The following is a 144,179-nucleotide window of genomic DNA, read 5'->3' on the forward strand; positions in this document are numbered from 1 at the left end:
CAGAAATTACTCCAATTTTGTAACGATTAACAGAAATCTATCTCATGATTGTGCTAATCAGTCTGTCTTTTAGCCAAGAATCACAAGATTCAAACAGCACTCAGACTTTGTTAGTGATTTATTCCGAATTTTTCACCTTGGAACTTTTTTTTAACCTATGTTCTCTGCTTAACCACTTTCCTGCAACCTGTCCTCAGCGTCACCTGTATATTATCCCCCAGGTAAAGGTCCTGCACAGGGAAGTGGGCTCCTTTATTTTAACTCGTTCCCCTGTTGGATTCTGTGCTCAACTCAAGAAGAAGTGGCTTTTTCTGGGTGTTACCACATGGATGTGGCTCCCTCCGAATCTGCCCGGGGCTGTGAGGGAGGAGACAGTATGGCATGACTGTAAATGAAGAAAAATAGGGAAAATTAAGCAAAGCATCCTGTTTACTTTCAGTTGGAGAGCCGAGCAGAACAACCTGCTAAGCCACAGCCTTGTTTTTGGACAGATCATGTATTTCGTTAGCAAAAAGGTGGTTTTGAAAAGCACCTTTTTGAAAAAATAATCACTGGACATGAAGAAAAGAAATCATTTTAGGGACCATTCCTGGAATAGGCAGACCTCTTAATTTATTTTAACTGCTTGGGCAGGGATATTTCAAAGACACAGTCTCCAGGGCCGCTGGCACCGAGATGAAACTGGGCCAGCGCTGTACCTTAAGTTCTCTCCTTGGGGAGCATCAGCCCTGGGCTCCTTCTACAGCCATTCTTTCAGTGGCTCTGAGTGTGAGTAACTGCAGATCATCCCGCCTCTGTAAACAACTAGGGGTTATTACAGATGCAGGCAAAATATTTGTGGGGCGATGTGGAAATTTACAGTGGAAATCTTGTAAAACTATGCACAGATGCCATACATGGTGGGCAGTCTCAGCTTGAGAAGGTAAATGGGACATTTGCCTTGCGTGTGGGTCCCTTCGGTAGAGCAGCTGCTCTAGGCTTAATCTCAAAAGAGACTGAAGAACTTCTTAAAAAAAAAAACAAACCCCAGGGAAATAGAGTTGAGGTCTGTGAAGTTTGGTTTAAGGTCAGTCATAGAGTCAAGAGGAAGGGGCAATTTCACAAATGGTCCTGACTCCATGGAGTCATATCTGGTAGAAGTAATTTTAAATAAAACAGTAATAAAAAGTTACAACACTAATTTTGTAAAATCTCTGGGAGATACTGAGAGGCCAAACATCATTGCATTGTAGCTTTAGCATAGAGCGGAGGTTTACCGATGGTTAAATAAATGGGCCCCATTTTATTTTATTTTAATTTTTATTTATTGGTTTTGAGAGAGAGAGAGGAAGGGAGGGAGGGAAGAGAGTGAGGGAGAATGGGGGAAGGAGGGAGAGAGATTGATTTGCTGCTCTACCCATCCAAGTAGTCATTGGTTGATTCTTATATGTGGCCGGACCGGGGATGGAACTTGCAACTTTGGCCACTGAGCTACTCGACCAGGGCCAAATGTGCCCCCTTTTAGACTACAAAGTACTCAGGGAAGCTAGAGTAGAGAACTGTACTAAGGGCATTTGAACTAGAGAGGCACAGAGGTTATATCACCTGGTAGCACTGGGTGGCGGCATTACCAACTATCAGCTTGAGAAGTCAGAGGTACATCAATGAAGGGGCCAAAATGGCAAATACACAAACCAGAAGAAGCCCCATGACAAGCAGTGGGGACGATTTAAGACACCTGAGACACTCCCTGAGGATTTCCTGAAGGCAACAGAAAGAATAGTTAAGGACAGAGCTCTGGGAGTAGCTTCTTTGTTACTATTCAACTTACCCTGACTCTATACCCATCCCATTGTTGTGGAGATGTTAGAAGTTAAAATGAGAAGATGAGAGTAACTCCTCTTTGAAGAAGTTAGAAATCATCCCAGGAGCTTACAGAATATATTTTTAATTATACATTTAAATAAGAACATTTATGTATATAGTGATTATTAAGTTTAATTGCCATCGTAACAACCAGACCACAGAATCTTAGAGCCGGGAGAAACCCTAAAATTCACAGAGGATGGTAATCTCCAAATTCTTTACCTTGTCTGCCAAATCCTTCATCAAAGTAAGTCCTACTTCGAAGTTTAATATTTGCACCTGGTCTGAGTAGAATTGCTCTCATATTAGAAGTCAACAGAGTGTTCCTCCCCTGAACACATCAAAACAGTTTTACTTTTCCCAGTCCTAGGCACCCCCAAGATATGCCCATCTCCTGCACAGAGAGAGGAACCTCACCCGTTACTTCCCTCCTTCTACAGAAATGATCCTGATGAGGTTAATGGCTGCTACAAGGTCCACAGACAATGAGAAGGGGAGTTAGAACAGCTGCCTTTCAAAAGTGGTTCAGGACCAGTGTGCTTCTCAAAATGACACATATGAACATTCCTAGATTTGCAACATTTTTTTTTTTTTTTCTTTCTTCTATATGTTTACCTGATTCTATACAGATGAATCATTTCCGTAGGAATGAAATCATTAAAAATTCCACGAAGGGCTGGGTAGCTTTTATTTTGGGAAAATTATCCAAAGCCTGCAGCAAGAGAGCGATGCTCACTGAGGTGCAGGTGGTATTTGGGAAACAGGGGTGTAGGTGGGAGCCTTAGGATACCTGTCTTCCCCTTCTGCAAGCTTCAGCATGGTGCTGTGTGAGAAAGTCCAGTGGATAATTGGAAATCCCCATATGCCTAACACTCAGAAATATCCTTCTGGCATGTGCGGTAGGAGTGAAGTCATATTTGAGAAGTATCTTACTATGAGAGTCTGCACTGTCTTTCTTGTATCAAAACTGCATGAGAGAAAGGCTCTAACTCCAGATATTAGCCAGTTTTATCTAGTACCATCAGACACACACATGCACACACACAGGCATACCCGTCCCCTTTTGATATGCCTCAAACACACGGGGACTAAGGAAAGACGAGCCAGGTGTGCCCTCCCGGGTGTTCTGGCTCTGTGCGAAAGTTGGGAACTCTTACCCACCCACCTGCAGAATTTCCCCAGAATTTCGAATTTCACATTGATTTATCCATTTCTTCATTTTTGCACTGAAACCTACTGCAGTTGGTCAGAGGCTGCTGTACGCTGCCTCGGGACTGCTGGAGTTGAGGTGAGAGCTTCAGAAAGAATCAAAGACTGTACTGTGGTGAGGGAAGTTACTCGTCCCAGGCAATCGGGAGAGCACTTGGCTTTCAAGCCAAGACTGATGTCAGGACATGAACACAAGTGTAGTGAGTGCAGGGGTGCAGGTGGAAGAGGGCAGAGAGGGGATAAATGGTGACAGAAAAAATTAAATTAAAAAAGAAAAAGACTGGGGATGGCAGATAGTCACATCCCCTGGCTTAACATGCGCGCCTCAACTTTTGGGTTTACTTGATGTGGTTTTCAAAGGGTCTTTTATAGGTATTATTGATTTTTGTGTGTGTGTAGATGTAATGTTAAGAAAAAAAATTAGGCTTATCAATTTCCATTATCTTGAAATGATTTAACACCCAGGTTCAGAGCTTTCCAGCAAGGAGAGGGGACTGAGTAAGAGAAGCGAGTGGGTCAATGGCACAATAGCTTCTCTGTCCCTGGCCCTGGGTTTGCAGCAACTGAGATACATGCTCTCCTGGTGGTAACTAGATTTGTCTGTGCATAAAAATAACTGTCAAAATCTCTGTGTGTGACTGTTCTCATACTTTCCCAAATCCTCATTACATTTTATAAATATACGTATTAAAGTAATAAGTAATAAGTGCCCACATCATGCTGAGACATCCATTAACAAAATCTGATGTCTAATAACGGAAGTGCCAAGGAAACTGGTCAGCTGCCCATTTAGTCTGATTCTCTTCTGTGTCTTTGTTCTCTTTTATGTTGTTTTGTAAAGTAAAATCAACTGTGCAGATCCGTTGGTTAGGCCCTGTGTGCATGCTAACATTAATTATTTAGGCAGGCAGAAATCCAAAAATCGTATGAGAGACCTCTGATCATAATAATCACAAAGTACTGTGTTAAAAGGAACTTCACAGAGCATCTGATCTCTCTGACGACAAGTTACTGTGACAGACAGCAGCTTAGCCTTTGGGTTGTTCCTATTTTAACCCAGAAAGAAAGTTTTTTGTGTGTGTGTTTTTGGGGGTTTTTTTAGTCATCTTCTAAGTATGGGTGCATATATTTTCATAAAATGAGTAGCTGGCTCAGAGGTTACAATAAAGACCCCGGAACACATGCTTAGTTCCTGGTACCTCCTTTCATAAAGTATTTTCGAGTATACGCAGCAACTATCCCTCTATCAGAAATCCTTACTCCTAGAAAGTTTAGAAACACCACAGAATTCATAAAATTTGGTTGTTTTTCATCGACACTCCCTCGTACTTAAAATATCAACCAGTGGCAGATATCGTTAGAGAGCCCACTATGTGTGAGGCACCGGGACACGGAGACACAATTCCAGAAAGAATCAAGTGACCCTGCTGCCTTCTGCATGGTTCCATTTGAGCGGGGCCACCCGTACTGGAGACATTCTCGCGGAATTCAGAAAGCCAGGCGGACTCTCCAGGCGGGCACAGGGCATACAGGGATGGAAACTTTAAAAATTCAGGCAGAACCAAGGATTTCTGAATGAACAGTGACAGATCAGTTTTTAATAGTAACTCTGTTATATCTCCCTATCATGAACACTGCTTTCGAGCAGACCATGAAAATTGTGTTGACGTTTGAAAAGCATGCGATTAATTGTAGCAGAACAAACATTCTGAGTGCGGCTTCCACGCAGGAAGGTGATACGGAGGTGGGCCCTGACAGTAATATCATTGGCACAAGAGAGCACCTACCTTTTTTTTTTTTTTAAATCTACTAAATGTGAAAGGTCCTAGGTGTGCCGGTGATAACTGATACACATCAATGGTGGCACAACGGGTTGTGGAAGTGCCCTTCTGAAAACACAGCCATTCATTCAGCTAAAATCGAATACTTCTCAGAAATGAAACCAAGTCGCCTTACAGCTCTGAGTTGCAGCACAGGCCCAAATGGCCAAGTGATGTGTCCAGTTTACAATCTCCAATCACCTCCCAGTTCCGCTGAAAGATGATACAAAGCAGTCGCTGTGTACCAAAGCACACAACTGAAAGATGTTCGTTTTAATGCGACACAGTACTATCATCAGAAGTTTTTGTTTTATTAAAAAATGGACCTGTAGAATCACGGCCCGTAAAACATGAGATGGGCTTTCGTAACATTCAGTGGTCCAGGTTACAGAGCTGGGAGGCGTCCACTATGCAAAGACATCTCTGAACTGTGGAAACACAATCCAACTGCCCCATTTTCTTTGCTCTCCTTGCCACTTTTTAATGGTTTTCGAACACAACATTTAGCCATGAGGCGGAGCACAGTCAACCAGCCCACACGGGAACCAGAATTTAAAATCATATCCTTTTGGGTGCCAGGCACAAGCCACCACCGGGGTTAAATGATCGGGAATATATGAGGTTTGTGAAATCCACATTTTGTGTTCTTATTTCACAAGAGAGAAAGGAAACTGGGACAGTTATTCGAAGGAAAAGGAAAACTGAGGGAAAATTCAAGTTAGAACCTGGATGAGGGCTCAGCTAGGGATACGGCGATCTCTCGGGGGCTGCATTGGCCCCGAATCGAATGCAGTTACCATGTCTGCCTTCCATCTGTGCTATGAGAAAGCATCACGTGTTAAAGAAGTATGATACTGAGAGTCCTTTACTGAGATCTTTCTCTCTCTCTCTCTTTTCTTCCCTCCTTTCTCTCTGTCCTTTCAGTTCTCCCTTTCCTTGTGGGCTGATTTGTGGGAAAATCATTCTGGAACAATTTTGTGTTCACTGGTGGGACACACCACAGTGATATTATACCAGTGGCCACTGATCCTGACAACAGTTTTTCCATGCAATCTTATTTTTTTGTTTCAGAGTTCCTGAAGTATGAAAATAATGTAAATTTAATCTTCGAACTTTTGACATTCTTAGCAGTTGTAGTGTGGTTTTGTCAGAGGAGTTTTTTTGTTGTTTGTTTCAGCCAGAGCCCTGGCAAATACAGACAAGTGTCTTTGTTAAGTTTCATTTTTTCTCACCTTCTGAAGTTGCTGGGCTCCCTTCAAGGATCCCAGCTTTACGGAGAGGCCTCAGTTCTAACACATCGCCTTGTACTGTCTCTGATTGGACATAATAACCCAGGTTCTAGGTTATCGGGTCTGATAAACACCTCTCTCAGCTTCCGAAGCCTCACGAGATCATTACACTGGCTTTCAGTTTCCAATTTGTTTCTTTAATTAGACAAAAATCTTCTATATTTTGCAAGTCCAGCCCCCCCCCCAAAAAAAAAAAAATTAAAAGCAACTTTGTCACATTTATCCAGAATTTACTGGTAGTGGTGGACATTTAGAATTATTATAATTTACCATTTTGCCTATAATATGAGTGACTCTCATACCTCAATATCCTTGCCCTCGACTTTCCAGCAGTAATGAAAGGTGCCCGTGGATGAAAACCCCTCTAAATTCGTCGTGGGGATGAACGCATGTTCCCAAGATGACGTGACAGCTTTCTGAAGCAAAGCCCTGTGATCCATCGAGCCGATCGCCGGCAACCTTAGGTGGCTTCAGCTACTGCCCTGCCCAGAGGGAAGAGAGGCCAACGAGCTGCTCTCTTCCAGGCTTGAACGTTTAGACGGTTGCTATTTCACTCTGCCTAGGTCAGGCTGCCATGCTCTTTTCCCCACGCCTTTCACACATCCTATCCCTGGAGACGTGCGGAGGCAGTCTGGAAAAACATCGGTGCTGCGTGTGTCCGAGCCGCGCCTGCTTACACAGGATGCCAACAGATGGCAATATTTTATCATCATTCCACAGTCCAGAGACCCCCTCACTCACGGCCTCAGGGAGCGTGAGCAGTCGGCTCTTTGGTGTGACACATGTCACCGGAGCGTCACCCCCCATTAACTGTGCTGTTGTTTGTGATTGTTAAGCTGCGTGTCTCGCCGTGTGTCACATTCTTGACTTGTACAAGGGTCCATTAGTAAGTAGCATCTGAGGACCATGAGTCATCGAAGGCCTGGTTCTTGGAAAAATAAACACTGCACATTCGGCCGAGATTAGAGCCACTGGCTGGTGGTGAACTGGATGGCGTTTCATGTAAAAGGCTGTTTCTGTGATTCATCAAGGCCTTCCCCCCTCTATCGATACACCAGAAATTCACATCCCTACTGATGGCCTTCTCACTCACAAACACTGCCGGGCGCCCACACTGTCTCTGGTCGTGGTAGGGCTCAGCCATGACGTCGGTGGAAGAAGAGGGTATGGGGGGAGCATGTGAGCCAGAAATTTCACAACTCTCGGCAGCCCTGATGAAATCAACTTTGCGATTTCAAGTAAAATATGGTTTTGATTTTTAGATGTATTTTCCAGAGACATCTTCCTTCTCAGTTTCTGCTTCCTGCCCTTTTTATTTAAAAACCACGTGCCCTCCCTCTTTCTTGTATCTTTCTTGACTACTTTCACTTTTACTTTCTTTCGTGACTACATTGTTGGTCTTCCCATGTCATCCATCAGGTTCTCTTTCTCTTCCCAACTTGAATATCCAAACCCTGATCCACAGAACTCCAGCCGGGGAAAGGTGATCTGGTTCTTTGGAGTTGGCACCAAAGGACACGGCAGCCTTGCCAACATCACCTACGCAGGGAACTGAATTTAAAAGAGAATTTCCATGCCCAGCTGGCGTGGCTCAGTTGGTTGAGCGTCTTCCTGTGACCAAGAGGTCGCCTGTTTGATTCTCGGTCAGGGCACATGTCCCAGTTGCAGGCTCGATCCCCAGTAGAGGGTGTGCAGGAGGCAGCCCATTTGATGTTATGTTTCTCTCTCATGGATGTTTCTACCTCTCTCTCCCTCTCCCTTCCTTTCTCTCCAAAGTCAATAAAAACAATATTTTCAAAAGGAGAGAGCATTCCCTTCACCTACCACCTAACCTAGTCATCTAATGGTTAAAACCTGGCCTGAGACTAAAGAAATTCAGTTCCAGATTGGGTGCAGGGAAAGTTTTGGCGTTTCTCTATGTACATGCAACTTTTGAGGCTGTATTTCAATCCTTGAGACCCATAGCAATCTGCCATGTTCACTGTTTGTGTTTCTTTTCTAACTTCTTTTTTTTTATGTGAAATTCTGGCATTTCTTCCAGGAAGGAAGGGGCAGGAGGGCTCCAGGCAGCGAGGCAGCAGAACATCTTCACAGCCCATCTACCCCACTCAATCTGGGGTCATGACCACGAAGTCAAACAACCCAGGGTCAAAGGGGAGAAAACAGGTGAGGACCGCCGGCTCGCAGCTCCCACACCTCCCCTCCAAACCCGCCTCAGGAGGCGGTTTTCTGAGAAAGCACGTTTCCGAGGGCAGCGCTTTTATAAACACTCATTCCTTGGGCCTGTGCGAAGTGTGTTGCCGGAGAGCGCTCGCCATCAAACAAGGTTTTATTGAATCTCCCCCTTGTTGTTGTTATAATTCATGCTGATATAAACCGTGCTCCGTAAAACGCCCCAATACACGTCCACTGGGCAACACCGCAGGGCAGGCTCGGGCCCGAGTGCCTCGGGCCATAAAACCGAGACCGCCAGGAACACGGCTGCCATTTATTTCCCCCGTAATGGGTTTTCTCTCCTGCTCTCTCTAGGCGGATTTTGCTCGTGTTGAAAGGGAACCTCTGGTCAAAAAGTCAGCAACAAAGCTGTAGAAAGCTTTGATAGTCAGTGAGTGAATCATGGCCCCGCACGGCAGTGGCATGCACCAATGGGGCCTCTTGCTGGGCCGACCTCCCCAAGAGCAACTCCTGGTCATCCGTCAAAGGGGCCCCCAACGAGGTCTGCACGGCCAATGGTTTCCCCAGTTCCACAGTGCCTGGGTCCCAAGTTGCCCTTTTCCACAGGTATTGCTAAAGCAAATAGCAGACGGTATTTACTGGGTGTGATGCTTTCAATCACATTAATCTAGCCAGTAAAAAAATTTATGGCCAATAAAAATTCCACCGTGACATGGCCTGATTGGAGGGGAGGCTGCGGGATGGAAATTCTAGCCACGCCTCTGCCCTGAGCTAGACTGTCCCAGACCTTGCAAGGAAGTGGGAGTCGGGGATGGAGAAAGAGAAAAATCTCGGGGGTTGTTAAAACGAACTCAAGGGTAGATGGATAAAACTCTTAAATGGTTTAATAAGTCCAAACTCTTGGAGTTGGCAGGGTGACTGACTGAACACCTACCTTGAAAAGCTACCTGGGGAAAGTAGAGACGGAGTCCCACTTCCTTAGAAAATTACCCTGGGTTCCTTCGAGTGCTGTGTGAGTCCATGATTGTTTTGTGTGTTTTTTGTGGGGGGGGGGCGAGGGTTGGCTCATAATAAAATAAATATTTTTAAATGCAATACATAGAGCTGAGCTAGAAGGGCGCATGGGTGGGGACTCTTCATCTGGGTTGGAGCCAATGGGGAATGCAGCTTCTCATGGCTGTCTTTCTCTGGGTTGATTAGCACATGGTTTACACAGATCCAGAAGGGCAATGACTAAGCTCTATTAACATCTGTGAGTCATTCCTTCTTTTCCCAATCCACGGCGACAGTCCCCAGACTGCATGGTTTCAAACACACACACGCACACTCTCTAAATCCTACTGTTCCATGGCTTCTCCCTTGAGTGGGCAGCTGATCCAATTATTTGTTAATGATCCCAGACCACACAGGGCAATGAGGATGTTATTTTAATGAATTTACATTGGAAGGCCGGCCACTGGGAGTGAGTACCTGATTAGTTGATTGTGACTAATGTTTCAAGTAGCTTATCCAATATCCCTGTCCCATTTTTTTCTTAGTAATAGAACCCCATAATTAATCTGCATGGCAATGTGCCCACCCTAAAGACTCTATTTGCAAAATCCCTTGCTGCTAAGGGTGGTCAATAAGATGTAATTTGAAGTTTGTGTGTGAGCCATTTGAGAAAGCCGCCTAGGAGGAGGTCAGAGAGTTGGCAGTTGCCTTTTCAAACTTCCTTCTATTTCTTGCCTAGAGCCAAGACCCAATGGCTAGACCTCCAGCAGTCATCTTGGAGGGCGAGATGGACTTAAGGATGGAAGCTTCATGCTTCATGGGGTAGGAGGTAGGAAGATGGATGGGCAGAAAAGAGGAAGGGAATGAATAAGTATAAACTTCTTATAAAATAAGTCATGGCACATAATGCACAGCATAGCAAACTGTTAATAAATATCATAATAACTACGTACAGTGACACTCGGTTACTAGGCTCATTGTGGTGAGCCCACTGTAAGGTATGTAAATGCTGAATCACTACATCGCACACCTGAAACTAATATAATATTGTATCTCAACTATAATTAAAAATAAATTTAATAAACAAACTAAAATTTTAAAAGGAAAAGAGGGATAGAGAGAGGAAAAGAGAGGAATCGGGGTCTCTGATAACTTGATTGCACAATCTGATCTCTAGATTGATCGCCTACCTCCTGACCAATTTCTATTGAGAGGAAAAAAAACTTGTGATGTTTAAGCCAGTACTATTCCAGTCTCAGCACTAGATTTCCAATCAGAATCAAAGCCCTAGGGATCTCCAGAAGGAATTTCTTTATAGCCTCCTGCTCTCAACAAATGAGCATTCAAATCTCCCAACCAGATTGACAATCTTATTTTAAATTTGTTTCGGTAATAGGCAATTTCCTCCACAAGCAGCTCTTTACACACAGCCTCTTCCATCTAAGGCACAGTTTGAAATGTTTGCTGAAACCTGGCTGGCGACACAGAGGATCGACGAGGTTATAGGTTTTACAGCTGGGAAGACCATGCCTGCGAATCTGAACTATCGTCTCCCTTAGTATCTGTGACCCTCAATGTTTGTGACTATAAAATGAGTAAGACAGCAGCCTGGTAAAAGTATTAACAAGACGGTGAAGCATATATTTTAAGTAGACATAACAGCAGATGCATAGGGAACTCCATTCTCTTCTGCCTTCCACTTGCTGTGTTGAAATTCTGTACCCTGAGTGTATTGGTTAATGTCCTTTTAATTCATCCTTGGAGAAAACTAAACACAAGAATCCTTCTACCAGCAAACATTTCACCCACCATTGTATTTACCCATCCCTGTTTCTCTAGTTATATATCCCTATTTCCCTCCCCGTGTCCTCCTCTCTGTATCACTATTGAATGGCAACATCAGCATATTAAAAAGCAAGAAACAAACAACAAAAAAACCCCACAATTTTCTCAGCTAGCTTTCATTTTATAGATATATTTTTTAAAAATAAAACATCAGGCAAAAGGGATAGGCTAAGATGAGTCAATTCATTCTCAGTCCAACGGTGGACTTTCCTATAACACATTTTCTCAGGGGGAGACCTGGCTGGCATCCCTACAGGCCAAGGCATAGGACTGCTTCTGCTGATTTTGACGGCAGTGCCTCAACATACAAAAATTATCAAGCGTTCACTGAAATCTCTCTGAAATCACATGCCCTTGATAAAGTAAGAAGCACTTGATCACTGTGACTCAAATGCAAAGAGCATAATCCAGCACCTAGTGGTGACGGGTGAAGACCTGGATTCAGGGAGACCCACGTGCCCATGTGCCCCTGTATAGATGCATCAACCTCTCTTAATTAATTAATTAACTAATTAATGACAGATGCCTCATAGGTTGTTGTGAGGGTGACGTGCGACCACGCACATAGAGAATACAGATGGCAAAGTGCCTGACACACAGTGACCACTCCCATACTGGTCTTCATGACCATATTATGCCCCTTACTTCAGGAAAGTTAGGACTTATCCTTGTTACGAACTCTCATCCACCCCTTCCCTGACTCCACAACAAGTTTATTTCCAGTATTTAAAAAAAGACCACATCCAAGTCCTCTGCTTTTTGTCTCTCTAGCAACTTCAGAATTATTTCTTTTATAAAGAGATGGGACAATAAGCAATGAATTGGGGTTTATGAAAAATCTATGTGAGTCTCTTTAAGTTAGAATTCATAAAATGCCCTTTTCATTACAAGTAGGTATAATTTTGTAGAAGGGCAGATAGTCTTAGTAAAACAGACCTGGATCCCACTTTTTAGCCCCTGTGTGACTTGGGCTAGTCAACTAACCTCTCTAAGTTTCAGCTAGAGTGCGCGTCTCTCCAGTTCTTAGAAAAATCTCATTGATTTCTGTATGTCAAGTACCTAAAAATCTGTAACATATCAGTCACGCAAGAAACATGGGCTTTCTTCCTGCTGTTAGTTTTTTTTCTCATGTCCTTGCCCACCAACAAGGTGTCTGTATCTAACAGGAAGAATGAAAAGATTTCTGATGAGGAGGTGAGGAATATGGTGGGTTGAGAGGGAGGAAGGGAGAGGAAGGGAGAGGAGGGGGCGGAGACAGAGGGTAGCCAGGACACATGGCACCCACAAACACGGATGCATTCTGCTTTGTCTGTACCTCCGTGCCAGTCCTAGTGCTAGTTTCAGCCTGGCACCTCCCTGCTGTCTAGAGGTAGTACTTGAAAAACCACACCCAGGCCTGGGATTCCATCACAAACTACCGCCTCTTACAGCAGCACTCCCTATCCCCTTAACCTTTGTATTTCTTAAAACTCCGACACAGGAAATCATCAAGGACAACGCCCCAAATTAAGCAGAATACTCTATAATAAAGGTTTTCCAACCCTATGATTTGGGACATTTAGAATCAAGATACCCCACCTCCAGAACATCCAAGGTAATTCTGCAAGTATGTATATGCTGTATTTCAAGAAAGGAAGAGCAACAAAACAATCATTCTACCTACTTAGGAGATTTCATTTTCCTTTGGAAGAGAACATACAGGGCTGTTAGCCCAGTCACCCGGGAAGAGGGCTCCTTCCTAAGGAGAGTGAGTAGTATATAAATTTATTTCTCTGGTTCACACTGGGAAGTCAAGAGGAAAGGGGAGGTCCTGATTGGTGCCCACACTTTCAACTACCCCTCTCTGACTGTCCTGATCTACAAACCCTAAAGGCATTTCTGAGCTTGAAATTAAAGTAACATCACTTATTGGGTGCTGCCTGGAACTGAGTGGCCCATTAAGCAACTGAGAAGATGCCTGAATCCACTTCTGGAAAGGAGACTCCAGATCGATAGTACTTAAGACAATTGCCTTAATATCGCCATCTAAGAAAGTTACATCAACTCTGATGATTGAGTGATAACAGGGGTAAGTCCATTAAATTCTCAGAAACTTAGAGGAGCACAGAGGAATTTTTTTCTCTCTAGCCTAGCTTTGGCCAGTACCCGAGTCTCTACATGTTCAATGTAGCCAGAAACACCACACCCAAAAAAATCTTAGTATTTCAGAGTCAGTCAAATTCTCTTGGAAACTGCCATCCTCTCAAGTCAATTTTGTGCCATTGAAGACACAAGAAGATGCTGATTCCAGGAGATGAAGGTCCTTTTTAGAGGGCACAAAACAGTCTAAGGCACAAATGGTCATGCTATTAGGAAGCCAAACGCAAATATCATTTTAAGCCACTGCTGGAGTCTCCAGCTCATCTGAAGTTCCCCATCACCACCATGCTGGCATGGCTGGTCATTCTCCATGTACCTTTCCAAGTTCAGTGTCAAGCTAAACATCTACGAATTTTCCAGGCTTTCCATGGTTTGAGGGACAAATGACCACACATCTCACGATTTCCATCTGAAGTCATGGCTTGGCCTACAGGTAGTCCAAGGTTTGTAAACTCTAGCAGAACTCTAGACTTCCCTGGCCTTGGTACAGGGCTGGCAGCAGAGGCTCCCCACAGGTGTGGCAGTCATTCCTGGGGGAGTGAAGATTTTCACTCTCTAAGCAGGTCCCAGAAGCCAACACTTTCAGGAGTGGAGGAGAGAACTAAGGTCCAGGAAAAAGAAAGAGATGACAGTTGAGAGATGATAAAAATTATATTCTGGTTCCCAATAATATGAATTTGCCTTTGCAGAAATATAAATTTCTGAAAGTTTGATTTAAGACTAACTCATGACTCTAAACAACCAATACTCTAAGAGCTCTCTGATTTTCTGTAAAAAATAGCAGTTGATTTTGCCATGGTCTGGGATTATAACCATGCATGGGCCAGAGTGCCATGGAGCGCAGCAGAAGGTTACTTGCCATTTCTTTATTATTGGATATCAATAAATCTCTCATGTCCTGACTTCGGTGTGGGCATCATGGTGGTATGTGCCAAGGGATGGAACTGGTTTGGAGAAGCTTGAATGGCCCCTAAAAGTCTATGCTATAGCAGTACCTACATATCTTCTCTACTTTCAGCATTACAACAAAGACCTTGTTAGCTTAAAGAAACAGGGCTAGCCTGGCCGGGCGTGGCTCAGCGGTGGAGCATTGACCTAGGATCCAGGCAATCGGGGTTCAACTCCTGGTCAGGGCACATGCCGGGTTGCGGGCTCAATCCCCAGGCGGGGGCATGCAGGAGGTGGCCAATCAATGATTCTCTCATCATTGATGTTTCTCTCTCTCTCTCTCTCCCTCTCCTTTCCTCTCTCTGAAATCAATAAAGATATATTAAAAAAAAGAAAAGAAACAGGGCTAAAGTTGGGGGGGGGGGAAGGGAGGTAAAGAGAGTAAGTGCTCCCCATTTTGTTGACCTTTACCACTATAATTATCGAATAAGCTTTTACTTTAGCTCCGGGTCTATATATTTTATAATAACAAACATACATTATTTGTAAGAGTAATCGGGGTATTTGCTGATAATTTATAGGTTTCTATTCTAGAGTAGAAGGCTATGGAAGGTATTGATGATGAGGATTACAGGGATGGTTGAGCTGCCAGATAGATATAGGTGTCCTGTATTTGTATTTTGCTAAATCTGCCAAGCATAGGTATGAAGCAGTTAGGAGCTATTTGGAGTAGCAATTGGAAAGAGAAGGGTTGACCCCCCAAAGAATTGGGCTGAATCCCAAAGTGCTTTGTTAGTTTTAACATACACATATTCCTCATCACCCTCTTGGGTCCATAGAAGACTCCCTAAAACTGCTAATTGATCGATTCACTGAGAGATACAAGAAAAAGGCCAAGACCAAGTCAAAGTCTATAAGGCTTCTGGTTGGAATGTTTTATTTCATGGACCAGACTTGGGCATGCATTTCACCATTTGGAACCCATACTTGTGAAATTGCAAAATAGAATGCATTTTAAAATTCAGGTACCTTTTAAAGTCCCACTCTGCTAACTCTCAGGTTATTATTCATGCTTATACCTTAATGGATTCCACAAATCAATTTTTCATTTTTCTGGTTGAATATGGCTGATACTTACAAATGAGTATCATTTACTCCCACACCCATAACTCCTTATGGAGCCAAAGCCCAAAGCTATAAATATAGAAACTGCTGTTGGCACCCTCTTTCTCCCCCCTTTTCCTCCCCAGCCTGTAATGGATTTCTTTTTTCAAAGCCTTAAAAGGATCAGTAAATCACAGGGTCACCTATTGATATGAAAGTCTTTACATTTACATGAAATCATTATTGTTTTAGCAAATTGCAGAAGAAAAATACAAAAGAGCAAATAAATCAAGCAAAAATTATAACAGGTTTTTACAAAGTATGGGTGGAGTGGAAAAAGTGATCTTGGCTTAATTAACTACACTTAGTCATGAGGTGCAGGAAGCAGAGGTTTTAAAAAGTCCAATCGGGGCTGTGCTTCACACACACACACACACACATACACAAACACACACACACACTTTTTAAGGTGTTAATTTCCATCACATCATTCTGTGCTGACTTACCATGAAAAAACCTGCTGAATCTTGACCTTGGTGTGAAATATTAAAATCACACTCTTGGAAGGCCCAACTGCCATGAAACATTTTCTTTGTGTAGTCATAAAGGAGTATCTCTGTACAGGTAACAGATGTTCAAGATCTAGGTATATATCGCCCGGGGAAAGAAGGGCACACTTATCTGATGAGTCTGGATTTCCTTTATATCAATAACATCTCATTTTACCTCTGCTTGTTGACTCACACCATTACCTGTGCTTTAAACATCTAATCTCTACCATCACCTATTTTTCTAAACTCCAATCATTCCACCGTTATGACTCAAGTCAATCATCTCATCTATTGTGCCCCTAAATTTCTCCTTCCCTGATTAGTTACCACACTTATGATGGACACTGTCCACTTGGTTATATACTTCAACACTTGATTATCTAATTCCTTGGGTTATGTTATCTTTTCTTATGCACGCATCTCATGCTACAAGTTACTAGATAGACTTACCCTAAGGACTTACACCTCCTGGGGGTATTTTCCACCCTTGCAGAGTGATACAACATGCATATATTCCTCAGGCTATTAATTCAGCCACTTATTTTAAGGAAACCCGTCCCACATTAGAATGGAGAGATTAGAAGCTGAAGAGATTAACAATGTTTCTGGCCAATGACAGATGATGTCGGCAACTGTGGCCACAAAAGACTGCAGCAGAGCTGAACTCGCTGTAAGAAGTGGAAGGCTGTGAGGGTTAGGAGGATTTTTTCTCCGAAGGGAGCGATATCTGTGGGGCACGGCGCTAGGCTCCCTGTGGCTCACAGCACCTCAGTTCTGAGTGCACAGGTAACATCCCAGTCCGTCGGCCACTGACCGGTTTCCGCACAGAGGCGCCTGTCCCCCCAAGCACTGTGCAATCCGAGGGAACGAGAGCCCTCCCAGGTCCTGCTTGATGGTCGTCAGGGGGCCACAGAAGCTACCTTGACAAGAATTAGGTGCCACTGGCACTTGGGTAAAAGCCTCGTGCGGTAGCGTGGAGCCAGCCTGTGCCTGTCCTTTGGAAACATTTGCAGGTTGTTTACATCAGAGAGTCAAGGCAAAGTATGGAAGACGTGACTAGAGCTGGGCTTCATGTACAGGATAGGTTGGGGCCACTGTTCCAGGCACTGGAAAAGACTGCGGCAATGATGTCTGGTTAATTTAGCATGGATTTTATCAACACATTTAGCCATAAGTACCACTAATAAGGACAGTGATACTCGTGACTGTCCTACGTGCCTTTAGCAACTGTAAGCCACAGGCGAAGAAGGAAGAAATAGGTGACAAAGAATGAAAAAGTAAAGGGGAGACAGAGCTAAAAAGAACAAAATGAGAGGTCGTCTTATTTTGCGCAGCAATGCGTGCGTCAGGCACACTTTTTTAAATGCTTCATCAGTGACCCAGGGGCTAACCACGGCATTTGGATTCAGGCAGATCAGGATTTGAAATTCGTTTCTACATATTCGCTGTGTTCACTAACATCTCTTTCTTGGTTCCCTTCATTGTAAGACAGTGATGATTCTATATACAGTTTAGAGTTGATGTAAAAGATTAGTGTATAGAAAGCATATGTCACAGTGTATAACATATAATAAGTGCTCAATTCAATGGAGACTCTACAATTGTAATTTATGCATGTATTTTCTGTGTATTTTATTTAATCTTCAGAAATTAACCTACTGTAAAGACCTACACCACCACCTGTAAAATGAATGAAGTTGGCTTCAGAGTGTCAGGAAAAGCAATGTGTGTTTATGAAGCTCCTTGGATTAAGACTGGCTTCTGACAGATGTGTAAAATGTACATCTACTGACACGAGAATTGCAGTTCTGAAAAATGTATCCAACATTTTTCTGGCAACATAAAAAAACATGGTTATGTAATTTGCTCTCCCCCTTATCTAATGGAATAAATTCCTTAACTGAGATGCCACTGATGGGCTGTTTCACTGATAATGAAGAAAAAGAGATTAGACATGGAGTCAGCTACCACTGATAGCAGTAAAAGAATCGTAATAAAATGACAATGGGGTGAATATTTATCATCTATATTCGAAGATTAGACAGAATATTAGGCAGTCTTCTGAGCATCACCATAACACCGAGGAGGCTTAGCATGAGACAAATAGGATATAATTTCACACTGCATGTTCAAGATCAAACCATGACCTCAGGTATTTTATAAGTGGTTTTGGCCATGGACAGAGAACTGAAAAACACTTAGCACACTGTCATCTTCAGGGATAGTCCTACGAGGAAAGACACTGGGATAGTGGGCATCTGACAGTAGCAAAAAAGAGGTAAGAATGGTCCCAGTGACTGGGAGATTGTGAATAATATTTTTCCAAGTGTATTCAGCTGCCAGACAGGGGTGTGATTTTGGAGGAGCGATGTCAGAATGAGAGGGACAGTGAAGAAAAGAAATCCCGCCTTCTTCAGGATTTGCTGGTCCAGTGAGGCTTCTGTCATCGCTGTGCCCAGAAAGACATGATGTCTGTTCAACTGGCTGTAGGCGGAGGTTTCAAGGAGACCGTCGTTTTCAAAGTAGAATCCTTGTTAACTAAGGTAAATGGTCAAACACATAAAACGAGCACACCGTCCAGACCAGATGAGGAGGAGTCACCCAGCATTGACGCTGGGCTGATGGAGGCGGCGCAATAAACAAACACAAACACGTTTAACTTTTATAGTCTGACGTAGTGTCTATTCTCCCAGGGGTTTCTGGGCAAATCTCAACAACAGAAGATACCAGGAGCGTTGAAAATAGTAATTTATAAAATTTTAATATAAAAAAATTTCTTTTCTAGATAAAGTACCTAGGGCCCTCTTGGACAAATATATTTCAACATACTTTCATATAAATTTCCCTACAAAAAGGAAAAAAAATACCGTACAAATTGTGAAAATCCATTGCATCATCTAAAATCTGATATTGAAAATGAGACCAAAGGGTCAGATGAAGCAAAGTTAGTAATTCAGAGGATTTATAATGTTTATAGTCTCCTGATGCACAAATATCTTTCTTATAGAAATCCTGTAAAACTTATAGGCTCACAGATATAGGCCACCCCAAAATGTTATTTTTTTCTGTTATCTTAATTAAAAAAAAATAAAATTATGGTGTTAATCACACATTTTAAGTTTTCTTATGTTCAACTAATTTTAAAACCAGAGTCTAGGAGATACAGATTCTGAACTTTCTAACCTTCTGATAAACCACTATATAGAGTCTGGGTCACTTTTCTATGTGCACCCAGTACAAATGTATTATACACTCCATGTACATCTAACATTAAAGACAACTGCAAGGAATTCTAATGGAGAGAAAAGTTAAAACGAGTAAAATTTTATATAAACAATGAGATAAAATTGATCATCTGCATTTGTCGAAGGAAATAATATTCCCAAAAAACAGATAAAGATCTGAAAGATAAAAGAATAACTGGTTAACACAGACCCCAAAATCAGACTTAGCATTTACATTTGAAAAGAAAAAAGCACTATAATATTAGAAGGGATTGAACTGAGTGAGACCTTTCAACTACAAATAAAAGATTACATCAACCTGTAGAGTCTTTTTGATGTAAATTATGCATTGGTATTTTATTATTATTTTTTAATTCAACCATTTATTTCATCTATTTTAAACAGAGGAACTATGTAAGGGTGGCACTTTCTCAAAAGTAAAAGTGAAAACTAACCTGTTAAATTGTCATAGTCTCACTAAGTGGAAAATTCAAATACACGAGGAAATCTAATTTTATAAAAAAATTAGTATCAAATAGAAGGTCGTGAAGGGTAAGGCCAATTACAGTTAAAAGCAAAACAACTATTTTGTGGAAACTGAAATTTCAATTTTGATCGAAAATATAAGTTTCTGTTGTGTAGTCAGAGTCTAGGGAATACTGGCCTCCACATTTTGTTTTTCTTTCTATACCCATAGAAATAAGCTATTAAGCCCAAGTGAGTTATTCTTTTTTTTTTTCCCTTTCTTTCAATGCATTTCAATATAATTTTTTCAAGATTTAATGAAAGAGCTGTACAATCCATACCCCACCCCTTTTCAAGAATGTCTGGCCAAATGCAGCTGTAAATTATAAAATAATGCCCTGCATTCATAACACGGTTCACACATAAATATAAAAAATATAACCACTGATCCAATGAGTCTTCCAGATCAGTTGCTTAAACCATCAAATACATATAAATAGTTCCTTAAGAAGCATCCTCCAACTTTAAAAAGTGTATAGATTTTATCCTAAATATCTCTCTTTTATGTCATATAGTCAGTACTCGCTCATATTCCAAAAAATGACTGCTAAATTAAAAATAACAAGTTATTAAGTGCAGCACCTTTTGCCCCCTCACCAAGCCTTTTTATTGGTTCAAAGAGCAATTCTGTCCACAGAAAGCCCCAGTGCCTGCCCCTTGTTTGTGACAAAATCTATCCCTCGGGACTGGTGCCAGGGGAAACAGGAATATCCAGCATTATGTTCAGAAATGCACACAGAAGTTTATCAGATATATTCAGAAAAAATAATGTTTTAAGGACTTAATTCTAAAAGACCAGATCAGAGGATGTTTTTATTTAATGTTCTTGGCCTTTCTCTTAGTATGTCCTGGGTTCCTCAGAACAGTCCCCATTCATGCCTCTTATTAACAGTGACGCTTTCAACTCTCAAAGCCTCAGACTGGACAGTGAATTATACAGTCGCCGCCGTGAAGCTGTATATGATGCGTGGGTTAAAACGCACAAAGTTTGGTCTTTTATTTGTACAAAACATTAACACACTGGATGAACTATTACAATTAATTTGGCACTATGTGTGTGTGAAGGTGTGTATAGATACACACACATCCAAATCCACAGCTCGTAAGATAAATATATTGAAATAAGAAGTAATGGAGTTAATTCTGCCCCAATCATGTTGCTAGTCATGGGTAGATTTCCTTAAAGAGTTATCTGGGGGCACCTTACACATATTCCAAAATTGTCATTTCTAACACAACTCTAGGGGCATGCTGATTCAAGTGATCAGGCATGAGAGAAAAACTTTCACACTTATTTTCAATCAGAAACTGTATTACCAGACTTGATACCAATTTTAAGACCAAATGACTTTAACTTGGTTTAAGAAAACATATACACTCAAAAATGGATCGAGCCTGCAACCTGGGCATGTGCCCTGATCGGGAATCAAATCAGCAACTTTTCAGTTCAAGGGATGACACCCAACCAACTGAGCCACACTGGCCCGGTGGCACCTAATTTTTTAAAAAGTCACTTTGGAGCAAAAAGGGTAGGTAATTACTATTATTATTATTTTTTGTAAATCAATCAAAGTTATACCTATTTTTTGTCAGAGTGGCAAAAAATATAATGTATTTTTTGGTGTGCACACAATTTTAGTAATTAGTTCATGTGTGGGATGAAAAAGGTTGAAAATCACTGCTCTAGTAAGTTCAACCTCTTTAGATCAAATCCAGCAGACAGAATAAAATAAGAATAAAATTATAATTTTAAACAGAATAAAGTTGTTTCTATACTAGGGTAAACCCAACAGATTTCTCTGTCTTAGAGAAATATCAACAGATCGAAAAATGAACTATAGATTTTTGGTTTTGTGCTCATGAATACATACACATGTGTGCATTCTCTCTTTCAGGCACGTGTGCGCGTACACACACGCACATCCATACACTTATGCTTCCTGCCTTCCTCCAAGAGCCTTGATGTGGCTAAAATATGTATCATGGCTATTCTCCAGGCAGTTATGTTTCTCCTAATAATATACTTAAGCCCCAACTTCAATGCCCTCATTAGTAACTTGAATATCTTAAGGCTCTCCATAGGGAAATAAATCTCAAATGAAAATAACTGCTTCTGACACGCACTGACCTTGTTAACCTTGCAGGTAAAAGCTCACCAAGCAAATAAATGCCATGTCGCTAAGGCAGGAATCGACACACAAAACAGGGATATGATGAGATTCAGCTGTTGCTCTTTCTTGGGGAGATATAACAGGGCTGCTGCAAAACCCGTGCACAGAGAAATAAGCCTATTGGGATGACCCTGGGATACCAAAATGAGAACACCTGACGCCCACATCCAGCACTTCTGATTAATCTACAGAGTGTCTCATTGACAAAATAATTGTGTCTCTTTGTCGGAAATATCAAATACTGTCTTAAGTTTCTAACTCCAGTTGGTTAGTCTTGTACCCCAGAGCCAATACAATTTTAACAAAATGTGACTATCTCCTTATATAAAATCATGTATACTGAGAAAACTCCACTGAACCTTTTACAAAGCTTTTGACTCTAAAACACATTTTTAAAAGGTTGAACCAAGCAAATTTTGCAATATGTAGTACGTAATTTATACCTGATTCTTCTGGTAACATTCAAATAAAAAATTCTTCCAACTTCCAGCTGTCAATGTTTCATAAGTATTAGAATCCAGACTCTGTTAGAGAGTCCATTAGATGTATGTCATAGTCATTTTGACAAAGTACAAATGCTCTGAAAAACATGTGGGCTATACTGAAATATTTACAAATTACATGATATGATGAGATGATAGGAATTAACTTTAAAATCTTGCATCAAAAATAAATTTGAAAAATCACTGAAGCACACCTTTCATTAATATCCTTAACTTTTTTTTGCCCAAGTCTTTCTAGAAACTTTTGAAAAGATAAGTATATGGCTCCTCACACTACGTATCACAGTAAACATCTAGGTAAGTCTGTTCATCAGGTGTTATTTGATTATGTGTTTACTTTTCATTTTCATCTTGACCTACTCTCCATCCAGTGGTCAAATGTGAACGTTCACACAGTCACCAAAAATCACACACGGGCATCAACCCTCATAGGAAGATCTGTGCCCGGTCCACAACGCAGAATGAAGGTGATGAACTCCTCTATTCTTGTTTGCCTGTCCCATCTGCATGGACCCTTGTTGAAATAATGCTTTGCGTATACGTTGCTAAGAAATTGGCCGTGTGCTTTGAACATTTGTGTCGAATTTGCCGGGGGTGAAATGGATTTCAATCAGAGTGACTTAAAACAGTAAGTGACCCTGATTTGATTCAGAACTTGAATTTGCTGTGGGCGGCTGGCTCTCACTGCCCGGCTGGACATAATGAACTGATTACAAGGAATTAGAAATCCATCACTTTGCCTTCTCTGACTTATGAAGTTGAATTTAGTTTTGTTTTTAAATAGAATATACTTTCTTTACCTATTAATACAAATACTGGTAAACTTTGGGCAAACTTGGACAGAGACAGAGTAGCCAGCAAAGAGAGAACAGAGCAGTGGTTAGAAAAAAAATAAAATATGTGTGTGTGTGTGTGTGTGTTCATGTAGCCATTCCTCAAATGAAGTGTCTGTTTTCTCCTAATTAATTGTTTTTAAAGATTTTCAGAATGCATAATTCATACTCAATATATTTCATGATGAGAGATGCAGAGTTTTAAAACAGACACACACATATATTAGTTTAAAAATAGAGCCTATAACCATGTTTCAACATTCACATTTTAAAATATCGGCTTCCTCTCCATGAATGCCAACTCCAAAATGGTTTTATTACCCAGCAACTGTTACCAGTGTTATTGTCTAATCTTGCTTCAGATCCAATTATCGTATGCATTGATGCAACTTATAAAATGCGGGCTTCTAGCAACATTTGCTAAAGGGAAACAATACCTTCCACCATAAGAGCGCTAATGGGGTAGAACAGTTGGAGGACATTTATTTCCTAAAAGGGAACATGTTTCTTTGGACTGAGTAGACAAGTAGATAGGATGAGTTCACAGCATATGCCAATAGGAAGTATTAGGATTTGTCGATTATAAAAGGCAAAAGTTGTCATTTATCGATCTTTGTTGTTGTATCGAGACCAGGTCTCTTTGTGATAGAAGTTCTGTGCTTCAAGAAATGTATGGCTCCTGATTCATATTTTTTTTCTAGAACTGAGAGACTGAGGTTACCCAGCAGCAAATGATTTTCCAAATGTTAATTGCATTCTTTCAGGAAGGAGAAATGTTCCTGAATGTAAGGTAATTGTATTTTTTCAGCCACTCCAAGCAAAGCAATGGCTTACTTGGGTTGGCACCTGGGAGACCAAATATTGTTTTTACTTAAGTGAATTAGCAATTATGGATCAGGAAAGAAATATCAGGACCAACGGAGACCTGGTGCCTAGGTGCTATTTTCTCCAGGTTGGGCCTTACGGGGACCAATGGAAAGAAACTAAATTACACCTACCCTTAGGTTTTTTTCCCCCACCTCTGACTATTTTATGAAGGTAATTAGTACTTTCAGTAATTGGACCTCACACTCTCATGGCTCAAGTCCCAAGTTATAGGTATTTGCTGCAGAAAATCTTCGAGCCTTCATGGGGAAACATTCCCCTAACAAGAATTATCAAATTTAATAGGATACTTGAGTTTCTGACTTAATATATTTTTCCAGAGGACAAAGGGGTTCCAGTTGTTCAAGTTCATTATAAGGGCTGCCTGCTGGGGCATAAAGTAGGGAGGAGCTGGATGGCAAGTTCATAGGGAGGGGGCACAGGGAATACCTGCCACCCTCCAGGCCTCTGGCTCCTAAGGGGTACAGACCACAGTGCCTGTCTGGGAGTCTGGACTTTCCTAAATACAGTCAGCCTGAAACTCTTCTACAGAAAACTGTCTAGACTTGCCCCGGCTTGTCCTACAGAAGGATATTCCCACACACAGAACAACCGGAGAGGTTCAACGGCAGGTTACAGGCTGCCCCCCAGCCGGAAACTGACGGTGGCCAGAGTAGATGGATAAACGTGGCTGGTTCGAGTCTGTTCTTTTTGACAATACTATGTGGCTATAAATCTGCAGTGATTGGTTTTCTTTGTTTTCTCTCATTTTGTTTTTTATTTTTATCTAGTGTAATAGGTTAATTATCTAGAAAATCGTACAACCTTCACATTGTACTGACTACCAAGATTTTTAAAACGTTAGCCTTTCTGCCATATTTGTTTCAGAGATCTCAAAAATATTCTATATAAAAAGTATCTTAAAGAAATGTGGGTGAGCAGCATGATTCTTGGAAACACCGCCTCTCATAGGGTAGAGCCTCATTTCTAGACAGTTGTGCTTAGATTATGCACGTGTGTGTGTGTGTGTGTGTGTGTGTGTGTATTCAGACTCTTCCTGGGTCTCCCTCATGAAACGCACAGGCTGAGACACAAACATGGACCCTTAAAACTCTGAGATGCACACATCAGAAACTACAGACAGAGCATATTTTAATTACCATAGTTTAACTCCCACTAATCTTTTCAATGAGTGATTTTCCTCCCTGACTACACTTTGGTGGTTGTTTTTTCTTTTTAATCCTCAACCAAGGATATTTTTTCTATTGCTTTTCAGAAAAAGTGGAAGGGAAAGAGAGAGACACATCGCTCAGTTGCCTCTGGCACTCACCCCGACCAGGGCTTGGGATCAAGCCTGCAACAGAGGTACGTGCCTTTGACTGGAATCGAACCCAGAACCCTACAGTCCAAGGGCCGATGCTCTAACCACTGAGCAAAGCTGGCCAGGGCCCAGCTTCACTTTGGAATCACCTAAAAATGCCTGTGTTTAGGCATCACCCATAGAGATTGTTTCCACTGTTCTGGGGCCCCCAGGAATCAATCTGCTTCAAAAGCTGTACGAATAATTTTAATCTACAACCAGCTAGCTTCAAGAAACACTGAGAAAACTCTGAAAGAGAATGAATTTGGAGCCTAAATTAAAATTCTATCATATTTTAATTTCCTTGAGGACAGAGACTACACTTTATATGTATCTTTTCCTTAAGTCAATATTTGAATACAATAAAGAATGAAAGAATCATGTTACAACCAATCAAAATAGCCAAGGACATGGATTTTTCTGCGGCATGGGCAGTGTCCCAGGCTGGAAATCAGAATGCTTTCTCCCCTCCTTCGCCTGCCCTCCAATCATTTATATCTCAGGTGCCATGCTAATCGCTGTGTTTTCTAACAAGGAGGGCAGACATTGAACTAAGTAGATAAATATTTATAGTACCTGGTCAATAGGCACAAAATTGTCACCAAGCCACCCTGGAAGACTTGGGAGATGCTTCCTAGAAGAAGGGACCCCTGGATCTGGTTCAGAAGTGCAAGTAAGAGAGAACAAGCAGGGCAGTGATAGAGAGGAGGAGAGGGAGGTATCAGATCTATCACTCTAAAATATGATCTCAGGTTAAAAAAAAGAAAGAACTAAGTCAGAGTAGTGGCAGGAGATGGGGACATGAACAGGACAGTGACACTGAGCTGTGAAAAGCCCTGGGCGTTCTGCAGCTCTCCTGTGAGTCACGCAGTGCCGAGCGGACATTGCTCTGAGACAGTGCTTCTCAAACTTGAACGTGCACAGCAAGCACCTGGCGACCTTTGTAAAAATGGATATCATCACTCGGTAGGATTGGAGTGGGGCCTGAGATACTGAATTTCTAACAAACTCCAGGATGCTGCTGGTCCAAGTGTCACATTGCAGTAGCCAGGTTCTAAAGTTTAGCATAAAAATATGAGTTTTCATTCTTTCGGAGGTTTCCGTTTTTATATACCTTTGTGCTCCCTTTCCTAACTTCCTTTATTCTTAGCCTGCCTTTTTATGTGTGATGTTCAGTCACTGATGTGTTCTGGGATATAAAAAGCCTGTGTAGATTCCCATAATTATCTGATAAACAGCGGTTCTCTCCATCTAATCAGTTACCTCAACAAGCATTTACTAGGCCCCCCTGGACTTGGTAGCATGGTGCTGATCATCTCTGCTGAGGGACATAATAGAATTCAAATATAGGTTCTCTATCTTCAAGGAGCTAACTACAAACTTAAGCAGAAAGGATGGACATGCATAGCACATATGTTATGACAAAATGTCTAAACAAGGTGACCCATCTGTGGCATTAGAGAGCTTTAGAAGTAAAGAAGTCCCCAGAGACACAAGTATGAACAGACTGATATATATCAGAGGGAAGGGGCCAGGGGAATATGTATAACCCATGGACAAAGACAATAAATAGTGTGTTGAAAGCCTGGGGAGGGGGTACGAGTGGGGTAGAGGGGGTTAATGGGGAACAAAGGGGGACATCTGTAATACTTTCAACAATAAAGATACATTTTTTAAAAAGAAAAGTCAATAAATCTGGGACATCCAAGGAAAATATCCTTTGATGGAGCCCTCTAGGGGTAGTTTTGCTAAAATATTATCAAAAAACTTGCCAGCTCAACCAACTTTCTTTAGGAAGCATGCATGATTTCTCCCCCTCCAACTGTTCCGAGAACATAAAGGAAATAAAACAAATCAAAATAAATTCATTGGCTATTTTATTGGTAACCGGAGTTTGTGATAAGAGAAAGGGTAGAGTGGAGCCACCAGACCTCCTTCCTCCAACTGTACAAATCTCTAAGCCACCAAAAGTGTGGACAAAGAGAAATTCTATTAAGCAGCTTCCTAGGACTGGGCTCCAGACACATAAGTAGCTCCTTGGTGCGCTCCTTTGGCCTGCCATACGATTAATTAGGCCACAGTTGTTTATTTTGAGACATTGAACCAGAGACCTTCTTGAGAGAGGCCTGCCCTTGTGGTTTGTCCTGATCCTTCCCCAAGTGTGGGAACCTTTGTCTAATTGGATTGCCTGCAAGTGTAATGACTGTGGCGTGAGTTCCCTAAGCGGCGTACACCATGGACATTCACATGGAAATGAGGTTAATTACGCGGCATGGATGTGTCTAATGATTGCACCTGCAGTGCCACACAACCTCTCTTTAACTCAGTGTCACAATTACAAAGAGCAGCTGCACTCGTTTCCACAGTTAGAGTAAAAAAATCTGTAATGATCCCCAACAGAATAGAGGTTTAGGGGTGCAAGTGAGGAAGGAGAGGATTCTTCCGGTTCCGGTGTCCTCCGGCCACCTGCTGATTGTGCTAACACCGGAGGCCTTGGGCACAGCCACACAGACACACTAAGCGGTTGCCAGCCTTGGTCTTTGCCCCCAGCCTCCCCACCCGCTTTCTGACTGAGATTTGACTTTCTCATCTGTTGAGATTCATTAATAGGGCGATGGAGATTTATGAAGGGCAAGGCCAACAAAACATCAGACTACAGGGTCATTATAAGTAGCCAAACTGTATTAGTCAGAGTTCTTGGGAGAAACAGAACCAACAGGCTATCTATCTATATCTCTATATAAAGAGTTTTATTATAAGGAGTTGGCTCACATGACTAAGAAGCTGACAAGTCCCTAGATCAGCAGTCTTCAAGCTAAAGACCCAGGAGAGCTAATGATGTAGTTCCAGTCCCAGTATGAAGACCTAAGAATTGAGAGCCTACTGTGTAAGTTCTAGTCTAAAGGCCAGCAGGCTCAAAACCCAGAAATATCTGATGTTTCAGTCTGAGTCTTAAGGCAGGAAAAAAGTGATGTCCCAGCTTAAAGACAGTCAGGTAGAAGGAGTTCCCTCTTATTTAGGGGAAGGTCAGCCTTTTTGTTCCATCCAGGCCTTCAAGTGACTGGATAAGGCCCACCCACAATAGGGAGGGCAATCTGCTCTGCTCTATCAATTTAAATGCTAAACCCATCCAAAACACTCTTATACACAGAATAATGTTTTACCAAATATCTTGCCCCTGTGGTCCAATCAAGTTGACACAAAAAATTATCATCACACAAACCATCCTCCAAATCATGAAAGGATTGTTTAGGAGTGACACTACTCAGGAACACTCAGGACTGCAGTTGGTCTTTTTCTCCACCCCTTCCCACCACCACATCATCAAAACTATCCTTCTCTCTTTCCTCAAAGTTCTATTCTCTTCTATTTTCTATTTTGTGTCCTATTTTCCTCACGTCTAATCACCATCTCCACAGGCACATTTTAGAAATACCAGGAAGACATTATACAGCAAGTGTTGATTCCCACCCCTTGATATAACTGGACCTTTGCAGAGCTGAGTTGCTCTAATTTGTACCCATCTGATGCATACTGAGCTCCCACATTAATCACATAGCGAAGCTCTGGAATTATGTCAGTGGTGCTGGTGGAAAAAACCATAGACTTTCACGTGTCCACATTCACAATCCTCTGGGATTTGAAGAAACATTTTACTATACATGAAAAAGATATCAGTCCCATTGCTATAGAGTTCCAGCTATAGTTTGGGGATCCAAATGGGATTCCCTGGCTGTGGCTGTGAAAGATAATTGACTGCAGTTGACTCAAATCTGCCCTCAAATATTTAAACACTTAAGGAATGTGCTTCAGGCTTGAAGAGCTCTCCTGAAAACAGGAGGTCCAGAATGCTCATGAGCAATCCTATGGGCTTTCAAAGGGGCTGAATTGAAGGTGAGGACATCCATGGGGATGAGTAGCTTGTTGTGTTTGCTAAAATAACTAGATTTGCTTAGCTTTTAGTCTTGCCTCGTGTCTCTTTTCATATCACATTGTCGCCAAAAGACAAGTAAGAGGGGCAGACTATGGGCGCACTCAGCAGTCATCTAGAAGACATCCAGAAATTGCTCCTGGCTGTCCTGACCTCTGTGCCAACGCCAAACTAGCTTCTGATGGGTGGGAGACAGGGTTAGCTGGATGAAACGATGTCAGAGAACAGCCATTTAATCCCATTGGCCACCTCTGTAGGTCTCCACAGATCATGCTCCATTTAAGAAAACTCCTGAGTCATCTGTGTTTGGTGTACATGGGGCAGGGGGGTGAAAGAGTCAGGGCCATTTAGGGAAGGAAAGGAATCATTTCCTACTCACCACTTCATTGTGAGGGTCCATCTCACATGCAGAAGGGAAGTGAACTTATTTTCCAGATGTGAAGTAGACAAGCAGAGATGTACCAATGAACTTCTAAAAAACAGATGAACTTCCTACTCCTTTGACTCTCGAGACACAAACTGACTTAATATTATGCTGAAAAGAACACCCTATCTCCATTTCGGATTAATCCAGAATAGACCAATTGAACTTTTGTTGTTGTTGTTGTTAAGTGTTCGTGCCTGGACTTATTACTCATAACTTACCCTCTCCGAGGTTCATGACAAAGTAACGTTCAGCCCAGTGACCAAACCTCAGAATGTGTTGCCATCACTAATAATGGTTTGCACAGAAGTGAGAAGGCACTGCGCGTGACGGAAGGCGTGATACAGGCCCTAACTAAAGTGTACTCAGGGTGGGAAAACAGAGGCGTGATTGACTGAATCACTGGCAAACAGATGCTAGGAACTTGCCCGTCTTGACTCACCCAGTGCCCCCGGCCCCCACCTGGTGTTACTAAGATCGGTTCCCTGGGGGATGCTAAAACTCATATGACACAGAGACACCCTCTGTTATCACTGGGAGCTCCAGAACTGGGTTCATGGAATAGAGGGAAACCACTGATGGTCAGGACAGCTTCAGAAGCACAGCCTACCTGGGACGTGTGGGATAAAAAAGAATCGCAAGGAACACAATATAGTTTTAGCACCTAAGATGCATGTGCTTTAAAAGGATGCCATGGCGTTTAATTTGGATTCTTAAAAACAGTTCCTCCAAACAAGAGCTCTGTTTACACTTGGGGAGGCTCATGACATGCTCTGTTTTGCAAAGTGCAATGTTTCTGTAATGTGTTTTGGTGGCATCATTTCAAATCAAAACAAGGAGAGTGGTTCTCAAAAATAAAACCAGAGCCCAGCTAAATCAGGGTTTGCGAAGGCCATCGGTTGTTTGCTTATTTACACTATACTTCTTTCCCTCCCTCCTTTGGGAGTCTGCACTGAAACACGCTCAGACACACACACACAGGCCCACGTTGGTAGGGAATTAAAAGGGGTGGCCATACCGTGTCCTCTGGTTCCTGTGACCATTTAAAAAGAAGATGAGCATATATCTATATGCAAATATATATTTGTATATATAAACCAGACATATATATCATAAGCCAAAATATATATGTGTATTTCATTGCTCCCAAGAAGAGAGGAGGACTAGAAGCTGAGCAAACGGTTTAGGGTGTAAAACAAAGAGACTTTCACCAGGCCTTGCCTGTTCAAACACGCTATCTTTTTTTTCTTTAAGGGAAAACCTCTGAGGCTGATTTGCAATTGTTAAGCTAATCTGTGGCCTAGGGGAGAAAAAAGCCACCGAACCCTTATAGAAATGAAGGAAATTACACAGACATGCCCACCCCCAGCTTTAACGTTCCACTTCCATGTGGTTTTGGAACACACGAGGAGTTTGAGTTGTACTTGGAAAGAAAAAAATCCTGCCCCAGCAACATCTGGAAGAGGCGTCACTGTGAGTATGGAGGTCCTTACAGTAGTCGGGGATGCCGCTAATTCAGGCTGGCAGCAGCTGGGTTTCCTTATTAAAAGCATTTTATTCCCTTTACCAGATACTGAAAAGAAAAGCATATAGAGATGTAGGCTGGGAATACCTGTAAACTGAGGATTTCGTAAACATGGTCAGGTTTATTTATGAACCCATTGGACAATCATTTATTAAAGCACCTACTATGTGCAAAGTCTTGGGTAACGGCAGTGACCAAGGATTAGGAGGCACCTCTGCTTCTGGAGTTTGCATCCTAGTAGGTGTCGGCAGATAATAAATGCATGAACATATAAGCAGGCTATTCCAGATTGTAGTGTTGTATCACTAGAACAAAACAGATAACTGAAGAGGCATGCAAGTGGCTGATTTAATCTAAGTAGAGGGAAGTCGCGCTGAGGGAGTAGCATTTGATCTGACGCCTAAATGCAAATAGAGCCAGCCAAGCTAGTACCTGCAGAGTAGGCTTGACATTTTAAAGTCCCCACTGCCTACCAGATATATTTCCAGCTCTGGACGCCATCATTCAAGCCCTCCGTGGTCTGACTATCACATGTCCCTTCAGCATGAGTCCCCACTGGCTTCTGTAAAAACTCATGGCTCTGCCCCTAACAAGGGCTCTTTGCTCCTGACCTTGGGGTTTTCTCCTAGAGCGTTGACCCGATGGGCCACCTCCTCCACCCTACTTTATGTTTGGATTCTCCCATCCTCCAGACCTCCTCCACGAAGTCCTCTCTAAAACCAGAGGTAGAGCCCCCTCCTTCTCGTCGCATCTCAATATGAATGTCTTTTTCACATCACCTTAAAACCTCTCTTCTGTATCTTACACTCAGCTTATTTGTGTATGTGCCTACTTCTCCTTCCTGGGTGTAAACTACTTGAGAACGGCTCTTTTCTCTGTTGGTCTTAACCATTTGTATCTCTTCTGGTTCCTCAGTGAAAATTTGCCAAGTCCTCAATAAATATCTATAGCACAGACAATGGAACGAAAACTAATCTCTAAATACAAAAGAGAAAGTGAGGGGAGTGTGAGTGTGAGTGTGTGTGTGTGTGTGTGTGTGTGGTTAGTGGAGGGCTGGAGGAACGAACTGGGGTAACAGTAAACTGGGGAGCAGCACACAGCCTAAGATCACTACATAATCATAATTACAAAGGTAGTTTCCTGCTTCCTTTTGTTATATTTGTCATCACCACTCCATGTGTGGGTCAGTCAGCTGGAATTCTGTGTTAATGCAGCCAAATCCTCTGTTTGGTGCTGATAAAAGCAGGCAAGTTTGCTTGGGAAAGAGGAAATTATTTCCAGCCATACCTGCAGCCTGGGGTCTCTCCCTACGATGGAAAAGCTAGACACCCGCAGATCGGAAGCAGCGTCTTCGCAGGGAAAGGGTGGCCCGTGCCTTCGCTGGCCTGACTTTTCCCCACTTGACAACCTTGCTGAAGAGGCTACAGGGACGTCCGGGAATCTTTTTGAAAAAGATGAATTTGAAACTTTGAGAGGTTATTGGCTCAAGATCTCATTGGTAGATTTGGGACTCTAAGCACAATGTATCTGGATATCACACTGTCTGAATCTCCATCATATCATAATTTTAAATGAGAGTGTTTTCTTCTTCCCTGTCTTTTAAGGATTCAGGCAAATTGCTTCTGGGGGAAAAGCAGTCCCTTAATTACTGAGATATGCAAATACACAGAATCCTCAAAAAACCCTCTTGATGAAGCTGTCACGCCAGTTGCATCACAGCTGGCTCTGGGCCACCCAAAACAGAGCAGGTAGGTGGTGTTTATCTCTTTATGTCTCTTTATGTTTCAAAAGAACTGACTTTCAGGAAGAACTACCACTGAAATCGTTCCCAGCATCACTCAAAAGGAACCGGGTACAAGGAGGCACTATGGGAAAGTGCAAAGAAAGAAAGAGAGAGGGGAAGAAAACCACAGGGGAGCCTAGGAAAGTCAGAACAGGGCAGCTCTGGAGGGCTCGGCGGTTCCAGCAATAACAAGAGTTGACATTTGTTACATGTTAATTACACGGTATTGTCTTTTGGAGGTTAAATCAATCAGAATTTCCTGTACAGCTAATAAGACGGGAACCCATCTGCAGTTTGCCAAGAGACAGTAGACACTGTCTCAGGACAGAGTCGGACGCTCAGGCTTTCGTTTGTTCTGGGCAGAAGTGATGAGAAGCGATGTCTTTAACTCAGTCAGGCTTGTGAATGTTGTCCTACAGTCAAGGACTAAATGGAATAAAAAGAATTATTGTAGCTGCCATTTATTGAAAGTGTATTTCTGAACCAGGCACAGTTCTGAGTACCTCACAACAGGATCTTATTTTTTTGAAACTAAACCCTATATGGTGCTATTATCTTAGAGAAATGGAAACTGGAACTCAGAGAGGTGAAGCACGGTTCCAAAATCATACAGCTGGTCAACCTTGCACTCAGAACTCGACCCCAAGTTGCTCCAATACCAACTGTCCCTTATCAATCCCAGAACACACATTAAGCATTCACCTAACATTGGCGATTTCAATTGATGCTAGAAAGACACGCTTTAAGGGTAAATCTTACCGCATCTACCAAAAATGTTCACTTATTTGACTATTTTCTATTATAAATATAATCCTCCCCATGACTGAAGTTGTTTTGAGTATTTAAACCACCAAGTGCCTCCCAAAACATTCAGCTATTTTATTTATTGAAACGTTCAAACACAGGCAATCAATACTATGCAATGGATTAGAGGAGCCTTGAGCGCCTATACTAAAGCTACCTTAGCACTAAGATTGGTTTAAGTAAGAGAATCAGAAAATGAATGGCTGGGCTCACTGAACAGCTCACTTTAGGTTGATTCTTGTGTGCATTGGCTTTTGGGGTCTGTCTCATGAAAACCAGCACATAGATTCTCCAGATTCATTTTTTTTTAACCATTTTCAAATTTCACTCTTCCAAGAAGTTTCCACTGACTCCTCTAGCAGAGGCTCTATGCTTCTTTGCTCTGCGATACTCCACACTTAATGTCATGCCACTCATTTATTTAAGATTAAAATTTCTCAAAGGCCAAAACTTAATGTATTGCCTGATGTTTTATAACCTCATTAATTGTCAGATTTGCACCGAATTCAGACATGTTAAAGCGTAAAAAAACAAGTACATCCCAGAATCCGTTGTATGTGTTTTTCCCCTAGGAAATGGATTGATGTTGTGAATTAGCTAAACTGGGACTTAGAAAGTGTTCAATATTTTAAGATTAAAATAGTCCGGCAGGGCGTGGCTCAGTGGTTGAGTGTCAACCTAGGATACAGGCGATCGGGGTTCAATTCCTGGTCAGGGCACATGCCCGGGTTGCGGCTCGATCCCCAGTTGGGGGCGTGCAGGAGGCAGCCGATCAATGACTCTTTCATCATTGATATCTCTCCCCATCTCCCTTCCTCTCTCTGAAATCAATAAAGATATATTTTAAAGAAAAAAAAAGATTAAAATAAATAATTATAGAGAACTTCCATTGGCCAAGGTGATCACGGGGGGGGGGGGGGGGGATCTGTGTCTTAGAAGGGTTTTGAGGACACAGAATCGTTCCTATTTCCCAAAAGTGAGAACATGAAGGTCCCCCTCAACTCTTGCTCACTCTGCAGATTGCACTTCCGTTGGCGAGAAGGTCAAAGATGCCCAACAAACTCATGGGATTTTTGTTCTTTCTTCGTTTTCATTTACTTACTGATTTTTATTTCATATTGTCAAGACTCGTAATATGACATGGACATCAGAGATCAAGGACAATACCCTGTAAACTATCTTAGAGCTACAGAAATTAAGAGCCCCATTTTGGTAGGTTCAGCCCAGCGATAAGGTTAGCCATGTCCTGGTGTCCTAAATAAATTCTCATCAAGGTGAAAGACTGAAATATTACCAACTCCTAATATTTTGTAAGCCAGGTATACCTATGAATCAGCTACAAGGTACCTTCTGGAGTTCCCTCAAGGCCCACACTGACTTGGCCGCATCCCGCTTCCCTGTGAGAACTGGCTTCCGGCTCCCCCAGCCCGGCCGAGGCCCTTTAATTGGCTGCCTGGTAAATGACACACTGTATTCTTTTTATTGGGATAATTCCCAGGCAAGTGATTGGCTACATGGAAATGTCAGCTACCAGAGGATTACTGGCCGGGCTGGAGTCCTGCTTATTAACCAGCGCAGGTGGGACTGGTATTTGTCAGCCTGCATTTCCTTGGGCACTCATCTCTGCTGCTGTCAGCCAGACCTCTGGTTCACATCAAGATGTTGAAAGCGAATTCTTCAACATGTACCCAGCCTGAAGCTTGAGTTCCCTCTCAGGCAATGTCTTTCTGGACGATACAAAAGGGAAAATTCAGAACATGACTGTGAGGGCTCAAGGTTCCCAAACTGGTCATGAAGGGAAACTAAAGTTTTGAAGGCAGGGGAGAGGGAATTTAAGCATCCAAGCTTTCAGATATCTAGACATATACATTCCAAGGTCAAAGTGACCACGCCACTCTCCTGACAGTTCCCGAGAATCAACTCAATCTTTACTTTTCCTTTTAAGTCATATGCTTGCAAAGAACATTTTTGTTCCCCTTCCTATGGGGCAAGTAGGAATTTGCTTATCTAGTGTTCGAGTTTTCGCCCATCTGCTTACACAGATACTAATCCAAGCCTGTCTGCCTGCCACCGGGAGTCTGAGACGAGCACATCCTATCCATGAATACTATGCTCCATTCTTAGGCACTTTTTCCGAGCCTTTCACATGTACTTTGCCTCCAGCAACTGACAATGTGGGTTTTACGTGCGTGCATGAGGGACAGCTCAGATTTGGCAGGAGTTACAAGTGAGCTTTTTTTTTTTTTTCCTTCCCATTACCAGCCCGATGTTCACCTCGGTGAATGTGCACAGCCAGTCTGGGCTGGGGTCTGCCTCCGGTTCCCAAGTCTGTCATCACCACACAATGTGCCAACAGCACCCTCTAAAATGTTCTTCCTCATTTAGAACTGTTTCATCATCGTTCCAGAGAGACACAAACACACACACACAAAATGATCCTGAAAACACACTCAAGAAAACAGATTATTAAGTAGAAGTGGGGAAGGGGCCAAATTTGACTGAAGCCCCTCACTAATTTTGGTTTTCCTCAGCTACTCTTTCTTTTGACACTTAATTGCTTCCATGTCCCAGAGTCCCCACGCCTTTATTTAATTAGTCAGAACTCTTAATAGCAGTGCCTTGTCTAAGCGGCTCTCTTTCCCCATCACTGAAGCCCTCAGTCTTCCTTGCTACCTCTCTTGCTCACCTGACCCCTTCCCTCTGACCTCAGTGGGATGCAACACGTCCACACTTCCGCACCATTACGTGAAACGCGGTAACTCAGGAGCGAGCTCATGCTGCTCTCCTCTTCTTCCAGACATCTTCCCATGTCCTCTGTCCCCACCTAGTTTCTCCAAAGCTCTTTACTGTTCATTCTAATTCTCTCCTTCCCTAGAAACCCTCTCTGAGGCCCCAGCACAAGGACAGCTCTCACTTCCTCCTACATTTCATTCTGTCACAACTTAAATTAGATGGTGCCATGAACTTTACCATTGGCTCTCTTTTTCTCTTACACTATTTCTTCTCTCCCTATTATAACAAATTAAGCTGTCCCTTCTTGGAAGACAGAGGCTATGGGTATTGGAGAGAGCATAGGATGTGGAGTTGGGAAGACCAAAAATCAGTTTTTTTCTCTGTCATTTTCTGTGTCCCCTGAATGTATCTTTTCAGAACTGCTGTTATATTCTATAAAATATAGGGATAACAAAAACTGTTGTGGCCTAGTGATTAAATAAACTGTGACATATAATTGGCTTAGTGTTTGATTGACAAGTACCCTGGGCAGTGTTCACTCTCTCACGCAGCCTTTTATTCTCATTTCCTGGCTTTGCTTTATTTTCAGCAATTAATAACTTTTTAATTGATATGGCTGCAATCATGAATTTCTCCTACCCTCTGTTTCTCCCTAAGAACTTGTGTATCTTCAAAAGATGGCCTAATTCTCACTAAGTCAAGCTCTTCATGAGGATGCGTGGGGTGTTACTTTGAGGGGCTGCTTCAGGCATCACGCAGTATTCAGCACAGACTGGGGGCGCCACGGCATGGGCCCCGCCCTCCATGAAATCCACCCATTAGTAGCTATTTTGGAGAGTAAAGGCTAAAGAGATAACTAACATGCAGCTGAAAATTGACAGCATGCCATAAACTTTCCCTTTTGATACAAAATGATGGAGGGTTTGCGACGGTTAGAATCCTTGTAAGATCTGATGGAAGAGTTCCAAAAATGAGCCTGTCTCCACCTGAGGTATCTCCTTCCACCCTTTTTGTGCTGGGCTAGGAATGAGCAGTATGGTTTGGGGCAGTTGTGCTTTGGGAGGTTTTTCTACAAGATGCCCCTAGAGGGCGCAATAACTCTCCTCCTCATGTTAGCCAGGGGCAGAGGCAACTTGGGAAAGTTAATCTGTTCTAAGCAACAGCCGGACTCAAGGGGTTCAAAATTTAGCTGCAAATAATTTAGACCAATTGTCCACGATTAACCTCATCCCATAATATTTACAAAGTGCCTACTGTGTGTGTGTATGTATTTTTCTGTTGGCACAGTTTTGCAATTGGACATGATGAACATTAAATGGACCTGTGGCCAACTGGAAGTGTCATGTTTAGATCTGTTGTTTTAGTTAAAAGAAGTGTTGTTTGTCTCATTCATAAAAGGATGTTAAAAAAATGTATCCTGATTTGGTAACTACAGTTTTTTAGTTTTAATTTGACGGTGGAGTGTCCTAATTTTCTGGGATGAATTCATGTTTTATAGGACTGCTTCATATATAGATGTAAAATTGCCTTTTTAAACTCAGCCATCCATTGTAAACATAGATGTTTCTTTAATCATTAAATAGGTATACTTACTTCAGAGGTTATAATGCTAAATTGACGAAATTTCCTTTTTAAGCCTGTTTTATTATTTATATTAAAAAAAAAGATAATATTAGTACAACTCTCATTTGTTTGTTTTAAGAATAAAATAAGACACTATATGTGAAGCACTCAGCATAATGCCCATCATGCAGCCAGCATTCAATAAACACCAGCCATTATAAAGGACACAAAGTGTTGTGGCACATTATGCTAAAACCTTTAAGAAGGCAAAGCTTTATCACAAAGAGGTATCTGATTCTCATTATTTTAATCTTTTGGGTGTCACTCATTGGTTACAGGAACCTATATAGGTGTAGTACACATAGAAGAAATGATTTGAGAAATAGATAAGAGTGGTTGCCAGTGGGAAGACAGACACACACAAGTGCGCACAGTCTGAATTGTGTCAGCCAATAGACTTGAGCTGGGCGACTGTATGGAATTTTTAAATTACATTTTAGTAATCCTGGTGCCAATCCACTTATAGGCAATGTTTTTTAATTTCTGAAAAGAAACATTTTTATCTTGGCAATTTTGGTATCAAATCTAAATAACAAAAGTACTCATAAAAGAAAGATCAAATCTGTAATTAGAGATTTAGAAGATACTCGAGATTCATATCCTCCACATGCCCTCTCTCAGTTCTACCTCCTTTTTGACGCTGTCAATATCCTAATAAAAATAACTGTCGTCAACACCTGATTCTCATCTCCTCCGCTCAGTAAGAAAATAAAGGACATCCGACTCAAGTTCAAAGGGAGGCTCCTTGAAACGCTTCCACATGGTTTCTTTGGAGGTAGCAACTTTACCCGCAGAATGTGACAGTGCATGGATTAGGAAATGACTCAAGGATCTGACTTGAGGTTCGAGGGATCTGCACCGCCAAATAAATCCCATCTCATCTAACTGGTGCTTGAAACGCCACTTTACTGTTTCCTTTTCTTGCAGGGTTTTTTATTTTTATTTTTTAAATATGTTTTTATTGATTTCAGAGAGAGGAAGGGAGAGGGAGAGAGAGATAGAAGCATCAATGATGAGAGTCATTGATCGGCTGCCTCCTGCACGCTCCCTACTGGGGATCGAGCCTGCATCACATCCCAGCATGTGCCCTGACCGGGAATCAAACAGTGACCTAACCACTGAGCCACACAGGCTGGGCTCTTGCAGGTTTTGATGGGTGGGAGGAATATTACTTTCTGATGTCTTCACTCATTTGGAACTCAACACAAATGAAGAACTTGATGGTGTATTAGGTAGAGCAACAGAAAACAATAGCATCCTAATAAAAGAACTTGAGTAAAACAGTCATTAAAAAAAAACACCAAAAAAAAAACTACCCACAACTCAAAGCTGAGATCATGAGGTGGTAAGAACAATATGTTTCACGTTTAGTCCCAAAATTCCCAGGTGAGTGGGTCAGGCTGCATTTGCGGTCTCTGAGTGTCTATCAAATCTTACTTCCCGGATGACACCTGTCCAGGGTCCTCTTTACTCTCTGGGCCCCCCATCTCCTACCCAGGCCTTGCTTGTAGCTTCTGACGTACAATCAGCATCACAGGGCCGCGGGCGTGCGCGGCTGTTTCCTGTGGAGTGCAGCGCAGGCGGACGTGATCTGTGGCTTTGGCGACCTGATTCGGGTTTTGCCCTTGAGAAAATCTCTGGTTCTGATGTGTGTACATAGTAAATGAAGCATACTAATGGCATAACTGGCACAAGGTGGATCACGCTGTCACCCAGATAACATGGACACCTCAACAGCGAGCTGACTTGGGAACTGCACGTTGCACCTCGCCTCCGGTGACCTGCCCGAGTCTCCTCTTCCAGGTGAGATGCGGACAGTGGGGGTTGGCCAGGTTCTTGACAATAGCTCTTGTTCCAGGCAGACGTAATACACTTACATAATAAAAACTGTGTGCTACACCCGAAGTAAAAATTACCATCCTGCAGATTATCTTTGCCCGTCTCCTCCCCTCCCATGGGTCCTGCTATATCAAAGCAGACAGGCTTTGAAAGGTGTGAGAACATCCATTTCATCAGCTGAATGCAAAAGTGCCCTTTGTCCATTGGGAGGGCAGATAACATATAACCTTGTCCCACTTACACTTCACCCAGAAAAGTGACTTACGGGGGATACTTCAAATGTCTAGGTCTAAACCTTAACTGGAGGTGAGATGAGTAGACAGTCTTTCGGACCAAGGAATAAATATTTGAGAGGCAAAGAGACTCTCTCTGGAGGATATGACACCAAGGCATCCTGGGATCCTGGAAATGGGGAGTGCATTGTGCTTCAAAGAGGCTCCAATGCAGAAAGGCAGGTGTCCTTCTAAAGGGTTTTGCTTCCAAAGAAGGTAGCTGTTTCCCCCAGGGGTGGAGTAAACAATGTTCGGTTTGCCTAGGATGGAGGGGTTCTTGAGTCCCAGGACTTTCAGTTCTAAAACTGGAGGAGTCCTGGGCGCACTGGGGTGAGTCTCGCTCATGCTTCAGGGCCCTGACGGCCAAATCAGATCACAATGAACCTGAGAAAGAATAGGGCAAAAGGTTGTCCTAATGGGCTCGGTGTCACAGCCCCACAACCTCTCAGGAGTTAACCTGACTGCTTGGTCCTTCTAGCAATGATTTTCCATGTTATTTCATTTCTCACGGTCCTTGTATTTTTCATTGTCACCTGGAAATCCACCTTCTAAAAACTGCTTAAATCCCAAAGTCGAACTTGTGTTGAACTAACTAGATGGCTTTCATTTTTCCCAGTGCATTTAATTGTTGGTCACTGACTGCAGACATGTTGAGATAAAGTGAACACAGCCAGGAAAAAAGAGTGCAGATGTTGAATTCTCTGCAGGATTTATAATATCACATAGGGACCATTTGATATTCCATTACAGTAAAATGAATTGGGTTTATTACACACTACATAACAACAAAAACCACAATTTGGACAGGAATGAGCTTGAATAGACATTTACTCTATCCTTCCACTGGCAAAACAATTGTATGCTTCAGAAAAACCCATTTTTACATTTTTTATGGGAGGTCACTTAGCCAAACTGACACTCACACTGCTACTCAGTAGATGGTAGAATGGGCTGTGGAGGCCTCTGCCCTACGAAGGACTTGGGAAATGTGGCTCGTATGAGTCTAGTGCTAGCGTGTGCTCTCGTGTATGTGTGTCAGGGACAGAATAGACTGGGCTGGCCACTGCCTTTATGCACGAGCCCACTACTCCCTCCTATCTTTCTCTGTCCATTCTTTCTCAAGATTTTTCTCTGGTTAGGTTTTATGATACACATTCCAAGCCAGGTAACAAGTAAGTCATTGCACTTGAAAGGACAATCCAGAAGGCCGAGCTTCCAGACCATATGCAGGGCCCAACCCACAGGCAGCAAACTTCTTGGAGGTCTGGCCGCTCTTCTCAGAGGTCTGTGATTCCACGTGCTTCCAATAAAGGGCAGCTGCTGCTCAGTGATGCCATCAGGAGGCAGGCCTCCCTCTCAGACCACGCACCCTGACAGCACTAGATGGCTCATCAATGACTCTTCCCACAGGCCACAGAAGGTCTTTTCAAGGGCCCTACCCACAGTTACAACACTACCTCCACAAACTCTTCCATGACCAAAAGACTCTGGACCCAATTCAGTAGCTTTTTGTACATTTCATCAAATGCCCCTTCCGTTCATGTACCGGGAGAGCATCTGTCCTTGAACAGTAGTAAGAAGGAAAGAAAAATGCAAGGACTCCACCAAATTATTCTGTTAATTCTAACTGTAGTTAAATTCAAAATATATGTGTCTTAGAAGAAAGGGTTAAAAGTGCCCCCCTACAGTGATGCTTGGTGACTTTTTTCCATTATTTTCCTACCTATCAAGTTTTCCTCATCAGGAGTATGAAGCTTTTTGAAAAATCCAAAAACACTGTTTTAGCACTCCACCATAAACTTTCAGGTTTTTTAGCTACAAATACCTTAACCTCATCCATTACTCATGTGCTGTCCACAGGTTTCTAGCAGCAGGCTTGGTATCTCAGAGTCACTGTCTTGCGCCTGACTGAATCTAGCCAATGGCATTGTGAAATGGGCTAAAGGCCTATTTTTCTGGGCTCAAGGTATCATATCAGGTATTTTCTGGTTACCATTTTTATGGTAGGAGGTAGAATATAATTTGCCCAAATTTTGTTTATTATCTGTACATTTTCAGTGGCTTCCTTGGTTATAAAATTTCTGTTTTACTAAAGCAAAGCATCTAATGATTCCAGTAAAGATAATTTAGCGAAGAAGTCACCATTTATTAGTAAGCAAGCTCTCTCATTCACCCATTCTGTTAGTTGTCCCCTAACCTCCCCTTGGAATGGGATTAAGTGTTCAGCATTTATCATTTCCTGGTAGGTGTTTGATGGTACGCATATAAGGCTCAAGGAAGCAGTCAGTTTTGAAGGGGATCAAAGAGAAGTTTAGACAAGGTATTTGGACTGAAGGAACCAGAGCCAGATTGGAAATTAAGGAAATCAGTTCTGGAAAGAATATACGCAGGTCACACATACAAAGCATATTTCACTAAGCACTGAGCTGGTATTCAGGTCCCACCCTCCACCTTATGGGTAGCAGGTAAGACTTAGTGACATAACTTATGTTGCTTATGTTGAAAGAACTTTTGCTATCAAAAGTGTAAGACTCTTGATTTCAGACATTTCCCCAGAAACACATATATACCTATTTGGATGACAGACACTGAAATTAAAATGAGGAAAATCTAATAACATTAATACCATGACTATGTTTGTTTTCTTTATCATCACTGAGGCCAGAAGATCAAGCAATTGTTTTTACTGACAATCCATGTGCATCTTCTAACTAGATATTAATTTAATCAATTCAGGTAGCCAATTTGTTAAGGATTTGTTATGCAAATCAATGTTGTATATAGAAATTGACTGCACAGTGGAGTTCAAAGAGCTGATCTATTGTAGCCTCATTACAAGACATGAAAAAGGTTGACTGATTACATAAAATATAACGCTATATAGCTCAGTCTTGAAACAGTGCAGCCTGCTTCCCGTGAGCAGGTTCCAGTCTCTTAGAGCATATTCTCAGAGTTAAAATAACAATCAAGATGATTAACCACTTCTAGGTAGTGGTGGGACTTACACACCCAGTCAATTAATCTTCATACTCCAAACCAGTCCAGCAAGTACAAAGAATACACCGAGGGAGGGAGAGATAATCACTGGGAAAACAGATCCACAGAGGAGGCCGGGAGATGGCTTCGGGAACTGCCTTGTTGCAAGTAGCAAGCCTTGAATGCCACCTGTCCTGCATCATCTTGCTCTCTTTCTGCTGGCCTCGCCATCCTCCTAAATAATCACGGCGACGGTGGTTGTTTATAGGGTGCAAGTCATACTGTGCTAAGTGGTAGAAATGCTCAACAGTATTACTTGTGGTATGCTAGTCATTTCTCAACAAGTTTGTGCCCTGGTCGAGGTCTTTAGTCTCTTCGGTTATGGAAGGGGCTACACATCAAGTGAAATTATACCATTTAAAGTAGACCATTGGGGCATATACAGAAAGTGACCAATTGATGTGTCTTTCTCATATCACTCTCTCTCTCTCTCTATCCCCTCTTCCCTCCTTTCCACTCTCTCTAAAAATCAACGGAAAAATATCCTTGGGTGAGAATTAACAACAAAAAAAAAGTACGCCAACCTTTCTGAAAAATCAACCCTCAAAGTCATTCATATAATAGACATTATGATGTTTAAATCCTTCCTGATATTTTACTTTCAAAGTTGACTTATTTACTGAAAACAAGCCATGGGCGAGAATCCAGTTACAAGGGCCTGGGAAAATGAGTTTCAAGTGGATGACCGCCCTCCTCTCCCTCTTTTCTCATGATGACAATCCGAAATGGACTGAAGTTATAAGAACTTTTTCATTTGTTTATTTGTTTACTTTGTTTTGTTTTAAATGGCAAGTAAAACAAGGAAATTATATGCACTTAGGTATTTACAGTTTTGTGATTCATCCTGTAGATCTTAACAACTGATCTGGGTCCTCTGCCACCAGCCATGTTATAATGCAAGATGAGGGATCGAAATGTGTGAGCGTGAGTGTGTGTTTACACACAGCTTAGTTCTAATTAGGACACCAATAGCCTCTTTAAACCATCCAAACATATTCGGACTAGCCTCCTTCATTAACTTGGCAAAGGATTTTTAGCAGCCTTGGAGTAAACACCATGGCTTTTATTGCATAACAAAATTATATCATTGGAAATACAACCAGCAATACTGTGGAGTGATTTAAGTATTAAAGGATATTATACTTAAAATCTTTAACAGATACTTAGCAAATCATTTAACAAAATGTCAACAGTTCAGCACAATGACAAATATATAGTCTACACTAAAGCTTTGTCACCATTGATAAGTAAAAGACCAAGTATTTATGAGAATCCTACTGATGAGTGTCATTCAAAATTTTCTCAACCTGGGCACCAATAAATGAGAAATCTTCACTCAATTTTTTGTGTGCTATAAAAATGGAAAACAAAAAGGCAAGCACATAAGATCTGCTATAAGTTCATTTTGGAGCTTGCCAGGAGTTTCGTTTTTTTATTTGGTGTATGTAAAATAAAAAAATGGAACACATGGGTGTCAGGCTGGCATCTCCGGGCTTGTCCAGTAGCTACCAGGAACCCCAGCTAGACACTGAGAACTGAGAAGAAATAGCGTGATTGACAGCCAGCAGGCAGATTATGGAGCTGGAGTTACTTCTGATAATCAGTTAACTAGAGAAGGTAATTTATAAGCAAAACATTGAGGATGGTGCAGAGAGAAATCTCACAGGATTTTACATGTGCTTCAAGGATCAATGGTTTCCCACTGTAATGCCCAGGACATCCCAAATCCTTAGTAGGGTCTGGGACATCTACTTCCCCTCTTCCACCTCTCCCCTTAAGAACTTTCTACTTCTTTCACTGCTTTTCATCCACTGTGTCACTTTTGCCATTTCTCTTCTAGCTTCAAGATCTTGCATTTGCCATATTTCTTCCTAGAAGGCTCCTCCCCTCCGATTTTCAACATCTGGTGCCCACTTACCATCTGAAGCTCTTTCAGCTCAGATGTCACCATCTCAGAGAAGCTTCCTCATCTTGCCTTCCCAGCTTAAGTTTTCTCCCACCCACACCCGAATTCCCTACTGCTTACTCTCCACGCTACTGTCTGGTTCTACTTTTCTCCTAAAAATTATCATCATCTGAAATTGCTTTAATATTTATGTGATTACATGTTTACTGCTGACCTCTACTGGAAGGTCATCTGTAGGCAGGAAGGATTCAGTATCATAGGACTTTCAGAATTGTTTCTGGTGCATGCGTTCTCTACCCTAAAAGGAACTAAAAACCATGTTTTTCAGAAAGTCAAGGCTGAAGTGCAATGAGATCTGGTGTGGGGAGGAGTGAAGATCTCTTATTTTATTGTTACCTGGAGTAACAAGGAACAAATAACATATAAAGATCAAGCTCTACTAGAGCTGACTAATATAGAGATAGCTTTAGAATTGCCTCAGTCCCCTGTGAGTCTCACCCAAAGCAACATGAACATTGCCCAGGGTCCTGATGAACTACAAGAACAGCTTCCAGGCCCTGTCCAGGTAGCTCAGTTGGTTAGAGTCTCACCCAGATATGCCAAGGTTTAGGCTTCAATCCCAGGTCAGGGCACATATAAGAATCAACCAATGAATGCATAAATAAGTGGAACACAAATCAATGTTTCTCTCTCTCCCTTTAAAATCAATTTACAAAAAATAACAGTTTCCCATTACTTATAAAAAGAAGGAAGCATCTGGGGCCCTAGTTCCAGTAAACCCTGACCCACCATCATGAAGATTTGTGTAACCAATATCAAGAGTTTTCCTGTCTCTGCCTTAGTCTTTCAAAAATATAATTTAACAAGTAACTTGTCTCCCTTTTCATCACAAAGGACAGCTAGGCAAAACCTGGCCAGTCTGACCCATTTCTGAGTTGAAAGGGAACAAAGCAATGTTGGTAAAATTAAAACACTTTAGTTTAGACATTAAATATGAAACAGCTGGATCCAGAGGTCCTTCATTTCATAGAAATTATCTGCCTTATCACTAAATCCTCAGAAGTGCTACTAGTCAAAAAGATAGAGCTAGAAATGGAACCTTTGGCTCTACATTTCTGAGAGACCAAGAGAAAAGTTTGTTGCAATTGCGGGCAGATAGCTGAGGAATTAGAAGGCCGCGTTGGCTTGTGAAAACAGACCACAACAATGAGGGCGTTGATAAACACACTGAAAGAGCCTTTATACTTCAAACTATATGCTCTGAAATCGTGCACACGGCCCTTATGCCCAGACAAATGTATCTTCCAACAAGAGGGACCCCGGGGCTGGTGGGAGAGGAAGATAGTCAGTGAGAGGGAAGCATATCAGGATGGTGTCCCCTGCGAACAGCTGTAGGACTCAGTTGAAAACAAGCAGCTGGGAGGGAGTGTGAGGATGTCTGAGAAGCTCCAGTGTGTTCTAATCGCTCTCAGGAGAGAGGGAGGCACACACACTGTGCTTTCTCAATGGGAATAAAGGCTCAGGTTTTGATGAAAGCTTACCTCCGGGAGGGGCTTTCAACAGATGGACAGAAGACAAGCAAACTGTTTGAAGATTCAGAGTTGAAATTTCAGTTGAATAATTTATTTCCCACCAACACTGCATATACCATAACTCAGTATGTGGCCCAGTGCTCGAGTTTAGGCCAGTATTATTTTTTTATATTATTTTAATTTTCTGTTTCATTATTGTAACTTAGGTCATTATTTTTATACTTAAAAATTCCTTAAAACAGTGCCCTTTTATCTGTATACTTTAACCACATGTTTCATACCTGAAATATACTGAATTAGTCCAATCATATTAATTAGTTGAATCAATTAATTAAGCATTTACTGAATAACTCTAGTCCCTAAACTCTTAGAGAGCCAAGGCCATCTCTGGTTTTGTTCACAATGTATCCTCTCAATATTGCTGATGTAGTAGGCATTTGTTACACGATCATTAATTAAATGAATAAATGGATTAATTATTTTGATTGCCAATCCCCGTGTTTCCCAGATTTACATCTCCTTTAATTAGATGAATTTCCCTTTGAGGCTCTGGAACTATGACCACAGATAGACACTAACATCAAGACAAGTCCATTGGGTAATTCCTCACTTTTTTTCCAGTGGCATTTTTGTTGCAGCTAAGACAAAACATTTAAAGGCATCAGTCAGGAGCAGAGGCAACTAGGAGAACACTTAGATGTGGTAGGACACAGAAGTGCGTTTCTAAGAAAACTCTGACCTTAAAACACAGAGGTGCTTTTTGGCATTAAATTAACTAATGAGAAGTCCAGAGTCACTTGGGCCCAAGTGATGTATCAGAGGGAGAAGCCCAATTGCTCATTTAATTAATGACTGTATTAACCTTTTAGGACCAGAGCTTTGGGTGGAAGTGTCAGGAAATTTGAAGAACTTTATTTATTCTTTTTTTTAAAAAAATGAAACTGGCTCTCAGTATGTGGTTACTCATAAGGAGAGGAAAACTTTTAGGCCAGCCATGGGTATTTTTAAAAATGGTACCCATTAAAGGCCTTCCCATTTTTCCAGGGCTGGTTTCAGTTTTCGCACTGAGTGGTAATTAGGTCATGGGGCCAGTCCTTCTCGGGACTGACCCTTATGGTTTCACCAGGTTTGCGTCTAAAAATAGTCTTTTGTAGGAATTGTTAGTCACTATCAGCTTTTCCTGGAGTTAATTTGGCTTTCACTTAAGGTGCCAACAGCACCTCCCTGGAAACTTAAGTTTTCCATGTGTTCACAGGGCAAAGTATATGCGAATTCGCCCTACCACAGTCTGAGTTTTCTACAGCTCTGGTCTGGCTGAAGGAGCAGGGCAAGACCATTTATTTTGTGGTCCTTGGATTTCCCTCAGGAGGCCACCACTGGCCAGCACTGTTTTGTTTTCATGTAAACAGCTACCTCCTGGGAACAGGGAAACCACCTCTTTGATACCTAGAGTATTTGTCTTAACCCGTGTGATGTGAGTCTGTCCTCTGGCCTGCGGTCTCTTCCTTGGCCCCTGCCTGCTCTGAGGAGTTAACTTCTTTACTTAAAGTGAAAGGAGCTCCCTTCTCAGGAGAGTGGCCTGTGTTTGCAAAGGGAGATAAGCGGGAGGCCAGGCTGGAGTAAAGAATCTGGCGCCCAGAGAGCATGGTCTACACCGATAGACACCGACTGAATTCAAATCACCCCGGGAAGTTTTGCAGCATAAAGGTCCAGGTAACTCTTACCCATCGATGGCATGCAAACTGACCATGGGAAGATTAGAGATTTAGGCACTTCCCCTTTACTCCTGACTCCAGGCAGCAGCGTCCTACTCCCTGTGCCCAGTCAGGTCTAGAGGAAGCTGCATCTTCAGCAGGAGGAACACAGAGCCGCCTGTCAGACCTTCACCCAGGTGTGTCTAGTTCCCTCTGTCCTATCACGAAGAGTTTCCAGTTCCTAATGTAGCCTAAGCACCGAAATATCCCTTGACTGCATCCCCACCTATAAAATGACCAGAGGTAAGAAGGAATAATACATGTTTGTGTATTAAAACAGCAGTTATCAAACTGGGGATACACAGTGTCCTAGGGTCCCTGCCCATTTGGAACTGTCTAAGAAAGCAAGCCTATGTTTTATGACAACATGGACGAGCCTTGAGGACATGATGCTAAGTGAAATAAGCCAGTCACAGAGAACAAATACTGCATGATCCCACCATCTACCCTAGTCAAAACCACAGAAGCAACTAAGAGACAGGTGCAGGCCAGGGTCTAGGAAGAGGGAAAACGAGCTGTTCTTTGATGCCATAGAATTTCAGTTCTGTGAGATGAATAAGTTCAAGAGATCTGCTGTACACCATCGTCCCTAGAGGTAACAATACCTTGTGATATGCTTAAAAATCTGTTAAAAGAATAGGTCTCATGTTGTGTTCTCAACATTGTTCTTACAAGCAAGCAAGCCAGCAAGCAAACCAGTCCCGTAAAGGAAAATGACAGGAAGCGTTTGTCGTCGATTATAAAATGCCTGTGTCATTCACCTCACTTGAGAGCACTGTATCTTCTCACACCATCCCAAGAAGCATGAGTATAGTACATAAGATATTCTGAGAAAGGGAGAAAGGCCACACTCCCCTAACTTCTATTACATATTTTATGTTATCAGTGTTCTATTTTGTTATTAGTTACTGTTGTTAAACTTGTATCTGGCCTAATTTATAAATGAAACTTTACCACAGGTATAAGTGCACAGGAAAAAACATGGGGTATACAGGCTCAGTACTATCTGGGTTTCAGGCATCCACTGGGGTCTCGAAACGTACTCCCTGTGGATAAGGAGGGGACCACTGCACTCCATCTTTGCGCTAGCTCAGGATTCACCAGGTTCATCACTGAGTCAGGTCGGACCTAGCAGTAAAATATCAGAAGCATTGGTAATCAACTTTCAAGGTCTTGTTTTAACTAATTTCCCTAGGTCCCAAGGGTATATATAATCCCTTTTCCTCACCCATTTGGCTTCTTAATAACAACTGTATATTTTTTTGTAAAAGGCAGGGGATAGTCATTGCAATTCATCAAAAACAAAGCAGGGTTGGACAGCTATTGAAGTGATCACTTGTGTGGAGTGCTTTCTTCTGCTTCTGAGTAGCTCTCGGCGCTCCTCTACGGATGCAGGTGCATTGTCTACAAGCCATCGTGGGTACACAGTAAGCCTGAGAGCTTCAGGATGTCCTGAGAATATTCCTATTCACAGTGTTCCTCACACAAGATGAGGGCTTTCGCAATTCAGCTATTAGAAATGAGACTGGCTTTATACCCGATCTATCTTATTGTGTACAATTAGCTTAGAACCACAAATAATAAGCTTAGTTGAAAAGTTAGACATTAGCCGAAGTGTGCCATTTTTTTTCATCATAAGTATGTGTTGCAGACCTACTAAGCACAAGATCCTATACCCAAACTGCTATTTAATCCTTACACCACCTCCCATTCTTCCAAAATAGGCTGCCTCTTAAGGAATAAGTAGGCATTTTCCAAGTACACGAGATGGGGAATAATATTCCACACAGAAGACCTGAATGCCAGCTCATCTGACGTAACTGAGATGACGGGCCCGTATAAAAATCTACTTCAAGAACAGAACCAAAGCTGACCTCCGCGGAGTGCACTATCACATAAATGGAGAGAAACACTCAGTTCCTTCTCCAGCCATTCCACAGTGAGAAGCCAACATGCCGGGGGAAAAAGAACAAAGGAGAGATGCTCTTTCCTAGGTCTAAAGCACTACATGCCAGCACCCCTTGGTTAGAGACACCATGACCTGAGCTGATGTGAGGAGAAAGTCAGTAACGCACTGTAAGTTCTAGGCCAACACCCTCTTATTGCTTACTTGCTAATTCACTTATTTCATTTACTCTGCCTGATTTATTTTTGCATAGGTTCTTTTTGTATTTTTTTTTGGAGAGGAATGTTTTAATTCAGAGAAACATTCTTTATTCCAAGGGATAAAAAGAGAAGTGAGATTTCAATGACAGCAGTACATGCCTGAAATCAAAACTCATGTTTCACCACAGCCTTGGAGAAACATCACACTGATATGGGTTGCTTTCTAGACTTGCTCACATGCAACATTAGAAGTATAAAAATTCTGAGGACGGCATCACAGAACCAACGTTGTATGCTGACCATCGATAAGTAAGCTCTTGGAATCCTATCTCAGTGATGCCCTCCTCTTTCGTGAAATGTGGAGCCTGTAAGCCAACCGCCTTCATGAACAATTTGAGAAAGGGCCCACCTCCCCATTCGCCCCACCCAAGTCAGTTTCCTAATAACCACACAGTGTGAAAGATGGGAGAAAAAGCAATAGATTAGGATAAAAAAATTCAAAATAGACATCAGTATACAAAAAACAGACATCTGAGATAGGAAAGAAATGAGCTCAGATTCCCGGAGGAAAAAGAATTATTTAACAAAACATGTAAGAGGGTGACAAGAAGGCTCTCCAGGTCTTTTATTATTACCTTTGTCTCCTTCATCACCACCATGATCATCATTACCATCATCTTCATCATCTTCTTCATCACCATGATGATTATAATTATCATCACTATCATTATTATCACCACCACCATCATCATTACCATCATCATCAACTTCATCATTATCATAGTCATCATCGCCATGATCATTATCATCACCATCATCATCTTTATCATTATCATCACCATCATCATCACCATGATCATCATCATCACCATCATCATCATCACCATGATCATTATCACCATCATCATCTTTATCATTATCATCACCATCATCATCATCACCATGATCATTATCACCATCATCATCTTTATCATTATCATCACCATCATCATCATCACCATGATCATTATCACCATCATCATCTTTATCATTATCATCACCATCATCATCATCACCATGATCATTATCACCATCATCATCTTTATCATTATCATCACCATCATCATCATCACCATGATCATTATCACCATCATCATCTTTATCATTATCATCACCATCATCATCGCCATGATCATTATCATCACCATCATCATCTTCATCATTATCATCACCATCATCATCATCATCGCCATGATCATTATCATCACCATCATCATCGCCATGATCATAATTATCATCATCATCATCATGCAGTACCACATATTGTTTCAAGTCTCAAGAATAGTTTTCCAAAGCACCAGTCTAGACTTACGACTGTTAGCTCTACAACCCTCTAATGATTAGGCCTTCTCAATCTCAATTTCCTCATCTATAAAATGAGGAAATACAGTATTTGAGAGATATTTAGGAGAATTAAATAAGGTCATCCACATGAAGTTTTAGCACAGTTGCTGACCACACGATAAATTACACTATCATCATGGCCATACAAAAAGCTCCTGATTCCCAGGTCTGTGTAGTACTAGGCAATTCAAAGAGAGGCTCATATATCTCATACCAGATATATTGTGATGGTCACCACACAGATAGATGGATATGAATCATCAATTGGACTGCTTTTTTTTAATCCTGTGGAAACTGTCTTTAAATGAACGAGATGGTCATATTATCCAAAGTATTTCTAGAATTTTCTACAAAATGCCAGTGAAAGGCATTTTTTCTTGGTAAAACATTATAATCCTGGTCACTCTGAGAAATTAAAGAAATTGTTTTTGTTTCCTCCACTCCACCTCGCCTTTTTTTTTTTTTTTTTTTTTTACCTCTAATACACCCTTCTTCTTGGGCAAACTCCAGCCAGACAGATATTTGCCATTCCATTATTGTTTTAAAGTGTTAGCCCCAGACACATAAGCATTGTTGGAATGCAATGGAAAAAAAATGTTTTAAATCTCAAATGGGGCAATAAACTGCAGCCAGAAGCTAATTGTCCTGAAACTTGAGCCTTTATAACATGTTACTACTGTAGTGGGACCACTCAGCACTCCTTTGGTGGGGCTGTTGTGTAATTGGTAGTAGATTACATTGCAGACATATTAAAAAAAAAAAAAAAGATGTCAAATCAGACATTTCTGCTTATTACTTAGACCTCAGCATAATTCTCAAAGCAATCAATGCATTTCATCCATTAAACTATTGATGGGGGGTATTAATTCATATAATGTTTAACTACTCACTGTGGACTTTCTCTCTGCCAACTTTCTTCCACCCAAGAAGTCCTGAAATGTTGTCGCTCCTGTCAAAAGAAATGAATCATTAATAAGAACCAGCAAGGCCAGAGGCGAGCTAGACCTAGACGCTGGGCTGTGATATATAAAGGCTTCAGATTCTTTTAATTCGGTGCTGAATTATGTGTGCAAAGGAGCAAATGGCCCAGTAGGGTTTTTACCAAGAGTCTGAAAGAAGGGGATATCCATCACATCTATTTATTGAATGTTTAGGGACCTGAGAATACTTTTTGTTTTTAAATTATATATGTGGTAGACACTTCATAGTCAACAGTAAGAGGAACTTACAAGTAAAACTCCAAACCAAAGTCTAAACCCACAGGAGGCCAGGAAAATGACCACATCCATCTGCTAACATCTTAACAGAATTAGGTCAAGTCCAGGTAAGAGTAAGCCCATGTCCAAAGAAAATTTTGTGATTAGAACGTAAGAAATAGTTTGTCTTCCAAGTTTTAATCTTTATGTTATGTTCATTTCTATTGTATTTTTTCGTACTTTATTTTTGAGACTCCATACCAGTCCGGGAACTCCATATTAACAAGGATTTACAAAATGAAAGGGCCTGGCTGAGAGTAAAGAGACATGTGTGATCACCAAACCATGAGCTCTAAGGTCGGATTTGAATCCAATGTCCGGTTCAGTCACCTCCTTATTGTGAAATAATTTTAACCCCCTGAGTTCCAATTTCCTCCTTTGCAAAGTGGGAACAGTAATACTTACTTCATGGTGATCTGATTCAGGATACAATGAACAGCATATATAAATTGCTGAGAATTCTCAGCACTAAGGTGATAACCAGTGATGGGTAAGTGAGGATGGCAATAATAATAAGGAAGGAAAAAAGCTCCCTGATCAGTGTGCACAGTCATTTTAGTGAACTGAAGTCCCAAAGCAGATTCGAGGCTAGGTCAATGTCACTTTCCTTAAACTTCCATTCCATCCAATATGGGTTTTGTTTTAGCCACCTGTTGGGCATGTTCCAGACTAATGTTTAAAGAAGTGCAACAGTAAGGGTGAGCCTGAGGGGTAAGAGGACGAGAGGAGAAGCTTCGATATGACTTGTAGCTGAAGAGCTCAGCTCATTTAGAGAACTTGGGCATAATCGTTGGAACCTCAATATTATCAAAATACTTTCAGGCAACCTAAGGGTTCTTTCAAACAGGTTGGGGCAATTCCCTCAATCAATGATTGAATAAATCTTATAAAGAGAAATTACGTAGTAAGAGAACCACAGAATTAAACTTTTTTTATTTGTTGTGGACAGTATTACAGATGTCCCCAAACTTACTAATCTTTGTTGTTCTGTTAGCCTGTAAACAGGGTCCTTATCCTTATATTCGTACCTTTGTTTTCAGGTTTCCTGTATTTGTAGAACGTTTAAGATTTCACAAAACATATCCAAATTCTCAGCTGAGCCTCACCACAACCTTGTGAGGTCCTTATTATTACTTCATCACCAATTTACAGCTTAAGCTCAAAGTGGATTAAGCAACCTACCCAGTTATCACATCCCTGGCGTGTTGCAGAAACAGATGCACAGCCCTGAACTGCAGATACCAAGTCTGGGGATGTTCACGAGAGGGTTAGGAGTGGGTTATAATCACTCTCCTGAAGGCCACAGACCAACCTGAGCAGGCACCCTTTAATCCAGACCTCTCGGGGAAGTATATTTTGGCTCTGAACATGTTTCATAGATAAGCATCTCCTGGTTTGTGATGATCTTCTGGATCTAAAATATTTTTAACTACCCAAAATATTACTGTTTTTTTAGTAACCATACTAGTTTAACCTTAGGGGCATACTGTTTATCACAAAAACACTTTTCAAGTACTCCTGACATCCTGCCTTTCATTCATGCAAACAAAAATACTCTAAATAAGCCATTAGTATATGCTGGGCACTATGAGCTCTGTAGATAAAATAGTGTGGGGGGGGGGGAACACAGACAAAAATCTCTGCTCTTTTCAAACTCACATTCTAAGTAGCAGGAGATTAAATATACAAACAAGTACTCTATAATATGTGTTTGTCTAATGGTATAAAGTTTATAGAAGAAAAGAAAGTAAGGTATGGGATTAGGGATTGCCAGGATGCTATCTGAAATAAGGTTGTTTGGGAAGACCTCACTGATAAGATCGTATATGATCAGAAACCTGAAAAAAAATAACCAAGCAGGGTGACTGGTTAGAAGGCTACTGCAATAGTGTGAGTCAAAGATGATGGTGGCTTGGACAAATGCAGGGACAGTACAGATAGTGAGAAGTGTCAGAATCTGAATAGATTTGGAAGAAGGAGCCAACAGGACTTGCTAACAGATTAAATGTGGGTGTCAGAAGAAGACATAAAGTTGGCTTAGACTCTGAAAGGTGAGTGTCCACCCACTGAGATAGGGAAGACAGAGGCAGAAGCAGGTCTGGGAAGGGAATCAGGTGTTCACAGTGTTGGACGTATTATGTTTTAAGTGTCAACTGGATACCCAAGTAGAAGAGTCCTGTATTCAGGCAGATGATTCTGGAATTTACAGAAGTCGTGGTTGGAGGTAAGAAGTAAAGAGTGTCTGAGCATGAAGTACATTAAAGCCACGAAACTCAATGAGTCTAGGGAGCGTTGGTAGAGAGACAATGCTGAGATGGCTCCTGGGACACTCTCATGATTAGGAGCTGGGGAAGTGCAGCAAAGGAGACGGAAATGAAGACGGAGGCCATAGCCCAAATGTGGTGGGTGCATTTCGTTCGGTATCTGCTCAAACAGAAAATATTTATCTCCTGTTACGCTGGAGGTCAGGAGTAGAAGATGAGATGGGCCAGCACGACTGGGGGGGACAATTTTGAAAGAACAGCCAAATACCATTCAGAGCCAACTCCAAAGCAACAGAAAATAGACCAGACCGACAAACGCGTGAAGTGTGATTAAGTGGCCTCTGTTGATTTCCTCCTGTGGCTCTTAAAATGACTCAAAAGCAAGCCCACTTGCCAGTTTGGGAGACTGTTGGTTATAGAACCCTCATCCTTTACTTCTGGTCACTCACTGTCTTTGCTCTATGCTTTTGTGTCCTTCATAAACAGTGATATAATGCCAGGTCCCTTTATCTCCACCTCTCTTAAATAATTTTTAAGTTAAATTTATTGAGTGATATTGGGTAATAAGATCATATAGGTTTCAAGTACGCACTTCTGTGATGCATGATCTGTACACTGCATTGCGTGCCCACCACCCAAAATCAAATCTCCCAATACCGGAGTAAGAATTCCTTGGTACAGGTTTCAGTGAACTCTGTCTATTCCTCACAGGCCCTGCTCACGATGTTCATGTGAGACACGTATGTCCCTAAACAACTATTGAATGTACAACTGCTTAAATTGAGAGACTATCTCTGCCATATGACTACACATGTCCTGCCCATAACATCAAATATGAGTGGGGAAACAGACAGTTCCTCAAAAAGTTTAACATAGAATTTCCTTATGACCCAGCAAGTCCACTCCTAGGTATATACACCAAATAATTGAAAATCGGTTCTCAAACAAATATTTCTATACAAATATTCACAGGAGCACAATTCGCAATAGCCAAAAGGTGGAAACAACACAGATATCCTCCAAGAAATGAACAGATAAACCAAACATGGTATAGACATACAAGAGAATATTATCCAGCCATAAAAACGGATGGGGTACTGACTGATACATGTTACAGCAAAGTGAACCTCCAAAACATCGTGCTGAGTGAAAGACGCCAGATGCAAAACCAGAGTCCATTTCTATGAACTACCCAGAATCAGTAACACACAGAGACAGAAAGCAGACTGACGGTGGCCAGGGGCTGGGAAGTGACTGTTTAAGCAGAACGAGGTTTTGGGGTTATTTTGGGGGTGGAAGGGAGATGAAAATGCTCTGGCACTTGATACCTGTTGTGGCTGCACAAGAAAGTGGAAATACTATACACCTCTGAAAACAGTTACTTTTGTTATGAGAATTTTAACTCAATTAAAAAATGATTAGACCAGCTAGATCAGAATTATGTGTGCACGTGTATAACATACATAGGAATAAAATAAGATATATATACTTCTTATTTTGTGTTAAGCTTCTTTTCCTCTTCTTATTTACATGCCTCTCACAGAATTGCTGACAAAAACTAGAAACGTGATTGGAGTCACAGAGGAAACACACTTTTTCTCAGCGCAAAGCTAAGTCCTGATATGTGGGTTCAGTCTTCCACCTGACTCGGGAACACCTGGTGGAACCAGCACTTTTCAGGACACTTTAAAGTATTTTGATTTTTAAATGTTAAAGTGAGTTCAGACATATAAAAAATTTTAAAACAGTGAAAAGAGCTCTTGTAGATTATTTAGTCATATTCCCTAAATGTAAATATTTTTACATAAACTATAAAAATGTAAAGCATGTTTTAATGATAAAACAAATGGGTAAAATACGCATCCGTTTGCACACTCATATGTACGTACATGCATACTATATATTTAAACTATATTTTATTTTTGTGTCTTTATATGTGCATATATATATACATGTGTGCATATAGGTGTGCTCAAACATGCATATTGATGTATATATAATCATGGGCACATGTATGTGTATATATACACATGTATACATTATATGTCTATGTACATGTGTGCATATATTGGCATGTACACATACACATTTTTTGAGCCACTGGAAAAGGCACGTTGCCCCTTCACTCATATGTACTATATGTTGTTTCCTCAAACCAAAGACTATCGCATTCATACAGCACAATTATTAAAATTAGGATGTTAATATTGATGGTTACTAAAATCTAATCTATAACTCTTCAAATTTCACTACTTACACAAGTAACGTACTTTTTAGCAAAAGCATAGAGTTGAAATATCTGGAATAGGAATAAAATTGGAAATCAGAAGTTTTTGAAGACCTTCTCTTGGATCTAGCTTACTGTATTTTTTAATCACCGAGATAATATATTATGCAGTATGCCTGTGGTCCATAAAGATTGGACTTGGGAATTAATTTCATTCAATTACTTAAATCCCAAACGTGGGTGCTTTTATACTGTGGAACCATTAATCACTTTTTTTTTAAGAACAGAAGGAAAGGCAACAAAAAATATCATAAGGGTCTGAATATCTTTAGGCCTAAAAGTGTTCTCTGTTTACTCTGTCTTTGATCATGAGAATCCGCAGGCAGCCATAAAAATTTTACTAGAGCTATAATTATGTGAAACGTTTGGGGTGTCTTTAAAATGCTTTATAACAACCTCAAGTATCATAGCTTGATATTATTTCTACTTTTCTACGTATAATGAAAACACCAGTTGTGAGTCCTAGTCATCATTTCCACATGGAAAAACAGTAGAAGAAGTGGTGTGTTTGTTCACCTAGAAAATGCCCAGCTGGGGTTTATTAACCACTATTAGTTACTCATCTTTATGGGTCTCAAATGTAGATAAGATAAAATCACAGAGACCTCCCAGATGATAGGGCCAGCAAGGCCACTGGACTAGAGGGGAGCTGGGATCTTCAGTGACCACTCATAATCAACCACAAACTATTTATGTTCAAAGTATCAGGTCTCTGGAATTTTTAGCAAATTAAAACCTACAGCTAGTTTCATCCCATCATCCATCATCTAATTGGCATATCCTCTCAATATGGAGCTGTTGAGGATACCAGTCCTGCAAATTCATGTTAACATAAGTCCTATATAATATGTAAATATAGAAATAAGATATATATGTGTATATACGTATGTGTGTATCCCAAAAATGTATACACACTTTGAATAATTATAAAGGCAGTGCTTATTAAAATGCATTTCATTCTCAAAAATTGAGCTATCAGCTGTTAAAGTGTGTATACATTTTTTTGGGACATCCTGTATACACACACACACACACACACACACACACACACATAATAGAAAGATTATCTATTTATCTAAATGTCCTTCACAATCTTTTAATATAGACATAGATATGTCTTTATAATATACATAAAGCATCTAAATTTAGTTAGACATAGATGAATATATCTCTAAGTACATAGATATATATACATAGATAGATATAGATATATAATATCTAAATGAGGGGTGATGGTGGTTTGTCATAAGAACTCCATACATATATTTCATACTTATATTTATAATTTGCAGATAAACTAATTAGGGGTCAGGAAGACCTAAAGGGCCCAGAGTACAGGAGAAGTGAAGTCACATGATTTCTAATTTCATGGCTCTGTCTGGGAAACCTTGAAGACTTCCACAGTCCCTTCTACAGAGCTCCTTCTGCATAAGCTGCCATGCTCTATTGTGTGTCCTAATACACTGGTCAAAGTTGACTGTAGTGGCAATAGACACACACCCAACAACAGCAACCCACCTATGAAATACAAGACATTCTACTACTTGGCCAAGCACAAGAAAATCAGCCCACGGGAGATGGTGATGGATAAATCCCTTTGCATATTTCAGTTTCCTTTCTCTGCTGTCATCAGTTCACCTCCTCTCCACAACATCTTGTCACAGACAAAACACAAACGAGAAGCCGTGAGTCAAGCAGAAGTGGTGAGTCAAGCTCTGACTTCATCCCCCACGACTCTGCCCCGTCTCTGCTCTCCAGCCACACTTCACCACGCCAGACACCTGCCTTTCTTGGGACTCAGCACCTGCGGTTCCCACTGCCTGCGACACTCCTTCCCCCGCTTGGCTCAGTCCCTCCTTTTTATTATGTGTTTTTGACAACGTCACCTCTTCAGGGAACCCTTCTCAGTGAAGGGTGGCACCTGTGGCCACGCTATCTAAAACTCTGCCCTCCACACACTTCAAAACCCCAGCCTCATTGTTCTTAGCACATATCACATCTCCTTCCCTCATCGTTTTCTGTGTGTCTATCCTGCATTAGAATGTAAGTTCCATGAGTGCAGAATTTATGTCTGATGTGTTTACTGCTCTATCTCCAGTGCTCACATCAGAGCCAGGCACTTGGTTGGCATTCTGGGCAAGGAATTCATCCCCAGATCCATTTTCAGCCCTTCTCTGCCCTGCTCTGAGCCCAGGGAGGTAGGCTCCTATGGATGCATCCATCGATAGATGGCTTCTGGGTGCTTCTAACCAGCAGGAGGCACTGTAAAGAGAATGGAGGGCAAGGAGGAGAGAGAGGTTGTGGTATTTCTTCCACCTCATCATGGATTCAATCCTTCATGTCTACCAGTAGCTCCCTCCCTCCACAGCCAGAGCATCTGACAGCTACTCTGCCCCCTAGTAAAAGCCATCTCTCCTCAAATTCCTTCCACGATGAGGGTGTAATCACTTCCCGCTCCTCCTAATTCCCGGGTTCCGCATCCTCTCTGGATTTTTACTTGTATCCCTGCCCACATATCATTAAATGGACCCTCCATTAAAGCCTTTTCATTTGCACCGTCTGCAATGCGCTGTCTTCCCTGCCAGGACGCTGCCTGATAAAGAACTCAATAAGCACGCGTTGAAAGATTGCTGAATGAACCAAAAGTCTTGGCATGCTTTGAAAACGTGATTGATTGGAAGTGCCAGTGGAGAGACACTAAAGGAGAGAAGTTCAGAAGTCAGCCGTGGGGAGATAACTCTGGGCTGTCTGGCCAAGCCATGGGTGTGTGCACGTAATGCAATAGCCACCGGTTGCGGGGTAAGGGATTCAGGCCACAGGCAAGCTCCTCCTCTTCATTATGCCAATCAGTTTGTCCAGTAATTTTTTGTGCCAGTAAAGTGTGGTGTTCAACACAGACCATGATGATTGCAGAACGGGGTGGCAGAGTGTGAGAAGCAATTAACTCACCGTCCAGTTCCAGTTTGCTATTGGACTAATCTGCTTAACCTTTCTGAGCTGAGATTACGCACCCACAAATCTGAAACGGACAGGAACTCCATGGAGATGCTGCACGTGTAAAGTTATGGCTTATGTAAGATGCTTAGTGTTGAACGTGACATGGTATTTGCTCAATAAAAGTGAGTTTCTTCACTTCTTTCCATCATATCCTTTCGTCTTTCCTTTGTCTCTCTTCCATCCTACTGAACTGCCTCGAATGAAATGAGATCAGAGAGATTTTCTTCCAATACCTTAACATTCCCTGATTAAAAAGTAACCTGTGCAGCCCTGGCCGGGTAGCTCAATCATTGGAGCCAATGCGACAAGGTTGCGGGTTCCACCCCCGGTCAGGGCACATATAAGAATCAACCAATGAATGCACGAGTAAGTGGAGCAGCAAACCAATGGCTCTCTCTCTCTCTCGCCCTCTCCCTTTCCCTCTCTCGCTTTCTCACTAAAATCAACTTTAAAAACTTGTGCAATAATCTGGTCAGGAAGCAGAAGATATTTACAACTTGGTGGACATTCAGACACTGAGATATAAGGGGAGATTACAAGAAAAAGGAAAGGGGTCAGAGAGGCGACTCTCCCTACAAAAGGCCTCCAGAAGGCCTGCCCCACGCTGTACGATCAGGTTGCTATGCTTGATTGCTTGGCACATTAAGCAATATTCCACAAGCATGCGTGTTTCATACACTGGGTGGAAACTGAGCCCATTTCAAGATATTGAATGGGAGAAACTCGATGCTTTTCTTTGCCAGTGGGGAAAACAGAGGGGCCTTCATATAAAATTATTGGTGTGAAATCGTTAGTTATAGCTTTAATATTTACCACTCTATGTGCATGTTAGGACATATAGACATTTCCACTTCTACACCTTCCTTTTTTTTTTTTTTTGCATAAAGAGCGTGCTACAAAAGTAGTTTTGCTTCCAAAAAATTTGACACACTCCAGCATAGAATAACAGAACTGAATGGACTTCCGAACAAGACACCGTGTTTAGAAGACACCAATCCCGCAAGCCCACTCGCGGGCAGCAGCGCCCCAGTGACCGGGGGATGTGTGTGCGGCACTGACCTCCTTGCATTTGTGTCCTCTTTGTGCTGCAGCAATGCAAACTATCCAACAAGTTACAGATCTGCAATGACTGCTCTATGTGCCGCCACATGGAGCTGATGCGATTGTGGAGACAAAGCCAGCGCTGACATAAAGGCCAATAAGGCAGCAGTGACATTTTTCAATCGCTTGCAAAACAGCACAAAACAAAACTGGGGAATTGGAATGCTCCAAATCACAACCTTCCCTTGGCTCCTGCAGAAACATTTGCCATGCTCACCTGGTCTTTCTGTCTTGAACTACAACTTAGAGTTCATTTGTCAAACACATCACAAGAGTAGCAGGACAGTAACGTCTATGTGACACCAAACCCCACCTTCAGGGACAGTGAACACCTCTACTGAATTATTTGCAGTCCTTGCAGCTTTTTATTGTACTCATCGATGTATCTAACTACTTAACCAAACTCTAAGCGACAGGGAGAAAGGAACTATCATGCATTATCACTCAGCCTTCCATCCCCAGTCATGTCTCACATACTAGATATTCAAGAAAAGCCTGTTAAAATAATTCCTGCCATTTTATTCCCCTTCTGACAACGTTAGGTAAACGGCCCATTGCCCCTTGTCTGTGTGTGCTACCTTTTGCAGAAAAGTGACCTACCGTGACAGGTACAAAATACTCTACAGAGTTTCTGTTTTTCTATATATTTTTTCTGTCCAGTAGCAGGAATGGATTTGCTCTGCTTAACCATACTTTTCCTACTTGCTCGACTTCTGACCCATGTTTACATTTACTGAGTAACTGGCTGGGTTTAAGTTTACAGTCTGTGAATCTGATCTTAGGAGCCCTCTCACGAGGTTGGATGCCAACTTCATTGAATATTTAGAACCTTCTCCAGAGGGTCTCTCTCCTGTGCAGAAGTGCTGTACAAAGGGCTCCAATGAGACTGAGAAATCAATGGCTCATATTTTCAGTGAAACTCTTGAGCTGACGTATGTCCTTTACCTGAGAGAAGTCCTACCTGGTGTAGGGGCTTAGAAGGGTCGGAATGATACCTCATTCTTTGGCTGTACTATTGCAGCGTTTAGTAATTACCTGTTGAACATACATTCTTGTTGATAAAATATTTTATAAATTCAAAAGGAAATGTGAAGGTATAAACTCCATTAAATAATTAAAGGGGTTATGTTTTCACAATGCCAGGGTATCAAATCTTATGGATTTTATTTCCTAAATACACACACACACACACACTCACACACACACACGTTCCTTATACCACATCACTATGTTTAGTGTAAGATTTATATAGCCTGTTCTGGTATAAAAATTACCTACTCTAGACATTAAAAATAAGAGTTCTTTAGGCAAAAGTTATATAAGCTGGTTATTAAAATTGTACTCATTATACAACAAATATTTGGCATCTGTGATGTGTCTTTTTAATACATGACTGACAGGATGGTGTCTCAGGTACGTCTGCAGCCTCGAGCAGTTTACAATGAAGGCGTATTAAAATCAACTACAAAAAAGTGAATTTGTAATATACACAAAATAAAGTTTCAGAGTTAAGAGGAGGGAGAAATCACCTCCTGTAAGGGAATGGGAGAAAAAGGAATATTTCATGGAAGAATCGATGGTAACTAGGAGTTGGGATGGTGCCTAGAAAGTTGATGGGTAGCAGCAGAAGTAGGGCGAAGAAAAGGAACAGCTGTTCCTCCCCAAATTAATATCATCATTTAAAACTGAACAGCCTGCATGCATTGTGATATACTGAAAAATATACTTATATGGCCTTGAAGGCGGAGCTTGTGGGGTCAATTCCTAATCGCAGCACGGCCGAGCTTGTCCTGACTTACACAAGGGCGTAAATGTGAGGAGTCCAGTGCCCGAGCCGGGGCCCTTAATTCCCACACCCTCTGCCCTCCCCTCGCGGTACAGGGGCTCGCCCCAGACAGGGCCCGCGTTCCACACGTTTGTTCCAGCCGGATTTTTTTCCTCACAGTCAGTCATCACTGTGGCCAGCAATGTGACCCCATCTTTAGTTCCTTTTCCACCAAAGCATGAGTAGTGCATGGCATTCAAATAAGCTTCCCTCTAGTCTATTGGGATCATCTGGTGAGTCTTCACAGGAGACAAAATCATTTTAAGTATCGAGTCATTACTACGGAGAAACCCCTCTACAAACACTTTCCCAATCACCCAACTCCAAGGTCTAATTATTTGTTCTTTTTGCAAAATACCATGAAGAGTTCCTCTAAGCCTGGGTGGCAGATGCTGTCCGTGTCCTGCTCACATCCGCAGGCCCTTATTAGTTCAGTGCATGCTGCCAACTTCCATCTGCCAAATACCGTGGAATTTTTTTTCTTTTTGCCTTTGGGCTTTCTCTTGCAGCTGGAGCATGTTTTGCCACCCAACTGGTAGGAGTAATTGACCCTAATTATCATAAAGAAATAACATTAGGAAATGCAGCCAAAAGAACGCATAGAACTTAAGAGAATCCACTGAATGCTTCTGGGCGCTCCAATGCCCCATGAAAAGACTAAATGCACAACTGTAGCACGCAGAGCAACTACAGCCTAACATGGGCGTAGTAACTAAGGGTTCTGATCTTCGGGGTCAGGGGTCTGAGCACTGTACTGAGCAGGCAATGGGCAGAAATGTAAGGCAAGGGTAAGGAATAGTTAGCACATGTAGAAGAAAAGAAAGAAAATAAGTACCAACTGCAACCTTGAGACCAGTTGAGGCCAGCTGTAGCTTACCCCAGGAACCCACCTGTTATATTTTATGTATTAAATTGCCTCTGGCCACCACCTTGAAGAGTCAGCACAGTACAGAATGACATTAACATGGGGCCCTGGGACTCTGAGTGGTGCAAGGGTCAGGCTGTAGTAGACTATTTTGGTGCCCACCAACTTCTCACCGCCCTTACCACTTCGGTGCCATGGCCATGAATGCACTTCTTTGCCTGAGAGCTCTCTGTTGCTTCTGGAAGGCACTATTAAAAACCCTGGGCATTTTAGAGTCCACATATAAGTGACATCATATAGATTAGTCTTGCTCTGACTTGCTTCAGTTAGTATAATGTCCTAAAGGTCCATCCCTGTTGTTGCAAATGGCAGGATGTCCATCCATGTATGATGTCACTTATATGTGGAATCTAAAAAAAAGCCAAGTTCATAAAAAAGAGAGTGAGATGATCGGTACCAGTGGATGAGGGGTGGGGGACAGAACAGATGTTGTTTAAAGGTACGAACTTGCAATGAGTCATAAATAAAGCCCTATAGATTTAATGCACAGTATAGGAAATACAGGCAAAAGTATTATACTATAATCATTAAACTTGCAGGAGACCAGAGCTTAATTCCAATCGCTATAAAGAAATGATAATTACTCATCATGGGGGTGCTGCCATTTATCACTCTAACGGCAATCATATCACAACATATATAATGCATCAAATTAACATGTTTTATACCTTAAATTATACAATGTTATGCGTCAAATATATTTCAATTAAAATTAAAACCCTAGGAACAGTCCTTAATCAATGTAACTGATTAGAGTCTGTTTATAGTCTCCCCAGTGATCTCACTCTTCTTGTGGGGCGACGTGAGTCGTGTGCTTCGCACCGATTCCTCGTTTCCCTGGTGGCATTAATCTCCGTCTATCCACAGCCATAACTGGCTCAGCAACACACTCTTTATTGCCTCCTTCCCTTCCCTGTCTCTCTTCCTCAGTCTCTTACGGGTGTTTTCTGTCATCCCCCGAATAAAATACTTTCACTCAAATCCTTGACTTAGGTTCTGTCCAAACGAAGCCAGTCTGGTACTTGTCATCTGCTCACACTGTTGGCTGTTGCCCAGGGAACAGAATAGATCTTGACTTCAGGTTAACAAGCCTCCCAGAAAATACAGACAGGAAGATAGAAGGCTCATAATTTCACTGGCAGGAATTCCCTCCTCTACTCTATTTCACGGCCACCTGCGAATCGGGCTGCGGGGCTGCTGCCGTCCATTTCTGCCTGCTGCTGGCAGAGCGCTTGGGTCCTTATGAAAAATAACAGACTATAAATGGCAGTCAGGCCACTATCAAGAACTGCATTCTGAGATTTTTTTTCCAATCGTCGACTAGTTAACTGTCTTCCTCAAAATCTCACACAACAGTTGTGTGACATCCCCTACCTGAAACCCCGTGCATTGACATAGGAATTTGATCAACCAATTGTGTCAATGGACTCAGCTCACCTCACTGATCTTGAATCATGAGCATTAACTGCTGACACACGTTGTCTAAATTCTGAGTTAGAACAAAGGCTGCTAATTGAAAAGGAAGTTCCAACCGGGGAACTGAGATGGAAGGCTCGCTAAGAAGACCTTGTTTCATCCTATGCCCAGGCAAGAAAGCGACACTGAACCCTAGGAGACTGAGACCAGGGAGAACCAGGCCCACCTGTAGGAGAGAGAAGAGACTGTGCAGGTGGCGCGTCAGAGAAGATAATCTTGTTTTTAACAGCTTCTCGGTGCCTACTTCCAGGCTCGTAGGAGGTCCTGGTCTGTTTCTTTCCCTTGGATCTGTGGATAACCAGCACCTTACAAAGATGTTCTCCCTTTGGCCTTGTTTTAACTGAAGGGATTTTTCAGTTATTCAGAACCCCAAGACCCTTGGTTATCCCGAGCACACTTGACTCTGAGCTCAGTCAGAACAGGGACCATTGCTTTTTTGGTTTTTAATGTATCTAACAAAGTACTTGGCACATAGTATATCCTCAGTAAGCATCAGTCAGAAGAAGAATGAACTAAAAATATTAATAAACATCAGTAGAAGCACCGAGAAGCATATGCACTTTTCTCAATGTGTGAAGTCTTTCCACCAATGGTAAGCGGCTGACCAGCATTCATCCCCATACGAGGCTGGAATGCTCGTGCCTCGGGTTTATTTTAATCAGTAATTGCCCACTCATTTAATCCATTTGAGAAACAGTCTTAACCACTGTGCCAATTATCGGTGTGTGTTTCTCCAGGATATGTAGAAGGGTATTAATTCACCTTGAAACATTTAGGCGCCTTTATCACTCTCAGATGTTCAAAGTGTCCCAGCCACAGAGACGGGCAAAGTGGAGTTTAAATGGGTAAGCCAGAGAAGTGAGGTCTCCATCGCAGGCAGATCTAACCCTTCGTCAAACCCAATGGGAAGAGTGTCGCAGGCTGTTGTTTCTTGAGATGCGCGTGAAGGAAAGACTAAATTTAGCCAACACTCACCCCCCTTGTGATGTCTTTATGATTGTTATAGTATTTGGTAACTCTTGTTCCCCTCCGGCTGCGATGTGAGAAGCTCCCCCCTCCACCACGTCCCCCCCATGACAGCAATCTCTTGTTGTAAAATGGTAAGACCGTCAGCCAGCAATAATTTGCAATCCAAACAGACTTGACGCTCCCTGACATTTATGGAAACCTCAGACCCCGCGCGCTGGTTTCAGTTTTCCTCCCTTTGCTCTGTTTTTACAGACAGACAAGTGCTTCGATTTAGGTTTAATAATGAGGAGAAATTTCTCCTTGGCCTCCCCTTGCTTGTGTTGGCTGCCATGGGGCTTGCAACAGACGGGTGGTTGGAGTTAATTACACTAAATGGTGAGAACATTATTTGACCCCACTGGTTCAGCCCCAGAGGCTGTGTGGCTCCTCACAGACACAGGCAGATGGAGTGTTCACAGGCTGGGCACGGGGCAGAAGCCGCAGAGAGAGAGCTCTCCGCTCAAACTCAAGACCAGACGCCTTAGCAATGCTCGGGACTCTGGGCTCTCTTATAAGCACAAAGTAAAATTCAAAGAAACACGGGGTGACAGCAAGGACCAGGGAAATGAGCTCTTTATCCAGGAGAATTGCTCTCAAAGGGAGCAGTCATCTTCATGAAAGACAGACATACCACATGCTCCTTTGAAAAAAGCAATACAAAGACTTCACCACAGACTTGACTCTGACAAGCCAAAGGGGAACTTCTGTCACCCATGTTATTATTATAAGACACCTGGTGACATATTACAATATTTGAGAGCCATTGGTAACTATGTTCAGTGCCTATTACTCATTTAACGCCTGCCAATGTTCTCATAGCTGCTATTTCTAATGATGACAGTGACAATGTTCACAGTACACTCAAGCTCTCATCTGAGGGATAGTTGGGCATTCATGATGCTCATGAAGCAAAAACAACCAATGCACTAAACATGGTTTGCTGAGCCACCACAGCAAGGCCTCAGGTGTATTGAAAGTGGAACGAGGCCAGAGAGACAACTCTCTGTGTTAGGTTGTTGACTTCATACTGGCAAGAACATTTTTGTTCTGAGATTTGCACCTTTTGGTTGCATGTCAATTCTACACAAGTCATTCAGAAAGTCTTGGAAATCTCTAGGCAGTAATGGCTCACCTGATCGATCTGTCTGGTGGAGTTGATTTGATAAACCAGCATTTGCAATGCCGTGCTTTTAAAAGCCGACTAGAGGAATGGCTTAAAGTTGCACTGTCGAATCATTTCTGGTCTGTGTGATACCCACCAGGATAGCAAGGGAGAGAGAAAAAGAGCAGGTAGCATCCCCAAAGGAAGCGGTCCAGACCATCTTTCGTCCCTATTTCATACCACAAGCATCCTTTTCTGCACAATGCTATCATTTTTTTACCCTTTTAATCCATGGTCAGAAATGATCAAGTCAAAAAGAGGTGGTGTTCCACTTCAAAGGTTTCTTGGTGATGTATCAGTTGGGAAACAATGGACTAGGATTGGGTTCTAATTTGGGAAGGGCCCTGACTGCACCCCCTTCGAAGCAGCCTGACTTCCTCTGGTCATTGATGGCTGCTTTTATCCAACCCGCACACACCTGGTTGTCATGGCATTGTGTGAGTAAGCTCGCAGAGTCAGTGCAATTCATCTCCTCCCATGTGTAAACTCTTCATAGCGTGTGTCTCCGTGAATCAGCAACATCTTTCTCCCTGAGGCAGCTCTGGAGTGTGACAGGTACAGAAATTACCCTGGAGTGCTTAAACCTCGTAAAATGATTACTACAATACATAAATGAAGTTTGCTTTGCAAAATGCTTAAACAAAACAAGGGGGCAATGCATGTTTTCCCCAGTAAAAGATAATTAAGACTGGTGGAGTATGCTATTAAAGTACAGGGGGGAAAAAATGAGATGGAAGAGTTTAAATATTGCTGTCACAGTCAACTATATGTAAATAGGAGCAAATAAATGTAGACATAAGCTATATTTCATAGGAGAGCTGACACATTTTTTAAATGAAGAGGCAGCATTCACTGGAGTGATGGCGTTCAGAACTAAAATGACAGTAGCTGCATTATAAGCTTTATTGCAACAGAATCTGTGAGATCAGATCAAGGCATAAGGGAAATGCAGGACTGAGCAATATGTAAAAAGCAAGGTGAGGAAACAAAAAGACAGAGGCAAAGATAAAATAAATGCTATTTTAAGTCCAAGGGCAGGATTTCAGGAAAAAAGTGGAAGAGCATTGCTTTCTGTGGTAATTATTTCCTAGTTCTATCTATCTATCTATCTATCTATCTATCTATCTATCTATCTATCTATCTATCTATCATCTATCTATCTATCTATCATCTATCATCTATCTACCTACCTACCTACCTACCTACCATCGACCATCTATCTATTATCTATCATCATTTACCTACCTGTCAATCATCAGTGGAGGGAGGGTCAGAAAATCTTCCTAAAAACTCAGTGCTAAATCTGAATATTCAGTTTTGTTGCTCTTGTTTGTTTCATTTTTGTTTATGGCTTGTTTATATCTGAAAAGAAACCAAAGGGGAGATTCTCAGTAGAGGAAGCAGTGGGAGAAAGACTGAGGGATGACAGATCTCAGCCCATTCAGAAAACACCAGTGTGGCTGGAGCCTACTGTGCGGGGCTGAGGCTACTCAGAACCAGGTTTCAGAGAGCCATGAGGACTACGCTGAGAACCTGGCATCTTCCCTGTGGGCAGCAAGGAAGCACTGAGCGCTTTACTTAGCAACACGGCATGGTCAGACTGGAATTTTAGAGGGGCCACAGGGGGACCTTATAAAGGATGCATCAATGGTTAAACTGCAGTCACAGAATCCAGCCGGTGAGAAGGCAGTCAGTCTGCAGAGCAGAGAACAGGGTCTACACTAAGAAGTAGTGGGGAAGCACAGTACTAGGCAAGCAGGCAGGTTCTAACTGTGAGATATCATGGTAGAATGAGAAAAGAAAAGCCTGTCATGATTTACAAGCCTTTAATCTGAGTCAGAGTGGCTGGTGGAGACAAAGAAAATGAAAAACAAATAGATCCTAAGGAAAAACAGATCTGAGTTCAGATTTGAATATAATAAGTCTGAAATTCCTATGGGTGCCTAAGCTCAACATCTGATAAATGTCAAAGCCAGAATTCAATATCAGTTCTACTGGACTCCAGACCATGGTCTACTCATATATATGCCCTGTATCTCTCTCTATAGAAGCAACTAGGAAATAAGAACATGTAATAAATTATTATCAAACAGGTATGAGATTTGTGGAGAGGCAGGAGTTGACTCAATATATTTGTGGAGACAGGTTATTAACTGTTGATTTACATTTTTGCTTCTAAGAGACTTTCTCTGATATCACAGAAATTACGTGTGAGGTAATATCTTTACAATTTGCAATCAAGGCAGGTTAATGCAGATTTAGCCACATGTTGAGATTCCCTTCTCTTTTCATCACACAGCATGAATCCCAGTGCAAGAAGCTCCAGACAGAGACTCCTGAGGCTCATATTGATAAAAACGATGTTAATTAAAATCAATGAAAACAGAAGGATTCACCAGATACAAGCATTCATTCCTGCAGCAGAATTATGTTCCTTAACGCATCCCCATTTTCAAGCAAATGGATTTTACCTTTTAAAAATGATCTGACATAATGCAAACGTTCTTATCTTTAAAACTGTAAGATTTAATGAAGACATACACTTCAACATTGGAGATTTCATGGAGATTTAAAGATTTAAGTGAGGACATAGGTTTCAACATTAGAGGAGAGATATTAGAATTTTAAGAAGCAAAAGAGGCTGAAAGATTTATTATAGCACTTAGAAACACAAGTCTTCAAACTGCGTGCCCAAGCATGACCAGAGCAGGTCATAACAGATCTCATTAGATGCTGTTTATTTAATTTAACATTAGTCTGTCAGAGATGTTTTCCTTGCTGGATAGAGCTCATTTTGGGGGTAGTTGAAATAATACCCAAATTCACAAGGATATGTTTGCAATAATAGAAGGCTATAAATGTAAATTCAGAAAGTAGCTATATCATCCCAACTCCATACAATGTTTTGGAGCTATAGATTTAGGGTTTCTGCATATGTTTGTTCCCTTCTTTCCCAAGAGTTAGGAAATGAGTCATACATGCTAGCTCAGAAAGAACCTTAAAAAGGGACTCTACCTGGAGGACACTAAGTCCCCCCCCACCCATTATTTTTTCTCTTTGCATCCATCTTCGTCCTTTCCATTGCGAGCTCTCTCTCTCTCTCCTCTTCTCTTTTGAAGTGTCTAATTAATGTTCCAATGAATTATGTGTTTACATTTGAGATTAAAGTAACATCTGGATAGAACTACACAGAACAAGATAAGCCAAAATTAATGATTTTTTTTATAGAAGCAAGTATTCTTGAATATTCAGCTAAAAAAATTAAAGATGACCTTGGAAAGACCACACAGCAGATATGCCCACTTAGTTTTCTGCTTATGTCACTTCCATCTTTACACAAAAGTGGATTTTTTAAAAAAGTCACATTACTTAGGTTTATATAATTTTCAAATATAATAACTCATTATTAGAATAATATAATTTAACTTCAGTAAAGCTATCAGCTTTTATTAGGCATTATTAAAGCTAACATGGTCAGGGAAAGGAATTAAATTGTACTCTGTGATATTGGTATTATCTCCAATATGAACATGGAATAATAAAAACTATCGAGCTGAAAATATTGTTCTACGATTAAAACTTTTGAGCACAATTCTAACAGATTGACAGTGTCAGGGAAACCTTTATAAGTTAAGAGAATGACCTGCCATAATCTGTTTTGACAATAATGTGGTCTAAAATCTTCTTACAAAATATGTCTTCAGAGATTAAGGATTCACGATTCAGTTGCTCATGTGGTTGAAAGACATTACATCACCCTAAAGGCATGACTCAGGAATTAAGTTTCCCTAACCGGAGAGATAAAGTTTAGGAAAAAGTTGTCAGCAAAGCATGGTAGGTAATCGGGGAAGCCTTGAGGATGTGGAAGCACCTAGAAAAGGCCCATAGTTTCACCTTGATTCAATACCAGAACTTGCCTTGACCCTCAAAATACTGTAAATGATTGCTTATCCCTGAAGATAAAATGGTAAGATTTTTAATTTCTCCATTATTTTATGGGAACTTTAGGCAAAAGATGCATATATCTACTCCCTCTTCAGAGGCTCTTTTTTTTCCAACTTCATGATGTTCTCTGACGTCACTGTCCTTCTAGTCCAACAGAACTGAAACTTCCTGTTTATTGTTGACTGTTCCTCTGTCCTGTCCTCTAGTTTCCTCAACTTTTCAGCTATGTCAACACCAGCATCTCTGAGTTAGAACAGAGATTGAAAAACTTCTTTTGTTAAAGCACCAAACAGTAAATCCTTTAGTCTTTATTGGCCACACAGTCTCGGTAACAACACTCAACTCTGTTGTTATGTAGCGTAAAAGCAACCACAGACAACAGGTACATGAATGGACAGGGTTGTGTTCCAATAAAACTTTAATTATGAAAGCAGGCAATAGGCAGGTTTGGTCCAAGGGGCCGTAGTCTGCCACTTACTGAACTTCCTCCCCCCTGTACACCTGCTGTTATATCCTATCTAAACTCTCATTACTTCTCACCTGTATCACTTTGTTCGTTCATCCCCTCATTCCCTGTCCCTCCCCAGCCATGCTTCCCTAAGCGTGTCGTCACAGAATCTTCTTTATGTGTAACCCACTCATCCCTCTACCCAATGGGAAAAGCCTTCTGTGAGCCCCCATTACTTATAAAACTGAGTCTTACAGTCCTTGCAGAATGAAGTGTCAACCTAGTTGCATGCCTCAACCCTGACACTTAAGGGTGATGCCTGCTCTTCAAATAATCCTTCTTTTTCTTGCAATTATTCCTTCTCTTATATTTTATTTTCTGCTTAGAATAGTCCTCTCCCTACTTTTACCTGTCAGTCAAGGCCATCACTCCCTTATCAACTGCTCATAACTTACCCTTTGTGTTATCTACATGAGTGAGCTGAAATTATGTGTGCAGAGGGAATTTCCCTGGGAATAAATTTGAGATTAAAAAGAGCCAAGGATAGGATTTTGGAGATAATTAAACTTAGACGAGAGGAAGGAATTGGTGTGAGAGACAACCAAGAGACCCAAGAAAGACAGAAGGAGAAGGAAGGAAACACTGCATAATAAATTAACATGCAGGAGAATCATCTTGTCTTAGATCCAAGTATCATTTCATTGAATGAATGCATCATAATACACTTAATTTAAAATATTCTAATATTAGCAGTTCAAGTTGTTTCACATATTTTACTGTTGCAAGTAACAATGTGATCAAGTCTATTTATTTATCAAACAAATGTTTGAATAATTATTTAGTGACTAACATGTGTCAGTCACTGTGTAGTCATCTATGTGATGACAGTTCTTCTTAGTAATCTGTTATCCTGGAAATAACCCCTGAAGATGGGCTTTTCCTTCAATGCCTAAAGTCATAGTGACAATGGGAATATTGTACCACAGGACTGACTCATGGTGAAGAACCTAGTGGTGAGAACATTGACAGACCTGTCCTGTGGGAAAGTGAGGAAAACTCGTTGAGAAAAAGACCCAGGAGATGATCATCTTGATATGTTAATCCTTTGGTTTTAGGTGCTCCAGGGTAGAATTAGAGAATCTATATATACCATGAGATCAGTATTGTTGTAGAATAACATGATAGCATTGTCTCGTTCACGGGGAAAAGTCCCAACTCCACAGCTTTTTAAGAGCAAAAGCTTCAGGAAATGAAACAAGACTGATTTGCAAATGGAGATTGTTGATTTAGCTTAGAGACACGTCCATGCCTCAGTTTCCCTGTTGTTACAAAAAGCGGAATACCAGTGATGAAGAAAAGCTTTGGACTTGAGAACCATTTCAGTAATAGAGGAAAGCTTATCAAAATTAAAGAGATTTGGGGAAACAAGGGCATGTACTCCTCTAAGTACAAACATCAATGATAGGTAGAACCCCTGACTTCAGCTGAGTTAACAGGAACAACTTCATTACTAGCAAAGAAGCTGCCTGGGTATTTCATAGCTGTTGAGCTTTAGTTCAGATTTGCACATCTGGCAGTTCATCTTTCCTCTGAGTATCACATCTATCCCACTGATCTGCATTCTTCCAGATGACTGGATGAAGAAGATGTATTCTGATATACAATGGGATATTATTCAGCCAAGCAAAAAATGGAAGTCCTGCCATTTGTGACAATACAGACAGATCTTGAGAGCACTGGACTAAGTGAAATACGCCAGACAAAGACAAGTACTGCGTGGTATCACCTGTATGTGGAATCTAAATAAAAAGTCCAACTCATAGAAACAGAGAGTAGAAAAGTGGCTGCCAGGGGCTGGGGGGTGAGGAAAAACAGGCAGAGGCTGTTAAAAGGGTACAAACTTTCAACTATAAAATAAATAAGGTCTGAGGATCTAATATAAAATATGGTGACTATGGCTGATAACGTGGTGTTGTATAATTGAAGTTTGCTCAGAGAGTAGAACTTAAATGTTCTCACCAAAAAAAGAAAGAAACGTATGCCTCATGGCACAGATATTGGATTTAGAAGCCTTCAAAACATCTATTATACATATGGCTAAAGAATTAGAAGAAAATATACTATGAATAAATAAGTAAGTAGGGACTCTCAATAGAGAAATGAAAATTATTACAAGAGAAGGATTAAATGGACAGCCTAAGGCTTAAAAATATAATAACTGGAAGAAAAGATATTTAAAGAAGTAATTACTGAGAAATCTTCCCAAATTTAGTGAAAGTGTTATCTTTTATATCTAAAAGTCTCGACAAACCCAACCAGCAAAACACAAAGCAAACCACACAAAGAGATCATAATCGAACTGCTGACAAATTACAGAAAAACAAGAGAGAGAGAGAAAATCTTGAGAGCAACAAGAGAAAAACAATACAGCACATAAAGGACAAAATGGTAGGATCAATATGTGATATTTTAGCAGGAACAATAAACTATAGGAAACATTGGAATGACACAAGAGTTGAAAGGCAAAAAATATATAACAACAGTGTTGACCAATAATTCCATACCCAGCAAAACTATTCTTAAAAAAGAAGGTAAAATAAAGACATGTCCAAGTAGAAACTAACAGAATTTGTTGATAGCAGCTTTGTGCCACAACACATAAAAAAGGAAATTCATCAAACTGAAGAGAAACACTAGATCCCATCCCAGATCCCTAAGAAATGGTAAATAAATCTGTGAATATAAAATATTGGTATACACATACACTAATTTTTACTTCTCTTAACTTCCTTAAATGACATATGACTGCCTAAAGCAAATATTAATTTTAAAAATTAGAGTGGACACTTGTATTTTAAATGTTTATAGGAATGCTTTATCTATAAAAATAATAGTATAAAGTTTGAATGGGTGAGATATTCTAATATAGATTTCTTGTCCTTTACTGGAAATACTTCAGTATTAACTTGAAATATATTGGTGCAAGTCAAAGATGCATATGACATGCCATATAGCTACCATTAAAATAATACCATGAAGAAATATAGGTTAAAAATGTCATATATGAATTAAAATGGTAAAAGGCTATATATAGTGTATGATTTCACTTACAGGAAGTTAAAAAACACACAAAACAGTGGTGACAGAAAACAAATCAGGGACTTCCTAGAGTCTGTGTTGGTGTCAGTAAGTGATGGCAAAAGGACACAAGGGCAATGTTGGGAGTGGACATAAGTGGTCACGTTAGCAGTGGCTTAAACAGTGGCAAACAGTAGCAACAAGTGCGAGAATATTATAAAAGAACAGCAGGCACACATAAATGCTTCACATATATTCCTCTATTCCTTGAAGCCCTTTGCCCATGCACCATTGCCATTTGCTTGTAGATTGGTAGCCCATCCACTCTCCATGCAGCTGGCACACGGGGGGAGCTCTCCACGCCACCTCCCTCCTCTGTTGCATGGAAACCTATTCTTACATGTACAGTTCCTCTTGTTAACCTGCTCATTGTGTGTTGACAGTTTCCCTTTGTGTATAGCAAGGAGGTCGTGGGAAGGAAACGCTCATCTGGCCATACTGCTGCTTAATCCTCAAGATTCTCCCTGGAAAACACTGCACCAGCATGCTTCCCTGTGGGCCTGTGCCATTCTGTTGTATTGTACTATGTTTTCTGATAGAACAATGCTTTTTTTGGTTTGGGCACTGTATTGCCTGGGGAAGAAAGGGAAATGTCTGTTATTGCTTGCTAAACATCCACCCGTAACCAGCCAAACCACAGGAGTTAATCTCCAATGGGGGAGTTATCTTCTCAAGGAAGGCGTCCCGAGGCTCACATTCCTTTAGGACATGGCCTCCCGAGTCCCCATGCTTTTGCATCTAACTTCTATGTGTGTGTGTCAATATGTAGCAAATGGCAAGGAAAGGGGGGACACCTGCAATTATGTCAACATTGAAAATGTTTAATAAAAAATATATTTAAAATTTTTTTCATAAAGATATTCATGGAAGTAATTAAAATACATAGAACCTTGTTTCAGGTTTGGTGCTATCGCAACTAGGTGTTTTATTTTGAATTTTCTTTAAAAGAAGAAATAACCACTAGTTTCAATTTTTCTGTCCATAGTGCCAAATAGATTGGGGTCAAACCACACATTTTCAAGGCCTACCTGACATTACTGGACATCTCTCCTTGGATCTTACACATATACCTCAAATGCAACTGGGCTAAAATCAAATCCCTCATTTTTACCATCAAACCTCCACCATTTATCTAAGCCCAAAACAAAGCATCATTACTGAATAGATCTGACCCCTCAATTTCACACTTCTCTCCACCAATCAGGTGCTGATTCCTTCGGGATCCCACAGGTTCTCGGACCCCACGCTTTCTCCTGCCTTCCAGCATCTGTAATTCTGTTCATTTTTTCTTTGTCTTTCCCTTGCTCTTCCCCAACCTTATGCTTTATCAGAGTCACTTCAAAATTCTGGGGTTCATCCTAAACCTTCCATAACCTCACAAGTCTGACTTGAATGACCTTCTTATGTCATCTTAATTTGGCATCTGAAAATCCTCTTATTGTAATATTTTCACACTATATTATAATGGCCTGGTTTTGTATATGTCTCCTTTACTAGAGGAACAGGGTTATATTTGTCTCATTGGCATCCCTAGTCCCTAGCATTCTGTCAGGGTTATATTTGTCTCATTGGCATCCCTAGTCCCTAGCATTCAGCACAGACCTGCAATAAGTAGTATCCTTGAATGAAAGGATATTATTTGGTTTGTGGTTTTGTTGTTGTTGTTTTTGTTTGTTTTTTACTATTTAGTTATTGTATCGAAACTTAGAATCCTACTTTTAATGTACAAAGGGTTGTATGCAGTGGTGAAAAGACAATGACAAATGCCCTGTGACCTCCTGAAAGAGCAAAGAAAGCCTATCTTCTGAGCTAAGCGCATGTTGAAGCTAGGCTGCAGCTGTACTGGGCACCTGGACTCATGAGCTCACCCTGAAATGTCTCTGAGGAGCACAGGACAGCTGAGCCACACACTGCACGAACAAGCTGGAACTTGGGCTGCTTTTGACTATTGATTCAGGCTTTGGCATCGTCGTCCGTAAGCATCGTTGCCTCTCTTTAACCTTAGCTGAAGCCGCAAACATTGCCTGATCTTGCTGGCACCTGGGTTGCACTCAGAATGATGAATGCAGAGCGTTGGAGAGGTAATAAAGCAACAATGCTCATAATCTGAAACCGACTCAGGGGATGGCCGTGAATCACCGTGAAGATCCGGTGAGCGCTGGGCCAGCCTGCAGCCTGCGCATCTCACATCTCCTGCCACCACTGAGGGACCTAAAGCTGCCCGCTCCGGGAAGAGGGGATAAAAATGTAGATTTAAGTCCTGAATATACACTGAAGGCATTTTCTCAGTTTGTTTTGTTTTGTTTTGTTTTGTTTTGTTTGGTGGTGGTGGTGGAATAAAACGGGCTCAGTCCCTCTTAAATGTACCTTATCTCAATGCCTTCATGAATCATTTACTCAATTAGCCCATATCAACTGGATACCTACTGGGGGAAAGGACAGTGGGAAGGGCTATTTTCTAACAAATTACTCAGCATGCCCTCACTCTGCTGACCTCAGGCTCTGGTCATTATCTGTTACTATCTGGTCAAAATTTAGGGAGAGGCAATTGATGGGAGTAAGAATCCAAGGCAGTGGTCCCAGTCCCCTGCCTGCTCACAGGCCATCAGAATCATCTTAAATCATCAGAATCAGAGAACTCATTCTTAAACCCTCTGCCCCAGATACCAGATTCCTATGTCTGAAGGGAGGTCAGAACCTCAGTTCCCAAGGCCTCTTGGAAAACCCAATGGAAGGGGTATATCGATTCTTCCATAGTCTAGAATCCATAAGCTTCTCTATCAAATCAGATAAAAAACTATTGGCTGCTCTATATTTCTTTTGCTATTACACAAGTACCCTCTTTTGGCTGTTATTAATAGATGTATAATTAACACGTATATTACTGCCTGTATGTATCTGCATATGTATTTGCATACATATATCTTTGTAGAGACAAACCCTCTGTATCTCTCTCTATATCTGTCTGCCTCACTATTCAATACCATATAATACCCACTACAAGTTATTCAGTGGTTGGGTGCTACAGAGCCCATCTCTCCCTTGGATAGTTATCTGATATGTAACTAGAACATGCTGTGTGATACGATGAAATTTAAGCTCATGGGCAATCATTTCTATATTTGGGGGATGGCTATATTTCCCATTGCTATTCATTAATTGACTCTTTAATTTTATGATTCTATTGTATACATGCTTTTAATTATACACCTTTTACATCTTATCTGGAAACCGATGAGGCATCAATTATAAATGCATAAGCTGTGGGCAGAGGTAAATCAGCCTGTGTGAGAGAAATGCTGGGATGGGGAGCCATTTCAGTCACTGCATGCCAGGCTAAACCAATCTGCTGGTTTGATAGTATCTCAAAATGAGCAAATAATGGAAAATGTTTAGAACTCAACTTTTACTAATTCCTCTACCTTCCAGAGCCAGTGTCCTTCAACAAATAAAGAGCAAAACACGCAACCCCATCCTATATGACCTCAGTGTGTCCAGGGCCTTTGAAATAACTGCAGAAGGCCCTGAGAAATTACTTCTGTGTCCTGCTGGTTGTTTTCCACCTTTGACTCCAGGCTTCTGTCCTGGGCTTCCTGGCCAGTAGTCATCTCAACACACTTTCATGCAATGGTCACTCTCTCTGGCTGCTCCCCCTACGTTTGCTCAACGAAGTACTATGAACACAAGGCTGTCCCATGTAACAGGGAATCAGTAAAGCCTCAGTCTGCCATAGAACAGTCACAATGTCAAGAAAAAAAGAGCAAACTGTAGAAGTGCTTCTCCTCACGTCACCTCAAAGGAAGACTTCTCCAGGGCCGCCCTCCCTGGCCTCTCTGGCCACGACATCTCGACAGTCCACTTACTTACCTGCCCATCATGAGTCGTCTCTCATGTGAACCTCTCAACCCCATTCCACAGCTTATAGCTGAAGTGATTCAGTTACAGTAACATCAGATAAAGTGTAACCTGTCCCAATGAAAGTTCCCTTTTCTATTATGAAACAAAACCACTGGTATCCCAATTGGAAGCATCTACATTTTTATCCCATGGTTCGGTGAGTCTGTCTTGGCCAAAGGAAGCTCTGCAGACAGGCACCAACTAGGGAACACTTTTTTGAAAAAATTCTGAAACTCATTTGGGGTCTTGCAAAGGAAGAGATCCATTTTCAGCTCCAAGTTTTGTTGCCTGGTGGTAGTTATCATATGTGCAACTCTGAGAATTTGAAGACAGAAGCTTACAGATGGAGATACCTTGAGAGAGCTCTTCTCAGAAAGTCCTTGAGAAATTTTGGAAACAGAACAGTGCTACCTGGAAGTCTGTGTATGCAGTAACACAGAGGGGTGAAGAGCAGTCTTCCTACCTTAGGACAGAGCACAGTGTGTTGGTTGTGTACTGGGAGACTCGAGCCTTACAGATAAATCTGGGTGTGTAGGCAGCCCATACCTTGGCAGTACCTTGAGAGCCAGGATGGTCTACAACAGAAGTCAAATCTTTGTATAGGAGAAGCTGACTCATCAGGAGTATCAACATTATTGGCAGGTAGTTTCGCTGAGGTGGCTTTTAAACCTTAAATCAACTTGAAGACAAAGTGCGGATGTGTTGGTGGGCATGGGTGCCACGTTGATGGGTTGAGCTGTGATACAACTTAGCAAGCCCTGGACATCTGAGCAGCACACACACACCTCCAAGAGTGAGAAGTCGAAAGAGCGAAGATCATTCACGCCCGAAAGCCAGTAAAGGCATCCCCTAAGGATTCCTGGAAAGAACTGGAGAGAATTTGCTGGGTATTTTGACAGGGCTTTGCAGGGAACCACAGGTCACATTGCACGTAGGAGGGCATTCATGATTTTTATGTAAATGTGGCCCTGTTCCTGTCCGTAGGCTGGTGTGGTCTGAAAGTACAATGGTTACATAGTTTGTACCGACTCTGGCAAAATCTTAGCTATTGTTTTTTTTAGATAGTCATAGATAGGGCGGCAGGAGCTGGTGAACGTTGTGTGGTCGAACTGAGTTGAAAAGTCAGGTCTGAAGAGTGCTGACTCACAACGTTTTACCCCTGTAACTAAAGGATTCTCTGAGATTCCGTCCATCACAGGATGCTCCTCCTGGCTCTGGCTTTCAACAGCTTTATTACTGATTTGGACTAAATACATATATTTGTACATCTGTGTGTGTGTGTGTGTGTGTGTGTGTGTGTATTTGCTCTAGCAGCATAATTATCTAATTTGCTAATGACACAACTCTGGAAGGGGCATTTAACACCATAACTACCCCAGGATTTCATACGAGCTCACCGACTGAGAAGTGTGAATCAACACTAGAGAGGAAATCACATGGAGATAAATCCAAAGTAGTTTTTCCCATTGACGAATTACACAATCCTGCTATGGCGGGAAGAGCACTGTGGGGGAACCCATTCTAGCCCTTGCTTTGTCATTAATTAGGTCAATTTAGACCAATGAGATCCAGAGTGATAACGTAAATCCCCTTCTCTGTCCTAGGACTAGGCTTTGAATAGATCATCTCTTAAACCCATTAAAGCTAAATTTGTGAGTGTGAAGCTTGTCTGTTTTGCCTATTGGGGGAAAAGCACTGGGTTTGGATTAAACCAATGTCGATCTAGGTGTAATATTCAGTAGCTACATAAATGTGAAACCTACTTCAACTCTCTCAGCCTCAGTTTCCTCATCTGTAGGATGGAAATCATAACTATTTTGCAGAGTTTTGAGTTGGTATAAAATAAGATAATGCATATAAAGGCATGGGGGGCTTGACACACAATAGAAAATAGAGCATAAGTTCATTCTCTTGTCTTGTTTTCCTACATCATAGTCTTGTTTTTTAAAAAAAAGATAGAAAGAAAAAAAAGAAAGATTTAGGGAGAATTTTCATTGTTCAGAAATGTAATGAGCTAACAATATAATATTTATTGTCCCAAATCCTAACATTAATTATTATTTCTAGCTCACAAGAAGAGTCCTCTGCTGATTTTCATGTCCAGGAGTGAGGTTACTAAATCAGGGGCTCATATTTTAAGATGAAGCTAACACATTAAGGCTTATTAAAAAGAACAGCCTACAGAGAGAAGGGAGACTGGTGAGAAGCCACAATATGCAAAGAATCACTGAAGAAAATACAATGTACCATGAGAGACATACAAGTTGTGGAGGAAGACTGACAAATTTATAGGATTATTTTTTATATTTGATAGTCCATGACTTTGAGCAGGAAACAGTCTGGTCTTGTGCTGCCTTTGAGAGCCAAACTAGAACCAAGCAATACCTGATGGGGGTTGGGGGGGGTGGGGGGAAATTTCACCTTAACATAGAATAAGTATTGCACCCGCTAGATAGGTTTAATATTGAAAGGGCGGCCTCCTGGCTCAGCAACTCCCATATCATTTCAGACCTCAGGAAGATGTGCATGTCCTTTAATCAACATGGTAGAAAAGAACCTGCTCTGGGTTGGAGGTTGAGCTCCACGATGTTCAGACTTCCCTGTAATGCTGAGACTACAATTCCAAGAAGGAAGTGGGTTGACAAGGATCACATTCTGCAAACCAGTTTCATCAGAACTGCTGTGTTGTGACCTGAACTGGGAAGGCGTCTCTACAAACAATATGACAGCCTTCGTCCAAGCCCAAGAATTTCCCCCGAGGAATTCTCTGGCACTGGCACCTTCTGAAATCTTGCTTTGGCAGCATCCGTGGGCCTGGAGCACAGACCCTCAGACCCCCTCTGATCCGTGGCCTCCACATCTAACACTTTTCCTTTAGCCAACACTCACTACTCGGTTTATTCATTAGTTAGAGTTACTGTATCTTTACCCAGATTTTCAACTCCATGATCCTCCCACTCTCATCTCTACCTGCACAGCCCTGGAGGGCTTGCCCAGTGTGGGCACGGTGACTTACATATAGCTTTTGGCTCTGCTTTGACCGCAGACATTGGGTTATTATTTTTTTTTTTTTTCATTGTCATGTCCTTAAGAATGACAGAGGAATGCAGCGAGGGCGGAGAAACTTGGGCAGTGAAACACATATTTTGAGATCTCTGTTTCTCTTACCACAACAGAGATAAAAACATCTGAGAAAAGTTCACGGCCTGGACAGTGATATCTCCCTCTTCTCAAAGGTGGGCTTCTCTTTGTCATCAATGCACATCTTGGAGCTTCTTAGCATGTGACGTGTTAAAATAAATGTGCCTTATTTTTAGGAAACTCAATGTGACTTAGAGGGCTTCTCATGATCTCCACTTCCTGATAGTCACACTTTTTATACACCTCTCCCCTTTAGTGTGGTCTGGAACCAGTGACTAATTTCTGATGAACAGGCTATGACAGCAGTGATGGGATGTCACCCATGTGATCATGTTACAAAAGTTTCTTTCTTTGTCTGATTTTGATGAAGCAAGCTACCTGTAGGCCCACATGGCACAGAATGGAGGCCAGACTCTATCAAAAAGCCAGCCAGAAACTGAGACCCTCCATTTAACAACCAACAAAAAACTGAATTTTGCCAACAAACTGTGAGCTTGGAGGTGCATCTTTTCACGGTTTACCCTTCAGATGAGACCGTAGCTCCAGTTGACACTTGGCAGCCAATGAAGCATCCTGAATCACAGAGCCCCACTGGACATGAGGTACTAAGTGTGTTGTTTGAAGTGGGCTAAGTCCTAGGGCAATAAGCTATGGGGAAATAAATAACTAATACACTTGCTGTAGTAGATAAGAGCCCAAGCCTAGGATACAAATAATTTAGGTGGAACTTATTTTTGTTGCTACAGAATCAACTCCAGGGGTCCTTTTAAACTCAGTACTTTTTGAGAAATTAAGTACTTTGTATCTTTGACTATGAGAAGTAGAAACACTGAGAGTTAAAAGACAAAACTCACTCTTCATTAAATATCAGCCAGAAGGTACCATGGGCAACTGTGTAAGTTTCATTAGTATCAGTCAGAACTTCATAAGAAAAACAGAACCAATAGGAGGCATAGATGAAGGGGCTTATGAAAATTATTCTATCAATCATTTTTATGGGGGCTGCCTCGGCAAGTCTGAAATCTGCAGGGCAGGCCACGGAGGAACAGACTGGAAATCTCAGGTACATATTGAAGCTGCCAGCCTCAGGTAGAATCAAGCCCACCTGGATTATCCTAAAGAATCTCTCTTACTTAAATCAGCTGCTTACAGACTTTAACCACATCTACAAAATACCTTCACAGACACACCTAGATTAGTATGCAATTGGATAACCAAAGGCTATGTAAAACTGACCATCACTTCATGTCCTTCAAAGTTGACATGTAAACTGACCACGAATCACTTAAGTAAAAAAAGGAAATGTGATTTATAAAAACCTGGAATGTTAATAACATTCTAGTGACTCTTCCCTGTGAAACATCACAGCAGATGTTTTGTTTTAATCTTAGTGGAGAATCATATATATTTGGAAAGTGAACAAAAACCAGTGCTATGATGAAGCTTAAAATGTGGTTTCTGTCCCCCAAAATGTTATTTTATTATATTCAGAACTCTGCAAGGCATATTTGAATTGCTAACTCCAATTATATAAACTATTCAAATATTTATTTTCTAAGTTTTCAGTTGCCTACATGGTCAAAAATGTTAACTGAATGTTATATACGTATTTTTATATTATTATTTTATTGAGAAAAGGAAGAAAGTGTAGTTTAAGCACCTATCAAATTATCAAAACTGTTAATAAAATTTTCTTTAACTTGTGCACTAGGTCCTAAAACTTGTTCTTTGTTGTATAGCAATCGAGAGGAAATGGTGGTATAAAGATTCTTTCCCATTTTTCTAGTTGCTACAGACACTATCGCCATAAATAAGAAGTGACTGGGACAAAAGCTCTAAACTGTGGATAACTTACCTACTGTCACCAAAAGTCAAGGTCAATATATTCATTTGTTTAGCAAATATTTATTAGATGCCAGACAGGGGTCCAGGCACTGGAAATAAAGAGATCCTTCTCTTTACACTTGATCTTAACCAAAAGGCAGAGAAGCGAGGAGATTCCCTCTCTTCATTTTAAGCTAAAAAGAAATAAACAGGATTTGAATGGACACCATAAAAATGATCGCAGAGCTAGTCAGAATGCTGCATTTCCATCAAGTGAAGTAAACCTGGCTCTCCTGCATCCTTGTTCCTATAAAGGCACATCTTCAAATACCCAACGTGGACAAGTTGTATCAGGCATTTACACTCCCTGAGAGCAGAAGCTACAAAAACTAAAGTGGCTAGAAAACTCAGAGGGGAAGCTCAAAACATCAGAAATAAAACTCAGCAAAAATAGTAAATATCTAGGTAAACATAATAGGCTATTCTTTTGAGTTACTTAAAGGTATATTAATTAAAAGCAACACCTGCCTGCAGGTTCTGGAATCTCTTGACCTGGGCTTAACTGTGAGCATTTTCTGTCCCTGCAGAAACAGCCTTGGGCGGACAGGGGCTCCCAATGGCAACTATGTTACACCCAGAACAATAAGCAGCTGGAAACACATTCAGATACATGGTATTGGGAGCATTTTGAGATACTTTTGTTATGGCAGAGACCTTGGTTCACTGTAGAACTTACAAAGACCTTATCAGAGAGACAGTAACATGCTGCGGACTTTCACAGGGTGGTGTGTGGCTTCCACACTGTGCAGGATGTGGTGGACTGGACTCATACTTCTCCCTCTTTCTCTCCCCTCCTTCTCCATTTTCCACCTCAAATAACGATGGAAAACAGCTAGTTTATGTGATACCGTGTCTCCTACTAAGTGCGGGCCAACTGCAGATCCCTCAAGAACACAAATGGAATCAATATTAGGGAATCCATGAGATATCTTCAAGCATATGCAATAAAAAGTGGATCCCTATAAGCTGTTGTTTCTCAGCAAGAGAGCAGCCAAGAGCTGATCAATTAAGAAGTGTGAACTTTGCAGAGGGGGAAAAGGGGGCAGAAGTCACTTACCAGGGTCATAATTCCTTAGACACACAAGAGCCTCCTACACAATGAATGGAGTTATCAAATGCATCCCTGAGGGAAAGGTCACCGCCCTCCACTTTAATAGCTCTGAGAGAAGTCAGGGAACTTGCTACTTAATCTCTTTAGTCCTATAGCTAATTTCTGATATCTTTGGACAGGTCTAGGCCTCAGCTTCCTCACCTATGAACTGAGAAGTCTGCATAGGTGGTGATCTGTTGTTCATGATCAACACTTCACTCCAGGGATCTTTGAGGTTTTGTCTGTGGGCTGGCTACCTAGATCTGCTTCAAAATTAATGCACATTTCCAGAACATATCATGGTTAAGCGATGAAGCCAGATACACACACACACACACACACACACACACATACAAACATATATATATATATATATTTATTTTTTTATAAACAAGAACTACCTAGGATTCAACACCGTAATCACGGAGTACCTAAAACACATGCAGGGTAGCAAGAGCGTTAAGCTGTTGACAAAAATAAAAACAGAACTACACAGGCCATGCTCATTTACTCCCTTGCTTAGAGTAAAAATGAAGATTACAGTGGAGGTAAGAAAAATCCCTGGAGCAGCGGTGGCTGTCTAGAAACATACCCAGGGTTTGGAGTTTATTTGGCATTTGTTCCTGTTTTCCATATAATCACCACCCAAGTGGGGGCGATTTTAAATAATGGAAACGCTGACCGACCAAAAATAATGGAAATACTAATAAAACCTGAGAGCACATTTCTCCCAGACAGGTCCAACCAGCTACTCCCCCATAGCCATCCTTTTGTCTCTAGACATGGCGTTCGAGCCACCCAGCGAGGGACAGGAAAACTGTGCAGACTCCTGTTCACTGCGGGCACTTCAAGCCTCACCACTGAATGTAGGTTTTGACTCTCTGCCCAGCACAGCTTTGAAAGTTTTGCCACCAAGTTCTAATTGCTAAGTAAATGTTCACTCCATATTTCTCCATAAAGGGGAGAAACGGGGGAAAAAAGAGAGAAGAAAGTGAGAGAGAACATATGTCATTTTGTTAGAGAAAATGCATAATCTAGGTGCATTCTTAGGCTGAACATAATCACTCCCGCCTATGAAGGGACCATTTCTTCATTAAAAAATAATACTTTCTGTGTATCTAGGACGTTTTGTAAACATGTCATCTTTCCCATCTCACAGCCTACCGTCCGTTAAGCCCACCCCTGCCGTACAAATGAAATGCCTTCTCTACTCAGTAGTATTTACCAAAAGGCATGGTTTCCATAACCCTCTGGACATTTTACAAACTGTGACTGCTTTGCCCCTTGGAAGTAAGTTTTTGTTTCCGAGCAGAAGCACCGACTGTGGATCTTCCGAGACTCCTAGACTTCCGGGATGGATGCCAACAAACAGAGCATTTGGGTCTTTCCCTGGGGGGTTCATGATCTCTCTTGGGAGGCAAGGGTGGCTAACAGGTATGTTGGTGGCCAATGTTATATATGATAAGAAAAGACATATAATACGTTTTATATTCATGTTGGGTTTAGTATAACAGAGAGCAAAAGCAAGGATAGAATAATAAATGATTCATTTAAAACCTGAATATTTTCTCTAGGCTTTGTGTCTTGAATGCTATGTAACACTTTCACTTACACCATGGTTTCGAAATCTCCCAACTGACATCTGGACAGGATCTCTGTGGAGGAAAGTCGCGTGTTGCAGAATGTTTAGCAGCATCAGTGGCCTCTACCCAGTAGATGTCAGTAGCATCCCTGGTGCACTCGTGACAACTAATTCCTAAGTCAAGGGATTGATACATTGTAATGACTTGCTTTGGAGTCATCTTGCCAATACTCTCTGGTGGACTCACTGCAGCAAAAAGAGCGTGGAAGTTGTGGTAGCTGCTGAGTTGGTGGATAGAGTGTGATAGGGGAATGTCCTCCTGATTTTTCAGAGACCCCTAAAAGGAGAAACTGAGTCAGAGAGCAAACGCTGCATCTGGAATGCACAGAAGTAGACACAAGGCTCTACAGACCCTGGGTGGGGGTGTGAGGAACACGTCCCCCCATCATTTGTGACCTAACTCTTGAATCTTCCTGAACTGTAGGAAATAGCAGTCCATGCAAAATCTATAAATAGTTGGATAAGCCTACGTTTCTTTTCAGACAAGAAAAAAAACACCTAAAACACCCTCCGGAGAAAACACGATCTTTTCTCCGTGTTTTAGTTGTCAGTTTTGACAAGAATGATACAAGCTAATTAAATTTTTGTTAATTTATTTTGTCTGATTCAGTGACTGCCTGTCACACAAATCCCTCAATAAGTAAGATTTCTCCCCGCTATAAACTTTCTACTCTTTCTCTGAAATGCCATTAGGTAAACGCACGAAAAGTGGACCTGTTTTACTCAAATAAACACTAAAAGCACTTAAACTCAATCCGCCCTCCATACTTCAACTCCTCGTGTCTGCTTTGGAGAGGACCTAACTCTCTCCAGCTTATAAATCTCCAATCGAGACCATTACCCTCTAAAAAAATAAAAGCCTTTATGCAGATAAAATACGAAGATGAAGTTAAGAAACTGATGGTGGGTGAAACAGGAATACATTGCATTCCAGTTTGCCTCGAGGTTCCCAGGGACTATGTTCTCGTGTCATTTCTCTTTGAATTAAACTTTGGGAATGACCCCGTGTAATCACTCCAATCCTAGTTACCTAGGATTGACTTAATCTTTTTTTCGGTCTTGTCAAGAGTGATATGATGAAGTCACATAGTCATCTAAGACGAGGGCTTGATGTTGGCATCAACATCAACATATCCCAGGGGGATGCTTATTTCGCTGGTCTTTCTCTTCCGCACCATTTTCACGGAAGGTTCAAGACTCATTTCTCCCTCAGCATTTGAGATGCAGCCCAAACACCCTCTCCGTTGCGAATCCTGCCCTGCTCACCTCCACTCAGCTCTTCCCGCCACGGCCACCCCAGAAGAACACATCACACTGTGTTTTTCTCACTCCACACGGCAATTTCTTGTCCGAACGTCCGTTAGGCAATGTCCTTGAAAGTGTGTCCTCAAGTCACTCACTTAGAGGATAATAAGGACACAATGAAAGGGCAAGAAGCGGAGCAAAGAGAAGAGGGGTGGGAAGAGAAAGGGGCTATTCATTCACGTATGTATTTGTCTAATTCTACCGACTCCCACATTCAGGAATACATTATCATCTAATTTTCTATTACTATAAACCTCTTTTATTCCTATATTGGAATGAGCTTCCCTGGTCTCTGCGAATGCCTGTAGAAAAACCAGGTTGGGAATTTTAATCCCAGGAGGTGAGCACAGGCTGTGACGCTCAGCCGGTCGGAGTCTTCAGACACACTCAACGAATTTTTTTTCTCTTTCTTCGTTTGGGATTAGTCATTTTATAAGAGCTTCAGATTCAAAGAAGCTTTTCACACCAGCACAGAGTTTTGTTATGTTGTCTTGCATAACGTGGTCACTTCTGCATAAAGGCATCTGCAGGGTTTAATTCCTCTTGGCAGCCAAGCACCCAAGTACGTGACTCCACACTCATAGGCGCGCTGGCACGTTAGCTGTTCCCGCTCGCCCCACGCCCCGCGTCCCTGCTCCCAGCCTCTGTGGCTGGGATTCGCTCACAGAACATACCGCACTCTCCCTCAACCCAAACAGAACATCCAGTGGCAAGAAGCGACAGAGCGGCCCAGGGCCCGAGAGATGGCGTCAGAGGAGGGCTGAGTCCCGCTGCGATGCGCACGGACTTCCCGATGTCCGGAGGCTGAGCCTCCATCCACCTGCTCTGTCAGCCCAGCTCAGCGACAGCCACGCCTACCGGGCGATGCTCTCCTTGACTCAGTTCCTTTTCTTTTCAGCCACTTGAAGTCTAGAGCTGTTAATGGATATCCCTCCATCCCAGAGTATTTCCAAGTGTTTTACAAGAGCCAAAAAGAAAAAAAAAGCTTCTATACTCCTCATCATCAAATAAGCATACCCAGCTTTCCAAAATCATCTTTGGATTACTGTGTAGCCGCCACGGACCTGAAACAGCCCCAGGAAAGGGAATGTTCTGGCTCGTGAAGGCGGGGAGCGAGCCCGTGGCAGGATGCCATTCGTACATTACGGCTTGGTACCTGAGAGGCTGGGGGTTGATGTCCACACCTCTGCTGAAAGTCCACAGTCTGCTCCTGTCTTCCAAAGAGGGTCAGGCCCATTACTTTAGGACATAAACCTCCAGAGGCGCACAGATGTTAATAGCTTTTCCTCTACCCAAGCTCCTCTCCAGGAGCAGAGTATACACGGGGGGAAGGACCTGGCCCGGGAGGTGAGCCCTGAAACAGGAGGCGGCTCAGGGTAGGGTTTAGAAGCGAGGTCTCCCTGATGGAAGTCACTGGGTTATCCAAATTCGGGAAAATGAATATAGCATTACACTTATAATCTTCATTTCCTCCCCGACCTCGAGTGCACCCCCATGCTCTCACTAAAGCTGCCTGGGGAAAAGTTAATGTCCATCCCAGACCAGGGAGACCGCGGCTTCCGAGCGTCTTAGCGTAAAGCTCCTGATACGGAGGCTGTGCCCAACCAAGCTGTGAGGTCTGCGGTCACGTGGGAAAGAGAAAACTGGCCTGGGCTCCTTGGACAGGACGCGGGGATGAGCCAGACCTCGGTCCTCAGTCTGGGGATGTGATGGATCCGATCCCAGGTTCAGTCTCCTCACTCCCTCACCCCCACCCCCGACAGCTTCAAATGTTCAGTGAATTAGCCTCCAATGCGATTAGTCACTTCATAAGTGGCCTTTTTTGGGGGAAATTTGCCAGGACAACTGTTGAGTGATGTCTCAATTTATGGCCCAAGGGGGACGAGGCGTCTCTGGTAAGGCCATTAAGTGGAGAAAGACGAGTGTAAATGTACCGTTTTCTCTTTTCAGTGGTAACTTTAAAAATGTTTGAAAATACTCTTGGCCCCACCGTCACGGTGTTACTGCTGCCCATGGAGGAGGGCCCGGGGGCTCCAGAGGATGAGAGGGGAACACTGAAGCCTGGCTCCTCCGATTTCTCCACTTTTACTGCAGAAGATACTTTTTTTTTTTCTTCCTTTTGCACGGGAAAAAAAAAATAATATCGTTCTGTTCTCAAAACTTGGATTGTCCAATAAAGACTGTTAAAGGCTTAATAAAGGTTTAATACAGTTCCTAACATGACCAATAGGAGTGGATGCCTGACTGGGGTACCAGGCAAACCTGGGGAGACAGGTGAGAAAGATGAGTGACAAAGCCACATCCCCTGTCCCTCCCCCCCTCTCCCACCCATCTCCATTTGCTGCAGGCCAGGACCCGAAGGCTGCAGGGCATTCAAGGACACAGGTCCTTGGTGAGCGCTCAGGAAAAATGACAGAGAAGAGTAACCGTGTTCCCATTTTAACCCCTTTCCCCTCACCTGGCCCCATCAGCGCTCCACCAGGAGACTGGGCATCGGAAATGAGCCACAGGGCCTGAGGGGGGACTAGCATAGCTGAGGCCGCTCCTTCCACACTATCCTACGCGTTATGGATTTACAAACGCTGCCTCCCCTCTCAGGCTGAAAACTAGAGCAGAATTTGCCAGTGCACGCTCAGGCTCACTGGGGGAGAGCTCAGGCTTCCTTGGACACCGCCCCGTCTAGACGCGGAATCCCAGAGCTGCTCCTCTTGCTGTTCACCCCTGCCGACCCATCACATCAATCACTCGCTCCCCCTGGAGGCAGCACTCATCTTGGGGGTGCAGGGACCTTGGCCCAGGGACTTGTGTGGTTCCCAGAGCCTCAGCTCCAACAGGAGTGGGTGGAGCCTCCTCTGCCTTTCTCCCTCCCCCCAATCAAACAGGCCCTCTCTTCGCTCCGTGGATGGCCCCCAGGCCTGCGGAGGGGCCCAGCCACACTGGACACGGCGAGGGGCAGAACAGAACATACACAAGGCTTTATGGGCGTGCCATGAATAGAGCATTGCATTCCTATTTAATGATAATGCTTAGTATTATGCCATATGATTTTATTTTTAAAAATATATCATGTAACCTCCCCCCACCCCAATTTCTAAACATGGTCCTAACGAGAGGATGGGGGTGAGATTCTTTTGTAGGAAGTTGCAGAACAATGTGTGTTAATTATAAGACCTGATATAATGGGCAGGGCAACTGTGTGTCTGGGACAAAGGCCCATACGTACGTCCAGTTACTTAAGAGCGGGATGAAAAGAGCCTGGCGGGGCAGCTCAGCTGCTCAGAGCACTGTCCTGACCCGGCAAGGCTGCGGGTTTGATCCTGGGTCAGGGTACATGCAAGGGTCAAGCAACGAATGCATGAATAAGTGGAACGCAAATCGATGTTTCTCTCTCTCTCTCTCTCAAATCAATCAATAAATCAATAAAAGAGAGATAACAGGTATATGCTGTCCTGCCTCCTTAAGAAGATCTAGTTTATTGAGTTGTACGTATTTCTGTATGTTTAGAGCAAGGGGACAGAGAACTCACCATTGTTGCACTGAGCACTGACCTACGTCCTTTATCATCAGCTGTTAAGGTTGAACTTAGCTCACTATCTAGCCATTAACAAAACATTCCTGATTATTATCACCAAACAGTCCCTTTTTAGAGCCAGTCTTGAGGAGCAGACTCAGGACACATGCAATAAAGACAAGAGAAACTGGCAAGGGAGGTCCAGAGCTTGGCACAGACCCCAGACGCTCACCCAGTTAGAAGGAAGCAGGAGATCAGCCTTCAGCACTCGCCCTGAGGGGGATGGGATATGCAAGGGCAAGAAATGCATGATGTTAATGAACTTCACACATCAATGAGCTCAGATCCTGTTTTTTATTACCCAGATCTGGCTCTCTCTAGGTGCTACAGAAAACCTCGCCTATTTCTCATTTGATCGCACCTTCTATAAGTTGGTCAGGGCAGACAGAACCATCCCCGTTTTATGCCAAGGAAACTGATCTAGAGCCCAAGGGCACACAACATGTAAGTGGTGGAGCTGGGGCATGAACCTGTATCTCCGTGCACGTAGGTGGCTAGTGCCGTTCTCAACAATCAATGTTTGGAGCCTTCCAGTTGATACTGCTAAGCTGTCCAAAACAGTGACAGAGACCTGAAATCCTTCCTTTCTGTCCAAGCATGAGTTTCTCAAGAGGCCCGTGATCCCCCCTCTGTGATATCACAGGAAATGAGGTGGAATGATCATGTCTGCATCTGCTGGTGGGATCAGTCCTTCACTTTCACCCAATGACTTGGAATTCCAATGATAAAATGGGGGAAGATGCCCGGCCAGTGTGGTTCAGTGTCTGAGTGTTGTCCTATGAACCAGGAGGTCACAGTTTGACTCCCGGTCAGGGCACATGCCCAGGTTGTGGGCTTGATCCCCAGTGGGGAGCGTGCAGGAGGCAGCCGATTAATGATTCTCTCTCTCATGGTTGATGTCTCTATTTTTCCCTTTCTCTCCCTCTCTGAAATCAATAAAAACATATTTTAAAAATGTAGAGGTTGTCCCTGCACTGAATCATCCTAACATTTCCATCCCAGGGTCCCCGAAGAGGACTTCTCTGGCCAGGAGAAAACAGCACTGCTCTTGGGTTTGCTCTCTACATGTAAAGAAACAGCCCTGGACACATCTCAGGAAACTCAGGATGGACACCACCGCCCCCTCTCCTCTCCCCAGGCAACCGTTCTTTGAGGGGAGTGCACATCACTGAACAGACGAGAAAGCAAACAGTGGCTTTCATTCCTGACCTTTTCAGCAGTCTGCAGTGAGATGCTTTTCTCGCTCAGATATTGAGTTCTTGGACCAATATCCGGGGATTGGACTTCACAAGGATTGCAGGGTATGAGGCTGAGCAGGCAGGGGGAAAAGAGATTGTTCCCTGGCAGGATGTGGCCAGATGTCTATCTTTCAAGCCACTGAGGGCACAGACTGGCCCAGTCTAGCAGAGGCTGGCACAGTGTGTTTCCCTCCTCACGCCTCTGCCAAACCACCTGAATCCTGACATGTAGAACATTCTCTGCCTGAGCCCAGGGCCTCCCTGGAGATGGGCAGCCGAGCAGGAAGGCTTCCTCTCCCAGGTCAAACCGTCCAGACACGGTCCATCCGGGCCCTGGTCCGTCTGTCAGACTCTGTTCCATCCTCAGTTAAACAGGGTTGAGAGACAGATGAAAATACCGCAGTAGCTCTTTGGTTTTTCTGTGACCCTGCAGTCCAGGACAAAGGACGTCTACCGTGAAATGACTCCATGTTGGACATGTAGTGTGATCTAGCGGGAAGCCAGCAGGGCTGGAAATGGGGGTGGAACCTCTTATTGTTGTTCAAAATCAGACTCTATCCCTGGCTCTGTGACCTTGGACACATACTACAAACTCACAATTCAAGAAGAGAGAGCTCAACTGAGGCAGCCGCCCAACCTTGGGAAAGCTTCATATCCAATGAGAAAATAGAGAAGCTAAGACCGGGAGGGAATGAAAAACACCAAGAGCCAAATTTATGGCTGGGCTCTTGCTGCAAATGGACTGCACACTCTCTTGTGTGTTTTGTGCATTGACCTCACCCCGGCTTCCTCGGATCTCCCCCAGCTTCAGAGTCCCTTTGCTTCCACTTTCAATACGATTCTTTTTATTTCATTTATGTGGCTGCATTACGTATATACTTAAAGCCACCTTAAATCATTTTTAAAACATGCAGTAAGGGAGGGAAAAAGGAAAGGAGGAGGGGAAGAAAACTGGATCGCTCTCAGCAATACCAGGCAGCATTTCATTGCTGTGCTGAATGAAATCTTCAGCCAAGGCTCCCTTCTCTAAAATACCTGTCACCTCACCTACGGTTCTGCTTCACCCCAAATCCTGCTAGTACCCCGGATGGCAAGGACAGCCTTCAATGTCATGGCCTCTGAATTTCCATTGACCTTCAACTCTACTTAATGTCGCCATCACTCCAGACCCCACACTCTAGATTTCAACTCCTGGAAGTTTTCCATCCCTGAAACTGTAAATTCAGATACATCGCTCCTATCAACTCTTAAACTTTATGTCGCAGGTAACAAGAGCTCATTTAAACTGTAAAGGGGATTTATCGATTTACGAAACGGAAAAGCCCATCTATAGCACCGACGTTAGGGCTAAGCGGTTTCTGTGATCGGATATGCTCTTTCTGGGCCCGGTCTCTTGCCATAGCCATCCCCTGCCTTCCTCCGTGGGAAACTCAAGAGGAGCAAATGATGTCTATTTCTGGGTTTCCCACTGTATGCCTCACGGTCAAGGAGGAGAGAGCTAGTTCCTTCCTAGAAACGTCCAGAAAATGTCCCCTTCACTTTCACTGATGCTCACTGGGTCCCCCGCTGAGCCTGGAACTAGGAACCCTGGCTGATGGTTGGATAACGTGCTGATTCATGGAGGCTTAGGACACATCTAAACTCTTCAGGCCAGAAGTAGAATTAGCTTTACCTCTCAGGTACAGGCTGCAGGAGGGAGGTGGCGATACCAAAATTAAAGCTGAGGAACTTAGAAAGAGAAGGGAGACGGCTGTTGGGCAGGTGACAAGAGTGTTATGTGTCACTTTGTAAACACAGTTTCCCCACCTCCACCTCTCTGTTAATTTATTCTGATACATTAGTTCTCTGTCTGCATTAGAATCTCCAGTCTGAAGCTGTCCAAGGGGGTAGCAACCCGCTACGTGCGTGTATTTAAATTAGTTCAAAATAAATAGAACGAAAAATTCAATTTCTCACTGTCTCTGGACACATTTCAAATGCTCAGGTCCTATGCGGCCAGTAGGCACCGTATTGGACAACACAGATGAGGGAGGGAGCCCCAGAGAGCACTGGAGGCAGAAGGCAGAGGGGAGGAGGGAACTGAGGTCTCTCTCACAGGTTTATTCTGTTCTCAGTATCCTTGCTGTGTGTCACTATCCAGTGACACACTTTCCTCTTTGAACATACGATGCTAATGAGATGACCCTATAAAGGTATTAAGAAAGGCAAATTAAGCTCAATATAGAAATCGGGAATCTCAGTTGCAGGATTTCTCTTGTGAACAAAAAAACAAAGTCATAACTCACAGGAGTGCTTGAAGTTTGGGTTTTTAGTAGTAGAACTATCTTGCTACTTTTCAATGAGGAAACAGTTACATTTGACTAAACACAAAAGGGGACACCGGTGACATCACTTTGACAGATCTTTTTTTTCCATAAAGAACTTTAAAAATGGAAAGGAAGGAAGGAAGGAAGGAAGGAAGGAAGGAAGGAAGGAAGGAAGGAAGGAAGGAAGGAAGGAAGGAAGGAAGGAAGGAAGGAAGGAAGGAAGGAAGGAAGGAAGGAAGGAAGGAAGGAAGGAAGGAAGGAAGGAAGGAAGGAAGGAAGGAAGGGGGAGAGAGAGAGAGAGAGAGAGAAAGAGAGAGAGAAAGAGAGAAAGAGAGAGAGAAGGGATATCACTGAACCTCTCTCAATCATTCTAGGCCAAGTGCCCTGTGGATTAAAAGTGACTATCAAGTCAGAGAATTAATCAAATAAAACCAGGGTGCAACCAGGATCCAGAGTTGCTGATTTAACGGTCTACTGTCTGCAAGAATTACATTATATTTTCAAAGAGTTGTTTTGAACTTTGAGAAGAAAAACTGCATATTAGCTTTTATGTCAATTACAAGGACTTAACTGTCTCGAAGCAAAGCATATAATTTATCAGGACACATTGAAAGCATCACAAATGTTAACCTTAAAAGTGAGACTCTAACTGGTACCCAGATGACCTGGCCTTTCCTCAGCCTCTAAAAAAAAAACAAAACAAAACAAAAAAGAAAGAAAGAAAAGAAAAAAAGACTGTACTTGTAAATGTTTTCATGTATAATATTTACATTTAGCTCAGAAAGAAACAAATGGGCAACCTGGACTGAAATGTCTGCAACATGTGGGCAGATGTCAGCTTACGGGGTCACTTGAATGGCATTTTATGGCAAGGACACACGATTCGGCTTGTTTCAGTCCGTTTGAGCAGCATGTCAGTCCAATCACTCTTTGCTCTTGGGCATATGGTGGGATGTCATTAACCCGGGAGACCGACAGGACCGTGAAAGTGGAACCATATGTGTGGTGGCAAGAAAAAAATTCATTCTCTTCACTTTTCCACTGCACGTAGAAATGCATGATCTCTGCCCAGGGTTCCTCTCCAGACCAAATGTTACATTAACATGTGGATGCGTGCATTGTAATGAATATGGCATTTGGGTGCTCAGATGTGGCCAGGGACAGGTCAGGGATGCACCTCCTGAGTTTGAACCAGGGAACTCAGAGGTGAACTATTAGGGCAGATGGACCAGAGAGCCCAGGTGCATCTTTCATCAGCCCGTTTCACCAATGCCCCGCAACGAAGGAAAGGCTCTCGGTCTGTCATTACCGGGGTCATATCTACCAGGACCTTGGATACTGGACACCATCTGGAGCCACTCCCAGCTACTAGGAAACAGGGCTACTTAATGAGCGGAGCTGGACTATGCTGGAGAATGTCACGAGTTATTCTTTTGCCATTTAATTTCATACTGGCTTCCACTTCCAAATGGAGTTGTGAAGTGAATTCTTCCGTTGCTATTCTCTGTCCTCATGTCAATGGACCGCTTTGTTTCACAGAAGGTATATTTTATCAAAAATGCCTTAAATGTTTGTTTCAGTTAAGAATATGCAGTGCTCTGTGAGCGTTGGGAATGACAGGTTAGATTTGTGAAGACACTCCAGGCCTCTCTAGGTTGAACGTACATTTTGAGGCAGCCAAGCCACTATTACTTGCCATATGCTACTTCAGCGTTTGGTGACCAAGTCAGATTTGTGTCTTACAATGATGGGGATGGCTGATTGTCCTGGATGATATGGACAGTGTCTTTTAAATGAAGGTAAAGCAATTTAAACGCATCTGTACAGCCTCCTTGTCTAGATTTTGTTTCCACAGGTTTTCCTAATTTATTTATGACAACAAACGCCATGTGCCCTTTCTCTGGACAGAAGCTGTAGCAGATGCAAAGGCTGAATTCAGAATGAGTTCCAAAGAAATTACTAGGGTATCTTTGTGCAAATACCATTTCTTTCTTTCTCAGCTATATTTTGTGTTCCAAAGACTGTGTTCCCTTTAAGATATTGGACTCACAGACTGGCCCTCCATAGAAAGATCACTGACTATATGTTTTGCAAACTGATGAAATACATCTCGATGCAACTTTATATGATGTGTGTTCATATAGATTTTGTTTGAGCTCCTTTGTCATAGAATGGTTCAGTGCATCATAAATAGGGTAATGGAGCCTTTATTCACGTTAAATTTTTCTAACAACACCGAGTTAACCTTCTTTTGAAAATAATTCCTATGCCTAATCCTAAACCACTTTTGTTAAATTCCAAAAATTCAAATCTCTTTGCATCATGGTGATTCCATTGTCCACCCATTTAAGGCTAGACACAAAGGAAAACATATTATATCATCCCAATGATAGGAAATGCCTCAAAAGCAAATGTATAGGCACAGAAAGGAGGTTTGTAGTTGCCTAGGACTGGGGTAGGAATAGAGACTGACTCTAACTCAACACAAGATTTCTTTCTAGGGGTCTAACAATGTTCTAAAATTAGATTGTGGTGATGGTTGTACAATTCTGTGAATATGCTAAAATGTATTGAACTGTACACATAAAACAGGTGAATTTAGAGGATTTAAATTATATCTCAATAATACCATAAGGTTTCACTTATAATGTGGGACCTAAAAAAAAAAAAAAAAAAATCAACAAACAAAACTGGAAAAGACTCATAGATACAGAGAACAAACTAATGGTTGCCAGATGGATGGGGCACTGGGGGGCTGGGTGTAAAAGGTAAGGGATTAAGGTGTTTAAATTGGCAGTTACAAAACAATCATGGGGATGTAAAGTACAGCCTAAGGAAGGCACTCAATAATACTGTAATAACTATGTTTGGTGTCAGGTGGTTATTAAACTTATCAGGAGGACTGCTTTGTAAATTATCTAAATCTCTAACCACTACACTGTACACCTGAAACTAATATAATATTGAATGTCAATTTTAATTGAAAAATTTAAAAAATAATAAAAAAAGTATATCTCAATGAAGCTGTTAAAAAACAGAAAAGAGTAGAAGCAAATAATAGATTGGAACCTTTTCTCTCCCTTCACAAAATATAAACTTTATTTTTTCCTTATTGACTAATTACACGATCTATTTTAAGAATATTTTAAAACATCATATTCTCTGGGATTATGCACATTATTCATTTTTCAAAATATGTTTTTATTGATTTCAGAGAGAGAGAGGGAGGGAGGAAGAGAGAGAGAAACATCAATGTGAGAAACATCAACCAGCTGCCCTCCTGCACGCCCCCTACTGGGGGTCAAGTCAGCAACCAGGGCATGTGCCCCGACTGGAGTCAAACCGGCGACCTCTTGGTACACAGGACGACACTCAACCAACTCAGCCACACTGCCAGGGCACACACTGTTCATTGTGCCTGAATAAATGATGACCTATTGGAGCGTAGATTGGTGTGCTATTGCCATTTCTCATGCAGCCGTGGACTGTTTCAGGCCAGTGGATGGAGGTAGCTGTGCTCAGTTGGAGTGAATCTGCCGCGAATGAACCAGGTGGCAGCCAAGGCCGTTCTGCCCCGGGCAGTGGCAGAAGTGAGAGAACAGGTGGAAATGGGCCAGGCATCTTACAGGCTTGGCTTTGGTGAGGTGCCTGGTAACACTCACCTCAATCTATTGGGCAAGGCAAGGTACACATCTGAACCCCAAGTCAAGCAATGTAGAAGTACACTCCACCATCCTCTTTGTGGGAGAAACTGAAAAGTTGAACTCTAAGGGGCGTGGATGCTTGAAGACTTGTGACCTACGGCTGCCATATTTTATAAGGGAGGGTGTTCAGGGAGGGATATGACACAATCTAACAGAAAATCTCACGTCCACAGGAGGACTTGGTCCAATTGATTCACTCTGGAACCCCAGTAGAATTTCCTTTCCTCTTTGGAACACAGGTTTCCCACCCATGACACAGGAATAAATGCATTTGCTTTTCCTTTTCTAATCATCCAGGAACGTATCAGGAAATGTGTTGCAGGTATAGGGGAGCCACTGTGTTACCTGTAGGTGTGAAAGCTCTCCTTTCTGCCCACCCACCGCAAGGCAGGACGAAGAGCTGTGGTTTTGGATTCCTTTCTGCTGGTCACACAAGTAGGTGATAGAAATTTGGATCCTTGAAAAGGGTGCTCACCGATGTTAGAAGCATCATTTCCCCCTCTGAAGAGTTAAAATGTCATGCTTCTGTCCTCTGGTCCTTAACCACTTCCTAAAATATTGAGGAGGAATGTTTTTATTTTCTGAATATTATGGGAATCTGTCATTTCTAAGGATATAAACGTCTTGGCCTGGAAATGGGTCCTGTTGACACCACAGCCTCCTATTAACACTGTCCCAATGACATCCTCCTGATGAGTTCCAGGAGTCCCATCCTGGAAGGAGATTATATGGCTCTGTCACTTCACCCTTTCCTGGTCCTCTGTCTCTCCTCAAGGCCTATGCTGTGTGTGAAGGACACTGACTTCATCGAGATAAAGCCTTTCCCCCCTAAAATGCATATGGCTCATTGTAGAATTACTGAAGTGACACTAAATCAGAGCTTTTAAATAAAAGTAATCCAAGTTCAATTAGAATCACAGGAAGACAGTGTTTATTTCTGCCCCAGGTTTTGGTGACTTCATAGAGGTCTGACCAGGTGAAGGTTCCCTGTCCAGCCAACGGCTGACTTCTCCTTCTGTCTGTGTGCTGGAGTGCCATGTGCAGATGTCACCTTTATATGAACCAGGGTGTCAGCTGTCCAACAGCAGAGTTGATCTAATAACACTGAAGATGGGTTCTTCACAGAATTATCCCTCTGCGTGTTTGTTTTCCTTTGCGACTTGACCATGGACCAGACTGGCCAGAGATGCAGTAAGACCTCCAAAGCCGCTATCCAGGGGCCCCAGAGGGAGGTGTGAAGATTAACAGCCATGAGCCTCGGCTGTCAGAGGATGTGCTTAATTAACAGAGACAAGGGGTTACTGGCTCCGTCGTCTTTGTAGGTGTTCTTGGAGCCACACACGCTGACGCCGGTTTATTTTCGTTTGCATTATTGAGTAAACTCTAGAAACTCAGCAGACTTACAGTCTTTCCTTCCTTGATTCAGCAGGGTCTAGAGGCCCAGTTCCTCTATAAAGGATGCCACCGGTGTCTCCTGAAATAAACTGCTTCTGGGGTTGTGGGGTGGGAGACCTGTCTTGTCCATCCCATGTGTTCTTTTATTTACCTTTTTAACTTGAGCTGATAGCAGGTTCTATGCCTCCTTTCCCATGTTCCCTTATTAACATCTGACCAGTGTCTTACCAATGATACCTACAGGTTCGAAGGGTGGTGCTCAAGCTACGTTGGTTTGAAGTCTCTGCCTTAGGTGCCACCTGTAGACCAACAATGGTCAATCACCTGGGTGGACCGTGCAGGGGTCTCTTCTGCCTTATTTACAAACCTCAGTCTACAAAGCTTCAGGAGGTCTGCGGGCCCATTTATGGACTTACACGGTGGGCGCGGGAGGGGAGGTGGGCAAGGCTGCTGGTGCCCTCGTCCCTTCCCCCATTTAATCAAAAAGGTTCTGAGCTTCAATGTAAGATTTGCTTTGATGAAAGCATTGTGTGTGTGTGTGGGGGGGGAGCATTTAAGAAAAATATTTTTCTAATGCTAGAAGACTTTGTGCCCTTGCTGTGTGACAAGAGGTTTGACATGAAAGAAATAAGAACCTCAACAGAGATGGACACATAAATTTGCTGAGAACCCAGAAAATCCTACATCTTAGAATTTTAAAGCAATTATTTCAATATCTGAAGCTCTAAAAGGGAAACAAACCTAATTGTAATCAGAAGGAATGTATCTTATAGATTTAGATGTCTGATTGTAACCTAGAAGAAAGATACAGTCTAAACTGACCCTATTAGAATCAACCAGGAAATATGCATTATTCAGACACACACATAACATCTGATATTCTATGTCACATGTATTTTAGGATATAGATTTATAGATGCAGATACAGATCCGCTATGTGTGTGATAGTGGATGTACATAAACAAGAATAAAAATATGTGGATGTGTTATATCCTTTACATAGAAATGTGGCTGCTTGGATAAAGGAAGATCTATTTTTAAATGCATGAGGAAGCCAAAACCATGGAACAGTATCCTCAAAACAAAACTCAAGTTGCCTACAGCTTTAAAAATAAACCCATTGGAATTCACCTACTGCAAATTAGCAGCATCAATCATACCATGACATCTATTTACTTCTAAGACTGTAAGAAATTTATTTTTAAATTTTTAGAAAAACAGCAGAAGTAATGCGGATTTTATCTGAAATCAGAGCAGATTAGCCTGATTAGTCAGTTTGGCCTATGAGCCAATAGTGACTCCTTTTCAAAGTGGACTCATTTCAGTACACAAAATATAAACATATACGTTGATACCTGTTTATGTTACTCCCACAGCACTGATATGTCCATTTTCATGAAACTATACGACTTCAGGCGAGACCAGGAAACAGAGAAAAAAGAGTCCTGATTTGACCAAGTTCATATCTAGCATAAGGGGCAAAGATGGGGTACCTGTGCTTATAGTTGCACTAATATTAACAGGCCTTTAGGGGGAAGACAGATTCAGAAGGAGAGCAGAGGAAGGAGACTGAGAGAGATACTATGTATCATAAAGAAGCTGGTCCCACTGTGCTGCTGGATCAGCCCGGGTCTCCTCCCAAGACGGTGGCCGAGCAGCTGCATTTCTGAGGCTAAGAAGCCAGGTTCCCGAGGTTCTGCTCTAACTCGTGATTTTAGGAAAACAACATTCTTGCTGTAGGCACCGAAATATGCATGCACACAGCTCATAAAACATCTTCCTAAAGGGGCTGGAAGGGGCGAGGGAAGTGGGCGTGGGGAGGCCGGGCAGGAATGAATGGGCCCTCAGACGAGAGGCAGGCTTGCCGGTGCCAGGAGCCTGCCAGTGGCCACCTCCAAGCGCCGTGGGCACCGTCCAGTCAGTGAAGGGCTCTGGGGAAATATGGGGTGTCCCTCAAAAATGTATATGCACTTGGAATAATTATAAAGGCAGTGTTTGCTAAAATACATTTCATTTTCAAAATGTAATAGGATCAGCTGTTAAAGTGTGTACACATTTTGGGGGGACACCCTGTATTTGAGCACCACTCCTCCTCAGAATTCTGATCAATACACTGCTCCCTGGCAAAACGTTCTGTAGTGACGAGCATACCAAATCCTTCCCATGCCCCCTAGGATCTTCCTGGAAAGGGAAAGGACTGAAGGGTATTTTCGGCACAGACTTTAAATTCGGGAAAATGCTGTGACTTTTCCTCCATTCTCCTCCAGCAATCGCAGGAATCGCGGGCTGGCAAGAGAGACGCACGTGCACTGCTGGTGGGAGTGCAGACGGGTGCAGCCACTGTGGGAAGCACTATGGCGTCACCCAAAAAAAAATAAAAAATGGAACTACCTTACGGCCCAGCGATTCCACTTACGGAAATAGATCTGAAGAAACCCGAGCCACCAATTTAAAAGAATAGATGCGCCCCTATGTCCACTGCAGCATTATTTACAGTAGCTAAGATCTGGAAGCAGCCCAAGCGCCCATCAGTAGACGAGTGGAGAGAAAAGCTGTGGTTCATTTACACCATGGGATACTGCTGGGCCTTAAAAAAAAAAAAAGGGAATCTTACCCTTTGCGACAGCGTGGATGACCTGGAGAACATTATGTTAAGTGAAATAAGCCAGTCAGAGAAAGACAAGTACCATAGGATTTCCCGCACATGTGGAATCTAACAAACAAAATAAACTAACAGGCAAAACAGAGACTGACTCAAATAGAAAGCAGGCTGACAGCTGTCCGGGGGGTGGGGGGTGCAGGACGGGGTGGGGGGGATTGAGCAAATAAGAAAGAAATAAAAAAGAAAAACTCACGAATAAGGGACAGCAGTGTGGTGATTGTGGGGAGACTGTGGAGGAGGAAATGGGGGGATAAACAGTGATGGAAGGAGACTTGACATGGGGCAGCAAACACACAGTACAGTGTGCAGGTGATGTGTGGTGGAATTGTGCACCTGAAACCTGTATAATTTTGTTAACCAGTGTCGCCCCAATGCATTCAATAAAAAGGGGGGGGGAAATGAAAGACATATGGCCTGATAAGGACACAGATGCCCTCAAGAAATGGCCAGCCTTCCGCTCGCTGGAGGGGCAGTGGGAAAATCAGCAGCTAAATAAGTGATGTAAACTCAATGTCCAAAGCGGCTCAGGAGGAGAAACAAACTGAGGACTCGGCCGAGGCTGATGTGATGTCACTGGGAACCCCTAAGACACAAGGTCACAGGACCTTATGATCGCATGTCATCTCCGCATTGTGCTCACTCACTGTGACCCCGCTGACACCGAGTCCCAGGCCCTGGAGTAGAGCCTTAAGGATGTTTACAACACTGCCCCACTGAATTATTTCAGGCATTGCTCATTTCTTTTCACCTTGGGATTTAAACTCTTTTTTTTTTTCTTTTTAATCTTCACCTGAGGATATTTTTTCCATTGCTATTCGGAGAGAGTGGAAGGGAGGGAGGGAGAGAGAGCGAAACACTGAAGTGAGAGAGACACAGCCATTGGTTGCCTCCCACAGGCAGGTTGAGTTTGCAACCGAGGTACGTGCCCTTGACTGGAATGGAACTCGGGACCCTTCAGTGGGAGGACCGATGCTCTAACCACTGAGCCACATCGGTTAGGGTGAAACCCTGTTCTTAACAAAAGGTGAGATTATTCCCTTGTCTCTAAGGGCCAGCAGGTCAAAGTCAAGCAATGCCAAGTTTTGTCAGGTAGCTGAAACAAGGTGTCAGAGAAGGTACCAGCACTGAGCACAGTAAACACTGATATGGAAAAGATAGAATGAAATCACACAGAAATGCTAACAGTGATGAGATCTGGATGATAAAGTTATGGGTCATTTTTATAACGAAGCCTTTCCAGCAAGTCCCACAGTAGATAGAATAGTATAAGGAGCTCCCATATAGTCATTATCTCATAATGTACTTTATGTTCTGACTTACACTTTTTCTTTCAAATTTTCTAAATAAATATTACCTTTTTAACAGTCAGAAAATGAAAATAATAAATGGTTCAAAAAAGTGGATTCCAATTAACAATTTATTTTATTTTATTTTTTCCTGTAAGAAGGCTAGGCTTTATATAAAGACACCAACTCAGTGCTTATCGGAATGTCCCATCCACAGTTCTTTCCACCAGATTCATCTCACCAATGAAGGAAATGAGATCTGGCAGGGGAGAAAAAATTGTGAGCTGCAGTTCCCTGCCCTCCTCCTGGTTCTGGAAGGGTCGGGGAGTTTGGCAAGCTCAGTACACTCACCAAACAGCTAGCGTCCCCCACCCCCGCTCAGCAGTTCACTGCCTGGCTTTGAATGAGAAACTGACCTTGGGGAGTTGGACCCATGCATGGGGCTGTGGAAAAGCGGAGAGCGGCACCTACCTCGAGTCCTCCACCCACAGGGAAAATAGGGACATGAATCATGACTGTGCCCCATTTAGAAGACAGTTAATTTAGAAATGAGCAATATGTCGACCAGGCACAGGACCAAACCAAATGTTTGCAGTAATAGAAATTTCCATATGCTGTACAACATTTAAAATATGTTATTTGCCTACACTGGCCTTCAACAGCGGGACCTTTCTCTAGGGCTGAAATGACAACCCCTATCCAGCCGCCAGTACTAACACTGATGTTACAAACTGTACACTGTGTGCCCACATGGCTTCCAAGCAAGGTGCCTCCCTCCAGAGCTCCCCATCGCTCACGAACTCCCCACGCAGCCCTCCCATCACAGGGGTCCATGAAGGGGACTGGGCATAGAGAACCAAAAGAAAATGCTTTTACAGCTCTTTTCAGAGCTGCAAAGAGGGGACTTTGAAAAATTTGCTTGGGATGCTGTGATTTTACAGTAGATCAGATTTCTAGAGTTAGCTGTAGTAGTGTAGGATTCAGTGTCAACAAGGATGCTAAGATCAAGCATAAATGGGAAATTTCACCTTGTATGGTGCTATGCTCATCCCTCTTTCACAAAGGACAGGAGCAGACAGAAAGCAAGTGAATTTCCCAGCATCGCAAAGCTCACCATGCAAAACACATAACAAACGATCCTCAATGCAATCTGACTACTAAGGAGTTAATGAGATAAAATGAATGAGAACTGAGCCTGCATCCAAAGCATGGCCATCATCTCCCTGGAAATTGAGAGAGAGAGACAGAGAGACAGACAGACAGACAGACAGAGAGGGAGAAAAGATGATAGATGACAGACAGGCACACAGAGAGATATGAGAAAGAGGCATTCACAAAATCATGGCATGAGCAAAATATAATTGCAAAGTAGATTTTTACACGTCTTATCAATTCTCTGCCTAAGGCTTCCTCACTCCTACCCAGTGAAGCTACTCTAGATACCAGGCATCTTGGTCCCCTGGGCTCGGTGCCGACCCATGAGAGCATCTTTCTTAAGCACGGGCTCTGAAATTGACATTGCACCATTCATCTGTTCAGAGACAGGCCTCTCGAGTGCAGTGTCCCATCTGTGCCCCAGGCTGCCTCCTGCCCCACCAAGCCACCTGGGAAGGGAGCTTCCTCTGCCACTCTCCTTTGCTCTCCCCAATGCTAAATTCTGCACCTCTCAAGGCACCTTTGGACCGATCCACATTAAACTGTAAGGGAAAGAATTAGCAGAGGTATCCAGAGCCTGCCCCACTTTCCAAACCACCAGCTGAACACTTTTAAATTTTCATTGAAGGATAACTGAATGTACAGAAAAGCGCACCTATGAAAAGTAGACAGGGCCCTGTCTTCCCAAAGTGAACACACGTGAAACCAGTGCCCAGACCAAGAAACAGAAGATGAAAAGCCCCCTGAAAGCTCTCCACATGCTTCCTCCACTCTCTCCACAAGGACACCCACTCTCCTGACTTCTCATAGCAGAAATTAGCTTGCTCATTTCGTACGTGATACAAATAGAATCATAAAATATGTTTTTTCTATGTCTGCCTTCCTTCACTCAACGATAATTCTTGTGAGAGTCATTCACATCATTGTGTAAAGCTGTAGGGGCCCCCACCTTGTTCTATGATCTGCAATTGTGTGAATATATAAAAATTTATCTACCCATTCTACAACTGAAAGTCATTTGGGTAGTTTGCAACCTTGCCAACTTCCAATAGCACTGTTATGGACATTCCAGCGCACACATCTGGTGAATATAGCACATATTTCAAATGGGTCTATACCTAGGAGTGGAATTGCTGGGTCATACGGTGTGCATATGCTCAGTTTCATTAGATACCACCAAGCAGTTTTTCAAAGTGCTTTTATGGATTTATTCTCCCTCACCCCCAACTGTATATGAAAGTTCAGTTGGCCACAGAGCTTGCCAAGTCCTAGTATTTCTCTTCCTTTTCATTGTATCCCTTGGCTAGGGGTGCAGTGGTATCACATGGTGGTTTTTACCTGTAAGACATGCTTGTAGAGGTACTCACCCTAACTCAGTGATCCTTTTCCAAGATGCAACTGTCAAAGAAGGGGCTGTAGGCATGTATTCTAGATCAGGGCTCCTCAACGGGACAAGGAATGATACGGGCTGGATGATCCTTTCTCATCAGGGATGGTGTGCACTGTAAGATGTTGAGTAACACAACCCACAGTTGTGACAACCAAAGCACCTCCAGACATCGCCAGATGTCTGTGGTTGGAGGGGAGGGGTGTGGGAATCTTCCTTGGCTGAGAACCATTGCTCCATATCTGTTGGGCACATTCTTGAAGACGCAGGAGTCTGCCAGGTCTCAGAGGTCACACTATGCTGGGAAATGTCTACATACAACCGGCACAGCAACAAGGCAGGGTGTGGCCCAGCAGAGGGCCCCGGAGGGAAGTCCATCGGGACCTCTGTGTTTGTCCCATGACAAGGGGGGCAAAAGTTCATGCGCAATACTTCAAGAATGTGCAGTTGCCCTGCCACCGCCATTCCAACCGAAAAATCTCTGAGATTCTTCTGCGTGCTGTCCAACCACATTGAATGGAAACAGTCATTCAGAAAACTTCCAGCCAGCCAGGACCTGCAGATCAGTACTCAGTGGGAAACTAGGCAGTGGAGTTGGAATCATTTTATTTTGTCAATTTGCAATACAAAAGGAAAGGCAAGTTGCCAGAATGTGTTTTTCTCATTCATCTTGCTTAAAGCAAACAGACTTGGAAGCCAACTTTTTTTTTTTTTTTTTTATCAGCAAAAATGTATGTGTGTGTATGTAACAAGAGGGGAAAATACTACATCCTGAGGTAAAACAGAATGAGTGTTAATAACATTGTCTACCACTGTTTCTAAGCTCTGGGGACCCTAGAGCCAGAGCCCTAGATTTGAATCCTGGCTCTGGCACAAAATACTAGGTTATTTTCTTTTATTTAACCTCCTTGTACCCCAGTTTCCTCATCTGCAAAATAGGGTTTCTAAGGTTAGCCTATCTCCTAGGGTTCTTTGAGGATTAACAAGTTGATTGGTATAAGTCACATAGTCCAGTGCCTAACAATAGAAATGCTTAATAAAAGTTGGCTGCTGCTTGTTAAAAAGAGGTTCCAACAATACTGTTGAGTGGGTATTATTACCTTACACAATAATAAAGACACTGGATTCAGGGAGTTGAGTGTATCACCCAATGTCACACACTTAGGTTCAGAAGGATCATGTCTCAACCCCAGGTGGTTTCCTCAGGCTTTCTATGAGTCAGGAGGCCTCGGTTCTAATGCTCAGGGTATGTGGTCATGTCGGCTGCAAACCACTACCCATGAACTCTCCTTAGGAAATCCCAATGCTGCTCCCCAACTGCAAAATCCCAAACACCTCAGTCCTATTTTCAATGTTATTATTTTTCCTTTAAATTTTTCAATGACATGATAAAAGAACTATATCAATTTGAGTAACTGATACTTGTTACGTAAGCAAAACATATAAGCCATGTCATAAAATCGACTACTAAAAGCTCAGGTAGCTTCATGGAAATGAGGAGACTGACCAAATCAGATGAATTCAGCATTTCCTTTTCCACACCCCCTTAAGATTTGTTGCTGCAGTTGTTGTTTTCTTGAATTAATCAAGCTATGTAAAAACATCATTTCCGCATGCAGATTTTTGTGTGTGTTACTTTATAGCAAAGTGACATGGTGGGGTAGAGAGGGAATTGCAGGATTTTAAAATAACCGAGAACATCGCAACAGCATTAAGGACTATGATTTTTTCCCATGTGGACTTTACAGGACAAGTGGAATCTGTGGGCCTGATGATTTTTGAAAACCATTTGCAAGACATTATATTCCCATGGAAAGTATTTTGCCTGGGCCAATCTTCCACTACAGAAATCAAAGGAGAAAGTCAGTGGGCCTTTGGGCTGAATAACGGCTGACAAGAAGGCCTTGTAAGCTAATTAAAGTCAGATTTATGCCCCGAAAGCCCCAGATCATTCTATAGACTTCCTAGGAGCAACTCAGGCTTTGTTATCCATGAACTTGGCCACGACAATCGGTTTTTGCTTAGCACTGAATCTGAGCTGCCTGAAAAACAAAATTAAACATGGGGGAGCTTTTGTGCTGATCTCTTTGGAAGATCATGACAACTCTCCCCCAAATAGGGATCCCATTGAGATTAGCTCTGGGTAACACCAGGATGCTGAGCTTCGGTTGTTCTGCATCTCTTACTTTTTAGAACCTCAGTGTTTATCTCCATTTAGGCTTGACCCATTTGTTTCATAAGAAAGAGGCCAACAACTGCTCACAGGCAGCAGAGAAGAGACGCTGAGCACTTCCTATTAAGGACACGCCAATCCTACGCACCCAGGACCTGCAGCAGGTGCCCAGGTCTCAGGTCAGCCCTGTGTGTGAACCGACAGCTTCTGTCTTCTGAGCCTAGGCTGCCGTTGTTCCATCACTGACCCTCTGGCTCTGTGGCCTTTCTATACCACCTACCACTATGTCCACAATACTGCCTGTGACACCTCTAGGAAAGAGCATTTATCAAGCCACTGCTACTGAAGGAATCTGCTCAAGTTATAATAGAGGAGAGGAATCCTTATGAGTTTCCACCTCTCAGCTAAAGAAAGAAAGAGAAACAGGAGCAAAGGGGCAAATTCCAATAGCCCATCCCTCTTCCTCCTCACGTCACTTGCCTGATATATGACAATACCAACTGCCAAACACAAGCTGCAGGTGACTGAGTCTCACTAAGGAGAGTTCTTGGGCCAGTCACCTTGGAAATGCTGAGTTGACTCTTTCAGATCATCCATCTCTGAAGCAATTATTATAACACGGATCAGTGCAGTGACTCCAGACCCTGGCCATGCATGAGGGTCACCTGGGGAGATAAAATTCCCCATCCATCCCTGTGCAGCCCAAGACCAGTGAAATCTCTGAGGATGATACCTAAGAAATGTATTTTGGGGTTTTGTTGTTTATCATTTCCCCCAGGAAATTCCAATGTGTAATCAACACGGTGAACCCCTGGTTTTGTGCACAATCTCAGAGATACCAAACAGTCTCACCTAGAGCAACTGACACCTAGAGATCGCATTGCTTGCAGAATTATTATCAAATCACATATATACATACATACACTGCAAGCAACCCACACCCAGTAAACATGGTGATTTCAAACACTTACTCTTTTAAACATGCCAAATCTCTCTTCTGTTCAGTATTCAATGTGGAGAATGAGAACTGCCTTCCAGGTCTCATTAGTGCCTTTATCTTATTAATGTCAACCTTAAGGATATATCAATACAAGGTAAGTTAAAATAATTAGCCTAAGAATTTAGGCCAAACATGCTCTTAAAAAATACCAGCCGAATGGCCAAGATTATTGGTCAATACCTATCACATTTACTAGCTGGTTCTTTAACCTCTGTTCTTGTCTGCCTTTGAGTACACACACTGCTTTGGGCAGTCAAAGGAAGAAAGGCTGCTATATATTCCGTTCTCTCTGCATTGATGTTTACGCTCGATTTGTTTAGATATCATGCCAAAGTAACTAGTTCAAGAATGAAAAACATAACCAAGGAATGAAAGGATTGTTTAATATTATGAAACTTACTAATGTAACACATCCCACTAATTGGTCAAATATCAGCAACCACAAATCCCATAATTATCCAGATAGAAGACAAAAAGGTATTGGATCATATTTAATACTTATTCTCAATGGAAACTCTTAAAAGAAAAATGCAAGAATATTATTTAACATGATGGAAAATTTCTATCACAAGCCAATAAATAGCATCATGCTTAATGCATATAAGTCTATCAATTCAGTATGACATGTAAAGTCCAAAAATCCAACCAGAATTATTTAAACCTTATTTTAAAAGTCCTGGGCAATAAATACTATGTGAAACATAAATGCAAGCCATACATACTACAAAGAAAAAAAATAGAAATCTGTCATGATTTTCAGATGATACGTTGGTTTTATTAGAAATTCCAAGAGGATCTACTGAAAACATATTAGAATAATTAATGAATTCAGTAACTCAGATGAATATCTTATGTAAATCTTGGTCAATAAGCATTAAGTAGAATGGATAAACTATTTCATTCATAACAGTACTACATAAGACACCCTAAAGTATCTAGAAATAACATTAACATAGATATCCATTTATAATTTTATGTAGATAATTATAATATAGTTATAAAACTAAATTTATTATATAATGAGATATCAAATTTATGAATGGTAAAAATAGTCATATTAAAAATAATATAACTGCTGCCTCAAAAATATTTTAAATAAAAATTTCAATGAGTTTCAGAAGAATCTCTAAAGAGCGTAAGAAAAACTAACATCACATCTGTCAGAATAAATATTACCAATAAGACAAGAAATAACAAGTGTTGAACAGGTTGTGGAGAAAAAAGAACCCTCATTCACTGCTGCTGGGGATGTAAACTAGTACAGCCACTATGAAAAACAGTGAGCCAGCAACCCCTCTTCTGGGTATCTACCCCAAAAATTAGAAAACATTTGTTCGTAAAGATAGATGTACCTCTGTGTTCATTGCAACAATATTCACAGTGGCCAAGACGTGGAGACAACCCAAGTGTCTTTTGATGGGTGAATGGATAAACATGTATATACAATGGAAGAAACAGGAAAATAGTAAGTAAAAATAAATAATATAACTCTTGTAATGGTAAGTGCTATGGAAAAAATCAAAGGAAGGGGTTACACAGAGATTGGGCTGAGGACTGGAACAGTTTTTCATGGGATACTTCAAGGAATGATCCTACAGGGAGATGCCTTTTGGGCACATGGTCAAAGAGAAAATTAAGAATAAAGCCTTGTGGCGGGAAAGGAGGTGGCGGCTGGAAGAGGCTGAAAGGACGGCATGCTCAAGGGACCATCAGGGAACAGGAATGACAGAAAGGAAACTGGAGAGAAGGCAAAGGGAAGGTCAGGCAGGGCCAGCCCAGGTAACTCCATCTCATTCTAATGCTGGAGTCGGCACAAATGGCAAAAGTTTTTGGGAAGCAACATTGGCAGCACTTATAAAAAAAAAACAAACCCATAAAATATCTTATATTTAACTCAGTAATCCCATTTATGGAAATATATTCCAGGAAACTCATTCTTCCCTATATCCCCCATGGATTATTTCAAACACTTCCAGTCTCCAAAAGTGACTTATTTTATGAAAGGGTAGTTCTTTCAAACTCCCTCCTCCTACCGGATAAACTAACAACTTTCAGAAAAACGGATCTGTTAGGTAAAGTCTCCTTGGTCCTGGTCGGGTGGCTCAGTTGGTTAGAGTATCGTCCCCATATGCCAAGGTGGCAGGCACAACCCCCGGTCAGGGCACATACAAGAGACAATCAATGAATGCGTAAATAAGTGGGGCAACAAACCGATGTCTGTCTGTCTCTGTCTCTCTCAACATCCATCAATTAAATAAAAAAATCAAAGTCTCCTGAAGATCTGCATGTTGAACCAACATCTCACCCGTATATCCATCCGGGCTTCCTGCCTCGTCCTCTCTGGGGAAGGAGTCCTCTTGCTGACTAGGGCCACTCTCCAGCAAACTCCGACCCCTGCCTCCCCCTTTCTCCTCTGGAATTCCATTCAATTATTTCTCCTCAAGTATGAGCTTCCATTTCTCCTTCCCTTTGACAGTTGGACTCATTCAAAACTCATCTGAAAGAAAAAACTTCCCCTTCCCTTCTCTCTCCTGCTCCTCTTAAACAACTTTTCTCGAAAGCAATTAGTTACTTGCACAGACTGCATTTCTCTACTTCTATAGGTTCTGCCATCTCGCTCGTTTCCCTGTCTGCACTGGACACCGCCCTGGGGGATGCCACCAGTGCTCTCATTGCTACGCATCCCTTCGCACAGCCAGCCTTTTGCTGTGGGTGTATTTCAAGGGCAGCCCTGCTCAAAGAGAGCACGTGGAGCCACCCAGGAAGTATGAAGTGCCTTATTTTGCTCTTTGCAATAAGGCCTCAAATGACCTTCAGCACTATTTCTGGGGGAGGTATTATAAGCCACTTTCAAAATAACATCTGCGATGCCTTCGCTTGGATTAACTCCTCGAGTCATTCCTAGAAAAACACATGGGTGTCTAGGGAGTGGGTCAACAAGCAAAACAACCTGTGATCAGAAAAGGAAGCCCTCGGGGTGTAAGGCAATGATTCCAGAGTGGGAAGGGTGGAAGCCTCCGGGATAGTACCTGGCAGTGGACACTGCAACAAAGGGAAGGGGCTACATGTCAAAGGAGATGAGAGAGCACATAAAAAATAGAGAGGAGCTGACGACATACTTTTGTTTTTCATAATTTAGTCTAATGATCTACTGAAAGCTGGAATGTGGGTGGGCCTGGTGTTTTTTTGAAGGGAGACCTGTCCTGTCTTTGTTCTTGACTAACAGAATTCCATCCTTGTGAATCTGACATTGCAAATAGACTAGTGTATGAAATGGAAATCCCCGCCACCACCACCAAAAAAAAAAGTATTCACCCAGGCAAGCGATGCCACCTTCTATTCATTCCTGATGCATCTAGTTTCCTAACACATCCAGCCTGCCAAACTGCAGGATGAAGTACATACAGTAAAATTATACAGACTTGCAAAAATTCTGATTTGAATTCAGGGTATTAATAGCAGAAGGAATGTTCTTCTGGGAGTAATCTAAGTGTTATATTTACCTTTGGTTTGAGAATATTTGCAGTGAGGAATTTCAAATGCAAATATTTTAAAAGCATAGCATGTTGGTGAGAAAGACACTGTGGGTACTTCTGTTTGCCTTAAAAAAATTTTTAAAAAAGGTTTTTCTTGACTTTTTATTGGAATCCTAATGAGACCATAATTACGACAGCAAAAGGGGGAAAATACAGCTGTTAAAAGCTTGGTGTTACCGTATATATAGTCCCTGCACTAAATTAAAAATAAAAATTCTGAAGCCATTCAAGGGAGGAAAAAAAGACGATTTAGCAAAGTAAATCTCCAGCCCTTATATCCTTGGTATGCATACATTTTTTTAAATGCAGATTTTCAAAATTTGGCAGTCAGGTTTTCTCCTATCTTTTCTTTTTGTTTGAATTGGACCATGTATAAAACTTTTTAAATGAGGACTCATCTTTGTTTTTTGTCGCTTTCTCATACATCCAACATCCCCAAAAGTGTTAAGTGCTATGCTTATGAAGCTAAACATCTCCAGAGGCTAAATGTCCAAGCATTTTCTTGGTTTCACCCCCGTTAGGAAGTTCGGGATGTCTGTGCGTGGGAGAGGGTATATCTTTCAACCCAGGACTAGTGATCGCAAGGACCTTCACCTCCTGGTTCAAAGCAGATGCCTGTATGTCTTCTACCCTCAACCGAAGGAAGTCTTTTTTCCATTGACTAGATGATCGTGATAAACTAGATAAAACTCAGTACAATTTTTAATTAAATGTTTCCAAAATGGCGCCCTAATTCTTCCTGTCATGTCCCAGAGCTTGATGTAAAAAGCAAGTAAAGGCTTTTTACAGACTAAAGGGGTTGCTCACAGTAGATACTAAGCAAAAATGGGCTCAGATTGACTCAAAGCGAATGATATTTGTTAACTTGATAGAAATTTTCAACCAGAAGTTTAGTAGCAATAATCTAATCTGAATTTTCCCTTCTCTGTTTGAGATAATGAAGCCCATGCATACTGGCAAAGCAGTGGAAGAAATATAGTCTAGCAAAGAAGAAAGAGTCTTCCGATGACTAAAGTGGAGGTGTCATGGGACCCCCGTTTAATTCCTGAACCATCACCCATCAGATGCTCAAGGGCACCTGAAGCGCATGCCCCCCCGTATGACACCCTTCCTCTCGAATTGGAGCCTTCCTGAAGCGGTCAAATCAAGAGCCCGGAAACCCTCCTCACAGCCCGCTGAGCCCTAAGAGGGGAAAGTGCTCTTATTATGTCCAATGAAATACACCCATGTCTCCAACTCTGATCAACGTGAGTCTTTGCCACAACCAGCAAAACGGTCGGTCACCTGTAAGCTTGGTCTCCTAGAAGCCTAAATTTCTCAGCTCTGTGAGGATTGAACTGTCATTATCTCCAGAGTTTACAAAGTGTTACAAAACACTGTGCTCTTAGTTTGGGGACTGTGCAGGCTTATGTTACAGATGAATCATGCATGTCTAAACTAGCCATTGTCAGAGAGCCGTTACCTTGTCACAAAGAGCACAACAGAAGCGCCTTCCAAAGGAGCGAAGGTTCTTAGAGCACTGGGATTGAAAGGAGAGAATAAAAAATACGTGTGTTTTTTTTGTTTTTTTTTACTAAATGTAGACAGTGGTATTTATTTCAGAATTTCTTATGTCAGTTGCTACATTTGATGGATGTAATATATTCATTTTTTTATGTACACAATTGCCAGTTTATTTTATTTTCAGACTCTGATACACCCCCCCCCCCTCCGCAGCTCACCCCCACAACAGCTCCCAGCACTGGTATCCGCTTCTGTCCCACTCAAAGACTATCACACCTCTCAAAAAGAATACCAGTTACTAGACAAAAGATATTTAAATGACCTCTCAAACTCTCTTAAAAACGGATGTGATGAGACCTTCCTTAAATGTTGACTGTAATTATTGCCTTGACAGGACCAGGGGCATGAGAAATACAGATGCAGGAGGAGGTGTTAGTGTGTGGCTGCCAGGCAGGGTTACGTTGTGACTCTCTTCTGTTTCAATGTGGAAAGAGAACTTGTACACCACACGTGCAGAGTCGTACGCTAAGGAAACAAAAGGGTGAGACCGTCCAGTTTTTCTTCATGGCCATAGGACAGTAAGACACCTTTTACCTTCACCCTACATCAAATTAGACAAGCATAGGGACTAACAAAAGATCCCCAGAATAAGAAAAAAGCAGTAGTGAGACCGACAGGGTCTTCTGTGGTGACCCAGCTCCTAGCTCATTCGTTACCCCTACAAAATTTTCCTTTTTCAAGAGGAGGGTTAGTTTTTCTGATTTCAAAGTAATATATATTTATTTTGAAAAAATAATCATTAAAAGGAACAAGGCATATAATAAGAATAACCCCAACATCCAGAGATAGCTTTTTTTTTCCATCGGGGGCATGTGTATTTCCATCTTTTGTGTGAGTGAACTTCTAAAAATGATTTTGATTACACTTAACACATGGATGTCATAGTGGTATGTCTGAGGTTATAGGTCATCCCCTAACAAAGGTCAGTATGATGTTCAATCTGATTCTTACAGACATGAACTTCTTTACCATCACTTATCTAGTCATTACCCGATATTTTGGACAGTAGGTTTCTCACATCAACACCTCTGTTGCTGTGACTTCAGAAGCAAAGTCTAATACAACTTACCAACCTCTGAACTCATGGACTTCCTATGGCCTAAGGCTATCCACATCCACTGAAGGGTTAACACTAGGCAGAGATCTAAAGGCTTGGGGGCTATAGCTCATCAGCCTTGCCCCTAATGCTTTACCTGGAGAGTCTATCAGCTCCCCATTTGGGGGGTCTACCTGTCTCTCTAGAACTAGGCCCATGCCATTCTCTTTCAGCTCACCTCCCTTCTTTAGTCTCTGGCTTTCTGGGATCCACTGCATCCATTCATCTCTGGTCTAACTTGTCCCCAAGCTCCAGTCCCTCCCAGCTAACCCTGCTCAACGTGGCCCGTGACCCAGAATTACACCTGCTCCAATCACACAGCATTGCTTTATCTCTAATTATTTTTTGCTTATCCCCCCTGAGCCCCTCTTGTCTTAGCTCAAGTTTCCATAATAAACTACCATAGACTGGGTGGCTTAAACCACAGAAATGTCTTTTCTCCCAGTTCTGGAGACTGAGGCATCTGAGATCAAGGTGTCAGCATGGTGGGTGTCTCATGAGACCTCTCTCTTTGGGTTGCCTGCTCCTTGTGTCCTCACATGGCCCTTCCCTGGTACATACATAGGGAAAGAGAACTCTCTTCCTCTTTTTATAAGGCCACTAATCCACTATTGGATTAGGACCCACACTCATGATCCCATTTAACCTTAAGCACCTCATAAAAGCCCTGGCCCCAAATGCGGTTGCATCGCAGAGTAGGGCTTCAACATATGAGTTCAGGGCTTCAACGTATGAATTCAGGGAGAAGACACAGTTCAGTCCACAGAACCCCTTCAAACAAACGATAGATTTCATCAATACCTTAACTACTTCAATTTCCTTCCTCATACTCCCGAAATGAGGGCAACGCCACTCCGAAAGCAGATTCAGGACCTAGTGCCACCTGACTGCGTGGGCAAAGCACATTTAACTGGGACAAAATGTATTTATTCTCCTAAACATGTAGACGTTCCTTCAGCAACTGTCCCCTGCCTGTTTCTCAGACTTAACAATGGCCCACGTCAGATGCTGCTTCTGATTACAAACCGTCTGGCTCCCAAGTCACAAAACAGCAGCAAATTTTAACTAATCAACCTTTTACGGCTATAGTTAAACTACGCACGTACAAATAAAATGTCACACTTAGAACTGGGTCCCCATTTCTTGGAGCTGCGTTAATATGTATAAAATGATTACTGCAGACAGGCCCGTTCTTTTACTGCTTATTAGGGCACACGGTACGCACTCAGGGGCAGTAAATTCTTAATTATCACGAAGCTGAAGGCCATGGTCCCTTGCTTCCCTAGCCTTGTCCCAACAATTTCCGACGCTCAGAGGCTATTTTATGGATAAGCTCCTGGTCTTTCTCACTCCCCTGCCTTTCCATCCCCCAAGAGAGGCTGTGTTAAGACCTGTCCTCTGAGAAAGAGCTGAAAAATTCATGACTTTACCTTATGAAGCCATATAGTAAGTGGAGAAAAATGGTCTATCCTCAGCTGGGGGAAGCTGTGAGGCAGCATCCATCTCCTCTGTGAATTCTGCAGCCCAAGGGATGACAATTTCTCTCCCCCAAATTCTACCCAGAGCTGTTTCCACCAGACCACCACCATAGCCTATTATTAGCCAAATAAAGCCTGTAATATCTCCACAGAGTTTTTGTAGGGGTAAAAATCACATACTTATACAATGGAGGTGGGAATTGATTTATACTGTGATAGCATGAGCTCTAAAGCAACACCATCTTTCAGAAATATTTATTAGCCTCTCCTCTTCCAAAAAACAACCACCAACCTTTACATGGTAAAACTGAACTAACCCCAGCAGCTGGCAATGTAACAAAACAGAGAGGAGATAACACGTTTGGCCACATTCACATCCATCAGACCTTTGAGACTTCAATTCTCAGCCCCTTTAAGAGGCTCGGGTTCCTTTTATACATGGCAGAATGCTGTTTCCTGACGCACAGAGCAAGAAAAGGGTTTCTGCAAAGTACTCATACTTTGCAAAGCTCCAACAGTATCAAAGAGCTTCTTACCAAACATTCTGATAAGCTAACTTGAAATTCAGGAGAAATGCACTGATTATAGTAACTTCACAAAAATACTGGGAAGGGGCCTTTGGTATTACCAATTCTCAATCTCTCAAAAATTCATGACTTTACCTTATGATGCCATATAGTAAGTGGAGCGAAATGAGCTGGAGTGGGGGATCAATTATATGCTAACTGACTGGAAATAGTTGATTGGAAAAGTATCATTGCCTCTCTGTAGAAATGGATTCAATTACCACTTGTATGTATGAGTACTTAATAGGAACTGTTGATAATGGCGATGGTGGAGGTGAGAGGGTCAAACCTGCCAATTATGAGTGATGGATCAGAGCAAGCAAATGTCCATAGACTCTGTTATAGTCCCACAATCTGCTATGGGGTCTTCAATTCCCACTATTGGAATCATCCTGTAGACATTTATCGCGATGGACACTTTCAGTGATATGCAAGCCTTATATATGTAGAATGAAGGCTCTAAGATATTAGCTCATTCTCACATTCGTGTAAATTAGATTATTCACAAGTATAAGAATGAGACAGAAAGGCAGATATGTTGACTGGGGGGAAAAACACAGGAAAATTAAAGAGCTCCGGCATCTATGCTGTCTGCCTAAGAAAGCAGGATGGTGCAAAGGGATGAGACATGCTAAAGAGCTGGGGCACTGGAGGCGTATATGGCGGAAACAGGAAGAAGAAATTTATAAGAACAGAGTGATATGTACGATCCTGGACTAGATCCAGGACCAGCAAATATTACCATAAGGATTTTACTGGGACAGCAGATGACCTGTGACCAAGCTATGGAGATAACAGTGCCATTGATTTCTTAAAAACCTGATTTTGGTTCACATTCTTTAATGTATGAAACTGAATGTCCTTATTCTTAAGAATTTACAGGTAAAGGAGCAGAATTTATGAACTCGCTTTCAAATTATTTAAAAAATTAAAATTAGATGATAAAGTATATACGGCAAAATGTCAACAATGGGTGTATTTGAGTAAAGGGTATACAGGAATTATTTTTCTTGAAACTTTTCTGAGTTTAAGTTATTTTTTAAAAAGAAAGAAAATTGAATGAGAACTCCCTAACAAGTGTAAGCAAAAACCAAAAAAAAACAAAACAAACACATGCACTGGGAGGGAGGGAGGGAGGGAGGGAGGGAGGGAGGGAGGGAGGGAGGGAGGGAGGGAGGGAGGGAGGGAGGGAAAGGGGGACTTTGCCTAATGGTAATGGTTATGGCCCACTTTTGCCTGTTGAAGTTGAACTAAGCATATTATCTCAGGATAAAAATCCCCCAGAAATCACCAAGTATAATTTGTCTCACTTTAAGAAAAAAATCAAAAGCAATTGCGTTGTTGAAGACTTCCCTGTCTTGACATACGACATAGTCCTTCATCTCTATTTTTGGGAAATGCATGACCTTTGGTTGCTTAAGATTTTCCTACTCTGGGATTTATACTAAAATTTTGTGGCAAGATAATGAGCAAGCCCTTAATTTCCGTCACTGAATTAAGAGAGTATGAAAGTTCAGTGCAGATTCCAGACATCACACAACATCATGAAACCTACTCGAAATGGATGGAGGGTACACGGAAACATACACACACACACGCACAACCTTTAAACCCAAAACTACAGAGTTTCACTGTTGTTAGGGCTGATACCATGTGTACAGTTCATGGTTTTCAGTAACACAGCAACATTTGCTATGTCTGTACTAATAGCATCTAAAATGACATAATAAAAAAAGAATTATCTGCGATTAGAAGAGAACTGTTAAAACTACTCTGGTCAGTGCCAAAAAATCAAGGGAGTTTATTATTTCAGTAGCTGCAGTGAAAAGCCCCTCTGGGTGCCTGGAAAACCTACCCCCATGAGCTCCCCCCATTCTCCTCCCTGACACGGTAACGGGCTTTGTTAAATTCAAAGACAGTGACGTCAGCAACTTGTGGCCTCTCCTGGGTTTTCCAGGCCCATAAAGCACACAAATTATACCCAAATATTGCCTGAAAAATTAGTAAGCTATAGGGTTTGTGTTATTTTAGCCAAGCTTTACCAGAGTAAAAGAAACCCAGGGACCCTAAAGCTCGGTAGTTTCTTTGCTGCTTTTTTATTTTCTTTTTTGGTGGGCCAACTCTGATACAGTGATAGTCTCTTTTTTTGTTTCATTATGACATTGTTTTGATTATTTTTGTCTTATTTTGTTTTCTTTGACACCCAAGGGAAACTCTGGCAGATGTTAACTAACATTGCATTTATGGCACCTTTATAAAATTCTGCCCTTTGTTTTTTGCTTAGACTTGAGTGATTAAAAAATATATCTAAAATCACCTCCCTTTTTCAGAACCTTCCCTGAAGAGCCCCGAAAATGATAATGTCCTCTGTTACAAGTTGCAAGCAACTAGTAGGCGCTGTGTCCCCACAGCTCTGTATACAGTGTATGGGACAGCAGTGGAATGGAGGCAGAGCTTTGGCCGGGCCAGGTAAGAGCACTGTGGGGAATACAACTGGTCCTGGGCATCAGGCTCAACCCCTGCACCGATTTAATGCTGGAAAGCACTAAACCTGGAGTCCAAGCACTTGAGTCCATCACCAGACCTGCACTTAGTAGCTCTGAACTACAGTTGTCAAGTTCCTTCCTTTTCCCTTTTTAGTTTGATTGTAATTTTTTATTTTACAGGAAGAGGCAAATACGGAAAATCACATGGACTGCGCAGAGCTGAATGAGTTATCATAAGCGGGACATCTCGCAAATGGCCACTCCAGGAAGTATCCATGGCCCCCTTATCCCAATCACAGCTCCTCCATCTCCATAAAGAACCACAATTCTGACTTTTAGAGCAATAATGATACGAGGAGGAGTTTCTATAAGAGTCAGAATAGTGGTTCTTTGTGGCTAAATTTCTAAGACTTATTTTCTCCACTGGAAGTAATAAGAATACTAAGAATGTTATCACTAACTGACTCACAATAGTGTTTGGGTAAACAAAGCATGATAAACAAACAAAAAGACCACACGTTCAAGGGCTCTACAGGCTATAAAGCTTTCCACCAAAGAAAGCGATCCTATTACACATAAGGTCCTCAGGTAGGGGGGCTGGAGACCAACCTGAGTAGAACGCGCCTGGCTAACGAGACGTATGGCCCACAGCTCTTATCACTCACATTTATGTGCTGGGTGAGCTGTGGGGAGTTAGCCTCTGAAGTCTCTCATAATATTATTTATCAAGCAGGAAGGTAATTATGAGTAGCCATTGGGAAACATAACTGTTAATAAAGCTATGTTTATTTTAGATGACTTACACTCTAAAACGTGACCCATACCACTAGGCCTTCCCATATTTTCCCAACTTCTGATATTTAATGTTCATAGTTTAATTCCCACAAACATCAGTGCGGAGCTTCAAAGGTCAAAATCCAAGGGGGAAAAGGCTTTGTTAAATAACGTTATTTACATAGTTAATCTGGAGCTAAAACCCAGGAGAGATGCAAATAGCCTTGTTTCCAGGGAGGGAACAGTAGTCTAGTCTCTGGCCAGCATTCACACCCTAGAGACAAACAAACGCTTTGACTTTCTTCCCCTTGAACTGCTTTTGTGTGTGTGATCTTACTTGGTTTCAGTTTTCAAGTTTATAGAAATAATCTTCTGGGTGAACCAAGGTCAAAACAGCAACCTGGGGTTTAACTGCTGATCAAGCAAACAGGATGTCCAAATATTTCCCCGAAGCAATAAACCATCAGTTAATGGTGTCGTTTCCACCCATAATGCCCTCTTGGACCAGCAGGAAATGTACCTTCATTTGCTGGCCATGTGTAGTAGGATTCATTTTAAACACTATCTAAAAACAATCACAACAGGATTTCTAGCTCCATCCAAGGAAACATTTGGTGAATTTCAGGCTCAGTGTCTTCCCAGCTGCCTCTCTTTTACTCAATGGTTACATGATCGGGCGGCTCCTTTATTTTAAAAAGGCAGTAGGGAAGACTAGAAAAGATGATGTCTAGAACTGGGAAGACCTTGATTCTAGTCCAGTTTCTGCCTCTGTGTGACATTATACAAGTCACGTAAAAACCATGGGTAAAATTCTGAGAGGTCTGATTTAAATTCTGTATGCATTATTTACAAACTGCCCACTTGAAAAAGGCTTTGCTATAGGTTATAAGAGGGCATGTCATCAAAATAAACTACAGTGAAGACGGGTGGAAACGGAAAAGACCACAGCGGAAAAAAGGTTTGAGAGGATGGATCAGATCTTAGTGGGTATGCACTAAGAAATGTTGAAGAAATGCTCCAACAGTGTTTTGCTAATGCCCAGACAATATCATTCACCTAACTGTTAAGAGCTATTTTGTCAAAAGTCATGGTACATTTATGTTAGATCACAAATTTGAAGATTTTCTTTTCAGATGACAACGTAGCTACCCTTTGGCTAGTCTAGTCTCCAAACCTGATAAAACTACTTAAGTTGCACTCTGTTCCTGTTATAACCTTAAATTACGGATCATCTGATTTTTCCCAGACCAAAGTCTCTTTCTCAGATCCTGACTTTGTTTTTTTAACTCCCTACCTAGCCCGACACCCATAGTCGCCTCTTTTGATGCACCCTTTCTAGCAATTCTGGAATTCATTTACCTCTTTTAAAAAAGTTATTATTAATTGAATTTATTAGGATGGCATTGGTTCACAAAATCATACAGGTTTCAAGTGTACAACTCAGTACAACATCATCAGCACACTGCACCGTGCGCCCATGGGCCCAAGCAAAGTTTCTTTCTGTCCCCTCCCCCATCCTTGCCCACCTCCATCTATCCACCCCCCTTCCATCTGGCCATCATCACACCAGTGTCTGTGTCTGTGTACAATGTATATGTTTTTTGGTTAATCCCTTTTCCTTCTTTCATCCAGTGCCCCGACCTCCTCCCCTCCTACAGCTGTCAGTCTGTTCCATGCATTCATGCCTCTGTTTCTATTTTGTTCATCAGTTTATTTTGTTCATTAGATTCCACATATAAGTGAGATCATATGGTATCTGCCTTTCTCTGGCTGGCTCATTTCACTTAGCATCATAACCTCCAGGTCGATCCATGCTGTACGATTTCCTCCTATTACCCCATTTGATGATAGCACAAAAAAATGAATACATATAGTGTTGTTTTGTGTCCTAATGCTGTAAAAAAGCATGCATCCTTCTGCTTTCTTTTTTAACTACAATATGTTTTGGGGATTAACCCACATTGATATATGTAGCTCTAGTTCATTCACTGTATGCTCTGTGATGTTCTATAAATATTCTACAACTTATTTTTCTCTTCATTGATATTTATGTTTTTTCTGAATTTTTTTACTATTAATACTTTTTTTTTTTTTTTAGTTTTTTCCACCTACCTTCACTGAGGTACAATTGGCAAAAATCGTATATATCTGGATTGTACAAAGTGATTTTTAAGGTGTATAACATTGTGATTTAATATACATAAACATCAATCAAGTTAATTAATACATCCATCACCTCACATGGTAACTATGTCTATTTTTGTAATAAGAATGCTGAAGATCTCTCTTAGCACATTTCAAGTATATAATACAGCATTAACTATAGTCACTATGTGGTATATTAGATTTCCAGACCTTACTCATCTTATAACTGAAAGTTTGTACTCTTTGATCAACTTCTCCGTAATCCCCACACTCCCAGCCCCTGGTAAGCATTACTCTACTTCTAGTTTTGTGAGTTTGACCTTTATTACATTGTTGAGAATTCTCATCCATGAACATGGTTTATTTTGTATTTGTTTTGCTATGTTTACTCCCAGATACATTATACATCTATTTTCTCACTTTTTATTGTAGTAGTATAAAAATGCTAATAGTTTCTTTTTGTTGAGCATTCAACTAGAAACCTTCCTGAATTTTTATAAATGTCAACAGTTTATTTAGTCTCTGGATTATTTTTTTTTTTTTTTCAGAGAGAAAGGAAGGGAGAGGGAGAGAGAGAAACATCGATGTGAGAGAGAAATATTGATCATTTGTATCCCATATGGACCCCAACCACTGATAGAACCCGCAACCTGGGTATGTGCCCTGACCTGGAATGAAACTGGTGACCTTTCAGTGCATGGAAGGATGCTCAATCAACTGAGTCACACCAGCCAGGGCTGGATTTCTTTCTAGTAGATAATCATAGTGGATAAGTACTATTGTAATCCTTGTGCCTTTATTTTAGATCATGATTCAGTATTGAACAGAAGGAGTGCTAACAGAGATACTTGTTATGTTCCTGAGACGAAATTAACAGATTTCTCTTTGTTGTATATTTCTGAAATATATGGCTTTTCTTTTGTTTCCATTGTCCATGGAAAAGGTACATTAGTTACACATAGCCATTTCCTTAAAATGCGGTTAAATTCGCCTTTAAAAAATGCTGAGAGATTACTGATAGTTACAGAAACATAGCTGTGATATATTCTTGATTTGGGAAGCATGTTGGGTACCCCTGTAGTATTATCTCACTGACAAGGGAACCGCATTCTAAACAAGCTATTCTCTCACATGTTAGTCATGAAAAATAGTTGTTAAAAGTTAGCATGGGGCTAACTTGGAAGAAAGTTTAGCACCAACAATTTTAATATGTTGACAAACCGAAAATAAAGAGATTCGATCTTGTCTACTCCTACTGTTTAACTCTGAAAATAGATGAAAGAAAAATAATGAAAAAATAATGAAAACACCTACTCTTGGTGAATTTACCCTCACTCCCCTCTCCACATATATACTTAATTGGTTCTTTGATTTATATAGTGTGCTTTACACTCCTTTTCTACCCACTCCCAATATTACAAATATTAATCATTTTCCCTTGGGCAATTATAGGGATTAAAGCCTAGTACTGTGTATGTCCATAAGCAGCATGACATCAGATGGAAATGTGCTCTGCTTTTTGTTTCCCCTACCCCACCCCAGCTGTTCATATATCATGTTCTGATCACTGAGAGAAAGGAATAGGAGTATCTCAGAAAAGAGCTAGGCTAGACAAGCAAACAAACAAAAAAAATAAAATTAAAAAAAATCATTTTTGGAAACATCAAAACATGAGAAGCTCCAGAGAGTAAATATGTTTTCATACATGGACTCCAGTTCAAGGTATCAGAGGATAATCTTGATACCCAAGTTCTTGAAATCAAGAAAGCAATAGCTAAGGACCTACTAAGTTGAGCTGAAGAGCCAACTGTCCCTGGAACTGGCCACATTCCATATGGGACATGTTGTGGTCTTGCGGTCAAAGATACTGAATATAACTGGACTTATCTAAGTTTAAACACTCACTACATCTTTATTTTAAGTGTGACCCAGGAAGGTGTCTCTGTTCTCCAGACTAACTCTAGTAGATGGATGAAGCTACAAAGCAGGCAGGTGTGTCCGACTTAAAAGAAGTTGCTTATGTCCTTTCCTACTGAGTCAATGAAAAGATGCCTACACTGCACTCATCTGCTCAGCCAGATATGCAACCAGTATTTTTTCTTCAGTAGAATCAGAAATTCAGAACCATCCCAGATATATGGACCAACTTCTTTACACGTTAGTGAAGCAGTGGTTCAGGGAACCATGTATGTAACGTATCATTCAGCATAAACTAGGTTCTTCTGCAATAATAAACAACCCTAATACTCAGTGGGTGAATGCAATGAAAATGTATTTTTTGCTCATCCTGTATACTGTGTACAAAAACTATTGGTTGGGAATTTGCATACGAAAGGTAAACAGAGACAGACGTAGGCTGAAGGACCACCCAGGAAGAAGACAAGGAAATGTGGTGCACCGTACACACTCTGGCTCTTAAAGGCTCTTCCTGGAAGTGATATACATCACATTTATTCCTATTTTATGGCTTAAATTCAGAAGGAGCAAGAACATGCAGTTGTACCATATGCCAAGAAGGAAGAGGAACTAGAAACAATGGGAGCAATCTTAAAGAACTCACTCCACTCCATAAAAACTGTCCCAGTCGTATCCTTGACCATTACCCTCACCTGAAATATAAATACTGGCTGCGTGTGGAAGCCATTCGAGAGAACAGACAGAAAAGAAGATGGGTGTAAATACTATGTACCGCAAAAGTGTCTCCTAAAGAAGTTCAGGAAATGGAAACGTGGATGACATCCAGTTCTATTTTATTAGTCTTTTGCTTGGACTTTCTTTCTTCCTTCCTTTTCAATCAACCAACAAACCTCTTCCTGGTCTATACTCTTGATGTTTTCTTACTCATATTTTTAAAATATTTTGCTTTCAATCTCCTACTGTTACCATATGAATTTTTTGGAACAAAGTGATGTATTCAGTAAATTCCCTTGCGATGTTTTCAAAGCTTTAAAAACCTTAATGACATTAATTCATTAATTTTTTTCCCCACTCGAAATCATTCCAGAACTGATCAGTTCTGATCCTTGACTGTATTAGGGCAAAGAAAATAAAGATGTTCATTCCTGTCTTTGTAGAATTACAACTCCTCCTAGAGAGAGAGAACAACGTAAACAGTGAACCCACAGCAGAAAAAAATAGGAAGGAAAAAAATTCAACATGATATTGTTTCAAGTCCCTATGACTAATATTAACTACGGGCACGTTCTAAAGCCCAACTGATCATAGATGAGCAGAAACAGGGATATAACAGGTGACAAAATGGGGTTTTCTGAAGCTGCTTGTCTATCTTGAGCTCATGAAGAATGTACTAGTTTAATTATGTCACCAAATGAAGAGGGAAGACTTTAGAGGTAGGGAAATAAATACTTTGCTCAAAGGCAGAAAGAAAAAACACACGATGTTTTATTCATTTATCTACAGAGAAGCAAAAATGAATTACATTTTTGGTTTGCTTAGTTTTTACCTAATTATCACCAGTAATTATCACAGATAATTAGGGAATCAAGTTAAATGTACTAAATTAATCAGAATTGTCCTGTCCCACTCTTTTGTGTATATACAGAAATGCATGGACCTATGCTTTCTTTTTTTCCTTATATACCTACAAGTTGTTATCTTCAGTCCTTTACCTAAATCATGTTTCAAAATTGTGTGTGTGTTTGTGTGTGTACTTTTTTGGAAATTTTTCATCCACCCTCTGGAGTCCCCTGCAGTGACTGGCCGCCTGGCCTATTATTTCTGCTTTCCCAAAAGCTCAGAGCACCATGCGATTTGGCAGCTTCCAGAAAAATGGGTTTGCTGCAATAACAATTGTTTTCTTTCTATTCTGACTTGGGCATGAGGGGCCGTCAGCGTAAGGGAGGGGACTTATCTAACAGATCTCTCTGGCATTTGTCAGTGGCTACAGAAATCCTTCACTTCCACACAATTTTCCAAGAACCCTTGGATAAAGATGGTAACAGCTATGTACGTGAAACATCTAGTCATAATTTCAACCACATTTGGAGAATTAGTTCAGTGCTTCAGAGCGTGCTTCCCTGGGATGAGAAGTCAGAAATTATGACGCCCAAACTGTAGAATTAGAAACAGAGAGAAAATACACACTTCATGAGGCCACTCGGCGAGGCCCTCCAGTTTCAAGGCTCACTCTATTACTTTGCTTATCTACTGAGTATGCGAAGAGAGGCCATGAGATTATCATCACCTACGAGTTTCCACAGTTCAGAGAGGTGGGCCACCACCAACTGTCACAGCAGTGGATGAAAGTCACACTACATTGCAAGGAAACTTGAATCAATATGCTTTCAGTAAGATCCAAAAGGAATGATTTCTGGTGAAGATGGTGGAGCAGGTACACTCGGGCTAGCCCCTCCCACGGCCACATCAAAATTACCAGGAAATTACAGAACCACCATCGTCGGGAGCCACGTGAAGACTAGCTATCTGCACAGAATTCCTATAACTAAGGATAGAAGGAAGCAGCCACGTTGAGCCTGAATACTGTATGTCAACTGTAATAGAAAAAAATTTTTTTAAACAATCCAAAGTGAAATGTGAGACATATCAGTGGATATCTCTTTTTCGTTCTTTTAAAGTTAGGAAGGTACCATTTCTTCGAGAAGCAAGAAAAATATATATTGTTACTAAAAAAGGGGTATTTCCATTCTTTTTTTTTCTAGGTCATTCTATTCTGTTCCAAATAGGTAATATTTGCATGATACCATCACTCTCAAATATACGTTTAATAATCAAATGTTAATGGCGGCATAGTAAGCATTGGGCTAACAGGCAAGCTTGCAAGAGCCACTGCCCCCTAGGAGTGTCTAACCCTAATTAAGTCTGACATCGGGTCCCACGTATGAAGGAGACTGACTGGGACAAATTCTAGTGCTTACATAGTGATACAGTTCCTTGAGATTATCAGCTTTACCTGTCTGCTCCCACATAGGCCTACCCATCCCTGAGAATTGTTTTTCACCCAGCTTTCAAAATGCTTCAGTGATTAAGGAGATGCGAGCTTACACCCAGGTCATTCCTTATTGTTTTCTGGGACTTTTAAAATGTCTCTTCTAAAAACAGAAGCAGAAGTGAGAGGAAAAGGCTCCATGTGTTCCTGTCACCTATCCAAAATAGAACTTTAAATTGTCCTTCATTAAAATATTGATATACCTGTCTAACAGAAAGAGCAAAATGTAAGTTTTCATACCACTGCTTTCTCTCCCTGTTCTTACCTGTTCACACCTGATCCGAGAAGCCTCTTACAAATCATTTCGCTGACCCTGGCCTTTTGAGAACAGCCTCGAAGTCTCTCCAGCTTTGGAGGAACTTTTCTGCATAAATAAGTACAGTGTTGCTACATGTTGGGCTCCAGAAAGTACCTTTGGTTTAGCAGTAAAACTGAGTTATGTTTTACAGAAGCTGATGTCAAAGGCTAGAGCCAAAGACTTGGAATATTACAACAGACTGAAAATATACACACACACAAACACAAACACAAAAACCAGCCAAGGACTGTGTGATATTTATGTTTAAGGACTATACCAAGAGGAAACATTTAGGAGGCTTTTCCAAGTGTAGTGAACCAACAGTCAGTAGAAGGCTCAGCTCAGCGTAAGGACGCTCTATCTTTCTCTTCATCATTTAGGAGATCCCTGTTGGCCTCGGAGTGTTGTCTAAGGACTGGAAATGGGAGACATACGTCTTGGCTGGTCCTTTCAAAGGAGACTTCAGTTGTCTCAAGGGAGAATGGCAGTGGGTCAGGTCCAGCCAGGAACCTGGAGTAACAGTGGACTAGGGAACATCGGTCTTATTTATCCTCGGAGTATGGATACACTTCTCCCGAACATGATTTCTTCTTTTTACTGGGGAATGAATATTTCTTTCCTAATCGCTAACCCTCTGTTTAGTTTTATTCTTAGAGGAACCAAATATTGGGTGAAATGAAAGCCAGTATCTCTGAGGTTCTTTCTTTCATTTTTTTTGTGTGTCTTCCTCCTGCCTGTCACACAAATCTCTGCCACCCCGTGTCTCTGCAGCACATGTGCATAAAATTTACATTAGATCACCTTACATGTATTCCCTAGCTTTGGGGCATGTAGTATTTTCCCCACAAAAGAGGATATTTCCTGAGTATCTGACTCACATTTAGAACCTACTCATCTATTGTTTTCCAAAATGTCTGCCAGTAATAATAAGCACATTGAAAATAACTGTTGACTCTATTGTAAATAAACTTTGCTTTTTAAAATATTTCACAGGCGCACTTCTTCCTTACCAAAAAAAAAAAAATCAGGAGACCTTAAACCTTTATTGCTCCCCTGGACAGGATGTCGAATCTTAAACATCCTGCCCATAAGTAGTTAACTCTTTCTGCCAGCATTTTCCCATGTTGAGGAATGAATGTTTGCGTCCCCTCAAAATCCTTAGGCTGAAACCCTAAGCCCCTTTGTGGTGGTTTTAGGAGGTGAGGCGGTGGGCAGGTAGGGAATGAAGTCGTGAGGGAGAAGCCTCAGCCACGGGATTAGTTCCTGAGACGGCCTCCTCACCCCTGCAGCCGCGGGAGGACACAGGCCGGAGATGGAAACCTCTGATGCAGGAGGCAGGTCCTCAGCAGACACGGGACCTACCGGGACCTTGGCCTTGAACCTCCAGCCTTCAGAGCTGTTAGAAATGCATTTCTGTTCTTTACGCCGCCCAGTCTATAGTGTTTTGTTACAGAAGCTCAAAGGGACTAAGATATCCCATAATCCCACAGCCGACCTTGTGCCTCTGCCAACCTGAACGTCTTCCTGTTCCCCCAAGGAGAAGATGCTCTTTTATAACTTTCAAAGGTTTTCCTCTTCCCCATTTGTGAACACTGATTTATTATTATTCAAGAAACAAGGCAATTTTTCTGTCCTCTGTGTATCCTTATTTGGTTCCCCCCAAGGGAGCTTTATTAGTAGTTAAGTGACACTTTATAACAATCTCTATCATATCATCAATCATAATATAAATGTAATATTGCCATTATTTGTTTATCTGGCACTCCACCACACATACATGCATACAGATGTTAACCTATGTCTAGGCACCCAGCATAGCACCTGGAAAGTAATTAAGCATTAACTATATACAATATATATATTTATGACATGAAAGAATAGCAAATGAATGGAGGGGTAGGATAAGTAGTTAGTCTAGAGACTAACAAAAGAGTGACCAGAGTTCGGATCCTGTTTTAACGAGTTCTAGCTTAAGAATTTGGGCAAGTTTCTTGCCTTTCTAAAGCTTCAGTTTTTCCATCTCTAAAATGGACTCACAGCAGTACTTTCATAATAGGGTTGTGATAAAGGTTGTATATACAAAATAACTCAGGAAACAACTGGAAGCATCTGGAAGATGCAGGAAAAATAGAAGGAGAAGCTGAGGGTAAAGGAAGGGGAGAGAGAAGAGAAGGAAGGGGAAGGGGAAAGGAGGGAGAAGGGAAAGGGGGAGGGAGAGGGGAGGGGGGAGGGGAAGGGGAAGGGAGGGGAGGGGAGGGGGGAGGGGAGGGGGGAAAAGAAGAATGAAAGAAAAGTAAGATGTTGAAGACAAGGAATGATAAACATATCATCACCTAATGCGAGTGGGGACACAAGAGCAAAGTAGACAAAGTCCAACCAATCAAATGGTCACTCTTGTCCAGAGACCTCCCTGGGTTGTGTGGGAAGGAAAAAGAGACGGTGATGACAAGAGGAAGTTGTCATGTCCCTGTTGAGTCCAGCCAGTTATCCTTGCCTCTTTCCAACTGACAGAGCTATTCAAGATATAAAGATTGGATGGGAATTTAATAAGAAAATAGGACAATATCTATTACCATATTCTACCCCAGGATGCTCAAACAAGTGGTATGCACATCGTAGAGGTCTGACAAGTCCTCCTTTTTTATGAACCTGAGCTGTAACCACAGTGGGTATGTGTACCCACATATGTACAAGTTACTGATGTCATTATAAAAGTGATTAATATCCCCTCAGAGGTCTTCCAGTTTCCAAAGTATATGCCAAAACAAGTGGGCTCTGAGAATACGGGGAACTGAGGGGAGGAAAGGGTCCAGTTTCCATCTCCTGTCACAGACCCAAATGCTATTATTATTTACTGAAGGCCAATGATTTGCTTGGCACGGCATAGCTCACAGGGGAACGCACCGTCTCTGCCCTGCCCGGTGGGGTTTGGAGAACAAGGCTCGTAAGACATAAAAGACAAGTAAAAACTGGCAAGGGTGAGGAGCCATCTAAGCCAGTGGCTTAAAATACCATTAAAAATAATCATTAAAACCAGGCGCCTCGCATGCCCCGTGATCTAAGCCAAACATAGAGGAAAATATAAGATTCTTCACCCTGGAACCATAGCTTTCCTTTCTAATTGGTAGACATCAAAGCAGGCGTGAAAAGTCCTTCCTAGATGTTCAAGAAGAGAGTTGTATTGTGGCTGTGAATGTTGTCATTATATATTATGTGCCCACAGTTCCATGGCTTATGTTGGGATATATACAGGAGTGATACAGGATGGAATTTTTCCAACAGGCAAAAAGGCATTCTCCACATTACCTGAGATATGACTTGTAAAGACTAGCATCTTATCTGAACATGGAGGTGCAAGCTGATACCCCATCCTGTGCCCTGTAAGAGCCATGGGTGACTTGATCACCCAAAGGCAGGCATATCTTTCAAATGCTGATTCTCCAAATAGGGAAAAGCACTTAATGTTTTCTATGAGAAGATGTCTGAATGTGTCACCCACCTGCAGAGTAATACTTCTCAAAGACGTTCCTGGCTCAATCTGCAGAACCTATGAATATAATACCTTACATGGCATAACGGTCTTTGCAGACATGATGAAGGATTTTGATATGAGGAGATGGATCACTGTCCATCACAATGGTCCTGATAATGAGGAGGTGGGAGGATCAGAGTAGGAAATGTGATGATGGGTGCAGAAGTTGAAATGATGTGAGAAAGAGACCACAGGCAAGGGATGCAGAAGGCCTCCAGAAGCTGGAAAAGACAGGGAGATGAAATCTCTCTAGAGCCTTCCCAAGGAATGCAGTCCTGCTGACAACTTGATCTCAGGACTTCTGAACTTATGATAATTTGTTATAGCAGCAATAGAGCACTCATACAGAGGAACCTAGTTTTTCAAAAATCATCCTTTTAAAAAAGTCTTGGTAATGGGCATGTCTTAAGATTCCACTGTGAATTCAGACCCCTTCAGAGGGCATCTGGAGACACTTTCCTGGCCAACGGATCTTCCACAACCCTGCAGAGTAAGAACTAAAAGCTGGTGACAAAAGGTAGGTATTTAAAGAATGACAGAAACAGGAAGAAACAAATGCCTGGGGAAAGTGATGAGTGACTTCCAGAGACCCACATGTTGCCACATCAAAGTGTCCCCGTACGCTTTTGAAGGAGGTTATTTCTGTCTGCTCGAAGACGTTATGAAACGCTACACTGGGTGATAACAGCTACTGCTCCTCCGCCCCCTCACCAGTGTAGAATTACAGCAGGGGCTAACAATGAAATATTATTAGAGCCTGCGGTTTCCCTGGTTAGAATGCATATCTTCAGGACTTGAAAAGCCCTGAAAGGAGGTGGCATTGCTCAGAGTTCCCTGTGAAATGACAGCCAGAGCCTTTAAAAAAAAAAAAAAAAAAAAAAAGGTCTTTCCATCAGGGTATTTGAAGTCAAGTCCAGTTAGAATATCTACTCTCTTAAAACTACTTTGACTTTCTAGATCTTCCCTACTTTTTAGAAAAACATTTCTCAGACTCACCTCTAATTAGACCCAAAAGAGTTGGAGCTTAAGCAACAGGCAAGCGGCAGGTCAATCAAATTAACCTTTTTTCCCCCCCAGTTAATGTACACACTGCTTGATTATTTGGATGAAGCGAGGAAAGTCACTTGGATATTCCAAAAACAGTAGAATATAAGAAAAATCACATCTAGCTTGGCTTGAAATGCTTTTTGTGTGCATGTATGGACAGTTCATTTACTGTCCCCATTCTGGCATGACTGTATAAAATGATGCTCTCTGGGTGGCACAAGAAAATGTTAGGTAAATAAGGAGACTGCCTGAGATTAAGTTTTCCAGGAAAGTGTCAAAGGAGGTAGTTAAGGGTATGAATAAAAAAGATGAGTAGGAAAGATGGCTATCTAGGGGGCTCCAAGGACAGAAACATCTAAGCAGCATTGTAACGTGTTATCATGATTCCTGCCAGTAACCTGAGCCAACTTCAAAGCTTTCTTTGGCGGATTATGCAGAGACGACCCTTGATCGGCAAAGAGTAAATTAGAGTGAATTATTAGAACGTGCAACCTGCCTTACAGGGAGTGCAGCTGCCGAGTCACACCGTAAAATATGAAATTGGGCCACTCTTCTGCTTACATCACTAATAATTCTGGTTTAAACTGGATATCTGATTTGTAAAGCCAGAACAGTGACACTGGGGGGGGAGGAAAGGAATCAGAGAGTTTAGCAGACATCACATTTAAATGACATTTTCTTGATGTATCTTAACCATTCAAGATAACTTTCTAGGCATTTTTAACAAGTTAGAGATTTATCTCTTTTCTTGGGGTGTTATTTCTTACATCATAAAAATAGCCATTGTCCCCAGATGTTTGAACTGTATGGATAGTATTTAAAAATCCTTGGAGTCTCACTATCTAAAGCCACTGCTTCATAAAGGGGAATTCAGACTGAAGGTCACAATATAATAAAATCATTTTCTTAGTCATTCCTGAAAGGAACTTGAAAGAAACAGGTGCACAGTCTGGGAGGAAGACTGAGTTGATAGTCTGAGCTGATAATAGAAGACTTTTCATTTTTTTCCCTTCCTCATTTTTATTTCCTTGTCTTTTCTCCCATAGTAGCCTCCAAAAAATATCATGAGAAAGCAGTTTGATACAAACAGATGTATCTTACTCTAGGAAAAAAAACAAGCATCAATTATGAGAAACAGAATGATAGCCACAACTGATAAAAGATGACACATCGAACTATTTTTCCCCTGGTCCTTGGTGTGCACACATCTGGGAACTTGCTGGGCTGCCGTAAGGTTCCGGAAGTAAACAGATGTCGGCTGCTGATAGCAGCCTCTGCTGAGCGGCCAGAGCCCAGCGGTGCTCTACCCGGTGGCTCTTTCCTTACTGGAATGCCGCTATTAAAACCCTCACCTGGGCCGGCGCTGCAGCCTGCCCGAGCAGCTTTCATCTGGCATCCATCGGGGCCATAAAACAAGCCCGGCAGTAACACAACAGCCCAGGTGTCTACAATTTCCAACTTCCACACCGCCTGACAGCAAGCAACCACTTTCAAATCAAGGTTTCCCTATCTCTAGGTAAGGACAGTGAAGAGAAGTCTGAGAGCTGTAGCCCAGTCTCGGACATGCTCTGCTCACGGTTGAAGGAAACACTCTTGCTCACTTCCCAGAAAGTTAGCAAACACGGTGAGTGATCCAAGTGGAATGACAGACTCAAGGAGTGTAAAGGCAACTGGGCAGAGATCAGCAATGCGCTTGTGTAACCAGCAGATGCCTGATCTTGAAAAAGATTGTCTTGACTTGTGAATGTGTTCTTCATTCAACCGCCAGGGAAGTTTGTTGGTGGTACCCAGACCTGTAAGCCTCAGACATCTGAAGGGCTTTTCCAGGACAGATAAGGTAGCAGTTAGGATCAAAAACATCCCTGATGGGTCTATATTTTTGTCCCAGGTTTTAAGACATAAAAATAATGCAGAGAAACTAAAGTTTATACTATTTTGAAAATTAGATTAAGAACTAGATGGAGGTGATGGTCGCACAATAGGGAAAATAGACTAAATGCCGTTGAATTATACACTTTAAAATAGTTAATTTTATGTCCTGTGAATTTCACTTCAATGAAAAAATAGCTGAGGAATTAAGGCAAAACATTCTGGAAACATTTATTAATTCAGTCATTCACTCCACATGTTTTACACACTGAGTAAGGACCAGGCACTTTTGGGTATTGGGCTTAGAAAATCAGGGTACTTAGATTCTCATACATCACCTAGGACAAGAGAAACAAAGGGAAAAATAAACCAATGGGACTACATCAAACTACAGATGCATCTGCACAGCAAAAGAAACCAACATCCGAATGAAAAGGGAGCCCACTGTGTGGGAGAACATATTTGCCAATGATACATCTGATAAAGGGTTAATTTCCAAACTATATAAAGAACTCATACGACTCAACGTCAGGAAGACAAACAATCCAATTAAAAAATGGGCAGAGGACCTGAATAGACACTTCTCCAAGAAGAACATACAGATGGCCAAGAGACATATGAAAAAATGCTCAAAGTCACTAATCATCAGAGAGATGCAAATTAAAACCACAATGAAGTATCACCTCACACCTGCCAGAATGGCCACCATCAACATATCAACAAACAACAAGTGTTGCCCGGTCACTGTCTGTGACAGTCAGGGTACACCCCAAATTGAAATATAGTTATCAATATAGAACTCCTATGCTCCTGGTGTTTACATGTTCAGTTCAAGGTAATTCATTGAGAATTTGTTACACCCTAGGCACTATCTTATTGGTCTGACAGCAGTCTGGACACCCACTTAGCTGTAATAAAATATTTAAACACACAACCACACTGTAAATGACCCATTTTATTTAGGCATTCCTCCCAACACCTGTGTCTTCCCATATGTGACACTCTACCAGTGAGCATGATAATTTTCATGTACAAAGGAGATATCTGACTAGCCTGTTGACAGAAGAGACCCAAGATGGACGTGTTTCTTTAATCTTGCTGCTGTTCTCTCAGTCGACCCAAAAAAGCAAACAGCTCTGCTCAGTTCAGGTAGCTGTTGATGGACCCCTAACTGTAAGTGGTGGGAGTCTCTGGAGCCAATTACAGAAGTCGGGGGCAGGAGGGGGGAGGGCTTGGTTCTGCTTCAGGTTCCCAGCAGCCCAAATCAAGAGTGTGACCCGTATGATATTTGAGTGTATAAAGATGGAGGAGACAGCAGTGGGGAGAGCAGGCAAAAGGCATTCTGGACAGAGGAAACCCGAGCGCAAAGCTCTGGAGGCGGAAGGACGGGCCAGCCTGGGGATTGGGAGGTGTGCAGGAAAGAAAGGTGGTGCACTGAAGGGTGAGCCAGGCGTGTATACAGATCACATGGCAGCTTGCAGGCTGTGGAGAGAGCTTAGAGACCACTAAAGGGCAATTTGAAACAATCAGAAGTGTTTGAAGAAGTCCCACTTTTGGATTACGTTTTTGCAAGAGCCCACTCAGTGGCTGGGATAGGTGAATGGAGCAGGAGAGCAAGAAAGACCTGTTGGGAGGTTACCGCAGAAAGCCCAGGTAGCAGGTAGTGTTGGAATGGAGGCCGAGCAAGGGAACATGTCAGAAAATGAAACTGACAGATCAGCAATTGTCCGTTATCATATTGGAAAGCATAGACATAGCTGAGACAAACATGGGCCTTGAATTAATGATCCATACAAAAAAGACAATTATTATAAAAGAAATAATACCATAGTATACCATATGGCTCAGCTGGGACTGGTATTTTCATAGTTATAATAATATAGGAATAAATACTGATCTAACATTAAGTAACCAATAATAATACTGGAAGAAGGGGCGATAGGAGTCTTGTAGTCAATGGATAAGGGGAAAAAAATAGTCAAATCCCTGTGTTCCACAGTGAGAGTTCAAGAAATAATTCTTAAAACATAAAAATCAAGAAACAGTGATATTATCAAACATTAGAGATACGTAAATAAATACTGAAAGAATCTAGTAAAAGAGTGAACGGTGACTGCTTTGCAGGAAGCAGAACACAGAGGCAGGAAACAGCTGTTTTTGGCAACAAGACAAAAATATAAGCAGAAAATCACCCCCCCATGCACACCCACACAGTGTTATTTTAATATTCACACCCATCGTCGCTGTAATTAAATTAGCCAATCAGATCTGTCAAAGAAACTCAGCTCTGGGAAAATCTCGCTGCTATCGTTGGGCAAAAAAAAAACCCCCACAATCTTATTTTCAGTTGACTAATTTTGAGTTCCATCACCTTCCCCCCCATCCCAAGAAATACTCTACACAGATGAAATGAATATAATTGAGAAGAAACACCTAAGATTCAGATCTTAAATAGCTCCTAATTAGTGAAGGATTAGAAGCAGTTAATGCAGATGCTCTGAGCCCTGGTAGTGAACTGCTTATTTTTCTGAGGATTTTATCCATGCCAAGTAATCTCACACCACACACACACACACACACACAATTTTTACACGCAATTTTCTTTCCTTTTCAACTAATATGAAAATGCCATGGATAGAGCCGATTTTGCTAAGACATGACTATGAACCAGTGGCTTTTAAATCTTATGTACCAATGGCGATGGAAAGATGCAATAATGCTAATATAAACAGAGAGGTAACTCCCAAAGCAAGGCTGAAATGCAGGGCCACCGGGTGCTCTCCCAGGCACACACCTCAGCAACCTCTCCTCCATCCCACCTACGGAAACATGGCTGCCATGCCGGAGTCTAGGCTCCTTGTTTACCTCCCCAACAGGCCAGACTCGAGAAATGGAAGTAGATTTGGTTTCACATACACTCTTTCGCTTCAGAGGAAGAGACTCGTGGAGGCTCTGGCCTGAGAGTACCCCATGGTGTGCAGAGTTTCCAAAGGAAGCCGGGGTGTGGTGAGCAATCCTGGCACCTGGAGTGCTGAAGATAGATGCCCTGTGGGATCCTGCCACACATCACACCCACACGCTCTACTGTCATTAGTATGTATTAGACAACACCACCCCGCCCTGCCATGCACTGGGGTTTTCAATTAAAAAACCTCCTGAGGTTTCCGTGTGAATTATCTTAACAAAGGGTAACATGGAGGCCACTGCTTTTAACTCCTGAGACCTTATGCCACCTGACGTGGTTTTGTCTGAACACAAAGTGAAGAAATAAACCGTGAAGATGTTGCAGGAGACCAGGAAATAGAGTCCATCTCACAAATAAAAAAGATCTTCAGGATTTATTTATTTAATTTTTGGCCATGCTGTATTGCTTTTCATTTTGGTATCTTACTACATTTTGGTATCTCATTAAAACTCCTTTCCACTGTTTCATCTAACCCCAAAAGTAACTAATCTCAAAAAATATATAAATTTTCTCACTCAGAACAAGCCATCAGATTAGAACACAATGCCACCCCATTTACCATGTTACCGTGTCACCATGAACACAACTAGAGGGTAAATAAGAAACACCAGACAACATGTGTGAGCTAACATTCTGCTCATATTTATTACAAACCTGAATTAGGGCCATTTGGAGCTTTGTATAAATTAAAAAAATATAAAAGAGAATTTTTAGAGTTGTCAATGCATACCTAAGTTTCTAAGGTGCAGAGCTCCTAGGAGGTCACAGGGCCAGGACTCTATTCCCTCCTATGAATGGGCCAAGCCCATCTACAGGACACTGGAAAATTGTTTATTCTCTAATGAAATTGATCCAACTTCCACCTTAACTGTGACATTAGCCTCCAGTTACCTAGAAAGAAGGTGAATGGAAAGAAGGTAGAAATTCATTTTACTGCGAATTTTCCATAAAGGTCTCCTCAGACTAAATATCCTACTGATTGATACAATAAAGTTTCAAGCTGAAAATAATGATCAGGGAAAATTTGGTTTCTTTTCCTTTGACTAATTTGCCAGTGAAACAAATTATCTACTAAGTCTGCTTCCATTCAGGCTTCCTAATGCAATCTCTCTGTTTATCTACAGGAAAAAATAGGACACCCAATTATAACCCCATCCCTCCCCACTCCCCCACCCCCAAAAAATCTGGAAACAAGTCATTCAAATCAGCAACCTTTCCCTACATAACCCTTACCCTAATTAATGACCATAATGACACAATGGATTGGGATTCTTGCCAGTTATTAGCTTCATCTCTGTGTTCTGTTTCTCAACATCGATTTGATAAACAGTTCAAGACTTGCTGGAGTTTGAAAGCAAGAACTGAAGCCAAATCCCCGGGTATATTAAAACCATGCCTGCAATAATAACCTCCAAGTGGGGGATGAACTAATCATTCCTGTTGTTCAACTAAGCTCCTCACCGAAGAGGCTGGAATCACAGCCCCCTCCAAAAGGAAGCCCAGGCTTAGCTAACAAGAGAAAAGTATTTACTGACCTTCGGGTACCCTTTGTTTCTGAGCTTCTCTGACATACCCGCTCCTTCTACCTCACATGCCTCTCATTCCTCCAGGCCAGCACTGGATAGCTGAGCTTAGGGTGGTGAATGGCGATGGGTGACTCATAACCCATCATTCATATTCCATTAGGGGAAAACAAGCAGGAAAGAATGTCTGGGAACCTGCTTTCAGCCAGATAGTTTTCTGTCTTTTCCCGTACCTGTGGTTTTTAAAGGCACCGATCGAGAGATAGAGCACTGTGTAGGAGGCGGCGAAGGTATCTGTTATAATCACAAGGTAATTGGAAAGCACGGAAACACAAGGAAGTCTTTTCCCAAGAATCTATCTTGCTCATATTTCATATATACGAAGTGATCAGAAGACCTCTGTGTCCCTAAATCATGTCTTTAACTATCTGGCCTCTTGAGTTGAGTATAAGCCTATTTAGATGCAAGGAAAAACCCAGAAGGGGTAATAGATTCATTCAACAACTCATTGGTTGGATTTAAAGTGAATTTATGATTCTAAGGAACAGCTAGCCCAAGAAGAGGGTTCCATGTCAAAAAAAAACACCACAAAAAAAACAATGCTCAATAAAACGTGATGAACAATAGGTGAAATGATTGAACAAAGGCACAGTAGAGTCAAAGCAGAGTCAATATATGATGCACAGAGGCCTCAATGCTAGACCCCTCCAATGCACCTTTTATGAATGGAAGGCTTATCTGCAAGAGGATAGCAACCAAGGCTAATTTCACTGAATACAGGACTCTACAGAGGATGAGTGTTTAGTCTCATTTACAAGTGACTCAGTCCCAGACAAAAAATAAGTGCTTTGGCCTGCAAACTATTCACAAATGAAAACTATGTCTTAATCTAGCAGTAGTGTCTGAATGTACCAATTCCTTTCTGCTTTCCAGAAATATCTCTCTGTCCTCTGGTCAAAAAATAAGAAATATCCACACCGTCAACTGCCTAGTTGATTAAGTGGATTCATACCAATCAGGGCATTACAGACCTTTATTTAAAGAGGTAGCATTTTAGTGTGCTGACCATTGTGACGCACACACAGTTACGCATACACAACGGCCATTTCTCGTCCTTTCTTTCATACAGAAAGAGTTTCCCTCCCCTGGGAGAGCGCAAGGAGATGCAGGTATCCATTTACCCAGCTTCCCCTGCAGCCAGGAGCAGCAAGGTGGTCAATCGGACATAAGGGGACATCTGCTCAGGGACTTTCGAGACAGAATTTTATACTTAATATAAGGAGACCAACCATGAGGCTATCTCTCTTCCCCATATTCCTTCTTCTAACATTTGGATGTTGAGTAAGAACATAATGGTTGGAGCTGTAGCACAAAGAGAGAGACTGTTAGCACCTAGGGTGGCAGAGAAAAATGGGATGAGCCTGACTTTCTAATGACACCATTAACCTGATGGGTCCATCCCAGGGCTGCCATAACTCTAACTGTTGTATATGTGAGAATGCTAGACTTCTTTCTAAATGAAAAATAAATGCCCTCTGTTATTTAAGCTACTTTTTTTAAACTGAATTTATTAGGGTGACATTGGGTAATAAAATTATACAGGCTTCAGCTACACAATTCTACAACACATCATCTGTATATCGTATTACGTGTTCACCACCCCAAGTCAAGTCTCCTTCCACCACCATTTATCCCCCCTTTACCTTCTTCTACCCTTTACCTTCTAAGTCTCGTACATGCAGCACAAAGTACGTGACTGGTTTAGAAAAGGGGAGGCATAAGCCTATTTGAATCAGCACAACACAAGGAGAGAATTTCTCTGGGCTCCTCAGTACAAGAATCTATCCAATGTGAACACTGAAGCATGTTTCTTTAATTATCACTAATAGCCATTTGAGACCTTGAAATGAGCCAGCCTGAGGATGAGCCAACAGACTAAGAATGGCCGAGAGGAGAGATGGAAAGTGTCCGTGTCCTTGATGACATTATTGAGTCATTTGGTCAAAGGACTCTGTAGTCAACAATGAATCTTGACTTTCTGTCACGTGAGATTATTGATCTGTGTAAGGTTTAAGCAATCTAATTTGGTGTGCTGTGGCAGGGCGATCTCATTGATGGTCTATCCCCACGACTGACACCCACAGATCCATGCTCTCTGCCTTGTGACTGTGTAGGATCTGCCCACTCTGAATGTGAGAATTGTTTATTCAATAGAAAGTGACAAAAGTGGCGGTGTGCTGGTTCTGAGCCTAGACAAGAAGAGACCTTGAGTGTCTCTGCTCTCTCTCAGAATTCTCCCAATGTCATGACTACCAGCCAGGCCAGCCTGTAGAGAATGAGAGACCACATGGAAGAAAGCCTAGTTGTCTCAGTGAAGGCCATCCTGGTCTACGGCTAGCCGACACCCAAACATGAGAGAGCCCAGCCAAGAGCAGCAGAACTTCCCAACTTCCAGCTGACCACAGACATGAGTGAGCCTCGCCAAGGCCAGAAAATCTGCCCAGCTGACCCATAGTGTTGTGAGCAATAATAAGTGTTCATTCTTCGAAGCCATTGAGTTTTTGGACCGTGTATTATGCACCAAGAGCTACCTGACTTGGTTACTTGTGTTAGTTGTGGATGAAAATATCCTCGCTGATAAAGCCAAATAAGAAGCTGGAGAGATAGGCAGGAGGATGTCCTTAAGTATATTTTGAGCAGTCTGGGATCTGCAGATATGTCTCTGAGGGGAACTGCAAGAATCAAAGTCTTCAATGCTGTCAAATGTCATGATTCCAGTAAAAATGACACAATGAGCTGTGAGGAAATGCTGGTGATGAAAGAGAAACATCTGTCTTCCACGCTATTCTAGGCATCATACGTCACGGAAGAAAACTGAGGGGCCCTTTTCTGAAGAGGAACTAAGGATCATGTTAGGAAGAGGAGGGGCACACAGTTGACAGTCAGAGCTTTCACTCAGCAAAACATCTACGGTGGGGCCAACACAAGTCCCTTCTCTCAGTTCTTGGGCCTAATGACCCACTGCGTCAGCACGAAATCATTAGCAGGACAAAAATGTAAAGAAGCTTGAGTGACCTCTTAGTATTGTCAACAAAACTGGGTAGCGAGTTCTAGAGTCTAGACAAGCCTCAAACCCTCTCCACTCTCACAAACACAAACATGGCCTCACCCTCTTTTGGAATGTTGATGATTTTGAAAATTTAAAAATAAAACCAGAAAAAGAGTTGGTTTATCTATTACAGTCCAGAAATGGGAAGATGCCATTAACCTATAGGGCTTCCAGGGCAGATCACTGACCATACGAGCGTGGGATGCTGACATCTCTTGTGTGCACAGAGCATTCAAGACCACAGGCGGGACCAATGAGAGTGTCTTGCAGTAACGTTAACATTATCAGAGTAATGAGCAAGCTAAGGTTCTACTTCTGTACTTCAGTTCCCTCATCCATAAGCTAAGAATTTTGATAATATTGTCAGTAACAGTATTACATGAGTCAAAAATACAAAACCCTTAAAATACTGCCTGATCCATAGGAAATGACAGACATTTAGCCATTACGAGGGTTACTGTATTGTTGACTTTGTTATTACTATGGCTTAGTTTTGTGCTAGTGAAAGTACACGACTAGCTAGGAAAGGCATCTCGCTTTCTTTCCTCTCACTCAGTCTAGAGCATGCT

The sequence above is a fragment of the Miniopterus natalensis genome, chromosome 17 (assembly GCF_054644295.1).
Source record: "Miniopterus natalensis isolate mMinNat1 chromosome 17, mMinNat1.hap1, whole genome shotgun sequence".
In the NCBI taxonomy this organism is placed as follows: Eukaryota; Metazoa; Chordata; class Mammalia; order Chiroptera; family Miniopteridae; genus Miniopterus; species Miniopterus natalensis.